At 42.7% G+C, this 144179-nt stretch overlaps 1 protein-coding gene across 1 annotated transcript; it reads left to right on the forward strand.

Moving 5' to 3' along the window:
* Positions 1-12670: 12670 nt before the first annotated feature.
* On the forward strand, positions 12671-96435 carry LPAR3 (lysophosphatidic acid receptor 3). The gene is made up of 3 exons (XM_027536693.1): positions 12671-12836; positions 40290-41046; positions 94294-96435. Exons 2-3 carry the CDS (start codon positions 40311-40313, stop codon positions 94617-94619), a joined length of 1062 nt encoding a protein of 353 aa, XP_027392494.1. The 5' UTR covers positions 12671-12836; positions 40290-40310; the 3' UTR covers positions 94620-96435.
* Positions 96436-144179: the final 47744 nt, after the last annotated feature.

Here is a 144179-nt window from a genome sequence, read left to right on the forward strand (position 1 = left end):
ATTCTAGATCTGATTCATCTGGGAGATGGGATAGAAAGGGGTTATTATTTTTTTCCAGTAGGAATACTTCTCTAAAGTTTGCACAGGAAGACCTTTTCATAGGCAAAACAGCCCTTGTTTTTTTAAGCAAAGTCTTTTCTTGGGGAATATATATGTGGTGATTCTCTTTATTTCAAATAACACTTTTTGCCTTCAGGTCTCCTGCTGGGTATTGATAGAGTTACACAGTCTTTCTTTAGGTTAATATTTGCCTACCATATATTTCTTATCATTATGACTTAAATATTTCTCATTCAAATAGCATGTGGCTGGATTTGTTGGCTCAATCAAAGTATTTATATATAAACTGGATAGTTTATTTAGCTTATATTGCTGTGACAATAAATATATTTGAATATATTTGTACAATCCTAATTTTTGTTTTTCATAAATTATGCTCTTTTTTCCTTGTTTCTTTCCTTCTATTGGATTAATGGAGCTTTTCTTTATTCCCTTCTATTCCTTTTCTTTTGATATTTACTCTTAACTTTTACCTGACTTAGAATAGTCTCAAGTTAATCAAAATCTTGATGTGTCTCTTCAATAGATCCAAGAACCTTGGATCTTTAGTTTCAGGTCACCTTCATTTTCCATTTACTGTCTGTCTTACATGATTTTCTTTCTAGTAATTTATTTCCTTTTTCTACCTCCCTTCCCTCATTAATTATTATTTTTACTTATTGTCTGGTACAATGTTTCCATAGTAAAAATGTTCTTTGCAAACCACTTCCTCTTTCTGGGTTTAATTTCCTTCTTCCTTGAGTAGCTCTTTAATTGAGTCTCAATCTTCATTTGAAAAACATTTTTATGTTTTCATATGTAACTCGGTTTTCAATATGTAACTCTTTACCAGAAATTCAATTAAACGGTAATAGTATTCCACTGTACTAGTCTCTTGTTATTGAGAACTGTTATCAGTCTAAGTAGCCTGTCTTTTCTCAATGGTGGCTTTTAAGATTTACTCATCTTTACTACTTCAGTGTGTGTGTGTGTTTGTGTGTGTTTAAAAATTTACTTGTTTGAGGAAGCTGCGGTTCTTAAATCAAAAATGCATGTCTTTCTTCAACTGAAATATACTGAATCATTAGTTTAAAAACAATAGTATTTCTTCCTGCCCATTCTCTCTTATCTGCCTTTCTGATTACAAACCTGTTGAACTTTCTCTTTTTCATATCTCCTAATCTTTCTTTAAAGGCTTTCCTGGTGGCTTAGTGGTAAAGAATCCGCTTGCCAATGCAGGAGGCGTGATCCTCTGGAGAAGGAAATGTCAACCTACTCCAGTATTCTTGCCTGGGAAATCCCACAGATAGAGGAGCCTGGTGGGGTCGCAAAGAGTAGGATACAACTTAATGACTAAACAACAACGATCTGTCTTTCATATTTTAATCCCCTTTATTCTTTCTGCTACAGTGGTAGCTCAGCTGGTGAAGAATCCACCTGCAATGCAGGAGACTCCAGTTCAATTCCTGGGTTGGGAAGATCCCCTGGAGAAGGGATAGTCTACCCACTCCAGTATTCTTGGGCTTCCCTGGTGGCTCAGAGGGCCTTCCCTGATAGCTGTCAGTTGGTAAAAAATCCGCCTGCAAAGCAGGAGACCCCGACTTGATTCCTGGGTTGGGAAGATCTGCTGGAGAAGGGATAGGCTACCCATTCCAGTATTCTTGGGCTTCCCTTGTAGCTCAGCTGGTAAAGAATCTGCCTACAATGCAGGAGATCTGGGTTGGGAAGATCCTCTGGAAAGGGAAAGGCTACCCACTTCAATATTCTGGCCTGGAGAATTCCAAGGACTGTATATTCCATGGGGTCACAAAGAGTCACATATGACTGAGCGACTTTCACTTTGGTGGCTCAGATGGTAAAGAATCCATCTGCAATGTGAGAGACCTGGGTTCCATCCCTGCATTGGGAAGATCCCCTAGAGGATGGCATGGCAACCCGCTCCAGTATTCTTGCCTGGAGAATCTCCATGGATGGAGGAGCCTGGTGGGCCACAGTCCATGGGGTCACAAAGAGTCAGACATGACTGCACACAGCACAGTATATAATGAATTTCTTTACAAATATCTTTCAGTTCATTAATTCTCTTTTCAGTGGTTTTAAAATTTTTGTTCAAGTGCTTCATTGAGTTCTTTTTTTTTTCTATTGCAGGGACTCAGTTTTTCATTCCTGGAAGTTCTTTTTGGTTTTCTTTTTGTACTGATTTATCATTCCTAGAAGTTCTTTTTGGTTTTCTTTTTGTACTGATTTATTTTCCCTTTTGGATAAGGCAATGGCACCCCACTCCAGTACTCTTGCCTGGAAAATCCCAAGGAGCCTGGTGGGCTGCAGTCCATGGGGTCGCTAGAGTCAGACACGACTGAGCGACTTCACTTTCACTTTTCACTTTCCTGCATTGGAGAAGGAAATGGCAACCCACTCCAATGTTCTTGTCTGGAGAATCCCAGGGACGGGGGAGCCTGGTGGGCTGCCGTGTCTGGGGTCGCACAGAGTCAGACACGACTGAAGTGACTTAGCAGTAGCAGCATTTTCCTTTTAAAGTGTCTTGCTATACGTTCAACATCTTGCATAAGCTGATCTCTTAAGATATAAACAAAATATAAATGTAATGTTTCTCTTAATTCCCATTTAAACCTGATGCATGCTGAGGCCTTTTCCCTGCCTTTGGGTGAAATCATACGCAAGTCTCATAAATATTCTAGTTATCATTAGATAATTAGGCATCCTGTGATTACTTTTAGACACAAGAACAATGATAAAAAAGACAACCCAATTTTAAGATGAGCACACTTGAACAGAAATGTTAAGAATATAAACGAATGCTAATAAGCACATGAAAAGATAATAAAAAGTCACCAGAGAAACATAAATTAAAACAGCCATGAGATACCACTTCACACACACTATAATGACTAAAATTAGAACGACAAAGAAAACCAATATTGGCAAAAAGTGAACCAATTGGGAGTCTTATATATTGCCAAAAAGAGTATTAAATGGTACAGTCCTTTGAAAACCTATTTATTAATAGCTATTTAATATATATTTAAACATACAGCTGTTCCATGACTCAGCAATTCTACTTGTGGTTCTTTACGCAAAAGAAATGAGAACATGTGTCCATAAAAGTCTTGTATGGCAGTATTCAGAGCAGTCTTATTTATAGTAGCCCCAAATTAGAAATAGCACAAATGTCCATGAACAGGTGAATGAATATGTTTTTTTATATCTATACAGTGGAATGCTACTCAACAACAACAAAAGCAATGAACTACTGGTATAGCAACAACTGGGGTGAATGTCAAAAGTATTAAGCTGAATGAGAGAAGCCAGATACAGTATATGATTCTATTTATATGAAGTTGTAGAACAAAGAAAACTGAGACCTAGTGATCAAAATCAGAATGTCAGGGATTCACTGGAAAAGGGCCCAAGAGAAGTTCTGCTCTTCTTTTTCTATCTTTTTTAGTTAGACATTTAGGTCATTGATTTTTGAACTTTATTTCCTTCTAATATCAGTACTTAAAGCTAAATATTGTTTTGGCTGCAGCCCATAAATTTTGGTATGTAACGTTTTCATTATCATTCAGTTCAAAATATTTTCTAAATCCTTTTGTGATTTCTTCTTTGACCAATAGGCTATTTTCTGCATGTTGCTTAATTTATAGATACTTGGGGATTTTCAAGGTATCTTTTTGTTACTGGCTTCTAATTTATTACCATTTTGTCCAGAGAATTATCTCAGTCCTCTTAGATTCACTGAAACTTATTGTATGATTCAGAAAATGGTCTAACTGTGATAGTTACATGTGCACTTAAAAATACATGTATTTTGTAGTTGGAGGGTATAATGTTTAATAAATGCTATTGGGTCAGGTTGGTTGAAAGTGTTGTCCAAATCATCTATAATCTAATTTTTTGTCTATCTATTATATAATTACAGAGAAACAGATGTTAAAATCTCCAACTATGAGTATGAATTTGTCTATTTCTCCTTTCAGTTCTGTTAAATTTTGTTTCATACATTTTGAAGTTCTGTTATTTGATGAATGGATCCTTTTAACATCATGAAATAACCCTGTTTTATTCTTCTGGTAATAATCTCATCTTTAAAAAATTAGTATACTATCTCTTGCTACTTTTCATTTCCATTTGAGATATGTACATTATTACATTTATAGTTGTAAAGATTGAGTGAGACTGGCCAAGTTTGTATAACTAGTCAATACTAAAAGCACAGCATACTAAAGTTAGTTGAGCATAGTAGAGCATACTAAAGTTTTTGAGTCTGACACAAAGTCTTCAAAGTTATAGCTACTTTAATTAATATAGTCTCCTATGATAAAGTTCTATAAAATGTCTTTTTTAAACTTTTTGGCTTTCACAATATTTAGCTATTTAATATTTATTCCTACATACATGAATCATTATTCTTATTAATATTCATGCTTCTGTCGTTGTTCTTTACCTCCACTGTATTCATTCCCACCACAATACAACATTATCAAAGTAAGCTACGTCCCAGAAATTAAAAGGAAGCTGAGAATTGAGCTTCTTGAAAAAAATATTCAATCATAGGAAAATAATTTATTATGACATTTTCTTGTCTGTTAGGGAAAAATATTTATTAATGATTGCAAGCCCAGTATAAAATTATGTGATGTGATTATTACAATGTGCTTCTTTCATAAAAGCATAGAATCCTATTGTATTTTATATTAAATTCTTTGGTTTAAAACTTCTCCACATTGAAAATTTCTCTTGATCTTCTATTTTGAATGAATCAATCCTCTGTTTTAAATGGACTAAAGGTTAATCGCTCAAATCACTTCTGGAGTCCATTCATATCTTAGTCTTTTGTGTTATTATTCAAATTATACAAAAACATTAAATATTAACCCAGCCAGTGGCTATGAAATCCAGTTGAAACAATCAATCCTGGAGATAAGAATGTTAGGGTCATATTACAGCATTCTTTTGCAAAACAGGGAAAAATATTTAGTGCATGGAATGCAGAAAATTCTAACAAGATCTATTTACAACTGTTTGCTTTTCCCTTTTCAGGTTTACCAGAATAAATATTTGTGCAGCTGAAAGTGCTGCTGGTAGCAGGTCCTTGATGGCTTCTCAGGGCAAATATGTAGCGGTAGCTTGAGTGTCAGGGTTGGGAGCTGGCCTATTACATAAGGCGTTCTCATTGTCTATGCATGGCTTCAGCTTTGCCTGCCTCCACCCTTAGCACCTCACTGTGGCTGGATACACGCAACCTCCATGATGTACTCTTCAAGTTATCTTGGTGTCATATGTACACATTTCTCAGAATGCAAACTTAGGCAGGCAGTCATGTAACTATTTTTCTGAAAGTGTATCTAAAATCTACCTTGAACCTCCTATTTCTATCACTGACAGGCAACTTCATCAGTCTTGGTCATTTGAAGTTAATACTTAGGTTTCTGCCCTTCCCATTTTCTCCCTACTGCAGCAAATAAATCCTGAACAGACTTATTAGTGTCCAAGTGTTGGGGTAGAATGAGTGGGTGATGAACACATGGTCTACCTTCTCTCAAGAGGTAAGTCTTTGGATGCTGGCTCAGTTCCTGGTATACCCACTGCCAGGATTTCCCTTCACGTACTTCTCCATACAGAACTGACTTCAGTGTTGTTCTGTATCAGTCTGGGACCCACAAAAAACGCAAACAATGGGTTCAGTTCCTTCTATGTCTAGCAGTGCTACGTCACCAGTATTGCTGTTCCATTTTCACCACAGCATGGAGCACAGAAGCAAGAGTGTTTCTTACCCGAGTCTCAGATGGACAGCAGGGCAGAGTATATGTCTACTTGTATTAATGAGGATTAATTCAGTTATGCTGTGGTGGCAAATGCTCCCCACATCTCAGTGGCTTAAAAGGACAAAGGTTTATTTCTCACTTGTATGTCACTCCTGGGTCAGGCATGGTACTGCTGGTTCTTGCCCTCTTTACTCCCGGGTCCAGGTTGATGGAACTGACTCTGTCTGGGACACTGCTGATATCAGAGCAGAGGAAGAGAGAACAGGGTAAACTTGGTTCTGGCTAGTAGCACAGCTCACACTTTATTGACCAAAGAAGTCAAATGGATAAGCAGAGAAGTATAATTATTCCCCAGGAAGGGGCAGCTTATGTTTTAAAATAATACAAGCTACCACTCTAATCCTGGGTTCATAACCAAAGGGAAGGATCTATTTTTCTCTAATAATTTAGCAGGAGGAATGGTGAGAAGTCAGCACCTTCATGCTCAAGGATATCAGTGTTACTTTTTCTCAAGTTCTCCTCTCCAGCCAAGGAGGACCTTATCTAGTCTTTAGGGAGGATGGTCTGGTTCTTCATCTGTTTTCTTTTAGTTGATTGCTTATGGGGAAATTTTTTTAAGTTCAGTTTCTTTCAGGATTTAGCCCTTTGAAAATTAAGAGCACCCAACTTTTGCAAATCACAAATCTGAGGCCAAGGGACATCTAGTTATTATGGTTTTATAATGTATTTTCATATCTGCTAAACCAATCTAATTACATGGACCACAGCCTTGTCTAACTCCATAAAACTATGAGCCATTCGTGTAGGGCCATCCAAGATGGACAGGTCATAATGGAGAATTCTGACAAAACGTGGTCCACTGGAGAAGGGAATGGCAAACCACTTCAGTATTCTTGCCTTGAGAACTCCATGAATGGTATGAAAAGACAAAAAGATAGGACACTGAGAGATGAATTCCCCAAGTTGGTAGGTGTCAAATATGCTACTGGGGATCAGTGGAGAAATGACTCCAGAAAGAATGAAGAGACAGAACCAAAGCAAAAACAACACCCAGTTGTGGATGCGACTAGTGATGGAAGTAAAGTCTGATGCTATAAAGAACAATATTGCATAGGAACCTGGAATGTTAGGTCCATGAATCAAGGCAAATTGGAAGTGGTCAAACAGGAGATAGTGAGAGTGAACATCGATATTTTAGGAATCAGTGAACTAAAATGGACTGGCATGGGTGAATTTAACTCAGATGAACATTTTATCTACTACTGTGGTCAGAAATCCCTTAGAAGAAATGGAATAGCCATCATAGTCAACAAAAGAGTCTGAAATGCAGTACTTGGATACAATCTCAAAAATGACAGAATGATCTATGTTCGTTTCCAAGGCAAACCATTCAATACCACAGTAATCCAAGTTTATGCCCCAACCAGTAATGCTGAAGAAGCTGAAGTTGAATGGTTCTATGAAGACCTACAAGACCTTCTAGAACTTGCACCAAAAAAGATGTACTTTTCATTACAGGGGACTGGAATGCAAAAGTAGGAAGTCAAGAAATACCTGGAATATCAGGCACGTTTGACCTTGGAGTAGAAAATGAAGCAGGTCAAAAGCTAACAGAATTTTGCCAAGAGAATGCACTGGTCATAGCAAATACCCTCTTCCAACAAGACAAGAGAAGACTCTACACATGGATATCACCAGATGGTCAACACCAAAATCAGATTGATTATATTCTTTGCAGCCAAAGATGGAGAAGCTCTATACAGTCAGCAAAAACAAGACTGGGAGCTGACTGTGGCACAGGCCATGAACTCCTTACTGCCAAATTCAGACTTAAATTGAAGAGAGTAGGGCAAACCACTAGACCATTCAGGTATGACCTAAATCAAATCCCTTACAATTATAAAGTAGAAGTGACAAATAGATTCCAGGGATTAGATCTGATAGACAGAGTGCCTGAAGAACTATGAACAGAGGTTCGTTACATTGTACAGGAGGCAGGGATCAAGACCATCCCCAAGAAAAAGAAATGCAAAAAGGCAAAATGGTTGTCTGGGGAGGCCTTACAAATAGCTGTGAATAGAAGAGAAGCAAAAGGCAAAGGAGAAAAGGAAAGATATGCCCATTTGAATGCAGAGTTCCATAGAATAGCAGGGAGAGATAAGAAAGCCTTCCTCAGCAATCAATGCAAAGAAATAGAGGAAAACAATATAATGGGAAAGTCTAGAGATCTCTTCAAGAAAATTAGATATACCAAGGGAAGATTTCACGCAACGATGGGCACAATAAAGGACAGAAATGGTATGGACCTAACAGAAGCAGAAGATATTAAGAAAAGGTGGCAAGAATGCACAGAAAAACTATACAAAAAAGATCTTCAAGACCCAGATAATCACAATGGTATAATCACTCACCTAGAGCCAGACATCCTGAAATGCAAAGTCAAGTGGGCCTTAGGAAGCATCACTATGAACAAAGCTAGTGGAGGTGATGGAATTCCAGTTGAGCTATTTCAAATCCTAAAAGATGATGCTGTGAAAGTGCTACATTTAATATGCCAGCAAATTTGGACAACTCAGCAGTGGCCACAGGACTGGAAAAGGTCAGTTTTCCTTCCAATCCCAAAGAAAGGCAATGCCAAAGAATGCTCAAACTACTGCACAATTGCACTCTTCTCACACGCTAGTAAAGTAATGCTCAAAATTCTCCAAGCCAGACTTCAACAGTACATGAACTGTGAACTTCCAGATGTCCAAGTTGGATTTAGAAAAGGCAGAGGAACCAGAGATCAAATTGCCAACATCTGCTGGATCATCGAAAATGCAAGAGAGTTCCAGAAAAACATCTACTTCTATTTTATTGACTAGGCCAAAGCCTTTGACTATGTGGACCACAACAAACTGAAAAATACTGAAAGAGATGAGAATGTCAGACCACCTGACCTGCTGCCTTCTGAGAAATCTGTATGCGGGTCAGGAAGCAACAGTTAGAACTGGACATGGAACAACTGACTTGTTCCGAATAAGGAAAGTAGTACATCAAGGCTGTATATTGTCACCCTGCTTATTTAACTTATATGCAGAGTACATCATGAGAAACTCTGGGCTGGAGGAAGCACAAGCTGGAATCAAGATTGCTGGGAGAAATATCAATAACCTCAGATACACAGATGACACCACTCTTATGGGAGAAAGCAAACAAGAACTAAAGAGCCTCTTGATGAAAGTGAAAGAGGAGAGTGAAAAAGTTGGCTTAAAACTCAATATTCAGAAAACGAAGATCATGGCATCTGGTCCCATCACTTCATGGCAAATAGATGGGGAAACAATGGAAACAGTGACAGACTTTATTTTTTGGGGTTTCAAAATCACTGCAGATGATGACTGCGGCCATGAAATTAAAAGACGCTTGCTCCTTAGAAGAAAAGTTATGACCAACCTAGACAGCATATTAAAAAGCAGAGATATTACTTTGCCAACAAAAGTTCATCTAGTTAAAGCTATGGTTCTTCCAGTAGTCATGTATGGAAGTGAGAGTTGGAATATAAAGAAAGCTGAGCACCGAAGAATTGATGCTTTTGAACTGTGATGTTGAAGAAGACTCTTGAGAGTCCCTTGGACTGCAAGGAGATCCAACCAGTCCATCTTAAAGGAAATCAGTCCTGAATATTCATTGGAAGGACTGATGCTGAAGCTGATTCTCCAATAATTTGGCCACCTGATGTGGAGAACTGACTCACTGGATAAGAGCCTGATGCTGGGAAAAATTGAAGGCGGGAGGATAAGGGGACGACAGAGGATGAGATGGCTGGATGGCATCACGGACTCAATGCACATGAGTTTGAGTAAACTACGGGAGTTGGCGATGGACAGGGAGGAGTGGCATGCTGCAGTCCATGGGGTTGCAAAGAGTTGGACATGACTGTGCAACTGAACTGAACTGAACTGAAAGCAAGATCCCCATTATGATTTTCAAAATTGGTCACTTGGTACAAGGATAAAAATATGCAGAAGTAAGTAGTGATGGGATCAAAATCTAAGAAGTACTGATATTTTTGAATGATTCATACATATCATATGAGATGGCTTACTCAATTTAAATGAAGTTTAAATTAATGTTGATTTTTGATGTTTTGGTATTTCAGATTATTCCTGTGATTTTCATTATGGCTTTCCACTTGAAGTTACGTGCAGTTGAGAGAGACTCTACATGGCCATCACCTTCCTTGTGCCTTCTCTCTTTTCTTTTCATTTCTTTAGAAATGACCTTTTCTTCAGGCTTTCCTCAAAACCTTCCAGATAAGTTATTTCAGGTACCACTGACATCTCACTTTATAACTTCCATTTCACTTCCTTATTCCATTCACCTGCTTTAAGCATCATCATTGCTAATTAGGACAGATAAGCAAAATTGAACGGTGATTCAGTTCAGATACTTCCCAAAGGTAAGAAAGACAAATCTATGAGCCCCTGCCCTATACTTGGAGGTCTAAGCTGAGCTGGGGGCAGAGGAACAGGAGCCTCTTTTCATAAGTCCTGAGAGGAAGAAGTCCTGCCTGTGTCCTGTTTTGCTTCTCATCATGGCAGCTGGCTGACCTGGTTTTAGTTTTGTTTGCTTATTTATTTACTTTGCAGCATTTATTCCCTGCCAAGTAAATGCTGGCTGACACAAGTTCTCCAAGGTCATAATTGTTCTTCCAGCCATCACTACTCCATTCTATCAAGTATTGTAGAATCCATCCCCTACACTGGCCTGCCTTTCCCCTCATAGAAACAATGTTATAAATCTTTGGGTCTCCAGGAACATAAACTAGACCAGTTTGTATACAGGAAGCTGATCAGCAAATGTTTGTTGAAAAAGTTTTGAATGATTTTCCAGCCAGTGATCTTTAAGGCAAAGTATATCCTCAGGCTTTGTGTTTACCATTTTTTGCTGTTAATTTTAATTTGGTTTTACTGATTAAAATTTTTTTTTTTTTTTTTAGAAAAGTGAGACACTCTAGGCCCTACAAGGATTTACAGAATCTGGTGGATAATCCCTCCAAAAAACTAGAATTTAGAGCCACATTTGTCTCTTTACTTGCCCTTTGCGTTCTGTCTCCTTTTTCCTGTTCCTGCCTATAGGTCAATAAACTAGCTGTTCTTCCTGCCCCATCCCCTCTGCATATCTTTCTCGCATCACTTCCTTGTCTTCTGCTCAGATTTATTAAAAACCATCTAGTTAGAATGTCTTTTTCCTGTTGCAACACAGTTCACCATCTTTCCTTCTCCTTTCTCCCTTTTAAGGATTCATACATCAAAGGTAATCACATCTGGCCTACAAGATCCCTGTTCCACTTTGCGTTGCTCCAGTTCAGGAAGTTCCCAAGTTACAACATAATGAGTTGCCAAAATCCCTTTGCTAATAAGTTGTTTGGAACTTGGAACAAATTTCCCAGCAAAAAGAAGGCTCTAAGTGGTATTTACAGTTCCCAGTCCAGCCTACAAGTTACTCACTCAACATACTACAGATTTATTGAGTCAAGCATTTGGTAAGTGCTGGTGGTTGAGAATTTTTGTGTTTACCACATTGCCCTTCAGCACTGTTATTTGAGTTGAGCTGTTCCCTCCCCTGGCCTCATACTCATATATATCGTCTGCAAGAGTTTTGCTTGTTCCGGTAAACATGATCTTTAGCACTAACTACAAGTTGTATCTCTCTATATACAATTCATCTGTAAGACAGCACAGTCGTTTTCTGCACACCCAGAAGAAGCAACAATATTTTGGGCACATGTTGATGAACGTATAACCCAATCTCTATGAAAGTTTGAAGCACACTAGGCTGTCATGGCCTACAGGATGAGATCCATTGCATAAAGAATAAAACATTATTATTTTCAGAGGAAGCAGAATTTCTTTAATGGTAAGAGGGAAGTTATCATTCAGATTGTTTCCTGGGATATGGTTCCTAGTTAGCATACAAAAGGGCCCGATATCAGCATCGAATGACGAGTGAAAGAATGGATGAATGAATGGCAAAGGGTTACAGGAAGACATCTCCGCTTCTGTCTGGGTTTCCCAAGGTTTTGAAGTATGAGGAGGAAGGACCTCACTTCACCGTATTTCCCTCCTGTGTGGTCACTGGGAAAACGCGACTCTCTGCACGTCTGTGCCCTTTTTGCTTTGCAGACTTTAGAGAGAACAAAGTCTTCATGACAAACATTGTTTTACTTTGCACCTTCCTTCTTTACCAAAGGTGGGTCAATGGAGGCTTTATATTTCAGCTTTGAGAAACAGTATCCAAGACTCTTGACCCCAAGAGGCCCAGAATTCTCTTACAAGAAATTTAAATATTTTTTGTTCCCTGTTGCAATAAACAGGTGCCTAGGAAAAGGCCCCGAATCAAATGTCTGTAAACACCCTTAGCTTCTGGGACTGCCTGCTCCCTTAAAGGGCTTTGGGATTCGAGTTTTAGAGCAAGCGGCCAGCTGCCTCCCACGTGGTCTGTACTTTCCTGAAGCCACTTCAAAGGAATCTCTCCCCGCAGAATGAGGAGAGGTACAGGGGGACAGTGCTTTAATACAGGGCTCCAAGCTATGGCTCTGTAGGGCCTGTGGGTGCTAGGGGTCCTTCAATGAGTGCCATCTCCTGGAGGCCGGTCGCACTCCTGAGGACCAGTCCCAGGCAGAAGGGCATCTGCAGAAGAGCCCCGAGCGCCGATCCGTGCCTCGCCGGTGGGGGGCGCTCTCCCGTGGGAACAGTCGGGCCGGGCGGAGCCGGAGAGGCGGAGCTGGGCGGGACGCGGACCCCCCGCCCCCTGGGCGCCGCCCCTCGCTCTGCCAAACTTTGGGTTCCCAGCGGGTCTAAGCGGCCACTGGAGAGGAGGCGCGCCGCCGCCCGCCCGCCCGCCCGCCGCGTCCTCCGCCGCTGCTAGCGCTCGGCCCCCGGTCGCCCGTCGCGCTCGGCCCCGAGGGCATGCGGCAGCAGCAGCGGTCCCGGTTCCCGGGCTCGGCGGCGCGGGCGAGCGTGAGCGGTGAGTGGGGCGCGGAGCTCGGGGAGGGTTCCCGGAGCTGCAGCCGGCCGGGCCGCGTGGGGAGGTCGGGCCGCATCTCTGCCGGGCCCAGCCCGCGGCTTTTTTGGGTTGCCTGACGTCTAGCCCGGACCCCAAACCTATTCCATGTACCTTGGACAGATCTCTTTGGGCGACGTGGAGCACATCTTGCCCTTTCCGCCTTCCTTTTTTCCCTGCTAGGAGTAAAAAGCCGTCGGGATGCAGAATCCGCGCTGCGTCCTTGCCTGCTGTGAGCTGGTGGGCTGGGCTCAGAGGAGCGGAGAGCCGGGCGCAGGTTCCGCTGGCTTTGCACAGGTGCTTCTTTTCCAAACTCGATCTTGCAGCCGTCGATGGTGAACTTAGGTTCTCCCGTAGAGCCCACAGATAGAACATTTTCCAGCCATCAACTCCTCCCGGGAGTGGCGGTGTGTTAGTTAGGGAACAGTTCGAACCATGCGAGGTATCCAAAGATTTGGGAAATGGTTATTATGAATTCACTAGTAACTCTGTCAGGGGCAGTGCTTTGAGAGTAAGTGAAGGTCCTGACGGTCCCCCTCACCACCTGCAGACAAAAGTGCTTTGTTCTGTAGCAGTGTTACTTTATTGCTTTCCTTCAACAAGTTACAACTACCTAAAATTGCTTAGAAATTTCTCAAGCAAATACTTTGAGGAGTGACTGTGCTATTGGAAACAGTTTAGTTTTATTAAGGGAATCATTAAAACTGCCCCCAAAATATGTGGGTCATTTTTAAACGGCATTTTCCATGAAATGTTACTTGTTACTGTCACTGCGGTGCGTTTCACCCCCCCCCTACTTCTTTGCTGCCCTGGGTATTACCTGGCTTTGGGATATTATTTTAGAAGTTAAGAGCTTCTTTCAGCTTCTCACGGCTCCTACTTTTGTAAGTCAGAGAATAAAGTAAATGCCAGTCACAGGTGATCCCTCTTCACCAGTCGGTTATTATTTCATGCACTGCACAGCATGTCATCAATGCATGACCTTTTGTATTGCTAAGGAGAGTTACTGGGTTTTCCAGTGAGCTACTTAATCAGGGGTTGCTAACCTTGCTTCCGATGAGGAATTTCATCCAATTTTGTGTGTTCTGATCCAGTGAATAGAATTTTCCTTTTTTTGAACAGAAGTGATAGTTAGAAACACACCACTTCTGCTCTACTAACACCATGCTTGTCCAAACAAAGTGGGCTGTTCTAAAATACACCGCAAGCAACCCCTGCCAGTGAGGTTTCTATACTTGAGATAAGCTTCTGGAGGTGTCTCTTGTACCATGCGACTGTATATATCATATAGTGATATCCAGTCATCTGGACATAACATATTCATTGTTATGTCAATATAAGTACCAAGTGCGTGCGTGTGTGGTATGCGTGCTTAGGCATATCCGACTCTTTGCAGCTCCATTGACTGTTGCCTGCCAGGTTCCTCTGTCCGTCCATGGGATTCTCCAGGCAAGAATACTGGAGTGGGTTGCCATTCCCTTTACCAGGGGTTCCTCCCAACCCAGGGATCGAGCCCATGTCTCTTATGTCTCCTGCATTGGCAGATAGGTTCTTTACCACCAGCGCTACCTGGGAAGTCCATATAAGTACCAAGTACCTAGAAAAACAGATTATTTGAACACATTTTTCAAGTTTTATATTTTTGTCTTTAGAATTCAAAACTTTGTAGCTTTAACTCTAAGTAACACATTTCTTTTCTGAATCTTACAGATGCATGAATAGTAGTTACCAGTCTCTTTATATTATTAGGTCAGGTCTAGTTAAATATCTAGGTTTCCCTGGTGGCTCAGTGGTAGAGTCTGTCTGCCAACACAGGAGACTTGGGTTTGATCCCTGCGTCAGGAAGAATCCCTGGAGAAGGAAATGGCAACCCACTGGGAAATCCTATGGACAGAGGAGCCTGGTGGGCTACAGTCCATGGGGTCACAAAGAGTTGAATAGGACTTAGTGACTAAAGAACAATTTACGTATCTGGATGATTTACAAGGTGTTTAATTGAGCAGATCTACGTATGTTTTCTACAAATGAAGACTAAAATGAAAACATTTCAAAATGGGATAATTTTCCATTTATGTTCATCAGAACCTATTTGAAAATCTACATGCTAATCCTCTCTCATTTTTCCAAAACATATAGACACAGAGGAACCCCTGCACACATAGCACCATAGCCAGTTAGCAGTCAAGGCACACACCCTCAAAGTGGTGCACCCATGCCCGAGGCTGGCTGCCTCTCCGCCAGGTTTTTCATCTTGGAGCAAAAATCCACCATAATCTAAGCCTAGCGTCTGATTTCTTTGGGCTGTGGCTGGGGGAATCATTGTAACTCGAATGGGAATTGCTATAACTCAAATTACCCATTAGCCATTCTCTGTGGAGTATACATTAATTCAAGATGCTTTCTGGACTGTGATTATACCCAACAGAGTGGTTAAGTCTGATTGCAAGGTTCTAAATGGCAGAACCCAGGCCCAGGGCATTATTACTGTGGTGTAAAGAGAAGAGCTGGGCTTTGCAGTCAGACCAGCCTTTGTTCCAGGCCAGGCTTTGCGACTATGAATACTTTGCTTCACCTCTCTAATTTCCTTGTCTGTAAAAATGAAGATTATATCCACCTCCCAAGATGAAAAGAGAAAGCACTTAGTGGGGTCTTGATGTATAGAAGTACTCCTTAAATGTTGGCTGCCCCCTTTCCCTCCTGCTGCTAAGTCGCTTCAGTCGTGTCCAACTCTGCGCGACACCATAGACGGCAGCCCACCAGGCTCTGCCATCGCTGGGATTTTCCAGGCAAGAACACTAAAGTATTGACATTTCTATAAACATGCTGCTAATGTACATTGTACTGGTTAGAGTGCAAAGAGAGATTCCCAAGTCCTGAGTGACTTAGAGATGTTCTTCTCACTTCTCTTACTCATTTTCCTGCTTCCTCGCCATGGCCCTTTTATTCTTCTGTCCATTGTTTCTCCTGAAGATACTGAGCTGCCCCCTCTCTGACCTTTGTCCCTCATCCGGGATTCTTTGTGTATGTGGAGGAATCCCCTGGAACTTAGTCCTGCCGTGGCTGGGAAAGGTGGAGGTGAGGGGCGCAGAGCTGAGTGAAAGCCCCAAGAGCTTGTGCCCTTACAGTGCTGGGTTAGAGAGGCAGTTTGGTGTACAGGGGTCTGAGTTCTAACCCCAGCCACACTTGAGTGAACTCTTGTGACCCTGAATAAATTGTGTATCATCTTTGAATCAGTTTTCTCATTTGCACAATGGGGATAATGATTCTTTTTCTAGCTACCTGCATTGGTTGTGTTGGGTCCCATTAAATCAGGTATGCAGAAGAGCTTTGTGCCCGGCCAGGGTCACATAACGGAGAAGGCAATGGCAACCCACTCCAGTACTCTTGCCTGGAAAATCCCGTGGACGGAGGAGCCTGGAAGGCTGCAGTCCCTGGGGTCGCTGAGGGTCGGACACGACTGAGTGACTTCACTTTAACGCATTGGAGAAGGAAATGGCAACCCACTCCAGTGTTCTTGCCTGGAGAATCCCAGGGACGGGGGAGCCTGGTGCGCTGCCGTCTACGGGGTTGCACAGGATCTGACACGACTGAAGTGACTTAGCAATAGCAGGGTCACATAACTATTGGAATTAAAGAGGCAGGGCCTCCAGATATGGGGCACACAGGCTGTAGGGGTGGGAGGATCTCCACATGGGTGTTGGACATGCTGAGTGAACTTGCTGCCTCCTCAAGGAAGAAATCCTGCCAAAGGCTGCAAGATTGCTCCATGGGAAATATGAGAGGAAGAGAAATTTCAGGACCAAGATTACCTAACATTGTGTGATCGAAGGCAGGGCAAAGGTCCAAAGAAGTTTTCATTCCATCTTAGAATTACCTGTGCTGTCTGCTCATCTCAGTTCTTAGTAGACAGAAACATAGAGTTAACTAACCAGCCAGTGAGTCAGAGCAGAGTGGTACTGGCGATCATCAGACATTAAATTGGGGTGCCCTATCCTGTCCCTGGGCTTCCCAGGTAGCACCGGTGGTGAAGGACCAGCCGGCCAATGAAGGAGACAGAAGAGATGTGGGTTGATCCCTGGGTCAGGAAGATTGTCTGGAGGAGGGCATGGCAACCCACTCCAGTGTTCTCGCCTGGAGAATCCCATGGACACAGGAACCTGGTGGGCTACAGTCCATGGGGTCGCAAAGAGTTGGACACTACTGAAACAACCTAGCAGGCATGCACAAGCCATCCTCCCTGGCCTATGCCTACTTGGTAACTTGAGTCTCCAAGGCTTACTCTGCAAAGCACTAAACCACTCAAGGCATTCCCCGTCCTACCCCAAACAATTAAGCTTATTATTTAATTCAGTCTGAAAGGTGTGTGTTGCTCTCTGTCTGGCTTGCCTGGTGAGCCAGGAGAACAGAGCCCAGTGAAAGGAAAGTCTCACTTCCTGGCTTGTACCCCCTCTTCCCTCTCCAGGCTGATGTCTTCATCCTTATTGCTCTTCATCTCCTGGCCTGGCCTCTGTGGCCCCAACCCCTAGCCTCTTGTCCCATCAGCCTACTGCCTTGAACTCCTCGCTTGCCTGTTCCCCTCCCTGCTCCCGTGGACCTTGCCTCCCATCCTCAGATGTGAATTATTCATACAGCCAGGTCTGGGCCAGACTGAGAGTCACTCTGAAAAACAGCCTGCCGCACCCCTTCCTAACGATGTTAGTCAGCCCCTGAAATTACTCATCAGCTCTCCTGTGTCTTTATTGCTCCCTGGATGTTTGGCTGGAGGACCTACTAGCCCTGGTTGATTCAGCCTTGTGCAGCCTGATATGGCATCATCAGGGTGGCTTGGCAGGTGGCAGGGATGGGTTGAAGGGCATTTTATCTCCTCCATAAGTGCCACTAGTTTGCCCAAAGGCTCTCCAAACAAATATGCAATCTGAATAAAAGCAGTGTGCTTGCTTTGTAAATGCACCTTTAAGGCCATTCCCCTGGTCTCCCCTTTTAGTCTTGCTGCCTCCAGACCCCTCTTTTTCAGAAAGGCTTGAGCTGTCCCCAGATGGACTCAGAGCATGTAAATCAAAGGTGGGCAGTAGAGTCCATCACAGACGTTCACTTCCCAAAGGGAGCTAGAATCCAATGTTAAGGCTCAGAGCCCTTGAAAGTAACTAGTTGTTGAAGATCAAAGCAAGGCACTGGGTATAGAACATCCCTGAATAATTCGCCTCCTGCCCTGGTTGATTTCTAATAGGTCAATCCTTTGAATAGGAACCCTCTCCCTGAACTAAACTGTCATATGGATCTGGCAAGGAGAAAATAAGTATAATCTTTTTCTATATCCCCATGGCATTAGGCGGAGAAGGCAATGGCACCCCACTCCAGTATTCTTCCCTGGAAAATCCCAGGGACAGAGGACCCTGGTGGGCTGCCGTCTGTGGGGTCACACAGAGTCGGATACGACTGAAGCAACTTAGCAGCAGCAGCAGCATGGCATTAGGATTAGTCAGGGTTCTCCAAAGAATGGAACCAATGGGATAGCTGTTTATAAGAGGGTGTTTGTTTCAAGAATTGACGTAGGGTCATGGAGGCTGAGAAGTCACACAGTCTTGCCATCTGCAAACTAAAGAACCAGCAAAGCAGGTAGTGTAATTCAGTCTGAGTCTGAAGGCCTGGGAATAGAAGCGCTGATGTCTGAGGGCAGGAGGAGATGTTATCCCAGCTCAGACAACAGGGAATATTGGCTCTTCTGCCTCCTTTTTGCTCTATTCAGTCTCTCAGCAGACTGGATGATACTCAGCCACTTTGCTTGAGGATCATCTTCTTTACTCAGTCTACAGATCCAAATGCTAATCTCTTCTAGAACCACCCTCATGGCACACTTACTTACCAGCTAAGTGGGCATCCCTTAACCCAGTCAAGTTGCACATAACAATAATCCTTGCATCACCAAACCAGGAAGTTGCCATTGTTACAACAGTACCATCCAATCCACAAAGCCCACGCATATTTCATCAAGAGTCCCCCAGATGTCTCTTTTTTTCCTGCCTGATTTGGGATTCATGTTAAATTTGTCATATTGTTTTCTAGAATAGTTACTCAGACTTTCCCTTTCCTAAAGCCCTTGCAGTTATACAGGTCTTGCATACAGTAGATGACTCTCAGACTGGGTCTGGCCAGCATTTCTTCCCAACCAGACTTGAGCATATGTTCTTGGCAGGATGCTCTGCTCTTCTCAGCACATCACATTAGAAGATACACAATATCAGCCTATCCACCACTGGAATTTTGGCCCTAATCACCTGATTATGTTGGTGTCTGCCACATCTCCCCACCTTCAATTCACCATTTTTCCCTTTGAAATATATTGGTGTTTGTGGAGAGGCATTCTGAGATTATTCTAATAGCCTGTTCCTCATTAAACCTCTACCTAAAGCCTTATTGGGATTCCCTGATAGCTCAGTTGGTAAGAATCCGCCTGCAATGCAGGAGACCCCGGTTTGATCCCTGGATCGGGAAGATCCACTGGAGAAGGGATAGGCTACCCACTCCAGTATTCTTGGGCTTCCCTTGTGGCTCAGCTTGTAAAGAATCTACCTGCAATGCGGGAGACCTGGGTTCAATCCCTGGATTTGGAAGATCCCCTGGAGAAGGGAAAGACTACCCACTCCAGTATTCTGGCTTGGAGAATTCCATGGACTATAAAGTCCATGGGGTTGACGAACAGTCAGACATGACTTTTTATTCTTCCCTGCTGACTTCTGCCAGAATCAGCTACCTCTCTGAAGGTTGCCAAATGGTGATTCTTTAGTTCCATTACTCCTTTCACATTTGTTAGTTGGCATTCAATTATAAGGAAGAACTTTCTTTCTCCTTCATGCATTTATTCATTATATTAGGACGTATTTGTGGATTCTTTTTGAATACAATATGTTGAGATCTCATACTATCATTACTTATTTTGATGCTCAAATTGTTCTCAGTTTGACCAGTTGAGAGTCCCTCTGAACTTGCTCCTTTGTCCTTTTGGCATCTTTATCATTCACTGAGCATTTTAAAGTTTTCTGTCATCACGAGCTATCTCAGGCTTATCTTGTACTTTCCCTGACCTGGTTAGTCATCCCTTTTGGTAGAGAATGGTATTTAGAAAACAAGATATGGAAGGTTGGTGTGCCATTGTTACTGGGGTATTGTTGCTTTAGATCTCTCAGAGGACAAACTAGGAAATATATGTATATATATATATACATTTATATATTGTCTACATAAGGCCATATATTATAAAATCATGAGTTCATACTAAGACCTCCAATTCCAATCCAACACCCAAGGATCTTTCTAGTCTTACCTGTTTATATATTTCTACATATCATCTCTGGCAGTTAGAAACTTGACTCCCATTGCCTTCAGTATTTTTACTTATTTGTTCAAAGTAGCTCATCTCTCAGCCACAAAGGCCATCCTGCTTCCCCTGTGTCCACCTCTCTTCCCACTGCTGCCTGTCTTTGACTGCCAGGCCTGTTAGCTCAGGCATGTGTGCAGCTTTATTATCAGCCTCCAATCCCTCCAGCTCCCTATGGTTCCCCAACTATAGCCCATTCTTCCTTGCAGCTCCCCAGACTCCCTTTCATCATAACTGCATTCTCAGCCACGTGCTGGCCCCTCAGTTCTGGGGAGGGAAGAAAAGAGAAGGTAGAGAAAGAGAGAAGATAGGAATGATAGAAAGCAAAAAGAGAAATAGTATATACATTTTAAAAAGTTTCCATGGGTTGATATTAGGTCAACACTAGCCTTTCTTAGTTAAGTTCTAATCTAACTTTGGTAGTCAGATAATTGATGTCTGTGGCCTAGTTCAGCTGGTAAACTCTGTTGAGATGATGGGGAAGGTAAAATTCGTTAGGAGAAACTATTTCTTAAATTATATGATTCAACATGTTAGAAGTAAACTGAGTTGCTTGCTCTTCTGAGTTTTCTCTGAAGGAGGCAAACTAATTAATTGTTGCTATTTTCTATCTGTACTTAGAGTTTTAGCCATTTTCATTTGATAATGGATTTTCCCCATAAACTCTTGTCAAAAATTCCAAGTAGAGATACATTTACAAATTTTATTGACATTTACCACAATCATATTATATTACTTCTAGAATCACTAAATGCTTGCAAAAGGCATTAATGTCATTACAAAAACCAAATCTGCATATTTTATTTCTCATGGGGTTAGAGGATTAACTACTGAAAAAAAAGAGGCTGCAGTGGTCAGAGTGGTGAAAAGAGCCCTGGGCTCAAAGGATGAGAGCTGGTCAGAGTGAATCAGTGTCTCCTGGTTTTACTTTTCTCCTCTGTGAGAAGGAGAAAGCTATCCTGCCCATCTCACCATGGGCTCAATGGGAAGAGACATGAACTCACCTCGAAAACTGCTCATTGGTCTTTTAATGAATATATTTGGATGGGTTACTCCAAGATCCAAAGTGGTAGAGGAAGTGTAGTAAAATTATTAGAAGATTAAACATGGGGTTTAATTTCATCGGGTGAAGATTAAACACCCAGCTGGCTAAACTCCATTTATACTTTTTCTCTGGGGCTGCATGTTTCCAACTGGTAGTGAGAAACACCAGTTAGTGACCCTGGACAGGGTGGTAGAGGGGAGACGTCTTGAGGTTGTAACGCCAGTGACCCACCCAGCCTGAGGGAGGGATTTCCTCCTTTGATCTTCCCTCCCTGGTCTCTCTTGGGATCCCCGCCCCCACCTGTCGGGAACAGACTTGCCCTGTTGCTTTACTGGACTTGTCTGACGCCTCTGGACCTGGAAGTGGGCTGAGAACTTTACACTGGCTGTTCGTTCACTTTGTCCCAATAACCCAATAACCTGACAAGTTAGTCTTGTCTCAGTTTCATAACAGAGAAAATTGAGGCTCAAAGAGGATAAGTAACTGTCCTCGTGTGTGCATGCTCAGTTGTGTCCAACTCTCTGTGACCCCGTGGAATGCAGCCCGCCAGGCTCCTCTGTCCATGGGATTTCCCAGGCAAGAATACTGGGGTGGGTTGCCATTCCTTCTGCAGGGGATCTTCCTGACCCAGGGATGGAAACCCAGGTCTAGTGCCACCTGGGAAGCCCAACTGTCCTCAGGCCCCACTGACAATAACAATACAGCCTCTATGTCAGAGACTACTCTGAATGCCTCATTAAATCTCACAGTAGTCTTAGGAAGAGGGTACTGTTGTTACCTCCATTTTATAGATGACACAATTAGGTACAGAGAGGTTAAACCTGGTAAGCAAGGCTTTAGGTTTACCTGTTGGCTCAGTGGTAAAGAATCTGCCCACCAGTGCAGGAGACATAGGTTGGATCCCTGGGTCAGAAAGATCCCCTGGAAGAAATGGCAACCCACACCAGTATTCCTGCCTGGAAAATCCCATGGACAGAGGAGCCTGTCAGGCTACAGTCCATGGGGTCACAAAGGGTCTGATACAGCTGAGTGACTAAACAACAGCAACAAAAGCAAGGCTTTACACTCAGGCCAGTTATCACCAGAGGCCATATTCTTTTTGGTCTTTTGATATCCAGTTTCCCCAACACCATTTGTTGAAGACACTGTCTTTTCTCCATTGCATATTCTTGACACCCTTGCCAAAGATCAGTTGATCATATACACATGAATTTATTCCTGGGCTGTCTATTCTGTTCCATTTGTCTATGTGTGTCAGTCACTCAGTCGTGTCCGACTTTGTGACCCCATGGGCTGTAGCATACCAGGGTCCTCTGTGCATGGAATTCTCCAGGCAAGAATACTGCAGCAGATAGCCATTGCTTTCTCTAGGGGATCTTCCTGACCCAGGGATCAAACCCAGGTCTCCCACATTGCAGGCAAATTTTTTACCATCTGAGCCACCAGTGAAGCCTCCATTTGTCTATTCAGTTCAGTTCAGTCGCTTAGTCGTGTCCGATTCTTTGCAACACCACGAATTGCAGCGTGCCAGGCCTCCCTGTCCATCACCAACTCCTGGAGTTCACTCAAACTCATGTCCATCGAGTCAGTGATGCCATCCAGCCATCTCATCCTCTGTCGTCCCCTTCTCCTCCTGCCCCCAATCCCTCCCAGCATCAGAGTCTTTTCCAATGCGTCAACTCTTTTCATGAGGTGGCAAAGTACTGGAGTTTCAGCTTTAGCATCATTCCTTCCAAAGAACACCCAGGGCTGATCTCTTTTAGAATGGACTGGTTGGATCTTATTGCAGTCCGAGGGACTCTCAAGAGTCTTCTCCAACACCACAGTTCAAAAGCATCAATTCTTCGGCACTCAGCTTTCTTCACAGTCCAACTCTCACATCCATACATAACCACTGGAAAAACCATAGCCTTGACTAGATGGACCTTTGTTGGCAAAGTAATATGTCTGTCTTTATGTCATACTTTTTCTGATCACTGTAACTTTATATTGGTTTGAAGTATGTTTTGAAACCAGGAAATATAAGGCCTCCAGATTTGTTCTTTCTCAAGATTGTATTGGCTATTTGGAATCCTTTGTGTTTTCACATGAATTGTAAGATTTTTTTTTCTATTTCTGTAAAAAAAAAAAGTGCCACTGAGATTGTGATAGCAATTGCTCTGAATTTGTTGTGTAGGCATCTTAACAATCAATTCATTTAAGTTCAGTTCAGTTGCTCAGTTGTGTCCAATTCTTTCTGATCCTGTGGACCTTAGCACACCACACCTCCCTGTCCATCACCAACTCCTGGAGTTTACTCAAACTCATGTCCACTGAATCGGTGATGCCATCCAGCCATCTCATCCTCTGTCGTCCCCTTCTCCTCCTGCCTTCAATCTTTCCCAGCATCAGTCTTTTCCAATGAGTCGGCTCTTCACATCAGGTGGCCAAAGTATTGGAGCTTCAGCTTCAGCATCAGTCCTTCCAATGAATATTCAGGACTGATCTCCTTTAGGATGGACTGGTTGGATCTCCTTGCAGTTCAAGGGACTCTCAAGAGTCTTCTCCAACACCACAGTTCAAAAGCATCAATTCTTCGGAGGTCAGGTTTCTTTATATTCCAACTCTCACATCCATACATGACTGCTGGAAAAACCATAGTTTTGACTAGACGGACTTTTGTTGGCAAAGTAATGTCTCTGTTTTTTAATATGCGTCTAGGTTGGTCATAGCTTTTCTTCCAAGGAGCAAGCGTCTTTTAATTTCATGGCTGTAGTCACCATCTACAGTGATTTTGGAGCCCAAGAAAATAAAATCTCTGACTGTTTCCATCTTTTTCCCATCTATTTGCCATGAAATGATGGGACCAGATGCCATGATCTTAGTTTTCTGAATGTTGAGTTTTAAGCCAGCTTTTTCACTCTCCTCTTTCACTTTCATCAAGAGACTCTTTAGTTCTTCACTTTGTGCCATAATATCTTAACAATATTAGGTTCTAATCCATGAGCACAGCATGTCTTTCCATTTACTTATGTCTTCTTCAATTTCTTCCACCATTGTTTTATGGTTTTGAATATACAAATATTTTGCTTCATTGGTTATATTAATTCTTAAGTATTGTATTCATTATAGTGCTATTGTGAATCAGTTTGTTTTCTTAATTTCCTTTTCAGTTTGTTTATTGTTGGTGTTTAGAAATGCAACTGATTTTTGTATGTTGATTTTGTGTCCTACAACTTTACTGAATTCGTCCATTAGTTCTAACAGTTTTTTTTTTTTAACGTATGTGGGATCTTTAGGGTTTTCTACATATGAGATCATGTCATCTGCAGACATATAAGTTTACGCCTTCCTTTCTGATGTGAATACCTTTTATGTCATCATCTTGTCTGATTCTCGCAAGAACTGAGATACTGTATTGAACAGAAGGGGCCAGAGTGGGTATCCTTGCCTTGTCCCTCCTGATCTTACAGGAAGAACTTTCAGTTTTTCACTGTTGAGTATGATGTTCATTGCCGGGGCCTTGCTCTTTAACCACTCTGCTCACCTGCTTTACTAGTAGTACTTGAACCCAGAACCCAAAACCCGTGTTCTTCCACCACACCACGTCGCCTCTCCTCTGCTTCCTCACGCCCTTCTACCTGCCCCTTCCTGCTTCCCTGCTTTGTTTCAAGCAGCAGAAGAGGGAAGCGGCAGTGCCCGAGGCCTCATCACGGCAGTGCTGGGCCCATACTTTCAGGCAGGGGACGGGGCTTTCCTGGATGTAGGTAGTGTCGTGCGGGTATAGGATGCCTTTGGTACTGGTCCTTGTTAAATTGAAGTGTTAGAGCGTGAACAGCGATTCCAGAATGCCAGCTGCATATTGCACTGAATTTGGGGGAAATTTTGAGTTAACTGACTTTCTTGAGAAGTATTATCTACCATTTATTGAGTACACCCTATGTGCTAAGCATCTTGCTAGGCGCTTTATAAACAGTGCTTTCATTATCCTTTCAACTATCTATAATGTTGTTGTAGTTATTGTGCTGTAGTTACCTTTAGAGAGGAAGGAAAAGGCTCTGGCCAGATCAGTGATGTGCCAGGTTAGAGGTGTTGCTGACAGTGAAGAGCCTACATCTGACCCAGGGCCAGCTGTCGCCAAAGCTCCTGCTGCTTTCTCCCTGCTCCCCAGCCCCCCCTGTGTCACAGCCTGCCATACTTTCCTTGAAAGGATTTAGATGACCAGAACTCCACAGGTCTGGCCTTCCCTTCTCTAAACCTTGTTTTAAATACTCATGATAAAATGTCCATTTCATTGCTTATTCTGACCGACAAACATTCATTATACAATGGAGGGATAGAAGCAAGCAGACCACAACAAAATAAAACTCCCACCCTTCTGAAAAGTGGAAGACACCTAGCAGCCACAGGTGTGTAAAAATGATGAACCACTGCTGGGAAGGAATTATTAAGATTTCCCTGCCTCAATCCCTGCTACTGCTCTCTGAGAGAGTCTTCCTAGTGGCCTTGACTTTGACTCTGTTGCCTGGGAAGTTCTTCCTTATCCATTACCCTCTATGGCCATATCTGAAATGGATGTTGGAAAGTATGAACTCCATGCCTCGCTATAGCTTCCATGGCAGTGTGGTTCCTTAAAAAGTTTACAGTCTTCTGATCTGTTTGCTTCTGGTCAATTCCATACACCAGTTACCATATCCAAGTTCTATTCTGGACCAAGTTCTTTAGCATTCCTTATTTCCCAGTGTCTGTCTGGGTCCATCTCTCTCTTCCTCTCCTTAGTTGTTTCTACTCTGACTTCCTCTAAAACATGGACTTGGGCAGGAGGGTGCACGCTTACTCTGATCTTTCCTATCAGCCTGACTTCTTTGTTCCAATGCCATGTTTTACTGAGAGGCCTTTGAGAAAGGCTGTGAGCAACGATATTATTTTCTAGTCTTTGCAGTTGTAGAAGCAGTTAACTTTTCTGATCTTCCAAGGCCTCCAGCTTCTAGGTACTGCCCATTTTTCTCCACTTTTGCTTACAAATGATCCTTGCCTGAGCTCATCTCTTTCTGGGAATGCCTTTCTAAAAGCTAGGGCTTCCCAGGTGACTCAGGGGTGAATAATCTGCCTGCCAATGCAGGAGACACAGGAGATGCTGGTTCGATCCCTGGGTCAGGAAGATTCCCTGGAGAAGGGCATGTCAATCCACTCCAGTATTCTTGCCAGGATAATCCCATGGACAGAGGATGCTGATGGTCTGCAGTCCATAGGGTCATAAAGAGTCAGACGCGACTGAGTGAGCATGCACACACACACACACACACACTAAAAACTGTGAGGAGCAGCCATTGCTTGCTCACAGTATGTTTCCTTCCAACACTTGCACCTAGAGCTGCAGGCTTCTTTGGCAGAGAAGCCCCCAAATACAGTGATTTGAAGATGACAGAAGTTTGTTTTTTGTTTTTTTTTTCTCTCTCTTGTTAATAATCCTGAGGTTTGGATTTGAAGGGCTCTTTTTATTTTGTTTCTCCACCATCTACCAGGGTAACGTTTCACAAACTCCCTTTGTTTAAAGATAGATTTCTTTACATCCAGTATGCTGAAGACCAGTATTTTGGTTTGGACTCCACAGATCATGCATTTGTATTTCATAACAATGTCAAATTGTGACAGACATTTCTAGGTGTTTATTCATAATTTCTGTAGTTTTATCTGTTTATTAATGGAAAGTTGTCCCCAGATGACTTTGAGTTGTGCTTCTAGGGCTCTGCCTTGGTCTGAATGTTGAGTGCTGGATCACAGGCCTCTCTGAGCTCTAGTATGCAGGAAGGTGAAAGAGCATGAAGTTGTCGGGCTGCTCCAGGGCTAACCCGGGAGCTGTGCTCTTCATTAACGCTCACAGTCCATTAGCAAGGAGTTAGCCACACAACCACCCTGGCTGTAAGCAGGCTGGGAAATGGAGTGTATTACTCTGTAAGAAAAGGAAGACATGATCTAACAGTCTGTGCCATAGACCATAAAGCCAAGAATGACGAAAGAAATAATTATGAGAGAAGTCACAGGGCAGCAGATAGTCATGGGCAAGTGAGTTGGAAGAACTGTCCTGAGCTCAGTGTCCTGTCACTCAGAACAGGACCTCTTGGATGTGGAGTCTGGGGTTCTGCTGGTCCTTTTATGCAGCCTGAGGGCCACAGGCTGGTAGTGTGGTGAGGTTAACAAGGGGGAAGTTCGCTCAAGAAGGGGCCAAGAACCATTCTCAGGAGGAAATCCAGAAATGAGATACACAGATTTGGCGTTAGAATCCACAAGGCTGTGTTCAAAGTGCTGGGGCAGAGGTGGATCTGATTGCCTGAGATGCTGCAGTAATCAGGATCGGTGGAGCACCGGGAAAGGAGTTATACTAGTCTGTCCTGAATCCAAGCAAAGCCCTGGAAGAGGGAAAACAAAAGATCCTGGCCAATGTGAGCTGGGAGAAGTCTCTCCAATCCCAAACCTCTCTGCCAGCTTGCAAATGCTATGCTACAAACAACCAGTAAAACCCAAGACCACCCTTGCTTTAGCCCCTGCGTTAAAACCTGGTGCTTAAGCCTCAAACTTTGTTCCTATTCCAGCAGCTGAACTGAAGGAAGTTTCATCCCATCCTGCACAGATGCTACCCTCGTGGTGACTTTCTTGTTTATCTTGGAGGCAGTTTGGGAGCTTAGCATGAGAGAGAGAGGACATGAGCAGTGTCAGGGCTTGAGCTAGTTCTAGAGTCACCATATAGAGGAAATAACTTAAGCAATCATAGCTCTGGTGCAAGAAAGTTTAAAGGGAAAAGAAGAGAGACCTGAGGGCCGAGTCTAGGAATATGTACACTCCAAGGCTGATGGAAGAAAGCATGACAGAAATATTGAGGACAGTGGAACAAGAACCAGGAAAGAGTAGAGTCAGAGAGGCTTGGGAGGGGAGTTTCAAAAAGAGAGTAACTCTCTGTCCATATCCACAGTGAAACCAAAGAAAGAGAGAGACTGGAAATAAAGGATTTGTAATTGAATTATTCAGGAAAATTGAGCATATTTTTATTATGTGCTGATTACAGGCAAGTTTCTGTGTCTGTGCTTCAGAGAACAGGGAGACAGAAGGATACCAGCTCTGCCCAACAGGTTTGGAAGTGAGGTGAAGACAAATAAATATTTAATATGGTGTGTTGAATGCCATAGGAGAGGTACCAAGTATTTCATAGTCGAATTTCTTGAAAGAATAGCCTATACTTTCTTTCTACTTCTGTATCACCCAGGCATCATTCAATAAAGTGTGATCAAGTTCTTGCCTCCTCTACTCCCAACCAGCAAACTAAAACTAACCAACACATGAACTAGACACGTGTTGTCCATGCCCATGGGCATGCCCATGATGCCCATGTCCATTGGGCATCAGGTGCACAAATTTAAGTAAGAAACTGGTGGCCTTTCAGAAGCTTGCAGTCTGGTGGTCAAGGCTGACACTGAGACAGAGGCTGCTTCTACAGTGCAGTAACAGGGGAGTTCCCTCCAGTGGCTAAAAGAATCCGAATTTAGTAAAGAGTCACCTTAGGAGAATGAATGTATATATGTCTGAAAGTTCCAGGGGTATACATGTGTATAGGTTCCAGAGTTAAGGACTGCCTCTGGCCTCCCCCAAGTGTGTTTGTATTCATTTTGGAGGAGTAAAGGTGATGAATGCTGGAATAAGACGAGACTGTTGATGGAATGGAGATGAGCTGATTCCCTCCCTCTCCCTCAGTGGCTTAAGCCCCCATGCTCTTTGTCTACTTAGGGACTAAGTCTGGTTCATGTCCGCAGGGCCTAAAAATCATCTGCCATCATAGCATCACCACCATTATAGTATCTCCACCATTTTAGCATCTTCACCAGCCTGCAGAGCTTCTGGGAGAACAGCACTCGTCCAGCAGCCCCCGTGGCTGGCCCTGCCACTGGAAATGCCACTGTGGAGGGTGGATCAGTGGTGCCACCAAAAGGCAGCCCTTGTGGCAATGTCTGCCTGGCCTCAAATCAGGTGGCAGTGCCCCTTGGTTCAGGTTGTCTTTATGCTGCCCCTCTCCACCCCGCCCTCTTCACAGGACCTTAAGGAAAAGTCTGCTGCTTCTTTCTCTCCACTTCTAGTTTCAGACCTGGCTAACCTGAGGCCCAAATGAACACTTCAACCCATGTCATTTATTTCCATGGTATATAAGACCAGGAACTCAGAGCTGGGACTGATGCTGGAGTACACTGCAGGACATCCATGAGGTAGACTCCAGCATGCAGGGATCTGTTGTGCAGTCATCTTTCTTGTATAGAACCCCTGAGGCAGGTGCATGTGTGCTCAGTCGTGTCTGACTGTTCCCAACCCCATGGACTGTAGTCTGCCAGGCTCTTCTGTCCATGGGATTTCCCACGCAAGAATACTGGAGTGGGTTGCCATTTCCTACTGCAAGGGATCTTCCTGACTCTGGGATTGAACCCGTGTCTCCTGCACCTCCTGCATTGGCAGGCAGATTCTTTACCACTGAACCACTAGCAAAGCCTGCATATAACCCCTAACTATGGGCAAATCACTCATTGAACGAATCACTTAGTGTGTGTAAGGAAATTTGCTAGGGTTCTGGCATGACTAAGGGGACATAGGGAACATCTAAAGAATTGTAATACTGGCCCATGCCTTTGAGAATACTGTTTATTCCTCTTTCCTTCTCTGAGAGTTGCTACATTTATAGCTGGAAATATTATGTGTGCTTGATCATACTAAAAGATTTAAGAAAATCTATAGCATATTAACACCTTTAAAATAACACTGTTGTATTATAATGTACTTGAAGATGATATCTGTTTCACTACGTGAGAGTTAATTTGGTATCTGGAGGAGGGGGTTGATCACCTGGTAACTGGGGGAGGGCAGAGTTCATGAAAATCAAGAGATGGTGCAATGACCCAGAGCTGGAAACAGCAAGGAGCTGTTAACACCCCTCAAGCTGAAAGCCAAGGAGAGGGGGAAGGGGAGGCTGCCAGTAACAAGAGGCTGCCTGCCAGGTACTAACCCGGCCAACTCAGAGCAATATGCCAGGGAGTGAGCAGGGGAAGTCAGTGTTTCAGCTCTGCCCCACCTCCTCCTCTTCATCTTTCACTGTACCTCTCAGGGTAGGAGCTGCAGGGCAAGGAAGCCAGGTGATGTGTTCCCAGCAGGGAAAAGAGCAAGTGGAGAGGGTCGGAGAGGGAGCTGGATGGGCGGATGGTTGAAATCAGACACAGCTTTCTCTTGTCTTTTACATGCACTTCTGTGACCTGATTACCTTCATACAGGTGTGCTGTTTTACTTCTCGACGCGCATAGGATGGTAGAGGGGGATGGAATGGGGATGGCTGTGAGACTCCTGCTTTAGTGACCAAACAGTGGTGCTCTCCTTTAGAGTCTCTGAAGCTTTCATTAAAACAACAATTTCCCTCTATAGTCACATGATTTGAAAGTGTGATTTTCCTTTCTGTATCAAATTTCAGGATTCAAACAGGCACTAACCTGGGCAGGCATGCTTTCTAGAAGCAAGGAGGGGTCACTGCAGGTCACTATTCACCTGTTACTGGGAACAGGAGGGGACTATTTGGAACACACCATGTCAGTGAACTCCGGGAGTTGGTGATGGACAGGGAGGCCTGGCGTGCTGCGATTCCTGGGGTCGCAAAGAGTCGGACACGACAGAGCGACTGATCTGATCTGATCTGATCTGATATAGAGCTGGAGATTCTTGAACATCCTTCTCAGTACCAGAGGCAGATTTAGTCACGAAATGGATTGAGCCAGGGAATGAATGCAGTATGTGGTTACGTTAAGACAAGCAGTTTGGGCCAAAATTTTCTCTTGTGAATTTTATAAGGAAAAGAAATCTGATTTTCTTCTTCTGAGAAGTCATTGGCTGTAAGTAGGAACTTTGAAATTTCTCAAAATATATCTTCACAGAGTGACAAAGTTCTTTGTACAAAAAATATCTCTTTCAGGGATGAATGTCCACATTTTAAATTTGGGCATTCTCTCCTCGTTCAAACATGTGATTACATGATGATCTAAGGATCATTTGCTACATAATAGAACATATGGAGTTATATGTAAATATTATTCATTTTAAGCATTCTGATTAGCATCTTTACTTTTAAGACTGCCAAAATGTATGTCATCTGTCCAGCCTAATGAATTAGAGGAGATTAAAATTGTATACAATTGACAGAGTAAACACAGTTAAAGATTTATATTACATGTGGATAAGCTGAGTCAGAGAATTTGCTGATCACGTAAAATCCATGTCTCACCTCTTTTATTTGGTTTAGTTCGGTATGTTTTCAAGTTTGCTTCCTGTTTAACCAAGAGGTTTAAGACAGTCCTCAGTCAGTCATCAGTGACATCTGGGGAACAATACGTTTATTAAACAAGTTCTTGGGTAAAAGCTGTGTGTTTACAGCCTGCGCTTTCATAAATCCACCCACCTGATGGAGAGAGAAAGCAGTGATCGATCAGCTGACATGCAACAGGCGGTCCTCCCTACCTACAGGGCTTAGAAATGAGCCCTGACACAGTCATCTGTTTATTCTGCTGAGCTCTCGGTGCCGTTTCCCCTGTGTGTCACCACTCGAAGCTGAAGATGGCTCGAGGCACGGAAGTTTCTCATTTCCCAGGCGCACCCGGTTGTGCCTGCTCCTCCCGTGTGTCTGCTGCTTGGGGAACACCACTACCAGTAGCGTCTCTCGGTGTACAGCGGGACCTGGGTGCTATGCGGAGAACAGGGGTCGAGATCAGAACAACTTTATGTGCCTGAGTTTACCATTTGCTCTTAAACAGAGTAATGAAACTTTTTAACAGAATTGAGTTTAACTTGCTTAAGAGAAATGGTCTAGTGTATTCAGAGAGGGTAGCAGATTTGTAGTAGCCGTGCGCTTGGCAGGTAGCCCTAATATAAATGTATGAGCTTTACCTGAGAATATCGAGGATCCCAGTCTTCTGTCATGGACGGTATCTGTTTAAGTTGAATCTCCAATAGATGGCTGCTCCTATGTGTTATTTTGCTACAGCAAAGAGTAAAATTACTGCTTATGAAACCTACAGGCTTTATTTATTTTGAAATTGCTGCAGTATAGCAGAGATGACATCCTCTCCCCTCTCTTTTTAAAATCTATTTTAAATATTATTTGCTTATAGGACAATTTCATATTTACAGAAAAATTGACCAGAAGGTTTAGAGTTCCCATGTTATACCCCTACTCCTATTACTAACATCTCCCATTGATATGGTGCATTTGTTACACTTAATGAACTGATATGGAAACATTATTAACTAAATATTTATTTAGTTATTCTCAGATATTAATAATATATAATTATAATAATTGCATATAATTATTATATAATCACATATAATTATGTACTTAATATATTTAAATTTATAAATTATTATTTATAAATATATAAATATACTGTTTATATTATAATTGTATATATTCTATAATAATAAATATAATAATATTCATTCAAATAGTCTCACTTTTTACATAATATTCCTTTTCTGTTCAAGGATCTGAGATACACATTATATTTAGATGTCATGTCTCCTTAGGTTCCTCTTAGCTGGAACAGTTTCTCAGATTTTCTTTGTTTTTGATGACTTTGATGATTTTTGAGAATGTCCTCCTGTTGGGATTTATCTGAGGTTTTTTTCAGATCAGGCTGGTATTATGGGTTTTGTGGGGGTTCCTTGGTAGCTCAGCTGGTAAACAATCTGCCTGCAAGGCAGGAGTCCCTGGTTCAATTCCTGGGTCGGGAAGATCCCCCGGAGAAGGGGTAGGCTACCCACTCCAGTATTCTTGGGCTTGGGCTTCCCTGGTGGCTTAGATGGTAAAGAATCTGCCTGCAATGCGGGAGACCTGGGTTCAATCCCTGGGTTGGAAAAATCCCTTGGAGAAAGGCATGGCAACCCATTCCAGTATTCTGGCCTGGAGAATCCCCATAGACAGAGGAGCCTGGCAGGCTACAGTCCATGGGGTCATAGAGTGGACATGACTGAGTAAGCAGCAGCAGCATGGTTTTGAGAAAGAAGATTACCGAGTAAAGTATCATTCTTAATGTATCTGATCAAGGTTACAGGCTAGCAGTGTGACTGGTCACTGTTGATGCTGACCTTGATTACCTGGCCGAAGTCATGTTTGTCAAGTTTCTGCACTGAAAAGCGGCCCAAACCCTGTCATGCTCTCTTTGGGAAGAAGCTACCATGCACAGTCCACATGTAAGGACTGGGAGAGATGTTCCCCTCCCGGGCAACATCTACATAATTTATTTGGATTTCTTCTGCATGGGAGAGTCATCTCTTCTTTTTCGTTTATTATATTTTTCAGTCTTTTATTTCCATCAGTATGACTAATAGATTTTTTTTGAATACTTTGGGTGATAGTCCAATCCTACTTTACTTTGTTGCTCAATTGGCCTAGCTTTGGCCATTGAGTCCCCCTTTTCTTTGGAAGTTGTGTTCAAAGAGGAGTCATAATTTCTGATGTCCATACAGACCGGGGAGGGGTCGCTACCATGGGACTACCCTTCAGACCACCCTGATTTGCCTGCTCTTGTGAAGTTTCTGTTCCAAGGTGGCAAACACCACTCCTCACACCTCTCATCTAGCAGGGCTGGGAGCCAAGTCTACAGAGGAAAGTGAAAGAGTTCTGAGACCCTAATTAGAGAGTATGCAGCAGCAGAAGCAGCAGCGGAAAGTAATAATGCTCAGTTTGGGTAAACAGGCAAGGTGCATGTGGGCACATGTGTGCTTCATTTAATTCTGCGTTGGACTAGTATCTACTGAGTGCCTACTATGTGCTGGGCATTGTTCCACGTGCTGGGGACATGCCACAATAGCACAAAGGCCCCAGCTTCCTAAGCACATGGGGAGACAGACCATAACCCCAAGTAGACAGTGTCAGGTGGTGAGAAATGCTGTAAAGAATAATAAAGCAAGGGACAGGGTGACAGTGCAGTTGGCAAGGGGTCGGGTGGGGGTTTGGAGACGTGCTCTTTTACAAAGTGGCAGGGAAGGGACTCTCTGATGAGGTGATGTTTGGACAGGAATGAGGTGGCAGAGTGAGCCCTGGGAATATCTAGGGGAAGAGGCTTCTGAGCAGAGGAGCAGCAGTTTAAGGGCCTTGAAATTCATGGCTGAAATGAACCTCGGGGATCATATGTGGAGTTAAAATATCCCATGCTATCCCAATTTTGCCATTAACATGAATTAATAAGAAGAATTTAGTGCATAAATGTGGTTGATTGGCAGGAGTGGTCTCTTTTCTGGTTGTTAGTGTACCAACTAACCTGATCTCCAGCTCCCATCTGGCTGGGGTTTCCAGAGAGGAGAGGAGAGTTCTACACTTGTGGACCACAGGAAACGAAAATGTGCACAGCACCAACAGATCTTGTTTTGGAGGTACCCTGTTTCATCCTAAGGGGAAAAAGAAAGTGTTGTTGAAAGCCAACTAAAAGGCCAGCAGCAACTTGTCTCCCAAGATGTAGTTTGAAATAAGCAGCTTGAGTGGTTTTCACATGTTTTAATTTTCATAATTGTTTCCACATTATGGGCTGGCTGGACAGTGTTTTAGAGAATCAAGTTTGGGAGAGTCTAAATGAAAGCTTTGCTCCTGAAGTTTTCATTTGGATTCTACATATAGACTTTCTAAACCATCATTTTCTGAAGTCTTAAATTACTGAAGTTTAAAGTTGTGGTAATACCTCCAGAGTTTAACATCTTTTGTTTCTGGGTCAAAACTATTCAAACTTGGAAGGAATGATGCTAAAGCTGAAACTCCAGAACTTTGGCCACCTCATGCAAAGAGTTGACTCATTGGAAAAGACTCTGATGCTGGGAGGGATTGGGGGCAGGAGGAGAAGGGGACGACAGAGGATGAGATGGCTGGATGGCATCACTGACTCGATGGACATGAGTCTGAGTGAACTCCGGGAGTTGGTGATGGACAGGGAGGCCTGGCGTGCTGCGATTCATGGGGTCACAGAGAGTCAGACATGACTGAGCAACTAAACTGAACTGAACTGAAAGTTGTGGTAATACCTCCAGAGTTTAACATCTTTTGTTTCTGGGTCAAAACTATTCAAACCCTCTAAACCTTTAGTATATAAAAAAAGAAGAAGAAGAAGAAAGGAAGAAAAAGAAAAAAAAGCCAAGCTTGAGATTTGGCAGAATTCAAGTTGAACAACATTAGTCTTAAAATTGTATTGTGTGGCCTGCTTACTATGAAATTTGAAAGCGTATTTTCAGAAAACATGCCTTTTCCTATATTTCTCAGGGCTTTAAAAACAAAATAAAAAACCTAAAGGGTATTTAGGCTGTCCCAATTTTTTTTTAATATGCGTACAACACAAGACAGTCTTTGAACGTGATTTGATGGGATCATTCTATTTTGGTAATTCTGTGGTTATTGTAAGTATGACTATAGTTCTCGGTCTGTCTGGTATTTCATTGTCTGTGGAGAGAAAATGTAGTGTTGTAGAGAAGCTTGTGAGCCTGGGAGCACAGCTGCCTCAAGAGAAGCCGAGGTCTTCCACTTACTAGCTGTGTGACCTTAGGCGAGGATACTTCAGTTTCCTCACCCGCACAATAGATCATATAATAGTATCTGCATCACTGTGGGTAGGATTAAATAAGAAGACCTACATAAAATGCTTAGTCCAGCATCAGGCACAGAGTAATCATTCAAATATTAGCAATTAAAAATAGTAAAGTCAAGATACTAAGTAACTAACCCAAGAACACGAAGTTAATCAGTGAAATTCTCCAATTGGCATAGTTAGTGGGTGATGTGTAAGTCATCAAAGGCATTTAACTGAACCTCTTCCTTTTAGTGGGAAAGAGAGAGTGTTAAATGGAGATTCATTTGCCCCCTCCACACATGCTGATGCTATAGATGTGAGCATAAAAGGCGAGGTCCCTGGTCTTATGGAGCAGAGAGGTCTAGCAGAGGGGGATGGATAATAAAGACAAAACACACACAAAAATATGTCATAACTGGTAGAGAAAGCAAGGCTCTCTGATAGCGGGAACTGAGGGTTACTTTGGATTGGTTTAGTATCTCTGAGGAGGGGATGTTTAGAATTTATAATAGAATCATATTTTGAGGTTTGAGAGAGGCAAGAAATGGTAAGTTGATCATTTGTTATAAGCTCACTAAGTTTTTGGTAATTTCCAGCTAAGAGAATATGGTGATCTGTTGTTAATATGTACTGGGGACTGTCAACAAGCTGGACAGCTTATGGCAGAGAAAAAAAAATCAGAAGTACTAGTTCACAAACTTCCATTATTCATTTTTGGGACTCTGGGGTGATTGTGTTGGGAATGTTTTATAAGAGAGTTAGAGAACCTCTTGATTTGGCCTCTTGATGGGACCTCTTGATTTGGCCAGTTGTCAGCATTATAAGGTTTTGTTGTTTCATGAAATTTTAAGTAGAAAACCATTTTATTTTCATTATCACTGGAAAACTCTAAAGTGTGCTGTGCTGATAAGAGTAATAATAATGAACATAAGTGAATCCTTGAGGTTTTTCCTTTGAGGATTAATTTTGATTTTTCAGTGTCATAGTTTTCAAAGAAAGGTATACTAAGTAGAATGTGTTCTCCTAAAACAGAATTTGCAAACCAGCATTTAAGAGTCTATTTATTTATTACAAAAAATGTAGACTGTAGAAAAAACTGGAAAGAATTAAAAAATAAAACCCCACAATTCTACCATTCTTTGTTAACTATTTACACTTTGAGTTTTTTCCCTCTTCTTTTTTTTGTCTTTTAAAAGTAGTCCAGACACACACACACACACACACACACATATTTGTGTGTGTTTATATGTTTATATTGTTTTAATTAAAATAAAGTATATGTATGTATACATATTTATGTAAGTACACATATATTTATATATATATACACACACACATATGTGTGTGTGTTTATGTGTGTGTGTGTATATATATATAAATATATGTGTACATATATATATGTATACATACATATACTTTATTTTAATTAAAACAATGGCATATGCTTTTCTTCATATTAATACAGCTTCATAGTAAACATGATTTTCAATGGGTACATAATATTCCATCTTGTGGAATTTTTTTCACTAATTCCCTATATTAATTTTTTAATATTCTCATTGTCTACTTCTCCCGAAAGTAGAATTAGAGCCTGGGAGGTAGGAAACTGTGGTGGGAGTTCTGGTTAATCATGGTTTTCCTGTGGTTTTCAACTTTGTAAGACAAAACTACTTCGCATTCCCTGGACAAATTTTGCTAAAATGTGTCGAAGAATGTGCCATTTTGGTTTTGATGAGGGAAAGTTGAATTTGAAGATTTTTAAAGTTTTTAATAATCATTGTAGTTTTAGGGCATGATGTAATTACAAATTCAACCAAGTTTATGACCACAATAAATGTTAAAAACCTCTTTTAAATGAAATTAGGAAAATTTAGCTTTCTGCTAGTATGTTAATTCCTACATCTTTCTGACATTAATCTTGATAAACTGATGAGTTAAAGATAAGATAATTTTAGGACTTCCCAAGAGGTTCAGTGGTACAGAATCCACTTGCCAATGCAAGAGACTCAGTTTTGATCCCTGAGTTGGGAAGATCCCCTGGAGAAGGAAATGGCAACCCGCTCCAGTATTCTTGCCTGGGAAATCCGATGGACAAGAGGAACCTGGTGGGCTACAATCCATGGGGTCACAAAAAAGTCAGACATGACTTAGAAACTAAACAGCAATAAATATAATTTTTAAATCAGAACTGTATTTCTCTTAGCTATCTAGAACATATAGCAAAATAAAATATATGAAATATTTTTCATTAGTAGAAGGACGCATAGCAATTGCCTACTAAAAAGACACATAATCATTAAAATTTCTCATGTGGTTTTTGGATTTTTTGTCCTGAATTTCAGTATATTTTCAGTACTGTTGAAAGCTACATTTTCTCTTTGGATATTAAAATTGAATTTTACTAGATTAGTGTCTTCCATTCAACTCTCATCTGCTGCTGGTGGGATTAGAAATATCTGTCTTGAGGGCAGTTCAACAACATATACAAGAAACCTTTAAATAAGTTTATATTTGCTACTTCATCAACTAAAATCTATGGATTAATCCTAAGGAAATAATTGGCCAAGTGTGTAAAGATTAATGCATAAGAATGTAGTCTTTCTTGTCAAAGTAAAATATTAGAAACAACTTAAATATCCAACAGTTAGGGATTAGTTAAGTAAATTATGGTATAGTCATACTGGAATATTGTGAAAATTATCATATAGATGCGTAGTTTAAATTTGGGGAAATTATCATGATATAATGTAGATATATTGACCTGTTTTATGAAGTTGTCTGATATTGGCAGTTAGTGGTTGTTCAATATCTTCCAAAGAGAATAGTTTTTGTTTTGTCATTAGTAAAAGGCACTTAGACCCATTTGTATCTTGAGATCATTCCCATTTGTTTATCTGAAGCATATAACATGATATTTTACCTTTCATTATTTATGGCAGAGACACATATCTAATTCAGTAAAAATATCATTATATCATTATACATTAAAATAAAGACTGTCTACAATAAATATCTATTTTGTACTACTTTAGACTGATATTTGATCCCCTTATCCTGATTCTGGATGTGATATTGAGCTTTACAAGAGCCTTTAGAATTTATAAGAGCCTTAAAAGCTGGGGATTTCCATTAAGTTTTCACCTTTAGAGCCAGTTCATTCCCACCAGTGGACTGCTCAGTGCATGTGTCTACCAGGTATCCAGTTTTCCAGAAGAAATATTGCAGCCTTGTTTCTTGAGAGACAGCCCTGGTCATTCTCTCCAGAAGGTAGATTTCCTGGTCTTCGACTCCATTCTCCATTGATTGGACCCTTCACAGCAATGGCCGGATCACTCTGAGGCAAAACACCTGGTCTTCCCAACAAGCACAGATGTGTGGGCATCGATTGAGCCCCTGCCCAGCCCCTCCTTGGTCAGAACCCCTCACTTTCAGACTGCAAGAGACCTCATCCTGAGATTAGTACCTAACTTGTCTGCCTGGTACCCCAGTGTGGGGTCTACTTTCAGACGTGTGTCTGGACATCTCGTCCTTACTTGGCAAGTGCATTATCATACCCTCGGACTCCAGATTCTAGTCTTACCCATGAAGGACTGGTCTTCTGCTACTGGCCGTTACACAGAGCCCAGGGAAGGAAACTGACTTGAAGTGATTCAGGTGGATAATCAAATATGCAAATTCACATTGGTGCAGTTTGGCTTAGGAGAGTATGAAAGAAGTGAACAAGAAGGTAAAAAAGGAGGGCTGAGGACAAAGTTGCCAGCCCTGTACTACGTGCTTAACCATGTCGTCGTAGTTTGAAACTAAAACGTGGCAAAGGTGGATCAGAAGTCTTGGGAAAGGTGTGTGGTCATGTGAAGAGTAACTCAACACCTGATATATTGGCAAGAATGTGCCTGGCATTACCAACTTGCCCTTGATTAATAAACAGAACCTATAAATAAGAAATGAGCTGGAAACCACCGAGAAGTGTTAACATGCTATGCTGTAATTGTTACCAGTATAGAGTGGATTATTGCAAGGTTCAGAATATTTGACTTAGTTTTGCCTCCTGATCATTCATTCTTTCAGCCAGCTAGCCAACCATTCAGTAAATATTGGTCTTGAGACAGCCAGGGCAGATGGGTCCTGGGCTTATCATGATGAACAAAATGGATACAGACCCTCCCTCACTGAGCTTGCACCTAACCTGAGAAACAGACAACAGTGACTGATGTGAGATAAAGGTTGTAATAGGAGGTCGAGGGCCAGGGTCCTGGAGCAAGGGACATTTATACTGGGATCTGAAGGATTAACAGGAGTTGACTAGAATAAGGGGCTTAGCAATGGCAACTGGTGGTTTAGTGATTGATTTTTGCAAAGAGTGACATTTGTTTCTTCTTTAAATTTCTTTCTAGGATGTTCAGTTCTTCTCCACAATGAATGAGTGTTACTATGATAAGCGGATGGACTTTTTTTATAATAGGAGCAACACTGACACTGCTGATGAGTGGACAGGAACGAAGCTTTTAATTGTTTTGTGTTTTGGAACGTTTTTCTGCCTGTTTATCTTTTTTTCTAATTCTCTAGTCATCGCAGCAGTGATCAAAAACAGAAAGTTTCACTTCCCCTTCTACTACCTGCTGGCTAACCTAGCTGCTGCAGACTTCTTTGCTGGAATTGCCTATGTGTACCTGATGTTTAACACTGGCCCAGTTTCAAAAACTCTGACTGTCAACCGGTGGTTTCTCCGCCAGGGACTTCTGGACGCTAGCTTAACAGCCTCCCTGACCAATTTGTTGGTTATTGCCGTGGAAAGGCACATGTCGATCATGAGGATGCGGGTCCACAGCAACCTGACCAAAAAGAGGGTGACGCTGCTCATCTTGTTCATCTGGGCCATCGCCATCTTTATGGGGGCTGTCCCCACGCTGGGCTGGAATTGCCTCTGTGACATCTCTGCCTGCTCTTCCCTGGCCCCCATTTATAGCAGGAGTTACCTCATTTTCTGGACTGTGTCCAACCTCATGGCCTTCTTCATTATGGTCGTGGTGTACCTGCGGATCTACATGTATGTAAAGAGGAAAACCAACGTCTTGTCTCCACATACGAGTGGGTCCATCAGCCGCCGGAGGACACCCATGAAGCTAATGAAGACGGTGATGACTGTCTTAGGTAAGAGGAACCAAGTCAGACATTATTCCCCTTCATTCGGCAAATATTTATTGAGTACCTGCTGTAAAACAAGGCACTTACTAGGTAGTAGGAATGCAGGAGTTAACATGAACAGACACAAACCCCCACCTGCCTGGAGCTTATACTCTAATAGGGGAAGGCAACGTAAGTACTCTGATGGGACAAACAAAATAATTTTATAGTAAATTTTATTATAAATTTTGTAAAATAAGATGTTGAGTCTAATGGGAAAAAATAGAGCAGCGAAGATAAGGAGTGTGCTAAACAGGTACAGTTCGCGATTTAAAAAAAATGTTGTGAGGTACAGCTTCACCTAGAAGATGACCTTGTAGCCAAGATAGGAAAGTGGTGAGGGAGTGAATCGTGTGGGTATGGGGGGATGGGTGTTCCAGGCAAAAGATGGAATGAGTTTTGGAGGCTGAACAGCAAGGAGGCCAGTATGGCTGGAGTGGAGTGAGTGAGGGGGGCGATGAGGTCAGAGAGCTGAGGGGGTGGGGGTGGGGAGACTCAGATTCAATGGGGCCGTGCAGTTACTGTAAAGGCTTTGGCTTTTCTGAATGAGAGAAGAAGCCATTGGAAGGTTTTGAATGAGGGAGTGACATGATCTCACATTTTAGTGGCATCTCTCTGACTGCTGCTTGGAGGAAATACTGTAGTGGGGCAAAAGCAGAGGCTTAAGAGGGCGTTTCAGTGCCCAAGAGAGATGGTCCAGAGAGCAGGACCAGAGAACAGTCTAGACATGGCTGGTTTCTGAATTTTTTTAGATGATAACCTCGATAGGATTTGCTGATGGGTAAGGTACAAAGGAAGATGGGAGGGCTAGGGGAAGGTGAAGATGGGGAAGACAGAAGAGGAGATTTGGGGAGAAGGTGGGGAGTTTGGCTTTGGTCTAGCTAAGTTTAGGGTTTTTTTTTAGACATCTCATGGAGTTATTGAATGAAGCTTTCAGGATTTAGGGGTGGACTGGAGATCTGGGGGGAAAAGTGGTATTTTAAACCAAAAAACTGGATGAGCCCACTGTGAAAGGGAGTGTGGATGGAAGAAAGAAGAGGACCAAGGAATGAGACCCAGGACATTCCAATGTAGGGAAGGTGGAAAGGCAGGAGCAACCGGCATAAAACCAAGAAAAGGGATAGCCAGAAAACCCAGGGGAATACAGTGGCCTGGAAACTGTGAAAAAGAAAGTGTATCAGCAATGTTCATACTCCTGAGAGGTAGAGTCAGACAAGGTCCTGGGTTTAGCAGAGTGGTAGTTGTTTGGTGACCTCGGAAAGGTCAAAACTCAGGAGTTTTGACCAGCTCTCAGGAGTTTTGCTTTCCACTGTGATTCTTGGACCAACAAGACTCATTTGGGTGAAGAATTTTACCTTTGTTTTGTATTCCCTCTGGCAGGTAGCCAGTTGTGCACCAATTCCAGTCCTGTTCCAGGTGACAGGTAGACTTTGTGATGGGTGGACAAACAAAGACTTTTATGGTTTTGCAGGCCTTGACTTCTACATGAGAGAGGCCATTTCTCACCCTGTGTGGTGGCTGCAGCTGTGGGGACCATTGTTGAGAGAGATTCTGGAGTATAGTCCTTTTAATTCCCAATGTGAAGGAACTATAAAGTGAATTCCTGGGGAGCAATTCATAATGGAAGATGCAGGGGATATGTGGTCTTGAATGGGAACCATCAAGATATCTATAGGTCCTGAAACTGCTAGTGTGGTTTGGAGGTCATCAGACATGTAGTATGATTGTTAAAATAATTTCAAACTGAGGATTTATTTTAGATAACAAATATTTATATAGGGTTTAATATGTGTTAAGCACCGTCCTAAGGGTTTTATAGATATTAGCTTATTTAATCCCCTTGGCAACCCTGTGAGGTCAGCTACTGTTACCCCTATATCAGATGAGGAAACTGAGTGGAGAGTTTAAGTACTGTGGCCAAGGTCATTCATTGTTAATGGTGGAACCAACACTGACCAGTTGGCCGTTGAAGTCCACATGTTTATTACCACATTCTGTAACTAGTTTTGCTTTATTTGGACTTTTTACTGGCTTCTTGGTTCTGTCTTCAAGTTTGAATACCTCATTCTCCTTGTAGTGCCTTGACAAGAATGTAGACAACAATAAGAAAAGGTGGAGTCATATTGATCCATGTTTCTACTCTTGAGCTAGAGCTATTGATGTTTTTGGTCTTTATTCTTAGTGTCAATAAACTCTACTTTTCCTACTTGCAAGCATAACCATTTGCTTTGTTGTTGTTGTTCAGCTGCTTAGTCATATCTGACTTTTTGCAACCCCATGGAGTGCAGCACGCCAGGCTTCCCTGTCCTTTACCATCTCCTGGAGCTTGCTCAAACTCATGTCCATGGAGTCGGTGATACCATCCAAAAATATCATCATCTGTCATCCCCTTCTCTTGCCAACAATCTTTCCCAGCCTCGGGGTCTTTTTCCAATGAGTTGGCTCTTTGCATTAGGTGGCCAAAGTATTAGAGCTTCAGCTTCAGCATCAGTCCTTCCAATGAATACTCAGGGTTGATTTCCTTTAGGATTGACTGGTTTGATCTCCCTGCTATCCAAAGGACTCTCAAGAGTCTTCTCCAACACGACAGTTAGAAAGAGTTAATTCTTTGATGCTCAGCCTTCTTTATGGTCCAACACTCACATCCCTACATACAAGAAAAATCATTGCTTTGACTATACAAACCTTTGTCATTTTTAAATACACTATCTAAATTTATCATAGCCTTACTTCCAAGGAGTAAGCATCTTTTAATTTCATGGCTGCAGTCACTGTCTGCAGTGATTTTGGAGGCCAAGAAAATCAAGTCTGTCACAGTTTCCATTGTTTCCCCATCTGTTTGCCATGAAGTGATGAGACTGGATGCTATGGTCTTAGTTTTTTGAATGTTGAGTTTTAAGCCAGCTTTTTCGCTCTCCTCTTTCATCAAGAGGCTCTTTCCTCTTCACTTTCTGCCATGAGGGTGGTGTCATCTGCATATATGTGGTTATTGTTATTTCTCCTGGCCATCTTGATTCCAGCTTGTGCGTCATCCAGCGTGGCATTTCACATGATGTACTCTGCATATAAGTTAAATAAGCAGGGTGACAAGATACAGCCTTGATGTACTCCTTTCCCAGTTTGGAACCAGTCCATTTTTCCATGTCCATTTCTAACTGTTGCTTCTTCAACTGTGTACAGTTTTCTCAGAAGGCATGTAAGGTGGTCTGGTATTCCCATCTCTTTAAGAATTTTCCAGAGTTTGTTGTGATCCACACAGTCAAAGGCTTTAGCTTAGTCAATGAAGCAGAAGTAGATGTTTTTCTGGAATTCTCTTGCTTTTTCTGTGATCCAGTGGATGTTGGCAGTTTGATCTCTGATTCCCCTGCTTTTCTAAATTCAGCTTGTACATCTGAAAGTTTTCAGTTCATATACTGTTGAAGCTTAGCTTGGAGAATTTTGAGCATGACCTTGCTAACATGCAAAATGAGTGCAATTGGATGGTAGGTCAAACATTCTTTGGCATTGCCTTTCTTTGGGATTGGAATGAAAAATGACCTTTTCCAGTCCTGTGGCCACTGCTGAGTTTCCCAAATTTTCTGGCTTATTGAGTGCAGCATTTTTACAGCATCATCTTTTAGGATTTGAATTAGCTCAGCTGGAATTCCATCACCTCCACTAGCTTTGTTTGTAGTGATGCCTCCTGAGGCCCACTTGACTTCACACTCCAGGATGTCTGGCTCTAGGTGAGTGATCACACCTTCGTGATTATCTGGGTCATGAAGATCTCTTTCTTATAGTTCTTTTGTGTATTCTTGCCACCTCTTCTTAATATCTTCTGCTTCTGTTAGGTCCATACCATTCCTGTCCTTTATTGTGCCCATCTTTGCATGAAACATTCCCTTGATATCTCTAATTTTCTTGAAGAGATCTCTAGTCTTTCCCATTCTATTGTTTTCCTGTTTCTTGCATTGTTCACTGAGAAAGTCTTTCTCATCTGTCCCTGCTGTTCCTTGGAACTCTGCATTCAAGTGGGTTTATCTTTCCTTTTCTCCTTTGTTTTTCACTTCTTTTATCTCAGCTATTTGTAAGGTTTCCTCAGACAACCATTTTCCCTTTTTATGTCTTTTTGCGGGGGATGGTTTTGATCACTGCCTTCTGTACAATGTTTGAACCTCTGTCCTTAGTTCTTCAGGCACTCTGTCTATCAGATCTAATCCTTTGAGTCTATTTGTCACTTCCACTATATAATCAACAGATTTGATTTAGGTCACACCTGAATGGCCTAGTGGTTTTCCCTACTTTTGTCAATTTAAGTCTGGATTTTGCAATTAGGAGTTCAGGATCTGAGCCATAGTCAACTCCTGGTCATGTTTTTGCTAACTGTATACAGCTTCTCCATCTTTGGCTGCAAGGAATATGTCAATCTAATTTCGGTGTTGACCATCTCATGATGTCCATGTGTAGAGCTGTCCCTTGTGTTTTTAGAAGAGGGTGTTTACTATGACCAGCGTGTACTCTTGGCAAAACTCTGTTAGCCTTTGACCTGCTTGCTTCATTTTGTACTCCAAGGCCAGACTTCCCTGTTACTCCTGGTATCCCTTGACTTCCTACTTTTGCATTCCAGTCCCCTATGATGAAAAGGACATCTTTTTTTTGGTGTTAGAAGGTCTTGTAGGTCTTCATAGAACCGTTTGACTTCAGCTTCTATGGCATTAGTGGTTGGGGCATAGATTTGGATTACTGTGATATTGAAGGTTTGCCTTAGCAACGAACCGAGATCATTCTGTCATTTTTGAGATTGCACCCATGTACAGCGTTTTGGAATCTTTTGTTGACTATGAGAGCTACTCCATTTTTTCTAAGGGATTCTTGCCCATTGTAGTAGATATAACGGTCATATGAATTAAATTCACCCATTCCCGTCCATTTTAGTTCACTGATTTCTAAAATGTTGATGTTTGACCAATTGCTGTCTCCTGTTTGACCACTTCCAATTTACCTTGATTCAGGTAAATTGACCTAACATTCCTGGTTCCTATGCAATATTGTTCTTTACAGCATTGAACTTTGCTTTCACCACCAGATACATCCACAATTGGGCTTTATTTCCACTTTGGCTCAGCCTCTTTCATTCCTTCCGGAGCTATTTCTCTGCTCTTTCTTCAGTAGCATATTGGACATTTGCTTGGCCATGTACCTTCAGAAACTACTTGCCTGATTGAAGAGAAAACTTTTCCCAGCATGTTCTATATTTTACACAGCATGAAATGGAAAAGAACTCTGTCATCCTGTTCTGTCCTAGAATAAGATTCTTTGTGAGGTGGTCATCATGGTCACCAGCTTCAGTGTCATATGTAACTTTGTCTGGAACATATAACAAGTTTTTCTGGAAGGATTAAAATTAAGGTTGTATAGTTTGGGCAGGTGTGGTGTTGGATAAGGGCCAAACCAGAAGAAACAGTGAAATTGCCAGGCAGGATAGGAGAAGTCATGGCATCAAGAGGAAACAGCATTGAGGAATTGGTTAATGTCAGGAAAATAGCTTGGTGTGGAGGACCTGGGGAAGTTCCTCAGTGGTGAGACAGAGGCATCTGGTGGAAGACAGGAAGTGTGGGGACAGAGGAAATGAAACTGAAGAGCTCGGTGGTATGAGGTTTTTAGACTTACAGCTCCAGCTCCTGACTTCTTTGGATAACAGATTTAGGTTTTTAGCCCCACTTCTATGATTTTCTACAGAGATGATGTGAAGCTCACCTTTTCCTGGTTAAATTTCCTTATCAGAGGTTCAATAGGTAATCTTTAAATTGTTTTAAAGTTCTGAAATTCAGTAGTCTACCATGACAATAAATAACTAAAGCCTACACAAAGTTCAAAGATTCACTGAGTATCAAAGCACAAAGTCTCCTTCCATAAGAGCATCTTCTATGGTGTTCCTTAGGAAGGGAGCCACTCAGTTGCTCTGTCTGATGCATGTAAGAATTCAGTTGCCTAATACGGGTGTCTGTCATATGATAGTATATATATTAGAAAAATCAAAGGACTGGCACCTACCACCATTATAGTCACGGGTTCTGAGTATGTTCAAATTAACAGCTTAATACTTATTTCTTTAATGATTACTTGATTTAAATAAATTCATGATAAAATACTAAATCCTCATGTTTACCCCTTGATGTGTATTTTGTAGAAAATTTTAATTTAAAATTAAAGTTTCTTATAAATATAAATTCTTTTAAGTATTAGAAAATTAATAAATACATATCAACTGTCTGTTAAATAGCATCTAAGAGGCCAAAGGCTGTACAAACTCAGTGAGCTTAATCTCATTTCAAAGAAGGAAGAAGGGATAACAGGCCCATAGAATTTGGGGAAGGCTTCTTAGGGATCTGGAATGGTGGGTGGGATTTGTATTGGCAGGAGGGAAGGAATTCTAAGCCGGAGAAACAGTATAATCAGAAGTGTGATGGTAGAAACATCTCAAGCTTGTGCAGTAGCACAAGGAATGCCCTGTGAAACACAGATGGATGTTGAGGTACAAGGGGAAGTGACTATGAAGAAGAAGGTTTAGTTGGCTGTTCTCTTTGGAAGGAAAAGGGTAGATCCAGATGACCTTTATGTTTCTTTCCGGGTTTAGGATTTTGGTTGAACACAAAAAACATACAGAACTGGATGGGGAGCACTCTTTAGGCTTGAGGAGATAGATGATGGTAGCGACGATGGCAATATGAATTTTAAGTCTGTGCGTGACTGGAAAGGCATCTAGGCAGTGTGTTCCTATTTCAGCTACCCTGAGGCGGAATGCTGCTCACATCTGGGTTATGATGTGTGGTGATCCCTTTACATGAAAGAAGTTGCTTGTTGAATGTTCTCATTGAAAAGACACTGGAGACATACGATCCTACTTTCCACAGGGCACGAAGGCCCCGCCTAAGAGAGACTCCTGTATTTTGAAATCTTACTGGTCAGCCAGCCTATGGCAACCAAACACACAAAATACCCTGTGTGGAAACCTCTAACTTATTGTCATCAGCAGCACCCTATGTGAACTGTGCACCCAGGGATGTCATGTTTCCTAGGAAATGGCCTGGACTTTCTTTTATTTTGCAATATCTGGAAATGCAAAAGAAAAGAAAGATTCAAGGGATTTGTGAATCATTCTTTTGAAATTTTTCGTAAGTCTTCCTTGTCTCTTAGGATGGTGTTTTCAAGTTGCAAGTGCGACCTACTAGCAAGTAATGAAATCAGTTGGGAAATTGTAACTGACACTTTTTTTTAATGACATTCAGTAGAATAGAAGAGGAAGTATCAGAGTGAGTTACATATAGTAGATATAAGTGTATTGTTTAATAGTGTGTATGTGTGTGTGAGAAAGGGAGAGACTGGTTTATGTTATATTTTTTTTTTACTATGGGTTATGAAGAAGAGTGGGCTTCCCAGGTGATGCTAGTATTAAAGAACCCACCTGCCAATGCAGGAGATACTAGATAATGCAGAGACGTGGTTTCAATCCCAGGGTCAGAAAGATCCCCTGGAGAAGGGCATGGCAACCCACTCCAGTATTTGTGCCTGGAGAATCCCATGGGTAGAGGAGCCTGGTGGCCTATAGTCCATGGGGTCACAAAGAGTCAGACACGACTGGAGCAACTTAGCACACAGACATGCATGCGTGGAGAACATTTGAAAAGCCATGGGCTTAGGGTCAAGGTTATTTTTTGCCCAGTACAGACTGAGGTTTTAAAAATACAAGCAGCATTAAGTTAAAGGACTTTTCAGTTTGTGGTCATTGAAACAAAGAGCTGAAAGTTTTTATTTCTGCCTCCCACCTCTCCACTTACATCAATGCTGAATCCTCCTTACCTTCTCTCAGTGGGGAGGGAAGGGTGGCAAAGTGGTGGTAAGAGTAGAAACAGTACCTGGAGTTCTCATGCTAGGAAATGGGTGAAAAGTTAGTGCCATATCAACCTTGCTAGAGTACTACTACGGAGAAGGCGATGGCACCCCACTCCAGTACTTTTGCCTAGAAAATCCCATGGACAGAGGAGCCTGGTAGGCTGTAGTCCATGGGGTCGCTAGAGTCGGACACGACTGAGTGACTTCACTTTCACTTTTCACTTTCATGCATTGGAGAAGGAGATGGCAACCCACTCCAGTGTTCTTGCCTGGAGAATCCCAGGGACGGGAAGCCTGGTGGGCTGCCGTCTATGAGGTTGCACAGAGTCGGACACGACTAAAGCGACGCAGCAGCAGCAGAGTACTACTAGTAATCATATACAACATTTCTGCGACACAGTGTCTTTTTCAGTGTTTTAATTGTTCTTGTTTGGACTTGTGGAAATTCTATAGGGTAAGTGGGGAAGATTCTATTGTCCTTTTTTCCTGCCACTCCCCTAATTGCTCCCTTTTACTCAGTTATAAGTCATTATTGAGTTCCTCAGTTGGCATCACTGAGCCTTTGCTCAGACTGGAACACCTTTCTTCTTGTTCTTCCTGGGAAACTCCTATTCAGTTTGTAAGGCTCAACCCAAGGGCCTCTATTCTCTGAATCTTGCCCTGCCTAGATACCCTGGCTCCTATCTCCTTTGGGCCACTCTCTGACTTAACTACAGCTCAATCAGCACACTTCATTTGTTTGCATGCCTTTAGTTTGAACTAAGGTGTCCACTTTCGGAAGTTGGGACCTGTACCTTGTTGGTCTGCCTTTGCATATCTAACATGTAGCATGCTGTCTGGAATACATGTACTGAGGTTACAATAGAAGGAATAAGTGAGGAAACTGAGGTTTAGAGAAGTGGCTTTTCAAACACTAGAACTAAAAATAGAACCCAGTTTTCTTCACATGCAGCCAGACCTTCGGCAGGCTCTGGCTGTGACTTGCCTGTGAGGTAAGCGATGATGGGGAGTGGGTGGGTGGGTGTCCCCTGTCATACTGTGGGAGACTGAGGTCTCAGAAGGGCCAGTGACAGTGGCCTCTTGGGAAGAGGAAAACAAATGAATGTTTTCTGAGTGCTTACTATGAGGTCTGCATCTTACACGCTTTTAGGGTTTTATTTCACTTAACCCTCATGACAACTGTCTGCCAATCTGCTTTACAGATGAGGAAACTCAGATGGACTTAAGCATCTTGCCCAAAGGCCCATACTAGTAAAAATAATAGTAGTTAATACTCACTGTGTGCTATACATGGTTCTGAGACATGTTTTACTTCATTTAATCTTCATGACAACCCTGTGAGGGAGGTTCTGTTATTATAACCAGGAAGCTAAGGCCCTGAGAGGTTCAATGTCTTGCCTGAGATTAGTATTAATAACAGAGCTGACATTCAAATCTGAGCAGATTGGCTCCAAGACCCAGTTTTTCAAGGTTAGTTAGCAGCCTCTGGTAAGTGGTAGGGCTAGAGTAGCATTGATACACGTAATGAGGTTCATGGGCTTCCCTGGTGGCTCAGATGGTAAGGAATCTGCATGCAATGCAGGAGACACAGGTTCAATCCCTGGGTTGGAAAGATCCCCTGGAGAAGACAATAGCAACCCACTCCAGTATTCTCGCCTGGAAAATCCCACGGAGAGGAGCCTGGCAGGCTACAGTCCATGGGATCACGAAGAGTCGGACACAACTGAGAAACTAACACTACTAAGCTTTATACTTTGTATCTCCCTTCACTTGTAGTTCAGTTTATCTCAATAAAGGCCCTTGATAGCTGACGTTTACCTTGCTCTTTGTCTTAAAGATTCTACAGCATGGTGACAGTGATGACAGCATCTCCCAGGGAGTGAGTGACAGCACCACATCTTCAGACTTTATGTTCTTTAAAGTCAATGGCAAGTGTAGGGGCTTTGAAATAGGGAGGGAACCAGATTTAAAATACGACTTTGCTGCTTCCAAAGTGCGTGACCTTGAGCAATTCACCTGACCTCTCTGTGACTTAGTTTCCCCATCTGTAAAACAGAGATAATATCAGTACCCTGGCATGCCAAGGTTTTGAGGATGCAGTGAGACAATGCACGTAAAGTGCCGATAGTAGTGCTTGACGCGTGGAAAGTACTAAACAACTTACATAGTTAAGTACTAAGAAGAGTAAGTTGCTCTGAAGAGCTCTGCCCTGCATTCAAGCCTCTTATCCCCAGTAATGTTGCAGGTACTGTGGAGATGGAGACTGGAGGCCCACTGTTGGCACCATGATGGTGGCAGATTTTGTAACATGGGCAAGCAGCCAGAAAGAAGCTAAGTGGGTGTGCTTTGCAGAGGCTGCCTGACAGCAGGCACATGGCAGCAGTTCAGTTCCTGGAGACCCAGGCCACCCTGGAAACATGGCCACCATGGCCATGAAAGGCTCTGCACTTACATCGCTAGTCCCTATAAACCACCCTCTGCCGCCCCGTCAGCCCTAGTAAAATCCTGTCAATGGTTCCTATCTTTAACAAATGATCTTTGCATTAATAATTCATTTTGCTTTTGCATCATTTATGAATCAAACATGCCAAGTGAGACCCTGACTATCAAGTGTTAGCTTAATAGGAATCCTGTAATATAGTACCAACATCTTATGTATGCATCTATAAGATATTTCTCATAAGAAACTGTCCTCATCTTCTAATGAATTTTACCAGGATTCCTAGTTAGCCACGTACTGTTACCACCTTTACTAGGATTGGGAGATTTGCTCTTTGAAAAGAATTGGTAACACACACAGACATATATACACACACACATGCACAGAAATCAGGACTCAAGAGAAACTAGCTATGGGTCCCCAGGAAATGTGAAATGTTTCTTTCTAGCTTTTGTGACCTTGTAGTGGCTTCTGCATCATAAAAGCCTGCTTTCAGTGTTTGCTGCCTTGCATGCCTTCGTAATCAAATTATCTGTTTAAAAAAAAAGTTAAAGCTTTGCCTTAAGAAATGCTGAGTGAAATGATCAGATTTTTGGCACTCAAGACTTCTCTTGTTGCTGTGCAGTTGTTTCAGAATGACTAATGCTTTTCAGAGTCAAGCCATCCAGGCACCAGTACTCAGTACATTTTGTCCAGGGGTGTTGGTACTTTTGTCTTAGAAACAGCTAATTAAAGGAGCACCTTTGTGGCAGACGCTTCTCCCGTAGGCTTTTCACTGCAGCAGGGGCCTTCAGGACAGGGGCCTGGCTTCCAGGCCAGCTGTAAATGAATGAGGGTAAAAATGCAGTCACTTCCCAAATGCTGCCCCCAGCAACACAGTGTCACAGACCCTTCCATTCTGAGGGGAAATGTGTAGATTGAGAAAACCTCAGCATCTGGATTTAGCTCTAAATTTTTTAAAACGTGTCATTGTTTGTCACCGTATCCCACCTTTTCAAATTGTCTGCACTTCTTAATACTTTTTCTTATCCCACATTTTTAGGAGTCTGTCTCTCCCCGTCTGCCTCTGCTATATATGTCCTTTGTTTTATCATCTCTGGCTCTTAGTTCTTTTTTTTCTTCCTGCTTTCTGTTTTAGATACCTTCCTTTGCAAGTCAGTTCAAAAGTCATCTTTCCAAATCTTTGTCCTTATTTCCAATGTAATCACTTCTCTGCCTTCTTCCCACTTCTGTTTCCTCCATGTGCCCCTTGAGTTCTGTTCATCTAAATTCACTCAGCTTCTTTCATTTTCCGATCACACGCCCTCCTTCAGAACTGTTTTTTCTGGTTTTTCATCTTTTCAGAAACCTGAAACCTTTCTCTTCAGCTGGAACAATGACTGAATATTTCCTGAGTATAAGGTACAAGAACACGTCTCAAATTCTGCCTCTTTGCTTTCCCCCCCAACTTTATTAAGGAATAAGATAGAATTGTATGTGTGTAAAGTACACAGCAGGAGAATTTGATAGACATTTACCTTGTGGAATTGATGACCAAGATCAAGATAATGAACACATTCATCACTTCATATAGTTAACTCTGTTCCCTTTTTTTGAGGTGAGAACAAAAAGATACATGCTCAGAAACTTTCAAGTAAGCAGTTATCAACTCCAGTCATCATACTGTATATTAGATCCTCAGAACTTAGACTTCCTCCAACTGAAACTGTGTGCCCTTTGATCTACACCTCCCATTCCTCCTCCCCTCCCTCTGGCAATCACCATTCTGTTTTCTCTGTGAAGTCAGCCTTTTTTTTTTTTTTGAGTTCACATATACATGATATGTGCAGCATATGTTTTTCTCTGTCTGGCATATTTCATTTAGCAGAGAAGTCTCATTACTCATCTGCATCCCGCTCTCCTGCCGGCACCTAGCCTTCTGGAAGGTTGGTTCCAGAACTCAGTGATGCCCTCTCTCAGGTCCTTGGCATCTGCCAGAGGAGAATGTGCTTATTTCTGTCATACCAGCTGAGTAGCTTAACACCTGGAAGAGCATGGTATATGTTGATCCATGGTAGAATTTACATCAAATCTGTGTTAACCATGTTTGTACTTTTAAAATTTCCACTGGCTCCAAGTGGGGAAAGGAGGGGAGTGGGATAAATTGGGAGATTGGGATTGACACGCACTATTTTTGTTATGTATTCAGATATTGCCTTTTATTTTTGGGGGGGGTATAGTTGTTTTCCATATATATACTAATGATACTATGTATAAAATAAATAACTAATAAGAAGCTAGTGTATAGCACAGGGAACTCGGTGTTCTGTGGTGACCTAAATGGGAAGGAAATCCAAAAAGAGGGGATATATGTAAACCTATAGTTAATTCACTTTGCTGTGCAGTAGAAACTAGCACAACATTGTAAAGCAACTAGACTCCAACAAAAATTAATTAAAAAAATAAAATTTCCACGGGGGACTGCACTCAGTGTGTAGCTAAAGCACATATTTTATGGGAGGGAATTGGGAATAAAGGCTGTTTGCTGGACTCACAGCCGCTCATAGACCTAGGGGTCAGCATGGAAGCTGGGATAAAGGGAAACCAGGCAATACTGGCCGGGAGGGGACTCCACATGGGCAGCCCTCCCCCTACTCTGATTGTCCCTCTAGTCCTTCTCTCTCCACCAGGTTGATATCATAGCTCTGCAGAGTGTGAGAAAGAAAGATCCCATTACCTAGAAAAATCAGTATTGGTTGAGAGATTTATTCAGGTTCATCTTGTAAATCATCACTAGTGTGGGGGGCCAGAGCTTTGGGTTTCCTAGCCCCTGCCCATGGACAGAGGAGCCTGGTGGGCTGCAGTCCATGGGGTTGCAAAGAGTTGGACACGACTGAGAGACTTCACTTTCACTTTTCACTTTCATGCATTGGAGGAGGAAATGGCAACCCACTCCAGTGTTCTTGCCTGGAGAATCCCAGGGACGGGGGAGCCTGGTGGGCTGCCATCTATGGGGTCGCACAGAGTCGGACAGGACTGAAGTGACTTAGCAGCAGCAGCAGCAGCAGCAGCTGCTTCCTGCAGGTCTTGCTTCTTGCCTTGGTGAAATACACCTGTCCTTGGGTGCCTGCGGGGCAGTGATGAACAATAAGAGCTGTTTATTTCCATCGAGTCAGAGAGTTTACATAAACAGTAAAACAGATAAAACAGTGGGCCTGTTTTATCCTTTGTGTTTTCTTAACAAGAAGAAATTTCTGCTTTTTATACTTCCCCATCATAAATGTCTACTGAGTACCTTCTTGATTTTAGACTGTATATTAGCTGTAAGACATGGCTTCTGTTCTGAAGGCTACAAATCTGTGCGGCTCTAATGTTTTATGGTTGTCAGGGCATGGCCATGATTTAAGACAATGGTTGGGTGGTGTGTAAGATTGTGTGAGTGACTTATAGGGAATCCTACTTATAGGCTTATTTGAGGAAATAAGCTTATTAAAAAAAGATAACTAAAGGAACAAAGAAATATACACAAGAGCAAGTAAAGGGTCCAGGCAAAAAGTACCGTGGGTTTGGATGATCTGTGGAGTCCTCCTTGAAGAGAGAGGAGAGATTAGGGGGTCTGTGTGATGTATGGAGAGGAGAGGGCAAGGCCTTACTGATAGGGGAGAGGAGGGGTGGGAGGCAGGCATATAGACATCTAGAGAGACATGCCGAGGTCAAGAGGGGGAGGACAGGACAGGGAGGTGGGTCTCTGGAATAAGGGCTTTGCATGGTGATGACAGTTTGGTTTGAGAAGTGACTGGACCAGAGACTGAAAGGCCTTGAATCCCAAGATTGCATGGACTTTATTGTTAAATGTCTACAGAGACCGAGAACACCTTGGTGTGTGAATTGGGCCTGGGGTGGGAATCAGGCCCTAGGGAGGGGTGGCACCTGTGGCTAACCTGACAATTCAGTTCAGCTTTTGTTAAAAGCCTCCGTGCAGGCCAAGGCAAATAGGTCTGGGGCCAGTCTTCAGCCCATAGCTAAGCTGCCTTACCTGGCAATGGAGAGCTCCTGTAGGATCTTGGGGTATTGATGGCTTGAGAAGAAGATGGGAACTGCAAGATGGGCTGGAGAGGGAGAGATCCCTTAGGAGACTGCTGGTATTGGCCCAGGACTCTGTGGGCAGTAGATAGCTCAGATACCAGAGAGAGACAGAGCTGGCTTGTCCTAGCATTAGTTTGCCAACAAAGGTCCGTCTAGTCAAGGCTATGGTTTTTCCGTAGTCGTGTATGGATGTGAGAGTTGGACTGTGAAGAAAGCTGAGCACAGAAGAATTGATGCTTTTGAACTGTGGTGTTGGAGAAGACTCTTGAGAGTCCCTTGGACTGCAAGGAGATCCAACCAGTCCATCTTAAAGGAGATCAGTCCTGGGTGTTCATTGGAAGGACTGATGTTGAAGCTGAAACTCCAGTACTTTGGCCACCTGATGCAAAGAGCTGACTCATTCGAAAAGACCCTGATGCTGGGAAAGATTGAGGGCAGGAGGAGAAGGGGATGACAGAGGATGAGATGGTTGGATGGTATCACCGACTCAATGGACATGAGTTTGGGTGAACTCCGGGAGTTGGTGATGGACAGGGAGGCCTGGCGTGCTGTGGTTCATGGGGTCGCAAAGAGTCGGACACAATTGAGTGACTGAACTGAACTGAATGGCTGCTGCAGGAAAGCACATCTGTCACCAGCAGTCCCAGTCTACATGGGGAGGCAAGAGCACCCAGGGAGGCCCAGGAGACTGCAGGGGAGAAGAAGAGAAGCAGGCCAGTGGAGCACGAGCTGGTGGAAATCTGGCAGGGGAGGAGCTGGAATAAGCAGGTGGCCAAGGTCGGAGAGACCTGGAGGCTGGAAGCAGGGATCTATCATGGGGACTAGGATTTGGGGGTAGGGGCTGGTAAGAACAAGATTGGACCTACTCAAAGTTTTCCCACTTTCCTTTAGGCTTTTGGGCTTTTCCCTTTTCCCCTCCCAGCTGACCTCTCCTTCCTTCTAACCAAGAAGACATACGTTACCTGCCATGAGTTCCCCTAATTTCCTTCCCTTCACCAGCTTAGCCAACTGGAAAGGCCCCCATCTGTTACCTTCTAGCTTTTCTGTGACAGTGATTTCTCATCTCCCCAGGGGCCTCATCCTTATTTTCGCTCTCAGGTGCTCTATTTTTGGCCATTAAAAAATATAACCCTTGATCTTAACCTCCCTTTTGTAACTACTGCTTTATCTCCTACCATTTATTATATTCTTTTCTTAATACCTCAGACCATGCTACGCTTGCCATTCCACTGAGACTGCACTGATGAAGCCACCATCACCATTTTGTTGCTTAACACTGCATCTGTCTGGATTCCTTTTTCCCAGTCTTCTCTGCCCCAGGCCTTCCTCCATACCACCAGCTGAGGCATCTTCCTAAAAAGCACAGTTAACTCTGTCCAATCTTTTCTCCTTCCTCCGACGTGCTAGGTCAAACTCAGATTCCTTTGCTGGAATTGCAAGGCTCTTTTCACCTCTCTGTTTCCAGTCTTCTTTCCCATCTCCTGCCCCCATCCCAGTCCATGCTTCTGTGCGTCAGGCCTCTCCCTGTCACCTTGCGGGAATGCAGGGATGGTTTAATGCTCCTTGTGGTAATTCTTAAAAGGGCAAACTCCTGTCCATCTTTCAAGATCTTTCCCTGTGGTATTTTCTGACTCTCAGGCAGAGTTTAATTATCCAGTGCTTCTATAGCACAGTTTATATACATAAAAATATTTAGCCCATTTTATTGTAATTCATTTGCAAAATTTCTACGTCTCTTACTAGATTGTGAACTTGTTAAGGACAGGAATAACAAAGAATATCTTCATTCTGCACAGATGTTTATAAAATGAACTAACAAACATATTTCCTGGATGGGTCACTGGGAGGCAGCTGCCCTAGCCTCTCTCCTTGTCCTTGTCATAACCACAGGGATGGTCCTGCTGCCACTCAGGATCCTTCTTACTAACTCTAGGCTATCTTAATCCGATTGCTTTCTGGAATGCAGGTCCCCTATGTCCTGCTTTTCACCAGTGGCCTTCTTTTTTTGAGCTGGGAAAGTTTTGAAAAGGGTAGAAAGTAAAGCTGGGATGGGAACTGACTTGTGTGAGGAGTGACCCTCATCTCCTTCAAAGGAGATTTCTTTGGGAGGCATGGGACTAAAGGTTGAGGGAGCTCTAGAGAATACCTGGAGTTTTATTATGTTGCTTGGGAAGCAGTTATATCAGGGCTGCTGACAGGACCAGCTGTATAATTTGTGGACCTCTTAAAAGAATGCAGGAAAGGGGGAGGATTGAGAGTTTGGGGTTAACAGATGCAGACTATTATATACAGACTGGATAAGCAGCAAGGTCCTACTATATAGCCTGTGTCTGTGTGTGTGTGCGTGTGTGCGCACATGCATGCTCAGCTCAGTCATGTCTGACTCTTTGCAAACCCATGAACTGTAGCCCACTAGGCTCCTCTGTCCATGGAATTTTCCAGGCAAGAATACTGGAGCAGGTTGCTGTTTCCTACTCCAGGGAATCTTTCTGACCCAGGGATCAAACCCATGTCTTTTGTGTCTCCTGCATTGGTAAGCTGATTCTTTACCACTGTGCCACCTGGGAAGCCCCACTGTATAGCATAGGGAACTATATTCCATATCCTGTGATAAGCCATGATGGAAAAGAGCATAAAGAAGAATATATATATATATATATATCTTAATCACTTTGCTATACAGTAGATTTAATACAACACTATACACTGTGAATCGACTATACTTCAATAAAAATTTTTTTTAATTACAAAATTACAGGGAAAAAAAGTACCACTAAAGGTAGTAAGATATAAAGCTCTTTCCTTTCTTCTGCACATCTCCTCTGCTCACACTCATACTCATTGTCCTGTCAAACTTCACTTATAAAAAGTTAAGTTCAAAGATACACTTAGGATTTCAAGCAGAGCTGTAAACCAACCACAGGGCTCTTGTGTGAGCGACTTGTGACTGCACAGTCTTCATGCCCACAAGGTTGGCCCTGGCTGCTCAGTTTGACCCCTTGGCCTTAAGTCACCCAGAACCCCGCTGCTGTGATGCAGGGCACTTTGAACGACTTAAGTCTCACTGAATTTGTGCCATCAGTTTTATGAGGACCAGCCATGTGCATTGTCTCCTCGACTATGAGAGTTGTTTTCTTAGAGGCTTCCTTGTCTTGGCCAGGGCCTGTGCCTGTCTCTAGGGCAAGTCTCCTTATCACCAGTTTTGAGTACTGGTGGGAGGTGGAGTGGGGCTATGTGGCTGAGACAGACCTGGGGCTCCAGCTCAGAGCTCATGCTGGGGTTTCAGAACTGGATTCACCGATGAGTCAGGGAACAGCCTGTTCCTGCTCTGTATCTGCTCTGAGCTGCCTCTCTGGGTTCAGGACAAGGCTTATGAGATAAAGGTTGTATCCAGAACAGTCCCCCTCATAACTGGATCACCATGAGAACACTGCAGATGGGCCTTGTACAAAAGGTCAGGATTTTGCACGTGACTTGAACAATCCCTCCCTTGGGAGGTCTATGTTTTCTTCCTGAGGACATGTTCCAAGCTTCTCAATCCTGGGGCTCCTCATCGCTAGGTCTGTCATTCTGTGGACAGCTCTGGGCTCCAGAGAAGTTGTAGTGAGTTTGTTCCTGAGGGTCTGGATGCTGGAAAGCACGTAGCCAACTTCCTAGGACCTGCGTGGCCCCTTTGATATCTTATCGTTACTCTAGGGACACATGGCAAGCCTTTTGTTTTGAAGGCTTACAAACACACATTTCTTTTCTCATAGTTTACAGGCTGGAAGGCCAAGATCAAGCAGGGCTGGATTCCTCTGAGCCCTGTCTCATCGTCCTGTAGATGGATGTCTTCTTGCTGTGTCTTCACATGGCCTTTTTTCTATCTACCACGTGGCAGACTTTTGAATGTCATCTTGGAGTGGAGTTCAGTGCTCTCACCGGGTCTGGGGAGTCTAAGGATATTGAGGTCTCACAGCAGGCCTGAGTGGTGCTGGGTACTCCATTGGATCTCTCTGCAGCTTAGAAGCTAAAATGGTGTCTCTTTGGTAGCACAGGACCCTCAGAAGGACATAGAGGTGGTCCTACAAGAGGGGAATGTTAATTTCTGGAGTGATAACTGGACTATCTTCATTTGTTCTGACTTGGAGGGGAAATATTGTTCCCCTGCTTTAAGGCAACTCACAGTTCAGGGCCTGGAGGATCTTTAGGTGTCTCGATTCTTCCTTGGGACCTCTGTATAATAAGGGGCCGTATAGACCCTTCTGACGCAGGGAGTCTCTCCGACTGTGGTCCCCAGGGGCAAGGCCAAGAACCAGCCCCTGGATTCTGGATTTCTGCCATTCGGGAGAGACATTGGCCAGCCTGGGGGCCCTTCAGGGAAGTCTGGACATTTTTAAGTTGAGGGCTTTCCATGGATTCCCTCAAACTCAAGGATGAGATAACACAGGCAACTTCACTCCTGGGTGGGAGAGTCAGGCCTAGGTCTGCCGCACATGGAAAACCGATGCTTGGGTTCAGCTTGGGGGCCCTCAGCGATTGTAGACTGGGGGAGCCGTGGCCTTCGAATCTGGCCAAGAAGAATGGGGATCTCTAAACTGTGGAGTTCCCTGGCATCTGGCTCTGCAGCTTCTCTGTACCCCCCAGGGCTGGGCTCTGGGAATGTGGAATCAGGGCAGCCTTAAGAGGTGTCAGGGCCTCAGGAGAGAGTGCCATCTTGAGTCATTAAGAGACTGGCTTAACTTGGCACTGGAAGGCAGATTCTGGTAGCTCAGACAGTAAAGAATCTGCCTGCAATGCTGTAGACCCGGATTAGATCCCTGGGTTGGGAAGATCCCCTGCAGAAGGGAATGGCAACCCACTCCAGTGTTCTTGCTTGGAGAATTCCATGGACAGAGGAGCTTGACAGGCTATAGGCTATGGGGTTGCAAAGAGTCAGACGTGACTGAGCGACTAACTTAAACTAGGCACTGGTCTTCCAGAGAACACAGCCGAGCCAGGGTTCATTAGCTGGAGGCAGCGTTGGACAATGGAAAAGAAAGTGGAATAGGGTCCAAGGGCTCTATAGGAGATGCCATATTCTCTTAAGGTCCCTTGGAGGCATACTGGAGGACACTAATGCCTGTCCCACATTTGTCAGTCAGGGGCGTTGGATGAGACAACCCTTCCTATGCTGAACAAGAAAGATTAGATGCAAAGCTCAGTGCACCCTTGGGAGATGAAGTTCTCTAGCAGCTGTGGGCTCCTCTGGAGTTTCCTAGGGAGCTCTCTGGATATTCCCTTGACATGGGAAATGGATGCCTGGAGATCTGGTAGGACAAATGGCCCCCTGGAGTCTGGTGGCCACCTACGTGGAGCTTTTCCCACACATCTTGACCAGGATCAGGTCACAGAGTGATGGCAGGACCCCCTGTAGGGTTAAGGAAGTAGTACAGATAGGGGCTGGCCACATTCAGGTGGAGAATGCTGTTCCCTTCAAGCTGCCACTGTCCAGTCTCTGCTGCAGGTGAAGGCGGGGTCGGCTGAGAGGAGGGGGCCGGGTTGTGGGACCGCTGTGGAGGGAAGGAGCTGGCTCCAGGCAGGCTCACAAATGCCTGTGCCTGCTGTCAGAGGTGGTGCTGAGGGAGTGCCACAGACAGATCAATGTAAGTGGCGGGTCTTTATTGACAGTAGGGGCCTGAGATTAGTGCCCAGGAGCCTCCAAGGAAGAGTTGGGATCCAGGCGGAAAAGCTGGGACAACAGATGCCACTTCTTGCAACAGCCAGGTGCAGGCAGCCCCCTTGGGAGTGGCAGTTGGAAGTGAGGGTCAGGGAAAGCTGGCTGTGGGTACTGGGAACTGGTCATCAACCTGGGCCAGGCGGGGATCAAAATGGGTGGATGAATTGTCTGCAGGGCTGGAAGGTCCCTGAGAGACTGACAGTCTCTGAGAGTCCTTGAGGCAGGTCTCTGAGAGTCCAGGAGAGGCTCAGCCTCAGTGAACCTTGAGTATCAGGTTGCTATGGAGACCTTATTAGTGGGGCCGGAATATAAAGCAGACACCAGGGTTAAAGCGGAACTGAGGCTTCAGGCTCCTCAGATTCCTCCCCATCAGAGATGGGCTCTAAGTGGCTCCAAGTGCTTGGTTTGGAGGGTTGAGAAAGGAGGGCCCAGACAGTTCATTATAGAATGTGGTTTCAGGGTGGTGTGGTGATGCTTTGCATCAAGGTCACACGGGTGTTTTGCACATACTCAGAGCTCTCCTTCCCCTCCTACACACACATACCAGTTTCTACTTCAGTGGTCTGCTGGCACAGCCCTGATGTGCATATTTTGAAAAAACTACTGAGGTGTTCTGAATGCCCTCATTCCACGCATACACACTGCAGAAGCAAGAGTTCCTGTGATGGCACTGAGAAAAGAAAAGAAAAGATAGAATTAAAAGACATTAAAATGATAGATGCCTCAGAATGTGGAAACATATCAGACATGAGGGGAGCAACCAAAGGATGACTCCAGATTCCAAATTTTAAATTTGGGTGACTGACAGAACAAAGAAAATGGTGGTTTAGAAATGGAAAAGTTCAGTGAAATAGAGAGAATCAAACCCAAATCTCTGATATTCCTAAGAAACATAAAATATCATTTCTTTTAAGGCCTTTGGAAAACACCTGCTTCCCCAACTCCAATCTCTAGGAGAATAACCTATAGGCTAGATCCTTACAACTTCCAGGTAGCACATCGAAGCTGTATCATTTACTCTGATAGACCTACCTATTTATATACATTTCTTCTCTTCTGCCTCTCTGTTATAGAGACTTAACACATTTTTCATCAATGTCTTATTCTTTTCGTTATAGGAATAAACTATTTTGGTAGGTTGAAATTAGCCATTGTGAATTTGTATCAGATCTCATTTGCTCTGACACAAATAATCCCTTGGTGGGTGATGAAAACAATTTACGGATGTGGTTTGAAGGAGAAAACAATATTACTCAAACTATTGACACCAGGGGACTTCTCGCTGACCTCTCTAGATGCCCTGCAGACTGTGCTTGCAGTATTACTGCACTCTTGAGGAAACATGGAGTGGAAGCTTGCCCCAAAATATTTTAGAGAATGCTTCATGTGGGAAAGTCGTAAAGGCAGAGAAGGGGAGAAGGGACTTCTAAAATTAACCTGATGACAAGGTTGACTCATTTTGAGAAACGTCTCTAACACCAGTCTGTCTGAATTGTGCACAGGAGCCCGTTGCTATAGCATCTTGAAGATAAAAATTACATAGGGTTCTGCAATATTGTGTTTTGAGATTCTCTAATAGGACTGGAACTTTCAAGGAAATGCAAATTAGGCCTAGCATTTCTAGCCTTAATTCTGAGTGTTGGGTGAAGCCCTTTGAGGCAGAGACTGGTTTGTCTTTATATTGTACTGTAAACTACACACAGGAATTGAATTATCCAAGCAAGGACATCTTTAAGAAGACGACCTTTTCGTGCCTTGAAGTATAGATGAAGGAAGAGAGAATAATGATTATTATTTAAAATTAATGTCTACTGTTTCAGTTATATAAATGGGATATCTTTAAAATGCCTGTTTTAACATAAAGGAAAATTTATCTGGGAAGTTATTTTTAGTCTTTTATGATCAATAACGGGCTTCCCAGGTGGTGCTAGTGGTAAAGAACCCACCTGCTAATGCAGGAAACATAAGAGACATGGGTTTGATCCCTGGGCCAGGAAGATCCCCTGGAGGAGGGAATGGGAACCCACTCCAGTATTCTTGCCTGGAGAATCCCATGGACAGAGGAGCCTGGTAGACTACAGTCCATAGTGTCGCAAAGAGTTGGACCCTACTTAAGCGACTTAGCATGCATGATGATCAATAAACATGCTATCTCGAATTTGGTTTTTAGATCCGTAGTACTGGGAAATTGATAGAACTTTGTAATATTGATTAAAAACTTGCTTGAAGCTGAAAGAATTGAAACATACCCACCTTATCTGGGAATGTGCCCTCTTATTTGAGTCATGTCAAGAGTGAGAGGGGCTTCCCTGGTGGCTCAGACGGTAAAGCATCTGCCTGCAATGCATGAGACCCGGGTTCAATTCCTGGGTCAGGAAGATGCCCTGGAGAAGGAAATGGCAATCCACTCCAGCACTCTTGCCTGGAAAATCCTGTGGACGGAGGAGCCTGATAGGCTACAGTCCATGGGGTCGCAAAGAGTCGGACTTGGCTGAGCGACTTCACTTTCACAAGAGTGAGAACTTCCAGGGTTATGGCTACTTGAAACAAGTAGGACATGTCATGCCCTCGTTTGTACACCCGCTTGTGTATAATGGTAGCTGTGCCCCAATGAACAAAACTTCCTTCATAAGCTTCCCAGCAGCTAAAACGTCCACCCCTTCATAGATCTTAGCCTTATGGTGGCAAAAGGTCTTGCATAACTGAATGATGCTATTAATATGAGCCATGCTGTGCAGGGCCACCCATGGTAGACAGGTCATAGTGGAGAGTTCAAACCAGTCAATCATAAAGGGAGTCAACCTTGAATATTCTTTGGAAGGACTGATGCTGAAGCTGAAGCTCCAGTACTTTGGCCACCTAATGTGAAGAGCTGACTCATTGGAAAAGACCCTGATGCTGGGAAAGACTGAGGGCAGAAGAGAAGGGGGCAACAGAGGATGAGATGGTTGGATGGCATCATCGACTCAATGGACATGAATTTGAGCAAACTCTTGGAGATGGTGAAGGACAAAGAAGCCTGGTGTGCTGCAGTGTGTGGGGTCACAAAGAGTCAGACATACTTAACAACTAAGCAACAACAACAGAGTATCCCTTTCTGCACTTTGGTGGAATTAGTGCCCCCTCTTTTTTCTAAGTCTCATTTTTCCTCCTGGTAAATGCATGTTTGTCTTATCAAAACATACATTTTCTCTTCTTAAGTAAAATCCTGAAAATTTATTCTGAAGAAGTTTTCCTAAATTGTTCTGGTTTTAAGTGCATTTATTTGAGCATAATTAAAAAGATTAATTGGCCTTTGTAAAGATGGACCAACACACTTTGCAGGAAAAGAAATGTACAAGTTTGTTTTTTTTTTGTGCTGCAGTCATTTTATTTTATAGTTCCTTAGGTGCTTATTACTGCTCCTGACTATACCCAATCCCTTACATCTTAGAGGATTTCATAGTTTCCTGAGTCTATTCACCTCCCTTTTCTCTGGGTAATGTATGGGATGAAATGGGAGTTTAACGTCAAAGCATTTGATTCTAGTTGTACTATCCGAGGGAGAAATTTAATTTCTGTCTGCCCGAATTTCCTCACCTGTAAAAATCATAACACACATCCTTTCTAGAGTCTATTCTTAGGAATAAATGAAATATAATGCTAACAAGAAACTTAAACAATATACATAATGGCTTCTTGGAATGTAAAGTGTTTTTAAAACTCATCCCATGAATTTGATTTAGCTACCCAATAACCCTGAGCAGTAGACAGGACAAGAATTCCTAGCTTCATTTTATGAGTCAGGAATAAATAAAACCTAGAGTCGATAGAATTTGTTAATCTGAATGTCACAACGAGAGCTCAAAATGTAGATAGTTTTATAAATATTAAAGTTCTCTGGCTCCAGAATTTAAATGATGTTAAAACCTTTATTGTTTTTTATTATTATGAACATGGCATTTGCTTGTTGCTGAAATGTACACATGACAGAAATGTATTATTTAGAAAGTGGAAGTTCCCCTCAGCCCTCTCTTTGGAGCCAGCACCACTGTTAACAGTTTCACGTGTCATCTTGGAGACATTTTCCCTGCAAATAAAATATGTGCTACACACACATAGTGATAATTTTTGAACAGAGAGGTAGTCTTAATACGCATAATAGTTCTTTAGCTTGCTTTGTTCCTTGCCATAATATCTTGGATTTTTTTGTCATATCAGTATCCACATATGTATCTAATTTTCTTCAGTGACCGTATATGATTATATTGTATTCCACACTGAGTGATTGATATTTTATGGATTACTTGGGCTTCCTAGGTGGCTCAATGGTAACATATCCACCTGCCAGTACAGGAGACGCAGGAGACGTGGGTTCGAAACCTGGCTTGGGAAGATCCCCTGGAGGAGGAAATGGCAATCCCCTCCAGTATTCTTGCTTGGAGAATCCCATGGACAGAGGAGCCTGGAGGGCTACAGTCCATAGAGTTACACAGAGTTGGACACAGCTGAGCATGTGTGCACCTATGGGTTACTTCTGGTTTTTCACCGTTATCAATAATGCTGCAGTGATCATCCTTGTATATACATCTCCGGGGATTTGTGGGACTATTTTGTCCACTATATTACTTGAGAGTTAGTAGATCAAGAAAATGCCTGTTTAAAATTTTGTTGGGTATTTCTAAACTGTCCTCCAGCTGATTTTATCAAACCCCTCTCCTACAAGCAGTGCAGTATTCTTTCTCCTCATGCTTTCCATCAATACCAGGTTTATACAATTCATAATCCTTTAAATGAAGTGCTTCTGCTTTAGCACAAGACGTGCAAAAGGGTGAGAGCTATCCATCTTCCGATTCCTGTCGGCAAACCAAGGGCAAAAAGCATAGAGGAGTAAATCAGAGCTGACAGGGAGTTAGAAATGAGAGATCTGGCTTCTGTTCCTATTCATTCATTCTTTCTTAGCATTCACTGAGGGCCCATATGGGCCAGGCCCATCTTAGGCCCCAGGAATAGAGTGGTACAAAGACAAAGTCCCTGCCTTCGTAAGCTTACATTCTAGTGTGCATGAACCTTAAATAAATTATAATATCATCTCGAGTAGTGTGATGTTCTTTGATGGAAACATAAAGCAGAGGAAGAGATAGAGAGTGTGGCAGGGTAGAAATGGGAGGAGAGGGGGTGGTCCTGGAATTTTCTCTGCAGACTTGATGCCTGAGTAGAACCCCAGATGCAGTGAGGGCAGAGCCCACTGCTGTTCAGAGAGGGTCCCCCCCAGAGCTGGCAAGAGCAAGAGCAAAAGCCCGAGAAAGGAGCAGTTTGGCGGGTTCCAAAAGTAGCCCCAAGGCGTCACTGACTTTTGATGTGTCTGAAGAGGATAATGGGGCTACTTCCTTTCTTTATAGAAGGCCATGTGCAGGTGAGTGAACTTGGAAATAAATTAAGTGATGCTCTTAGGGTAAACTAGGACTTTTAACCACTAAAATCCCTCAGCTAGTCCCAGCCAGGGTCCAGCAGACATGGCGTTCTCACATTGTCTCTGTCACTAGCAATACAGCTCGCTGCGTAGAAACACGAAAGTGTAAAACCACACCAACCACCCCTCAGGTTAGACCAGCATACTCATGACTGACGTGTCCTTCCCCCTTCTTCTTTGCTTCATAAGAAGGCAGTTCTTTATTGAAGTGTTTTAAAAACCACCAGAGAGAAGTCACAATTGAAAACCAAGTTTGTTTGGAAGGTGGTCACAGAAAGCAGCTTCCACTCTCCAGGTCTGGGAAGTTACTCCTGTGTCCAAAGATGGATCACCTGTCCCCTCATCTCTGACTTGGGGACTCAGGCAGAGGCTGAGGGCAGCAGCCAGGAGATTGAAGGGTAGCTGAGTGGAGCTTGAAAGAGGATGCCCTGAAAGCAAAAAGGCAGCTTTAAATGTGAGGATGAAGGTAGGAGTTAGAATTTTCTGTGGGCCAGAGCCTCCATAGGCATTGAACTTCTGGCTCATCCCTGACAAACACCCCAGGCTTGAGTTCCTTTTAATGATGTGAAGAGTGAGACAGGAGTTTACTTTCTCTTCAGCACTCAGTCCCCTCCTTGTAGAGCTCATCTTGTAAGGAAAGGATGAAGTTGCCTGGCTTTAAGGATTATAGAGGCCAAAGCACTGCGCACTGGGTGGTTTATGCTGCTTACCCACCAGCTCCTTCATGTCTCAACGTGTGGTGAGTCTTTTTTTCCTTCTCCAAGAGTCTTAGGTAAGAAGGCTCAAACAAGAAAAACCTCCCTGTGAACCAAACAGTACCCCTGGAAGACTTTGATATTCATGCCAAGTATGATATTGAACTTGAAATTCAAACATAGGACTGTTATTATCTTCTGCTTCTGAAAGGAGCTCTTGAGTCTACCCCTTTACCTACATAAGGAAGAAATGTGCCTACTTAGAAGTGCTTCAACAGATGATTTTTTTTTTTAGGTGACAAGTTTATAAGAGTGCAATGAATAAACAGATGGATGCACACTTAAAGTCTGCACACTTTGCACTTTATCAAAATGAAAACTAGTCTATTTAAGTGCACCTCTTTAATATGCCTCTTCAAATCTCTGACTTATGAAGCTAAGGGAAATGGAAGGAAAATAATTTCTAAAAGCTTATTTACATCATTAAAGCCACTTGTGTGGCAATACATTATGTTCTATGCCAGCCCTTCCCCCCAAACTCTTTGGGAACTTTTTGGCTTTTGACCAATGAATGACTCAACTTTTTTTTGTCTGAGACTCTAAAATTATAGCAGATGATTGATCTGATTGCAGTGGTTATGACACATCTGGAAGAAACTATATATTTTAGTTTCTGAAATATGTGGAAATCTATGCTTACATGTAGAGTTCCATTCATTTATTAACTATACTCTTTAATTGCAAAAACAGGGACCAACTATGTCTGTCAGCTTAAGTGAAAAAGTTGAAGAACCAAGAGTGTATAGATCACCAGACCTAAGGAGTGGCCTGGAAGCAGGGTGTGGAAAGTCCTGTGTTCTCCAGGAAATTCTACTCCCTTTTCATCTGAGTTTCCCCTATGTGCTTATTTTCTTCTTATCTCCCTCTGCAAACTGCTTTTTATTAGCCTGCCAGGCTTCTCTGTACATGGAATTTTCCAGGCATGAATACTGGAGTGGGTAGCCATTTCCTTCTCCAGGGGATCTTCCCAACCCTGGGATTGAACTGGGGTCTCTCACGTTGCAGGCAGATTCTTTACCATCTGAGCCACCAGGGAAGCCCTTTTATTTTCCAGCTACTTCTATCTAGATTGTGCAAAATGTGTAGCCAGTAGCTCCTGTGTGTATGTATCAAGGTCTCCCTCTCCCATTTACGTATTCTCTGGGATGAGTCTTACCTGGTCCAGCCTGAAATCAGAACACACCTTAGAACATTCACATCTGGCCAGAAGCTGGGGTCTAAGGATGGGATTTTGATTGGTCCAGTTTGGGTCAGGTGTTTCAGAGGAACCAGTTTTGGTCAGGGGTAATATCAGGTGTGCCAGGAGCCTTACCTGTGTAACCAGGTGGATGGAGTGTCTGTATGTGTGAGGGAGACAGACAGAGAGTGAGAGAGAGACAGAAGGATAAGGGATGTGATACTTAATTTCTACAAAGCTAAGACATAGAGAGATTAATTGAGGCGTATGCAATCGCCAGAGAAGAGGGAATCTTTGACTTGCAGGTGTCCATTTTAACCTCCAAACATGATACCCTACACACTGCATAATTTACAAGTACAGTGGTGGGTATTGACAAATGACAGAGGAGCCCCTGAGAATTTCCTAGGATCTCATAAGGGGCTTCATCCACTTATCTTTCCCACTAAAGAACAAACTCCACTTCAGAGAAATCTAAAAACTCTCCAGATTTTTAGTTGGGGTTTTGTTGTTTCAAAAAATTTTATTAAATTCATGAATAAAACAAACATTATTTGTCATAAGGGACCATTAGTTGTCCTTCCAAACTTCTCAAGCAAATAAAGAATTTCATGATTATGCTACATTTTAAGGAGGATTTAATCTCCAGCACAGAAATGGGAAATGGAGTTTCAGGAATTCATTTTTGACCTGGGATCCAGAAAGAATAGACAGCCACAGCACCTCAATGAATACTGTTTTATTTTCTTTGCCAAGCTTTGCCAAAGAATGGATCATTGTTGAAAACTGAAGGATAATGTTTATAGTAAAAGTTCTGGTTGCTGTTTCTTCACAGGGAAATTCCTGTGAGCATTTAAAGGGGTCACAGATGAGAGGACCGAGGCTTTGGACTGCTTGGCAGAGGGTCTACTCTGAATGAAACTTTCCTGTATTTCTATGTCTCTTTTGGTGAAAACCAGCCATTGTTTTCAGCAAATAGGGTCTCCATTCCAGTATTCTCTAAACAGAGAGTGTTCCTAACAAGGGATGCAATACTCAGTGACTCCACAGAATCCTGGCAGAATGTCTTTTCGTTCGGTTATATCCTTTCTAAATTATTGTTTTAATAAGGCATCTGCTGTGTTTTTTAGAGCACACAGCTAAATCCCTGTCCAGGTCTGAGGATGCAAGTTTTTTCACTGTCAATGAATAAGTTGTTCAGGGAATTTTTGCCATAAATTTTTCCCCATCAAATGGAACTTCTTTGGTCCTAACCCTTCTCACAAATCTGAGCTTGTCCTGTTAGTCAGTCTTAGGAAACATTTCTTGATAGCTCTCTTACTTAATTTGGTCCTTATATAGGGCTTCTCAGGTGATGCAGTGGTAAAGAATCTGCCTGCCAGTGCAGGAGATGCAAAAGACATGGGTTCGTTCCCTGGGTCCGGAAGATCCCACTGGCAACCCACTCCAGTATTCTTGCCTGCAGAATCCGCCTGGAAAAGCTGAATGACAGAGGATCCTGATGGGCTACAGTCCTCGGGTTGCAAAGGGTTGAACATGACTAAACACAGCACAGGAGCATGCGGGAGTTTATTCTTTATGTGAGTAAGTGGTGTGCTCTGAAACTTCCAGGCCTTTTCCTCTTTAGAGTTGGTTAGAGCTGACTCATTCATCTGCTGTTTTTGTTAGTTTGTTGTTTTCGTTGTTCTTTAAAAAAATCTGCTGACAGGATAGTTTGTAAGGAATCCATCCTTAAGCTGTTTCTTTGATGCTTTGTAACAAGTATTTGGGCAATGGTGTTTAATTCTAGGACCAGCAGATGTTTGAGGATTGTCACTTTGTCTTAGTTTCTCTTGCTTGTAAAATTGAACTAATGATATTCATTCCATTTTACAAGTGCTTTTAATTTCTTTGTTAACAGGAATGCTAATAATAGCAAACACTTGTATAGTCCTTATTTGTGCCAGGAATTCATCTAAGCATGCACAAATATCAACTTATTTAGCTTTTACATGAAATATATATTATCATTATCCCCATTCTAGGCAGAGAGGTAAATTGCTCATGGTTATACAGTCATGGGAAGACCTGAGATCTGAATGCAGAAAGCTCCTAGAATGTGCTGTGTACCATCTGTTCTGTGCAAGTTGCTTCAGTCGTGCCTGACTCTTTGACCCCATGGACTGTAGCCCGCCAGGCTCCTCTGTCCATGGGATTCCCCAGGCAAGAATACTGGAGGGGATTGCCATGCCCTCCCCCAGGGGATCTTCCCGACCCAGGGATCAAACCCTCGTCTCTTACATCTCCTGCATTGGCAGGCAGGTTCTTTACCACTAGCACCAGCTGGGAAGCCCAAGAATGTGCTACTAATCTTTATACCATTTGCCACCCTTTCTACCACATTGCCAAGCATTGCTGTCACTGCCGTCAGTTACTAATTTACAGACATTTATTGAGCTTCATCTCAGAGACCACCAAAAATCAGACATGCATTTTCCCTTCGGGACTGCACTCTGTGCAGAAGATTGGGAAAATAGATAACTGTAAGTTTTATGATAAACACAGGAGCCTCTGGGAGGACTTTAGAAGTGGCACATAATCCAGCTTTGTGAGATCATGTGAGCTCATCTATAAAAGAGAACATGATAATCCCTACCTCAGAGAGCTGATGAGGGGATTCAGTGACTGGATGCATAAAAATGCCCTGAACAGAACCACTCACATTAAGTGAAAGCTATTCTTTTTATTAAACCGAACACTGGAAGCTGTGGAGTGGTGTGAAGAACTGGCATGTGGTTCTTTAAAGTGTGTTGGAGACAGAGGGAGCTTCAGGGACAAAAACCTGGAAATGAAAGATGGCATGGGCTGTTCGGGGCGCTGCAAATAACACAGAGGGTAGGAACAAGGGGTGCAGGGACAAGGAGACTGGTGGATCAGTCAGGGTGAGCTCACGAAGGACCTGCTGGGCAGGCTCTAGACTTTGGGCTCATCCTGAAGACTTCTAAGCTAAGAGGTAGTTTTGTCAGTCTTGACACATATAGAGACTGCTGACCACACTTTGCAGAATATAGGGGCACAAAGACCATTTGGAAAGTTATTAAATTAACCTAGGCTAGCAATGATCTACCACACAATTTCACTCATCTCACATGCTAGCAAGAGAGTTCCAGAAAAACATCTGCTTTATTTACTATGCCAAAGCCTTTGACTGTGTGGATCACAACAACTGTGGAAAATTCTTAAAGAGATGAGAATAACAGACCACCTTACCTGCCTCCTGAGAAATCCATGTGAAGGTCAAGAAGCAACAGTTAGAACTGGACATGAAACAATGGACTAGTTCCAAATTGGGAAAGGAGTAAGTCAAGACTGTATCTTGTCACCCTGCTTATTTAACTTCTATGCAGAGTACATCATGCAAAATGCCAGGCTGGATGAAGCACAAGCTGAAATCAAGATTTCTAGGAGAAATATCAATAACCTCAGATACACAGATGTCACCACTAATATGGCAGAAAGTTAAGAGGAACTGAAGAGCCCCTTGATGAAAGTGAAAGTGTAGAGTGAAAAAGCTGGCTTAAAGCTCAACATTCAGAAAACTAAGGTCATGGCATCTGGTCCCATCACTTCATGGGAAATAGATGGGGAAACAGTGGAAACATTGAGAGACTTTATTTTGAGGGGCTCCAAAATCACTGCAGGTGGTGATTGCAGCCATGAAATTAAAAGATGCTTGCTCCTTGCAAGAAAAGCTATGACCAACCTAGACAGTATATTAAAAAGCAGAGACATTACTTTGTCAACAAAGGTCTGTCTAGTCAAAGCTATGGTTTTTGCAGTAGTCGTGTATGGATGTGAGAGTTGGACTATAAAGAAAGCTGAGCACCAAAGAATTGATGCTTTTGAACTGTGGTGTTGGAGAAGACTCTTGAGAGTCCCTTGGACTACAAGGAGATCCACCCAGTCCATCCTAAAGGAAATCAGTCCTGAATATTCATTTGAAGGACTGATGCTGAAGCTCCAATACGTTGCACACCTGATATGAAAAGGTGACTCATTGGAAAAGACCCTGATGCTGGGAAAGATAGAAGGCAGGCGGAGAAAGTGAAGACAGAGGATGAGATGGTCGGATGGCATCACTGACTCAGTGGACATGAGTTTGAACAAGCTCTGGGAGTTGGTGATGGACAGGGAAGCCTGGTGTGCTGCAGTCCATGGAGTTGCAAAAAGTTGGACATGACTGAGCGACTGAACTGAACTGAACTGAGGGATGATGGTAATTCAATCTCTGGGAAACATAGGGTAGTTGGAAAGAAGCAAATGGATTAAAGAGATACTAAAGAGATACTTGAAAGTCCTTGGCGATTGTTTGCATGTGAAGGTGGGAGAAGGGACAAGTCAAGGGTGATATCCAAATTTTTGGCCTGGACAGCTGAATGGACAGTGATCCCATTTCCTTGAACTCATAGCATATAACCCATATATAAGAGCATAGGTTCTAGCAGCATTGCGGAACATGAGAGATGGTGGCGTACACAGTGAAAGAGGGTGACCTATGAAAGAATCCACCATGGAGCCGGCGCAATCAGTACTGGGTGGCACAGACTTCTCAACATTAGTGCAGAGAGGCTAGTAATCAGACTATATTAGCACAGGGTTGTAGGGAAAAATGGTCCTCATCCTCAGATTTCCTTTGTTCTGAGAATACCTGCTGGCCCCTTAGCCTCCAGGGCGCTCCCTGGCAGGAGGGGAGTGCACCTTGTTTCTCAAGAAGTTGGCCTGATGCTCTTTATGCCCCAAGACATGATATACCTGTGTTTTATAGAGCTCTGCTATTCCAGGGAGTTTTAAAATCACATCCTGTTATATCAGGAGGGACTTCAGATGCCATCTAGTTTGGCTGTTCACGGAGGATATTTCACAAGTAGATGTGATAATACTGAATTATGTATATTGTAAGGACACCATTTCTGACTCACATCATTTTTGCTTCCAGCTCCAAGTAAGATTGTTTTCACCCTAGTTTTTGTGCCAATAAGAACATAACTCTCCCCAGCCTCACTACCCTCCTATTTCTGTATCTTGTTACTTCCGTAAGATTTTGGCATTTTTTTTTCAGTGGCAACAAACTGATAAGAATATTATTTGTGTGTTTTTTACACATACATGTGTTATTTTACATGTATATGTGTGTGTGTATATGTGTTTTTGCATATAAATGTGTATATATATGATATGTGTGTGTTTTAGAAATATGTGTGTATAATATATGTTTTACATATATGTGTGTATATATATTATGTTGGGCTGTGTGTGTTTTACATATATATGTGTATATATATTATATATTAATATGTTCCTGTGTGTATGTGTTAGTCGCTCAGTCGTGTCCGACTCTTTGCGATCCCATGGACTGTAGTAGCCTGCCTAGCTCCTCTATCCATGGGAATTCTCCAGGCAAGAATAGTGGAGTGGGTTGCCATTTCCTTCTCCAAGGGATCTTCCCAACCTAGGGATTGAACCCGGGTCTCCTGCATTACAGGCAGATTCTTTACCATCTGAGCCACCAGGGAAGCCATGTATTAATATATGTGTCATATTTCCATGTTTTATCATGAGGAACTCCTGCCTAAGTTTGACATTTCATGTACCCTCTGTAGATTCCATTAGAGTTGTTTTTTTTCTAGAATAGGAAAGGACCCCACATTCTCTGAACTGGCCCCTAACTGGCTCATAACCTGAGGGGAGGCATATCTGCTGCCTAGAATCAAGCTGGGGGAAGTTTCTGTCTTTTTTAAAATGAAGTGCTTTGTTCATATCAAGGGAGTTTTATAATAAATAATTGATAAAGTAAATGTTTTTCTTTCAGTGATATAACTTTTTTTAAGAATGTAGGGCTTTTAATTTGCTTAAAAGATGAGCCTTAATTGTATTATTTGCTGATAAGATTTACTAACCCCTTTGTGTCTCAGTTCCCACACCTGTGAAATGAGGCAGTTAGCACAGAAATGATTGTTTATTTTGATACTTGTGGTTTTAAGATTTTGTTCTAATTTTCCAAATAAAGTCCCAAATGAGCATTTATGGTTGATTGTAAATGAAGTAGTCTTATTCTTTCCTGGGACACAATGTATATGTGGAAAAAAATAAGTTTTGGACTTTAGACATTTAAATTTCATTGTCTGATCACCTTTAGAAGATCTCTGAGTATTTTATAAATATGAACATTTTTATATGAAGTCAGAAGATACATCATGAATTTATATTGCACAACTATTTTAATATTTGATAAAGAAACATATGCTCAGCAAAATTGTAGAATGAATTTTTAAGTTAAAAAATAAGAAATGGTGCTCATAAGACCCACATATATTAAATAACAAATTAATTCAGTTTATAATTTGTGATAAGGTTCCTAGAAGAGTAGCTAAGAGAATGCTATACAGTATGTATATGTGGATGTCAGGAAGACCTTTGATAATTGGACATTGTATTCTCATCATCAAGAGGAACTGTGGGCAGGATTATAGAATAGTCAGAAGATTCACCAGTAACTGAACGTTTCAGGCTTGATGTCAACCTAGCAAGAATCTCAGGACTTCCAGAGGACTCTGTGCTTGGTCTGTATTTCCCCAGCAAAGTAGTAATGACTTAGAGAAGATGGGAAAAAACATTACTTGCAGATGTCAAAATATGCAGGTAGCAAAAAGAGAGAAGAATTGCTAATATGTTAGGTAGCAGGTTCCAGACTCAAACAGCTATCAACAGAATAGGTCTGCCAAAGTGAACAAGAACAGCACTTTATAAGAACAGATGTAGTCATTAGGTTTCAACGAAACACACACACGTTGCAGTTATACAACCAAAGAGATTAGGAACATCTTAAAACAACACATGTGGGGGGTAGGGGGAAAAGAAGAAGAAAGGGTTTTTATGGACCAGAAGTGCAGTTGTGTCGAGGACATCATGTTGTGTAATTGTCCCAAAGTGGAGTGTAGTCATAGACATGTTTATTGAATGTGAAGGATCTAGACTTAGGAAACTGTCCTGTATTCTGTGGACACAAGGACTTTCACAGTGGCACTATAAAGCCAGATCTGGAGCTCACATTTTGAGACGAATATTGTCAGTGTAGTGAGCACCTACTGGAGGGTGACTGGGGTTTGGAAGGATCCAGAACAGATGAAGGAATTGGAATTGTCACCAAAGAAGATAAGAAATGAGGACACAATGAAAAGGAATTACATTTTAGAAGTTTGAAAGTTAAGATAGGATCAAGGGGTAGAAATTACAGAAGGAATATTTTAACTCAGTATCAGATGAATTTCCTAAAAATGAGAGCCTTTCTCCAGGGGAGCCAGCTGCCGAGTGATGTGAGGGAACTTCCTCCTGCTGGAGGTGCTGGGTAACTGAGAGATGATTCTTCATGTATGGTGCTATCCAGGGATTCTTACACAGTGTGGGAGGATGGATGGACAAACTGTAGGAAGGCTTGTGAGTCTCAGAGTCTATGACTCTATAAAAAATGTTTTATTGGATTTATTGATAATATTTTTGTGCAAGTATGTATGGGAAGATGACTTGATCTTATTTGAGCTGGGTGCAAGCATTAAATACTTTAGTTGGGTTGGGTGTATATCATCCACATAAAGCAAAAACAATCTTGCCAAAGGCCCCATGCAATGCATCAGCTCTGGCTAGGCTAACTAGAATTGCCAAGAGGATTCATAATAAAATCTTTCTATGGTAAAAACTAGGGACTGTGAAATTGAGGTTCCAGGCTATAGGGACATCATTCTTGTTCATCTTTATTTTCATTTGCTATTGGTTCCTACTTGGTGATCTAAGAGTCAAATTCTACTCAGATAGTATAGAAAGATCTGCATGATATGCTTGTACTTGAACAAATGTCTACATGTATCTTAGAAAGTGAAATGAAAATGTTAGTTGCTCAGTCGTGTCTGACTCTGTGACTCTGTGGACTGTAGCCTGCCAGGCTCCTCTGTCCATGGAATTCTCCAGGCAAGAATGCTGGAGTGGGTTGCCATTTCCTCCCTTAGGGGATTTTAATTCACTCATTTGATCACTCGCTCATTAATAAATATTAAGTGCCTGCTTTATGTCAGGCACTCTGCTAAGAACTGGGAATGCCAAAGTAAGTTGGCTGAATGTAGTTCTCATCCCTTGAGGTATGTACGGTCTAGTAGAGAAAACAGGCACGAAGATGAAAAATATCTGCAGCATCACCAGTGCTATAATAGAGATGTGCTAAATGGATAGGGCTCTGCAGGCTACTTCTGCCCCTCAGGTCTTCTCACTTAGTTATTCCTATGTTCTAAAAGGCTGTTAAAAAACATAATGAAAAAATTAAAGACTAAGTGTCTTGATAAAAATCATTATCCCAGTGGGATGACTTAGGAAACAACAACTAATTTTTGCATCTTAAGTAATTGGTTTCTTAGTATGTTCCCACCTCTTCCCACTCTGGAGTCTGATTCTGAGCATCTTTAAACCTGGAGAGCAGGGTCAGCAGCAAGAATGGCTAACACATCATGTCTAACTCAGTGCTGAGCACTGATCTAGATACTTTATGTATGATCAGTTATGTAGCCCTTACAGCAACCCCAGGAGGTGGGCATCCTTGTTATCTCCATGTTACAGATCAGGTATAACTGACGTATAGGTAGGTTAAACAGGTTAAATAAAAATAGCCTAAGGGTACCCCAAAGCAAGTGTAAGTTAGGGGTTTGAACCCAGTAGTTTGGCCCTAGTAGACAAGCTATTATAATTCTCTGCCATGTTGCTCCTCTGACCAATGCTGTTGTATTAATAGGTTTTTCAAATATCAAATCACAAAAGCCTTTTCCTCGAGAAAGAATAAGAGATGCTGATCAGGATGATGACTTTGTGCTCCATGTTGTACTGAAGAAACTTAAGTCCATTCTCCCAATTGGGCCTCACCAACCCCACAAGGGGAATTTTATTGTCTATTTTGTAGATGAGAAAACAAGGTTTAGCAAGTTTAAGAAAATTACTCAAGTTTACCTAACTAGTAAATCCTTCAGTATATGAATATCGTTAAGTAAAAAGATCAAATTAGTCATTGTACCCAGTAATAAACACACATTTGCTTCAGGAAAATATTGGGTTGGCCAAAAAAGTTCATTTGGGGTTTTCCATATCTTCTAGAAGAACCCAAACAAACTTTGGCCAACCCAATAAAAAGGTATATGTTGAAAGAGGAAGTGTTTAATATTTTCCAGTGGGTGGGGGCTAAAGGATAAGAAGATAAGCTTTCTGCTATTTGAGTATCACGATGTCTTTAGTTCCACAATTTGAGTGAGACAGTATCTCAGACTTTATTTATTTGCCCTTTATTGAACTTAGGGTGTTTGATGTACCCAATATCCTGTACCAGGGTAAATAGATAGTCTCTAGAACAAAGACAGACTCCTTAAACTTTGAATGACCTTTCTCAGCATCCATATCTATGTGATTTGGATGTTTTTTCTTCCCTGATTAACAATTTACAAATTATTTATTGTTGTTTACATATTTGACTTACTAATCTTATTTGATTACTAGAATAGTAAAGCTAATGTTTTGAACAGAGGGTTCTTTCAAACTATGATGTAATGTGACTTAAATGTGTTTGATTAACCCAAATATAGCTTCCCTGGTGGCTCAGACAGTAAAGAATCCACCTGCAAGGCAGGAGAACTGGTTGGGAAGATCCCCTGGAGGAGGGCATGGCAACCCACTCCAGTATTCTTGCCTGGAGAATCCCTATGGACAGAAGAGTATGACAGGCTACAGGCCATGGGGTTGCAAAGAGTTGGACACGACTGAGCAATTAAGCACACAACCCAAATGTGGAAACACATGGACTATAAGATAAGCCACAGACTCCTCTGTTCTAGATTATAATAAATCATCTCAAATGAGAAGAGGAGTCCTTGGCCTCCCAGGTACCTATGATAACATGGTTTATAACATGGGAGAAGAATGCACTGGGAGCTCTACCATTTTGCTGCTATTATTGCACCAAGGGACAGTGCCTCATCTCAAAGCTGTTTGGTACATTTACATGTCACGTGTGTGCTCAGTGGGTTAGGAGCATGTCAGCTTTCCTTTCCTGCTTTCTTGAAAATTGAGTAACTACTAAACATCCAGCCCCCACCCCCCATTAGGTGTCAGGAATCCAAGGTGAATATGGCAGCACCTCTGCCCTTCAGGTGCTCTCAATCCAGCTGGCCAGATGAAGGGATAATCCACTAACAGTGTCTGATTCAATGATCCATATGTGGAGAGCCTATGGGAACATGGGATGGGGATCACTTGACCCAGCCTGGGAGGAGTGTCTGGGGAGAGCTGCACACAGGAGGAAAAAAAGGAACCAGCTTCGAAAGAGTAAGAAGAACCCAAGGCCATGAAGTTAGCAACAGAAGAATGTGGGTGAAGCATGGCGCCAAAACTGGTTTCCCTCCTTCCCTCCTCCCTCTGGCCTACCCTCTGGATTGTGTGTGTGTGTTTGTAATTAACTAGAATGCCATCGTGTTTATTTGGATTGAGGAAATAAAATTACCAAGACGTCTGGATACTTAATACCTGGCAAATCCAGTTACCATCAGAGGTTGCTTTTTGCACAGAATCAGAACAAAAGCGATATCCCAGCCATGAAAAAGGCTGACATTGACCAAGAACTTTCTCCCTTGAAATTGTATATGGCCACTCTAGACATCCCTGGCTCTGATGACATTCTTTCTCCTGAGATGTTATTGCCTTCAGTCAGATTTCAGGAGAGGTGTTGCAGGTCTGGGGACTATAATATCTCTTTAGGACTTAACTAAAAGAACAACCTTTTTCCTCTTGTTTCCAGGTTCTTACAGAATGTTTTACTGGCATCTCCTTGCACTACTTGTAGTGTCCATTGTTTCTTTCACACTTATCTGTTACATGTATTCTATTTATGTCCTCCAACCTTACTTTGCTTTCTTCTCCTTTCATCCTCATCATATACTTAACTACATACTCCCTCATATTCCTTCTGTCAGGCTTTGGAAGTTTGTTCAATGCAAACTAAACGTATTTCCAAATTATGTTTTTTTTTCCCTCTTTTTCTGATTACATAGTATGTTCACTAGGGTATTAACCAGATTGTGCTTTACCCGTAACTTTCTTTTTCTTAAATATGAACCTGACTGAAAATGGCTTTTATTAAGTTCCTGTAAGCCTATACAGTTCACCATTATCAAACTACATATCACAGGAGTCTACAGAGTATATTCAAATTGAAGATTTTTCCTTTCCTGTGGGAAGATCCCTAAGTGGGATGTAAGCAGATTTGGTCTTCAAACTTTAAGACCTGGGTTTGTCTAGCACTTTGTACATTTACCCTGAGCATGAGACTCCCTTGGGACATTGGTTAAACATTCAGATTCTGTCCAATTGGGATGATTTGCAATTAGTAAATGAGTTAACCAACCAGTCAACAAATAAACAAGATAATTGCAGAGAGTGACACAAGGAAATCCAACAGAATAATATTTGAGGAAATGACTGGGCTGGGTGCTGTTTTATATGGCACAAAGGAAGAGCTCACCAAAGGGTATGCTGGAGCTGAACTCAGAGAAGGAGCCAGTGAAATCAGGAACTGGGAAAGAGCTTGTATGTCTCACTTTATTTACCTGTGCCCTGGGTGGTTAGCACTATTGTTGGCATCTCTTGTGGCTCAGTGAATTTTTGTTAGATAATGCATGCAGTCCTGAGATAGCAGTGCTTATACCCAGATTCTGAACAATGGAATCAAATAAATGCTGTTTAAGTCTGCAGGGGTCTCTAAGTCAGGTTTAGAGCATTTAGAACTTTGAATGTTTAACAAATGTCCCAAGGGAGTCTCATGCTCAGGGTAAATGTGCAAAGTGCTGGACAAACCCAGGTCTTAAAGTTTGATGACCAAATCTGCTTACATCCCACTTAGGGATCTCCCCACAGAAAAGGAAAAATCTTCAATTTGAATATACTGTGTAGTCTCCTGTGATATGTAGTTTGATAACGGTGAACTGTATAGGCTTACAGGAACTTAATGTGGGGTTATTATCACAAGTAGGATACAAGCAGAATTCCTGAAGAAATAGAGAAAATGAAGAAAAGTGGATAAAGGAGAGCATCTGGGATGAATAGGACATGGTTGGGAGAGGGGGAGAGAGAGGATGGCAGTAGAGCAGCTAAGGAGTTGAGGGGGAAAAAAAAAAAACTAGAAAAGAAGGTCATCTTTGCACCCCTGGCATCACTGTACTGCTGTCCACCAGGGAAGCCCCTAAAGAAAATTAGAAAAGAAGGCCATCTTTGCACCTCTGGCATCACTATACTGCTAGTTAATAGGTTGATCAGTAATTATTGCCATCTTCTTGGGATTTGAGCAGTGTGCTCTGACTAGCATAGCATTGCTTTCTATTTTGTAAAGTAAACTAAAAAAAAAAATCTTTGGAAAACAAAGATGGTGTCACATTATGGTGGTGGTTTAGTCACTAAAGCAAATTATGGTAAATACTAATTCCAGCTAGCTTAGGACAAGTTAGATGTGATCAGAAGTAGTAGGTAGAAAATATTTTGACAGAATCTGAATGGCACTCAAATTCATATAGCTGCCAAGTTAAAACTATAGATGTTTGTCACTTGGATTTATTTTTACCCACTTGGTCACAGAAAGCATAACACATGCAAAATGAGTTATTGGGGAAGCTAGCAACTTAAGAACTATCAGGGTGTATTTACAGCTGACTCTCTCCACATCGGTGTGTGGAGAAGGAAGCTGTAGGTGAAACCCAGAATTATCCAGTGTAAGAGCCAGAAGGAAACTTCCAGGTCATTCTAGTCCCCCTTTAATATACAGAGGAAGAACCTCGGGGGAGAGACATAGAATGACCTTTTTCAAAGCCTACTCTAGTCCAGGGCCTGGATTTGAATCAAGATCCCTTCTTCATTTAACAAGCTTCTGTTAAGTACCCATTGAGTGTACCATGCATGGCAAAGCACTGGGTATCACAAGCTGAAGAAGATATAAACAGGATCTCCCCTGAGGATGTCATTCTAGCAGGGCAGCCAAAATAGGACAGAGTGTAATAAAGTGTGTGTGTGTGTGTGTATGCACGCAGGTGTGAGTGTACAATAGCAACTGAAGCTCTCTACCAGATGTGTTTCTAAACTGAGAAAGCACAGCAGGGGAAGTATCTGACCCCATCTGGGCAGTCAGAATGAACATTTTTGGAGTGTTTTCTGTGTTAGACACTCTCCGCCCATTATCTCATTAAATCTCACAAAAACCCTGTCCAGTCAGTATCTTTCATGCTCATTCCATAGCTAAGAAGTGCAGAGAGGCTCAGGAAAATGAACTGATGTCCCTGTGGGCATAAACCAGGATTTCAGCTCTGGGACTGCCTGATCTTAAGCCCTTTTTACTGTAATAGGGATAAGTAGACTCATCTCAAGGGCAAATTCCAGCTGATTGCTAGAGGCTGAGCACTGTGCTGTGAAGGAGTCCAGGAAGTGTCTAGGTTCAGAAGCACATGGTGTGATAGGTTAATGATGGCGGCCATTGGGCTTCCCAGATGGCGCTAGTGGTAAAGAGCCTACCTGCCAGTGCAGAAGACATAAGAAATGTGAGTTTGACCCCTGGGTTGTGAAGATCCCCTGGAGGAGGCCATGGAAACCCACTCCAGAATTCTTTCCTAGAGGATTCCATGGACAGAGGAGCTTGGCGGGCTACAGTCCATAGGGTCGCAAAGAGTCTGGACATGATTGAAGTGACTTAGCGCTCATGGGTGTAGAATGGAATGGGTAGCCCTGAGTCAGGACTTTGTACTTCCTGAGCTATACCATGCTCTCACTGTTCCAGGCCCAACTCTGAGTCACATCTTCCAGCTCCTAACACATCCTGTTCCCTTCCTCTGAGCTCAGGATAGTATTTTGTGCCACTGAGATGTCTAGAATCTTGTCTCCTAATCAGGTCAGCTCCCCTGTGCGGTGTCCCATGCTGTGTGTGTGTGTGTGTGTGTGTGTGTGTGTGTGTATGCACTCAGTCATGGCCAACTCTTTGTGACCCCATGGACTGTAGCCCACCAGGCTCCTCTGTCCATGTAAGAATACTGGAGTGGGTTGCCATTTCCTCCTCCAGGGAATCTTCTCAAACCAGGGATCAAACTCGTGTCTCTCATATCTCCTGCATTAGCAGTAACTCTTTTCAAAATTTTCAGCCCCATCAAAGATATCCCTTTTGCAATGCCCCACAACCTTGCTGTGTGCTAATGGCAGCTTATGTGTTATATAAATTATTACATGCCTACAGTTTTGTATGTTTGTATGTATAGTTATAATGGCTGCTGCTGCTGCTGCTGCTAAGTCGCTTCAGTCGTGTCCAACTCTGTGCGACCCCATAGATGGCAGCCCACCAGGCTCCCCCGTCCCTGGGATTCTCCAGGCCAGAACACTGGAGTGGGTTGCCATTTCCTTCTCCAATGCATGAAAGTGAAAAGTGAAAGTGAAGTCGCTCAGTCGTGTCCGACTCTTAGTGACCCCATGGACTGCAGCCTTCCAGGCTCCTCCGTCCATGGGGTTTTCCAGGCAAGAGGACTGGAGTGGGGTGCCACTGCCTTCTCCGAGGTATAATAATGGCAGGCCTTCCTAATTCAAAGGCGTGACTCCAGCAGAAAGAAGTTCAGATCCTGGGGCAGGCTAGCTGGGATGTGTCAGGGTTTAAGATTACACCAGGCAAACAGCTGCTGTCAGTACACACAGCTGACCTCACACCTTTTCTTAGATGCTGGAGAGCCCTTGGTATAGTAGTTACAGAGGTGCTGAGGTATGCAGGCCCCTCCATATGATGCTTAAAGAGGAATCTGTTACAGAGGTGCTGAGGTATGCAGGCCCCTCCATATGATGCTTAAAGAGGAATCTGTTACAGAGGTGCTGAGGTATGCAGGCCCCTCCATATGATGCCAAAGAGGAATCTGGAGGTGGAGATGGTGTTCTCTTACTGCTGCAGTTTATAATTTCCAGCTGTCTCTCTGAGTTAGACACTAGAATTAGGTTTAGGCTGTGGTTCTAGCTGGTATGCCTCTGCTTTAAATTTTATCTCCTAACCTCTTGGCACCAAAGAATTTCAATTTTCCAAAGCTGGCCACAAATTTGAAACAAGTGTCTAAAACCAGTTGTTAGAGTCAAAAGGCCCAGCAGTAGTAACAGTCGTGTTAAATGAATCATTTGTGGAATGCTTAACTGCTCATCATCTGTTTGAAGTGTCTCAGTGCTTTCTTGTTTTCTGCAGTAAAAATAAGTCAGGTTTACTAAAGGTATATATTTTCATTCCTTTCACATATGTGACAATCTATTTTCTGAATTATTGGAGTTCTAAAACACTGTGGGTAAACGAGTAGAAATTTGAATGCAAACCACATCTGGAGGTGTTACTTTTAAATTATTAATAAATTCCTTAGTGTCATAAGAGCATTTTCACTTGAATATTCCATTAACATGTAACTTATGCATTGTGATACTTCTAACCAAGAACATCTATTGATTTAAAATTTTTTACTTTTAAAATTCTTTTCAAATAAGAAGAGAGCTTCCTGTGGATGAGGCTCCCAACCTGATTTTTATGTAGAGTTGTAATTTTCTATTTTAGTAAATCAGACAGTCCTGTGGCTTAGTAGGTTAGCATTATTGCTAGTACCCTGCTGTTTTTTCCTGGACTAAAAACAAAGAATAACAGAGTGAACATATCTAAAATATATCCTCTTATTTGATGAAATGAGTAGCCCATGTGCCAAAGTGAAACTGTTCTGTGTGAGTGATTTATTGTTATGGATGTTTTATTTGTGTGCCACTCACATGTGAAGGTTTCTTTTTAATTGTATGTGTCAATTTTTAAACAGATGAAAATAAGGCTAACTAGACAGAATAGAAAACTATGAGTACTAAAGAACAGGATTATAAAAAAAACTTGAGGGAAGTCTGGATCCTCTACATATCTTGTCTGTCACCCAGACCCCAAGAACTATCTTAAATACATTCCAGTGAGGGGCTTTCTCCCAGATGGACTGGTATTCTTCTTTCCTATGATATAATGGGAAGAGAAGAGATATAATGTGTATCTCTTCTTTCCCGTAATGCAGTGATGAGGTATTAACCGGAGTATTGTTTGAGATATTTTGAAACCTTCCAAATAAGGTAGGTGGTGGTTGTAGATTATTTCAAGATAATATTGACTAGAGAATTGGAAAGACCTTTGATTTCACTTGCCACCAATATTTTCAGTTGTAATTTTATTTTCAAAAGTGTTAAACATTCCTTAATTTGATGTTTCTGATTACCTTAAATTGCAGTCATTAGATATCATTTCAGCTAGTATCTGATTCACTATACTTTAGAAAGTTACATGAAACTCATGATACTAGTTTCTTAGTATAGCACTGAAACTAGTTGAATTACTGGAGGAAGGCTCATTTGTAGTCTAATTGGACTATTAGTGAGTCTCTTATTAAACAGATACTGAAAGAAAAGAAAACATCATTAAAATAAAAAAATTATTGCAGGAGCTTCCCTGGTGATCCAGTGGTTAGGAATCTTCCTTCCAGTGCAGGGGACATAGGTTTGATCCCTGGTCAGGGAACTAAGGTCTCACATGCCAGCAAGGTAAGCCTGCAAGCTGATGAAGACTCAGCACAGCTATAAAAAAGATAAACAAATGCTTCTCATCAACATAACTGACCTGTCATGTGGCACTAGAAGGAAGTTATATTCGTTATCCAAATGTAATCACCTGGAAGCCGTTCACTCTTAGTAGCTGGCGCATGGCATGCAGTTGCCTAGTAAGTATTTATTAATGAAAGAACAGCTTCGATTCCACCTACTGCTGATGACTCCCAAGGCAACATTAAAATTGGGAGCGCTCATTATTCTGACCCATGTTTCTGGCTGCTTTCTCCTCTTGTATACCTGGAGAAGCCACAGATAGTCCAAGTTCCCAGTGCCTAAAACTGAACCACCATCTCTTCCTTCTAAACCTGTCCTTACTCTCTCTCCCACTTGGTTATCAGAATCACATGCTGCCCAAGCACCGTGGAATCTTTCCTTTCCCTCCCTTCCTGCTGCTGCTGCTGCTTCTAAGTCGCTTCGGTTGTGTCCGACTCTGTGCGACCCCACAGACGGCAGCCCACCAGGCTCCCCTGTCCCTGGGATTCTCCAGGCCAGAACACTGGAGTGGGTTGCCATTTCCTTCTCCAATGCATGAAAGGGAAAAGTGAAAGTGAAGTCGCTCAGTCATGTCCAACTCTTAGCGACCCCATGGACTGCAGCCCACCAGGCTCCTCCATCCATGGGATTTTCCAGGCAAGAGTACTGGAGTGGGGTGCCATTGCCTTCTCCACCTCCCTTCCTAGATCTAGTTATTTATACATCATATCTTACAGGTTTTTCTTCTTACCACTTCCTAACCTGGTTACATCTCTCCATCTCCATCACCAATGTGTTTTCAAATCCTTAAACTTTTCACCTGAATTTCAACTGGTCTTCAGGGGTGTCTCCCTGCCAGATCAGTGGTTCTTATACTTTACAGTACTAAAGCATTTCCCAGGGAGCTGTTTAAAACTGGAAATGCCCAGATCATACCTTCATCAGGTTCTCATTTGGTAGGTATGGGTGGGACCCAGAAATCTGAATTTCAAGCCAGCATCCCAGGTGATTCTGATGTGTACCACCGTTCCATCCTGAGCACTCAGATACAGCTTTGCTCTAAAATATAAGACTTATCCATGCTACTGATTAAAAATATTCAAAGAACTACCATTCTACAGCAGTGGTTTTCAAACTGTGATCATTGAGGTTCCCAGGGGTTCCTCAAGGGTTCCTCAATGTGTGTATGTGTAAGGCATGGTGGTGGGGGGCACATTGTATGGTGAAGGGTAAATTCTCTACGAAGATCCTTATTCAACTACCCCCATCCCATCTCTCTCTTTAGTCACAGCAGCTCTCATTTTGAAGTTTAACAAGAGATTTCCTTTGGGAAGTAACCCTCTACATTTTTAAAAAATAATGAAGTAGATTTCAATTTAAAAAAAAATCAGGATCTCACAGTGAGAAATAATGTACATTCTCTATCATGACCCAAAACATTAAAATATTTTTCTGTGTAACTGAAACAAGTTTGATGAAACATACCCTTACTATATTTGATATGTCCTGATGTTTTTCTGTTCTATTTTATTTTTTAGAAAATTGCTGGTTTCAGCCTATTAAATGATTTCACAAGCCACTGATGAGTTGCAACTGAGCCAGAAAAACCTCAGCTCTAACCTTTCTCAATAGATTTTCTTTATGAACCGTGGAACATAGAAATATTTTCTTAATCCTCCCATGATGGTCTATGACTCATACCATTCTAGGTGCTTGGAAGAGAGGTTAATTCAGTGTTAATACACTGCATACCTGAGGGCATTCATACTTAATTCTCCTGATGAACTCCTCATTGAGAAATACTTATGGGATGTGATTTACACAATAAATCCAAACTCTTGAGAACTTCCCACGGGGCCTTTCCAGGTCTTACCCAAGTTCATCTCTCAGACTTCATCTTACTTCCCTAGTCACCTTCCTGGGTTAAAGCCATCCAAACCTGTTTGGAATTCCCCAAGTGTATCACACTATTCCTCACCCTGGCACAGTCATTCTTGACCTTCAGCACTCTGTTCAACTGAGTGTCATTTCACCCGACACCTTCCTTGACAGGAGTCAGAACCATCCATCCTGGTTCCCTGCCTGTCAGTGCCTGAAGGGCACTGCATCAGAAATGCTAGCGCTTATTCATTACCTGGCCTTGTGGTTGTTAATAAACTTCAGTTACATTCAATGGCCATGTCTTCTCTGCTACTTGAGTGTGGGGCTCTATACTTCATTCTGAGGATACAGACAGGTATGAGGCATAGCCTGCATGCTTGGGAAGTTTATAATGGACCTGAACAATGGGACCTATGTATTGAAAACTACTTCAGTATAGTACAATGCTCAAGAATTTGCATGGAGGAATCAGGCTGGTGTTCAAATTCTGACTCTTCTATTCATTGGCTTCTGACTAAACCATTGAGCCATTCTGAAGTTCAGATTCATCAAGTATGAGACTGAAAATAAGAGTAGCAACCTCACAGGGCCATGAGATTTACACAATGGGTATACGTAAAGCTTTAAGCACACTGCCTAGCCCAGAGGTCTTGGGAGATGCACGAGTGGAACTAAGCAGGTGATATGCCCAGTGCCACATGGATGTTGTAGGTGGGAAGTGTCACAGGAATTGAGAGAAGAGAATGGTCACTGTGGGTTGGACAAATGGGAGAGGTCCAGTGGAGGAGGCAGAATAGGAGCTAAGCTTGGAATGAAGAGTAGACCTTAGATTAGGAGCCAGGAAGGCATTCTTGGCAGGGTGAACCAGAGAGCGAGCTAAGGCCAGCGGAAGATGGGGTATGCCTTGCCTGTAGACTAGTTTTCATGATTGTGTTTATACATTTCTTTTATGTATAAGATTGGTTCAAACATTTTTCCAAATAGAAGCTGAATGTATTGATCTAAAGGTGATTTTTTTTTTGTTTTAAAGAATTCTACCTCCTTTCCATGTCTTTTGGCCAAATCTATATAGAGTCTACAATTTTGCTGACAAGGTCAGCTTGATGAAACCTTATTGGTCACCATACAGAAGTGATTTGTGAAACTGGTCATGCATTGTAACCACCCAGGAAACTTCTACAGATTTCCTCACCTGACCACAGAGAGTCTAGCCATTGGGTCTGATATAGGACCAGAGGATATGCATTAGTAAAAAGCTCCCTTGGGAATTTGATGGGCAACCAGCTTTGGGAATTGCTATCTTGGAGAATTTGTCTTAATCAGTTTTTAGCCATACTGTCTGATAATGATGTCTGGGAAACCAACAAGTCGAATTTCTTTGGATTGCATGGGGAGTTGAAACTCATAGTTTGTAGATAGCAGTTTTCTACTTGGAAAACAGTTCAGAAGCCACTTAACCCTCTCTCTCTCTCATTTGGGGAAAATCCCTTCCCTTTGTACATCTCAGGATGATCTGGGCAAAGAAAATACTCAGGCCAAGGGAGGCTCTCTGTCTGTTGGACAACAAATTCCTCTCAAAAATAGCTTTATTTCCTTTAAAAAAAAAATTATGTTCAAATTCTGCTTTTTGATACTTTTCCATTTGGTTCAGGGTGACCTTCAAGCTAAGTTGTGCTTCTTTTTAATGTAATGACCCTTCAGGTATTTGGGGACAGTTAATATAATCTTGTTTTCCTTTGCCTTTTCTTCTCCAAGAAAAATGTACCTGATTGCTTCCATTTCCCAGATAGATACCTTTAAATCTGCTTCTATTTGTTAATGCCTAATTTAGGGGGGAAAAAATTCCAGTCTTGACATATGTCTCTTGGTAAGCCTTGCTTATTCCTAGCTGTTTGTTCTGAGCATTGAGTTTAAATACTCAAAAAACACTCATCTTAGTTTTTTCTTCTAGAATTTATTGGAAATTCATAAGGGGCTGACTGATATATATTTGCTAGGATGCACAATCTGGCCCTCTTTTAAGAACTGGGACAGTTGCCCATTTGTATGCTTCTGACATCTCCCACATTCTTCAAGAATTCTCCAAGAAGACAGATTCCCAAGGCCAGAACCATTCCTGGCATTTTCTTCTCCTTTTAAATATTTTTGAGGGACCTCATATCTGCTGCTGCTGACACACAGTAAAAAACCCCTAACAAATGAACTGTTAAGATAAGCTGCGCCTCCACTCTGTGGTGTGTTTAGAAGGAGAGCCTGGCCGCTGGGTGGAGGAGTCATGGAGCTGCGGTTTCCCAGGGTCCCTGCTTGGAGTGTAATCGTCACCTCAAATGGCACCACTGAAGCACCATCTCTGGATCAGTAGCCCAGTGTGTTTGGGCTGTTCTGTCAGAGCCTTGCCTTTTGTTGTTCTTGGAAACAGTGTAATAAAAAGGTCAGCAGATTTTTTTTTTTTTTTTTGGCTCTTCATACCCCAATGGCCAGCCTATATTTTTGCTGAAATTCTTTCTCCTTTCCTCCCTCCCCTCTCCTTCTTTCTTTCCTTCTTCATCTTTCTTGCTTCCTTCCTTCTTTCCTTCCTTCCTTTGCCACAAAATCTTTCTGTTAGCAAACCAAAGAATGACGTAGTTGTGATATATGCAGCTTTAGGGAGAAGGCAATGGCACCCCACTCCAGTACTCTTGCCTGGAAAATCCCACCAGAGGAGCCTGGTGTGCTGCAGTCCATGGGGTCACTAGGAGTTGGACACGACTGAGAGACTTCACTTTCACTTTTCACTTTCATGCATTGGAGAAGGAAATGGCAACCCACTCCAGTGTTCTTGCCTGGAGAATTCCAGGGATGGGGGAGCCTGTGGGCTGCCGTCTATGGGGTCGCACAGAGTCGGACACGACTGACGTGACTTAGCAGCAGAGTTAGATATGACATTCTATGAACAGGACTTTAAAAGTCAAAAGTACTCTCTCCTCTTCCCCATTACTTATTTTAGAAATAAGATCCTTTGTACTCACTTCTGAGCCTAGCACATGAACAGGAGCACAGGCTCTGGGGCCAGGCTGCCTGAGTTCAAATCCTGGCCCTTCCACTTATCAGCTGCATGGCTTTGAGCAGATTACCAATTTATCCATGGTTCATTTTTCTCAGATTTAAAATGAGGGTACTCAGACAGTACCTAGACAGTATCGACTCAGACGGTAAAGAATCCGCCTGCAACGAGGGAGACCTGGATTAGATTCCTGGCTTGGGAAGATGCCCTGGAGGAGGACATGCCAACTCATTCTCCTATTCTTGCCTGGAGAACCCCCATGGACAGAGGACCCTGGTGGGCTACAGTCCATGGGGTCACAAAGACACGACTGAGTGATTAAGCACAGCACACAGCACTGTGTGTGTGTGTGTGTGTGTGTAGTAGTACCTATTTCCAAGGGTTGCTATGAGGATTAAATGGTTAATTCATATAAAATGGTTACAACAGTGCCTAGTATATAATCATTGCCCAAAGAAAAGTGTTTCAGTGTTGATTGAATGAAATATTTTATGAAGTTCAATGCAAAAGAAAAATGTGTATGAATTACCACATTATGACAAACATATCTGAAGATTTATTTAGAGTGTTAAGGTCCCCTGATTAATCCAAACTAGAGTTTTATGCTGAGGAAAAAAGCTTCAATGAATTTTAAAAATTCCATTTTAAAAACAATCTTTAGAAAAACATATTGGCAATTTACTTTTATCCCTTTTTTGATGTTTGTATATGAAATAGATCATTCAAACAAAATTATATATGTGTACGGTTTAAAGAATAATACTTAAAAGAATTTAAAAAATTAAAACACCTGTGTACTTGCTACCCAATGTAATAGATCATTATCAATGTCTTTAGAACCTCCTTTGTACACTATCCTGGTGGGCCCCTCTCTCCTGTAGAAGTAACCATATCATAAATCTCATGTTAATCATCTTGGCTTTCTTCATGGGTTTTACCACATATGGTTGTAATGTTAGACATCGAATTATTTCAATTGGCTTTTTTAACTATGCAGTTAACATTGATTTTAATTGTTAGGATATCATTGACCCTTGAACAAAAGATGTTTGAATTGAGCAGGTTCATTTATGTGAAGATTTTTTTCAGGAAATACATTCTACAGTACTACATGATCTGATCTGAGGTTGTGTCTACAGATGTGGAATCATAGCTGCAAGGGCCAAATGTAGCTATATATGGATTTTCGACTGTGCAGGGGTCAGCACCCCTAACCCCCGTGTTGTTCAAGGGTCAACAAATTTGGATTCATTTCCAGTACCTTATTTTTCTCTTTATCCCTACTTTTCTATGTTTGCCACCTTTCTTTTGTGTTGAGACCCTTTTTTCCTTTGCTTGCATCCTTCCCCTTCCATTAGTTTGGAAGTTATATACACTATTAAAGTTTGACAAGGAGCTTCTCTGGTGGCTAAGTGGTAAAGAATCTGCCTATCAATGCAGGAGACACAAGTTCAATCACTGATCCAGGAAGATCCTACATGCTGTGGACCAACTAAACCCATGTGCCACAACTTCTGAGTCTGTGCTCTAGAGCCCAGGAGCCAAAACTGCAGAAGCCCTTTTGTCCTAGAGCCTGTGCTGCACAAGAGAAGCTGCCACGATGAGAAACCCACACACCCCAACTAAAGAGTAGCCCCTATTCACTGCAACTAGAGTGAAGCCCTCACAGCAACAAACATCTAGCACAGTCAAAAATAAAAAATAAGTAAATATTAAAAAAAACTTTGATATGTATATTTAACTAAGTATGAAGTTTACCAATATTTCCTCCTACCCATTCACACAAAACCCTTGGAAACTCCCTCTGGAATTTCTCTGGAATTCTGCAGTTTTACACAGAAAGGACACGTCAAATCAAAGTTGGTAGCTACAGCTTTTGATGCCTGCTTTCTTTAGTTCTTCCCTGTTGACAACACAGTAATCCTGTCTCAGAAACAGCAGAGAGAGCAGAAGTGTTATTGTTCTAGGAAATACAGACCATTGGAGCTAGACGGGGCCTTTTTCAAACTTTCTGACTAATCCCAACAGTCAGAAATATCTTACTTTATGCCCAATGCATGCATAAATGTAGTATATAAAAGTGAAACAAAAATTGCATGAAACAGTATTTCCCTTGGTCTGTGTAATATACTCTGAGCTGTTTCATTCCATTGCATTTTGTTCTTTCATTAAAAAAAAAAAAAAAAAAACTTTTCCAAACACATTAATTTGATTGCATACCCACTAAGGTGCCCCAACTCACAGATTGAAAAACCCACAACTTTCCACAGATCCTCAATTTACAGTTTAGAAAGATGAAGCCCAGACTCATAACACCGATCTCCCAGAGTTGTACAGTAAGTGAAGAATTTGGACCCAAATCTCTGATCTTTTAACTCCAAGGTCACTTCTTTCTTCATATATGTCAGCCAACCCCCAAATAATAGAGGATGGAGAGGAAAGGGAGCCACTGGAGAGGTGTAGTTATGAAATGGGAAGTGAAACCCCCTGAGAACTCCGGCACATCTTTTGTCAGATGTCTCTTACAAAGCATCTCATGATAACCACTGCTGAGTGAACCCAGTGCAGTGTTAGACTCCACTTTTCATTACCTCTGACCTTCCCAATTACTTCCTAAGTCAAGATCATTATCTTTATTAAATGAGGGGATGAAGAAGGCTCAGAGAGGTGATGTGCCTTATTAGTAGCTCATAAGGTGAGGAGCTGGGCCTAGCTGTCTGACCCCAAAACTCATGGAGTTTCACGGCCTCAGACTTCCTCTTTATAATTCTTGACTCGACTTGCTTATCATTATATCTCTCAGAACAAAGATAAAGCACTAAGAAGAATACTGTCCAGGTCTGAATCTAACCAAGAGGAGTAACTAGTTAGTGATACAGTTCACAGACTTGCTTGTCCATTCTCTCTCCCCCATTAGCTCCCAGAGCGCATGGGCCTCACCTCATTCACCTTCTAGCACAGTTCTTGGCACATTGAAAGCTCACAGTGACTATTTGTTGAATGCATAAGTAAGGGCATTAAGAAATGATAAGGACTTTTGGAAAAAGAAATCACACCCCAAGATGGAGGTAGGTCCCATAGTGGCCAAGTGCACAGCCTGTGAAGGAAGATTGCCTAGGTTCAAAATTCAGTGTCACCTACAAGCTGTTTTCTCATAAGCAAGTTACTGAATTTCACTTGTACCTCAGTTTCCTGAGGATGATCATGATGTCTGCTTTCATAGTGTGGTTCTATGAGTTAATAAAGGGAAGCATTCATGTATTAGCTGTCATTGTTATCTGATGTTATGCTGACTAAGTAGGGAAATAATGAACCTGTGTCTCATATCTCAGGAAGAATAAATCAGAAAGTTCTGAAGTAAGCTAAATTGGTCAGATGGATAGAGACTCAGAAGAGGCCCTCCTTCACGTGCAGTTGGTGCTAAAATTGTGCTAAATAAATGTGTTAATAAAAGCACATCTCTATCTCATCATGAAAGAGAAAAACTTATTTCTGACACAAATATCTATCTCAACTTAGACCAGTTGATTAAGCAGATGGCCTGTGAATGTTAAAAAGGACTTTGTGCCTACTCAGCTTAAACATGGTTTTGTTAATATAGTTTTTGAGCAAGTGACTTGATTAAAAGACTAGGAGACACCTATGTATGCAGTGTGTCTTATTAAGGACAGCACTTGGAAAGTCTGAGTTGGAGAACAGCAGAGTGCAGGGTTCCCCACATACACTGTGTGTGTGAGGCTTCCCCCACATAGACTCTGGAATTGGGCCTCAATTTTCTCACCTGAAGAATGTGGATAATGACAGCACAGCCTTCTAGTGTGATTCGGAGAACACATGGAAATAAGGTCTGTGTTGTGCTCAATATGTAAGAGATAAGTGTAAGCCTCTAACTAAGGTACCTGGGTAAGCAGATGGGAAGGTGAAGTGGCATGTGGTTTATAGTCTGCTTCTAACAAGCCCAGGTCTCAAATGCTTAGAGGAAGTCTGGAAGTTTGCTTTGCAGTTGTCAAAACAAATCTTCAAAGTCCCTTGATGCCACTGATGGAAGACTGGGCGAGAAGAAACCTAAATAATTAACCTGACGTCTGAGTGCCTGTTGCTTCCTCTCTCTCTCCCTCCAGGGGCCTTCGTCGTGTGCTGGACGCCCGGCCTGGTGGTTCTGCTGCTCGACGGCCTGAACTGCACGCGGTGCAACGTGCAGCACGTGAAAAGGTGGTTCCTGCTGCTGGCGCTGTGCAACTCCGTCATGAACCCCATCATCTACTCCTACAAGGATGAGGACATGTACAGCACCATGAAGAGGATGCTCTGCTGCTTCTCGCAAGAGAACCCGGAGAGGCGGCCCTCCCGCCTCCCCTCCATGGTCCTCAGCCGGAGCGACACGGGGGGCAGCCAGTATACGGAGGATAACAACCGAGGCCCCGTCTGCAACAAGAGCAGCTCGTAGGCTGCGATGCCCCTCCGCCCACCCCGACCTCCGAGGGGAGAAGAGGTGTTCGGAACGGTTACCTGTCTCCAACAAAGCCCGCGTACAGTGTTATTTGAGCTCTGAATGAATCATTGGGAAGTTTGTTTTTAAAATTGTTTTACGTCAAGTAAAGCACGGGCAGAAGAGAGAGGACACGTGCATTTACAGAGAACGCACAGAAAGAGGGACGGCAGCACAATGCGTTCTCACCCGAGGCCCGGTGACCCTCTCGGAGTACCGCCCACCAGGCCGTGCTTTCTGGTCTCTGCCGCCATCTTGTAGGCATTGTCTCTTGTTTTCAAAGGATGTTGTTAAAGGGCTTAGGACAAAATAAATAAAAACGTTACTTGAGCCACTATCCGTAGCTGCTTGGAAAGCATATGTAGTTCTTTCTGCATGCATTTGAAATTTTAAAAAGTGCTTCAGCAGTGATGTTTTTCTCCTCAAACAAACCATGGCCAGTAGCTAGGTGTTCAATAGGAATCTCAAAGTAACACATCAGTCAGGGCTCCAGATTAATTAACTTGATCTTTGACTGAAAGGACAGTCTGAGGAAAAAGATTTACTTTAATAACAAAAAAGGTAAACATTAAATGCTCTATTTGCAGTGAAAAAAGAGCCCTTTATGTAGTCCTCTCAGTGTGCACGCTTTTGTATACACACCTACATATTGACATACTTCAAATTTGTATTGAGAGACACCACAGATAGTGATGGTGAAATAAATTCACTGGCCACCTAGACTTTTCAGTCTAGGACTAATAGTTGTAGAAATGGCCTCTTAGCTCTAATAGCAAGGGGTGATTCATTTGAAAACAGATCAGCAGGGTGAAAAGTATACTAGCATGTGAGCTGAGTTCCTTGCAAGTCGCTCAGTCGTGTCTGACTCTGTGACCCCATGAACCGCAGCACACCAGGGCTCCCTGTCCATTACCAACTCCCAGAGTTCACCCAAACTCATGTCCATTGAGTCAGTGATGCCATCTAACCGTCTAATCTTCTGTCGTCCCCTTCTCCTCCTGCCCTCAATCTTTCCCAGCATCAGGATCTTTTCAAATGAGTCAGCTCTTCACATCAGGTGGCCAAAGTATTGGAGTTTCAGCTTTAGCATCAGTCCTTCCAATGAATATTCAGGACTGATTTCCTTTAGGATGGACTGGTTGGATCTCCTTGCAGTCCAAGGGACTCTGAAGAGTCTTCTCCAACACCACAGTTCAAAAGCAGCAATTCTTCGGCGCTCAGTAGTTGAGTCTTTCTATTAAGTTCCCTCCATACCCTGGTAACTTGTCAGATTTAATAAATAGAGTAATTTTCACATCTCATATTTTACCTACAATTATTGACATATTTCCAGTACTTGCTTTACTTATGGACTGCATTTTGATCTGGGTTCTATTTAAAATTTTTCTCCTTCCAAGACCTAAGTAACATGAAAGGCATGTCAGTAAGAAAAGCTTTAAGCACGTAGGTACTGGCCAGAGTTTTCTATGTAAAGCATGTAGATTATATTCTGATTTTAACATAAGAATAACTTCAAAGCAGATATTATAGTATTTATGTAGTTTGCAAAAGAAGTTTACATTTTTTTTGCTATTGTGATATAACATTTCTGTGCAAAAACTACTTGTAATAAAAGGATTTGAGAAGTCATGCTTTTAGATATAATGACCTAAAATAGAGAGTAGTATGATTTGAAGGTATAGATTTCACAAACTGTGTAGTAAGTGGATCTATCTGAAGCTTATACCAAAGCTACCTATAAAATAAAATAAAAAAGAGAGAATCTGTTTTCTTTTGTTGGAGGTGTATTATTACTTTGTGTATTTTCTAAGTAAAAATATAGTTTGTGGTAACTATAGCTCTCATTTCTATTACAGAAGAAAAATCAGATTTGCTTTGAAGTACATATTCTCAGTGTTTTATGTAAGCATTTTGAATCTACAGCTGGGCAAGGGGTGGAGAATTGAAATTGAAAACCAGTCCCTGAATAGCTACTAAGGGACCTTTAAAGGTTTTATTTTGAGGAAAGCACCATTTTTAGTACCCTTCAGCAGAGTGTCATGTTCAGAATGGTGTCTGGAGGGGATCCAAATGTGGAAACTCAGGGTGGAAATAGATAGCTTTTGTTTTTATGCACACACATATCTCAGCACTGGTCCAAGAGCAGAGGAGTCATGTATATTTGAAGATGACAAGTGCCAGCCATCTCGGCTCACCAGGAACACAGCAAAGCCATCTCTTTTTTGGAAAAATATAAAGAAAGAATGCTCCTATTCAAATTCTAGGACCCCCAAGTTTATCTGTAAGTCATTGAGATGATAGTTCTAAAAATCCGACCTAACTTTTTCAGACAGGCCCTTGACTCAAAGCAGGGGCTACACCCAAGCCAAACAAGATTCATTTTCTCCTTAGATTCGTAGCACTGCCCGAGATGTTCTGCTAAATATGTATTGATGAGAGAATTTAGTTCTTCATGAAGACTGTCTCTTGGAAAGAAAGAAGTTTTTTGGAAATAAATTGAAATTTCTTGGTGAACAATTTTTTAAGTGAATGGTAGACTTGTGTAAGCCTCTAACAAAACTCTAACTTCCTTCACAGTCAGCACTTTGATGCTTTTTATAAATATTTGCAATCAAAGTTTGGAAACCTCAATGCCCCTGCTTCGCTGGCACCCTGAGCCCATGTTTGGATGGCCCAGGATCAGGGACTGGGGGAGCTCAGCAGCAGCAGCAGCAAGCAGGATGGGGGGAGGGTACAGGAGAAGTGTGGGGCGTACAGCTCTGTTCATCTGCTGGGGCTGCCCGGGTAGATGACAAGGCATGCAGTGCCCTGTGTTCCTAGACTAATTGCAGGAGATTAAGAGCATTTTGTTTTTATTAGCTCATTGATCCTCTAATCATTCTGTGAGTGGGAGCGGAGGCAATCAGAATGCTTGGCCCTCTTTTAACTGATTGGACTAGGCATAAGGCAGGTAAGCCCTGTGATGACACTCATGAAATTGACTTAGAGACAGACTCAAGCCCTGTTAGAACCTGGAGTGAAAATAACCGGAGTGTTATTCTACACAATGGTGCATCTCACTGCACACTAACAAGAATTTAAAACACACACATACCTGACTCATGGGATGCTTACCAGAGAATTCTATGCCCTTGGTGGGTCGCTAAATGTGAGATTAAATTGGAAACTCCTAGGGCTCCTTTTAACATTGCACACTGTCTTTCAGGCATAGGGGTTGGGGTTAGAATCATTTAAAGGCATGAAGGAGCTTGAGGAAAAGCTGCATTTTGTGAGAAATGTTCCCCTGAACACACCACATAATTTAAGATACTCATCATGTAAGACTAGTTTTCACAGAGAAATAGCATTAGGATTGTAGGGATTTTTATTTGGCCTTAATGCCTTACTTATTTTCACATCATTCTCTCCAGTGTCTTAGAGTGTGCTCTCTCCTAAATTAACAGATGGTCAAGTGTTTAAGGATTCAGAGTATTTTGTCACATGTAATTTCTGAGCTAAAGGTTTATGGTGCAAACACTAGTGCAATGGTCACCACAATCACATGGGGAGATTCCGGTACACGTGAATAAGAGGGCGGGTCACGTTATGCTATATAGATAATGCAGCACCTCTGCATGTCAATCCACGAACATGGTTTGCAATTTACTGGATTTTGGAATTTACTGTTCTTGCCAGCTTTTTAGAGAGCTGCTATTTTATACAGCAAACTTTATAGAATTTTTTCTAGATTACAAACTTCAAGTTTACAGAAATTCAAATGTCCATAAACGTCATCTGTATTGTGTTTATTACTGAAATTAACACCTACGCATTCTATATTAGTCACAAGGCTATATTGAAGAAGAACAAGGGTAGTGCCTGCCACAAGTCCATGTTACATCTTTGTGCATATTCAAAAATGCTCTCCCTTCCTCAAGACACTTCACTTGGATCTATTGGAAATCATCTGATATATTAATTTTGTTAGAAGTTTACCACTACTTGTCAGACAACTATACTAACACATAAACATATCCACAGTATGATTGGCACACATAACGGGGTTGTTCACTTCACCACTCACACAAATGTTATGATAACCATCTTAAAGAAATCACTAGGCTGAAATTCAGAATACCGAGCTTCTGAGTTCTGTTCTGTCCTAAACTATCTATGAAATTCCAAATGATCGCTGATCTAAATAACAGACTTAAATGACCTGTGAGAACATTTCCAGCTCCAAAATTCTGTCATCCTATACATCACCTCCCAGATGTGAATCATAAAAAGAATCCCAAGCCTTGGATTCTTTGGATTTTATTCCTTGCATTAGGAATTTCAACTAAAAGGAGCTGATTCATTGCAATGGTTCTGAAGATTTAGTGTATGTAAAGATCACCTAGGGAGACCAATTGAAATCTAGGAGGCAGGTGTGAAATGTGTAACTGTAAACCAATCATCAACACAGGGAAGAAGGAATTTCTGGAATAAAATGGAACCGCTAATCAAAATAGAGAAACTAAAAGATTTGATGATCTGCTTATGGGTGCTAAAGCGAACTTAAATTCAAAATGTGTGAATTGTTGTTTACTCCATCCAGGCAAATGGAAACCCACACACTTATTTTTACATTGCATTTAACCAACATCTTTGAACATTTCCTAGGTGCTAGGGAACAAACAAGCAAAAAATCCCTGCCCTTAAAAGAATGGACAAAATCATACACACAAGTAATTGGACAGAAATACAGAGAAAGGAAGCTGAAAATACTAAGGATGGACTATGGCAAGTTAGCTGTCCACCTGGTATCATCACTTGGAGCATTGTTTGATATTGGTGTATTTTTTAGATCCAGCTTCTGTAATAAAATTATTGATATAGAATTCTCCAAAAGGAGGGGAAGAAAAATCACAAAAGGGGGTACTTCGGAGATTAAAATCACTTTACATAGAATTAATGGGTTGGGGGTCTGGTACTGATCATCTAAACTAGACTTGTCTTTAAGAGGACACTTGACTACATGTTTATATAAATTAAGAGATGGGAGATTTCAGTCAGTCTTCCTACTGAAAAACAGAAACCACCCTGGACACTTGAAGCAGGAAGGCATTTAAAATACGTAATTAGATGCTGATAAGAGAGTTGGAAAAGCTAGAGGAGCAGAGGTGAAAGAAACCCATTGTTAGCTTGCAGGTTTGTGGCTAACCTTGGAGGAATTCTCGCCACACAGCTCAGGAAATTGTGGAAGCCACCCAGCGAGGCAGGTGATTTGTGGGGGGATACACACGCAAAACTGCGGTGGAGGGGCCACCGCAAAGTCTCATAGCTATTGCTGGGAAGAATGTGGCCTCTGCCTGCCTTCTGCCTGCCTTCTCGCTTGTATGTGGCACTTGCAGAATCTAAACTGGGAAATTTGCTGGCTTCGTATTCTGGGAAATATAATTCCCAGGCTTCCAAATTTTCAGATTCAGGGGCAAGCAGAGAAAGGATCAGCAAGCCAGTGGACTGCTGACAGACAATGCAGCAGGTGGAAAAAGAAAAAAGGAAGGTGGCAGGGTCTTCTTGGCTTCTGAGACTCTGCCTTTCTGAGATATGGGTCCCATTAGTTTTTCTTGACTGTGGATAGAAGACAATATAACTAGTTCTAGAGTGAGTGAAGTGTGAAAGTCGCTCAGTCGTGTCCAGCTCTTTGTCGACCCCATGGACTATACAGTCCATGGAATTCTCTAGGCCGGAATACTGGAGTGGATAGCCTTTCCCTTCTCCAGGGGATCTTCCCAACCCAGGGATTGAACCCAGGTCTCCCGCATTGCAGGTAGATTCTTTTACCAGCTGAGCCACAAGGGAAGTCCAGTTCTAGAGTAAGAGTTGAAAATTCTGTAAAAACTAGTGTTTGTATGTGCAACTTTTGAGTTCCACCTTACAGTATATGGATCTTCTGAAGACTGAATGGGTAAATAAGACCAAAAAAAAAAGTAAGAACATAGTTTACTTATTGGCTATTTGTTATCCAAATCTGTGATATCAAACTTGAGATTTGAACATGAGAAATACAATGTATGGTTACAGTTGATATATAGCCATGGCAAATTTAGTACTACTTAATCATCCCTGGTGGCTCAGTGGTAAAGAATCTGCTTGTCATTGCAAGAGACATAGGAGATGGGGATTTGATCCCTGGGTTGAGAAGATCCCCTGGGGAAGGAAATGGCAACCCACTCCAGTATTCTTGTCCAGAGAATCCCATGGACAGAGGAGCCTGGTGAGCTATAGTCTATGGGGTTGCAAAGAGTCGGACACGACTGATAGACTAAACAACAACAACCTTTCTTTCAGATTTTGAGATGGTGAGAAGAGAATCTTGAAACAATGAGTGAGCCAAGGTAAAATGAGGTGTTAAATATAGGTGTGCAAAAAAGTCAGAACTGAGTGTTCCACAGTCTTAAAAGAGGCAATGGACCAATTCTTTTGTAGAGCTGAATGGAATAGATCTAAGTTTCAGAGTTTGTGGCTTGTTTGGGGGGCAGGGGGAAGTAGCACTAAAGTTTCTCCTTTTGATAGAAATAAGGGTCTGATTTAGGCATTATTTCGAGGAAGTTGTAATGTAGGGATTGTCTTGATGTTACAAATGAGGAAACTGAACACCACAAGATTGAAGGAGTACTTAAGTGACTAAATCAGGGGTAAACTCAGCTAAGTTTTTCAGAGGTTCTTCTCTATTAAGAAAAAGCTTCCTACAACTATACATGTAACTTCACATTTCAAAGAGCCAACGTTTACTAATAATACATAGGTTAGCTATTTTAGGGATTGAGAATGTTTATACTCTGACCAATTCAGCTTCTAAGAATGTATGCTAGAGAAACGATTCTAAATTAAGAAAAGGTTTATTACACAAAGGTGATCAAAACAACATGATTCATAACACTGGAAACTTCTACACAATGTAAATATTCAAGCATGTGATAAAGGTAAAGCATTGTAGTCAAGCCTGTGAACTCAAATCAATTTCCCTGCATTTACAATCAGCCATTTCACTTACTAGCTCTGTGACTTTGGGCAATTCCTCTGTGCATCAGCTTTTAATCTACAAAATGGGATCTCAAGTCTATCTCCCTCATAGAGTTGTAGATCAAATTATAAGTCAAGCACTTGGAACAATGCTGGGCACTGTGAAAGTGTATTTATTGTTAGAATGCTATTTGGTGATTTTAAGTTATGGGTAGAAGCAGGAATAATCTAATAAGGAAAAGCATGTGATGATGTAGGATTTGCCAGTGGATTGGATGTGGCAGCAAGAGAGGTGTGTTAAGACAACTTCAAGTGTTTTGATCCAAACCACTACAAAAGTGGAATTTCTTTTAATGATGGAGAGGTGGCAGTAACAACAGATTTGGGGATGGGTAGGAATCAAGAATTCAGTTTTAGCGTGGTACTTATGTTGTAGAGATACATGTAAGTGGAGATGTTGAAAAGTCAGCTGTGGAAACAAACCTCCCACTCGGGGAGAGGTCCAGGCTGGAGATACTAATCTTGGAATCACCAGTATATGAATGGTATTTATAGCCACAAGGCTGGGCTAAGTCCCAGAGACAGTAAGTATAGATGGATCAACAGATTCAAGAATTAACCCCTGGGCATTTGCAATGTTGGAGGTCAGAAAAATGAGGAATTAGTTGAGGAAACTGAGGAGGAGCAACTAGTGGCATAGGGAGAAAACCAAGAGTCAACGAGACCTGGGAGTCATCAACTGTGTCCAATACTGGAACTTGAGGCTCAAGAATTGACTGTTGATTTGGCCATGGAGGTGTTTGTGATCTTGACAAAGCTGAGTGAGTTAAAGTCACTCAGTCATGTCCAGCTCTTTGCAAATCCACAGACTATACAGTCTATGGAATTCTCCAGGCCACAAAACTGGAGTGGGTAGCCTTTCCTTTCTCCAGGGAATCTTCCCAACCCAGGGATAGAATCCAGGTCTCCCGCATTGCAGGTGGATTCTTAACCAGCTAAGCCACAAGGGAAGCCCAAGAATACTGGAGTGGGTAGCCTATCCCTTCTCCAGCAGATCTTCCTGACCTAGGAATTGAACTGGAGTGTCCTGCATTGCAGGTGGATTCTTTACCCACTGAACTATTGGTGGTGAAAGCATAACTGAATGATTGTAGGGGGTTCAAGAGGGATTGTGAGGAGAGGGGAGGAGACAAGTGAGGACTAGATTTTGTTTGTTTTATTTGGGATGTGCCAAGTGGCATGTGGGATCTTAGTTCCTGGATCAGGGATAGAACCCTGCCCCCTGCAATGGAAGTGCAGAATCTTAACCACTGAATTGCTAGGGAAGTCCCAGAGCTAGCTATTTTTAAATTATTGTTTTTGTTTTCCTAAAAAGGCATCAAAGAAATGGGGCAGTAGTTGAAGAGATATGCGAGGTCTGGGGGCAGGGGTAGGGATTTTTTTTTTTTTAAGATGGGAATCATTGCAGCTTATTAGTTGCTGGTGGGAATGCTCCAGTAAAGGGGGAATACGTGATGATTCAGGAGAGTCATGGTGATAACTGCTGAAAGGAATGGGCTCTGAGATACAAGAGGAAGATTTGACCTTTGACAGCAGTGGGGACATTCCATTCCTATTTGGGGGGCGGGGGGAGGAAAGGTATGCAGGCATGGACCTGGAAGTAAATCTGATGGGTGTGTGTATGTACTTTTTTCCCCATCTTATCAGTTAGTGAGGGCTTCAGATCCTTAGCAAAGAATAATGATGAGGCAAGAAGTGTTGGAGGCTTCCCAGGTGGTTCAGTGGTAAAGAATCATCCTGTCAATGTGGGAGACACAGGTTCAATCCCTGGGTCAGAAAGATTCCCCTGGAGAAGGAAATGGGAACCCATTCCAATATTCTTGCCTGGGAAATCCCACGGACAGAGGAACCTGGCAGGCTACAGTCCATGGGGTCGCAAAAGAGTCAGACAGGACTTACTGAGTATACAGCAAAGACGAGTTGGAGGTTTGAGTAGCAAAGGTGAGGTGAGAAACCACTGTTCAAGGAGTAGGCCAGCGAACGCATTTAGTAGTGCTTCCAATAAAGGTCCACCCAGTGAGACTTAAGACCAGAAAGTTCATGTGTTTCCCTTGAGTTTGACTAGTTGACTGGCTGCAGTCATGGTGAAAACAGAGTTGAAATGTCTGTCAAGTAATGTCTGGGCTCCATCCCAACCAATTAGATCAGAATCTCTGGAACTTGGCCCCAGGGGTACATCCAAAGTGATTGCCATGTGTAGCCAGAGTTCAGAACCATGGATTAAAGCAAAAAGGTGAGGGTGGGGAGCGGGGGTCAGTCACAGAAAAGCCTAAGATCTTGGACATCCTGCTGTGAAAAAAATTCAGTATCTGTTTGATAACCTAATTGTGGGCTGAAATTTTAACTGAGAAAAGAAGGCAAAATAGGAGAAACTAACATTGATTGAGTACCCATTATGGGTTAGGAGTTGTGTTGTGCACTATATCCATATCCACCCCCCCCCATAAGATAAGAATTAGATAGAACCTTGGAGATAAGAATTTTAATCTCTACTTCATAGCATTGAGATTTAGACAAGTGATGTGAGTTGCCAGTACTAATATGTAGTCAAGCCAGGATTTAGATCCAGAACCAGTTGACTCTAAATTTTTGCATAAGATTTTGTGGTAAATGTGAGACTTGAGCTGTGTGTCAAGGGTGGAGTGAGGTTTTGATTTTGAAGAGGCAAGAAGGCTTCCCAGCTGGAGGGATGCTGTAAGAAAAAAAAGGAATGGCAGCAAGAAAGAACATGATGAACACAAGGAAAATTCAGGGAGAAGGGTACCTCCTGTGGCTCGGTAGGTTGAAGTAAATGAAGGAACGAATGATTCAACCAACCAACTAACAAACAGAGCGAGTGTCTTCTCTCAGTGGCCAGACAGCTGGGCAGCCTGCCAGGGGATTTAGGGCTACAGGAAGTTGCACTGCAGAACTGCTAAGCAAACGTTTTCCGTATTGTTTGTACAATTCATTATTTTTAAGAAATGTTAGCTGTTGGGGTCCATGGAGATAAAAGATGGCCTCTAAGTATAATCTCATTATCATCTGTCACCCTGGCTTGGGAGTTTTATGTGTCTGCAGAATCTTAGAATCTATATTTCTCCAGCTTTAATCTCAGGGTCAATATCCCAACACAGCACTGCTCATAATAAATAGCTAGTAGAAAATGATAAAGTAGGCTACTGTGTTTTATTTTATTTGGCTTTCAAGCCAATCCATTTTATAGCTGTCTGCTTGAGTGCTGGGAAAAAAAAAAAAAAAATTCTGGAGACAGCAAAGAATCATATGAAAAACTAGAACTTGCTGACAAAAAAATCTTTTTATCTCCCCCGCTGCCCCCACAGAAAGAGGCCCTAGATAGACTGTTGATTATGCATCTAATAAGGTGGCTGCTCATGGAAATGGTCCCTTTGATTGGTTTGCAGAATAACTCTGTTTTATGCCCCTTTGGCCCATAATACAGCTTCTCAGAGGCACCCGTGTGGTATGCTCAGTCATGACATTGCTTTGCTTGCCTTCGCACAGTTTGTTTGTTTTTTACTTTGAGGCTATGGAAAATCATAATTCCTGAAGTGATAGCAAATAAAAAAAAAAAGAAAGAGAAATGAAAAATAAAATAGCCTGTCCTCAATAGCAGTGGTGATTACAAAGCTGAATTTCTCCTCTCTTTGTCTAGTTATTATTTTTGGAAATATATGTGGTTCAAATAAGGTTGAAAGTGTTTTACCTGCCCTATGATGGAAAACCTACACTTCTGAGGTTTTACATTATAGAAAAAAAAACGTATAAATGGTCCAAAAAAAAGTATGCAATAAATTCAGCATAAAAGACAATGATTAAGTATACTTGTTATGCTTATCAGACTTTCAGTTTCTGACCAAGAACGTGTTTTTATTTCAAGTCATTCATTAATGCATCATGCACTCACTATTCATTCATTTTCTGAGCACACTTTCAGAGTACCTATCATAAAGCACTGTGAAATAAATACCAAGGAAAATGAGATTGACTCTAAGCTCATAAAGAGCTTACATTAGTGACTAAGCCTCTTCGAGTAGATATTCATGGAGCAAGAAAGGGGCTAAAATCAGTGGTTGCCCACACTGTCCAAGATGCACAACCTTTGCAAAATTTACAGACTATGGCATAAAATTCGCTGTTGTTATGGAACCAACTGGAATTTTCCTAAGAACCAATGACTGCAAGAGTATTTGCATGTTAATGTGCACATTTTACGTGGGTTATATGAATGAGTTTTATAAGCCTACTTAAAAAATTATTATTGCTATCCCAAGGTGTATTTCTTGATTTTTATTTCCTTTATTACTTTTTAACACTTAAAATCCATTTGAGTTCCACTACCGAAGTCTATGCAGAAAGTCAAAAGATGTTGAGCTAGAGAGGAAGAGTTAGGAGAAACTGAGAGGGCTACAACAGATATAAACAAGCTGGACTGTTAAGGGGCTCACTGACTTCGTGTGAAAGACATTTCCAGTTAAAAACAGACTCTAGTGCCATTGAGGATCGGCCCCTTGCTTCCAGGACACACATTTCTCAGTTGCCCCTTCTCAGTCTCTTTTGCTGGGTCATTCTTCTCCCTGGCATCTCAGTGCTGCTGGACTCTGCTATCAGTCAAGTTCTCTTTTCTGTTCACCTCCACTATCTTGGTCATTTCATTTAGTCACGTGGCTCTAAGTGTATATATGCTGACAGCTCTGACATTTTTATCTATAGCCAAGACCACTCTCTTTCTCTTTCAAACTTTAAACTTATAGAAAATCCCCCCTTGAGGAAGAGCTAAATTAGAACTTTAGTATTAACATACAAACACTACTATATATAACATAGATAAACAACTAAAACCTATTGTATAGCAGAGGGAACTATACTTAATATCTTGTTCAGTTCAGTCGCTCAGTCATGTCCGATTCTTTGCAACCCCATAGATTGCAACACACCAGGCTTCCCTGTCCATCACCAATTCCCGGAGCTTACTCAAACTCATGTCCATTGCATCAGTGATGCCATCCAACCATCTCATCCTCTGTCATCCCCTTCTCCTCCAGCCTTCAATCTTTCCCAGCATCCGGTCTTTTCTAATGAGTCGTTTCTTTGCATGAGGTGGCCAAAGTATTGGAGTTTCAGTTTCAGCATTACTGATGCTGAATATTCAGGACTGATTTCCTTTAGGATGGACTGGTTGCATCTCCTTGCAATCCAAGGGACTCTCAAGAGTCTTCTTCAACACCACAGTGCAAAAGCATCAATTCTTCAGCTCTCAACTTTCTTTATGGTCCAACTCTCACATCCATACATGACCACTGGAAAAACCATAGCTTTGACTAGATGGACCTTTATTGGCAAAGTAATGTCTCTGCTCTTTAATATGCTGTATAGGTTGGTCATAGCTTTTCTTCCAAGGAGCAAGCATCTTTTAATTTCATGGCTGCAGTCACCGTCTGCAGTGATTTTAGAGCCCAAGAAAATAAAGTCTTTCACTGTTTCCATGGTTTCCCCATCTATTTGCCATGAAGTAATGGGACCAGATGCCTTAATCTTAGTTTTCTGAATATTGAGTTTTAAGCCAACTTTTTCACTCTCCTCTTTCACTTTCATCAAGAAGTTCTTTACTTCTTCTTTGCTTTCTGCCATAAGGGTGGTGTCATCCAGCCCAGCATTTCTCATGATGTACTCTGCATGTAAGTTAAATGAGCAGGGTGACAATATACAGCCTTGACGTACACCTTTCCCGATTTGGAACCAGTCTGTTGTTCCATGTCCAGTTCTAACTGTTGCTTCCTGACCTGTATACAGATTTCTCAGGAAGCAGGTCAGGTGGTTTGGCATTCCCATCTCTTCCAGAATTTTCCACACTTTGTTGTGATTCACATAGTCAAAGGCTTTGACATAGTCAATAAAGCAGAAGTAAATGTTTTTTTGGAATTCTCTTGCTTTTTTGATGATCCAGTGGATGTTGGCAATTTGATCTCTGGTTCCTCTCCTTTTCTAAGTCCAACTTGAACATCTGGAATTTCACAGTTCACATACTGTTGAAGCCTGGCTTGGAGAATTTTGAATATTATTTTTCCACTGTGTGAGATGAGTGTAATCGTGCAGTAGTTCAATTTGAACTACTGCACAATTTGAAATAGTTCAACTGGAATTCCATCACCTCCACTAGCTTTGTTCATAGTGATGCTTCCTAAGGCCCAATTGACTTCACATTCTAGGTGAGTGATCACACCATCGTGGTTATCTGGGTCATGGAAATCTTTTTTGTATAGTTCTGTGTATTCTTGCCACCTCTTCTTAGTATCTTCTGCTTCTGTTAGGTCCATACCATTTCTGTCCTTTATTGTGCTCATCTTTTCATGAAATGTTCCCTTGGTATCTCTGATTTACTTGAAGAGATCTTTAGTCTTTCCCATTCTGTTGTTTTCCTCTATTTCTTTGCATTGATTGCTGAGGAAAACTTTCTTATCTCTCCATGCTATTCTTTGGAACTCTGAATTCAAATGGGTATGTCTTTCCTTTTCTCCTTTGCTTTTTGCTTCTCTTCTATTCACAGCTATTTGTAAGGCCTCCTCAGACAACCATTTTGTCTTTTGGCATTTCTTTTTCTTGGGGATGGTCTTGATCATTGCCTCCTGTACAACGTCACGAACCTCCATCCAGAGTTCTTCAGGCACTCTGTCTATCAGATCTAACCCTTTGAATCTATTTGTCACTTCCACTGTATAATTATAAGAGAATTGATTTAGGTCATACCTGTATGATCTAGTGGTTTTCCGTACTTTCTTTTATTTAAGTCTGAATTTGGCAATAGGGAGTTCATGATCTGAGCCACAGTCAGCTCCCAGTCTTGTTTTTGCTGACTGTATATAGTTTCTCCATCTTTGACTGAAAGAATATAATCAATCTGATTTCAGTATTGACCATCTGGTGATGTCCATGTGTAAAGTCTTCTCTTGTATTGTTGGAAGAGGGTGTTTGCTATGGCCAGTATGTTCTCTTGGCAAAGCTCTATCAGCCTTGCTTCATTTCATACTCCAAGGCCAAATTTGCCTGTTACTCCAGGTATCTCTTGACTTCCTACTTTTGAATTCCAGTCCCCTATAATGAAGAAGACATCTTTTTGGGGTGTTAGTTCTAGAAGGTCTTGTAGGTCTTCATAGAACCATTCAAATTCAGCTTCTTCAGCATTATTGGTCAGGGCATAGACTTAGATTACTGTGATATTGAATGGCCCAACCCACAGAACTGTGTCTGAGTATCTCCTGTGGAGGTCCAGGTCAGTAGTGGCCTGCCTCAGGGGCAGGAACTCTGGGTGGAGCAGACCTGGGTATGGCATAAGGCCTCTTGGAGGAGGTTGCCATTAGCCCTGCCATAGAACTGCCAGAACTTACACAGGACTGGGGAAACAGACTCTTGGAGGGCACAAACCAAATCTTGTGTACACCAGGACCCAGAGAAAGGGGCAGTGACCCCACAAGAGACTGACCCAGACATGCCCATGAGTGTCCAGGAGTCTCCAGCGGAGGTGTGAATTGGCATTGGCCTGATGCAGGGTTGGGGGCACTGACAACAGCAGTGCACGCATGGCACCTTTTGAAGGAGGTCGCCATTATCTTCATTACCTCCACCATAGTTTGGCCTCAGTTCAAGCAACAGGGAGGGAACACAGCCCCACCCATCAACAGAACAATATTTTGTAATAACCCATAATAGAAAAGAATCTGAAAACAAATATATATATATATGTGTGTGTACAACTGAATCACTTTGCTGTACACTTGAAACTAGTACAACATTTTAAATCAACTATGCTTCAATTTTTTAAATTGGGAGGAGAAAAAGAAAATTCCTCTTTGAATGTGTAGTTATTCATGCATGCATGTTCAGTCATGTCGAACTCTTTGTGACCCTATAGGCTGTAGTCCACCAGGTTCCTCTGTCCATGGTATTTTCCAGGCTAGAGTACTGGAGTAGGTTGCTATTTCCTCCTCCAGGGAATCTTCTTGACCCAAGGATTGAACCTACATCTCCTGTATTGGCAGGGAGATTCTTTACCACTGAGCCACCAGGGAAGCCCATCTTGTCATATTCACTACCCCCCTGAAACCTGACCTCCTCACAGTCCTCCCCATCTCCACTCATGGTAACATAATTCTTCAGGTTGCTCAGGCCAACGATCTTAATGCCTTCCTTTACTTTTCCCCAAAGATCCCACAACCAGTATGTCAACAAATTGCCTTAGCTTTTTTTTATCATGAAAGCAGAATCTGCCCACTTTTTCACCAGCTTCAGTGCTACCTCCTGGTCTGAGCTACCTTTGTCTCTTGCCTAGATTCCTGTATACCCTCTGACTGGTCTCCCTGCTTTTACCCTTCTCTTCCAACCATCTACTATCCACACTGTATCCAAAGTGATCCTTTTCAAATTCAAGTTAAATCATGTCATCCCTCTGCTCTTAATCTTGCAGTGATCTCCCATCTTATTAAAGGGATGCTAATGACCTTCTGCTTTATTGACTATGCCAAAGCCTTTGACTGTGTGGATCACAATAAACTGTGGAAAATTCTGAAAGAGATGGGAATACCAGACCACCTGACCTGCCTCTTGAGAAACCTGTATGCACATCAGGAAGCAACAGCTAGAACTGGACATGGAACAACAAACTGGATCCAAATAGGAAAAGGAGTACGTCAAGGCTGTATATTGTGACCCTGCTTATTTAACTTCTATGCAGAGTACATCATGAGAAATGCTGGGCTGGAAGAAGCACAAGCTGAAATCAAGATTGCCAGGAGAAATATCAATAACCTCAGATATGCAGATGACACCACCCTTATGGCAGAAAGTGAAGAGGAACTAAAAAACCTCTTGATGAAAGTGAAAGAGGAGAGTGAAAAAATTGGCTTAAAGCTCAACATTCAGAAAACGAAGATCATGGCATCCGGTCCCATCACTTCATGGGAAATAGATGGGGAAACAGTGGAAACAGTGTCAGACTTTATTTTGGGGGGCTCCAAATTCACTGCAGACGGTGACTGCAGCCATGAAATTAAAAGATGCTTACTCCTTGGAAGGAAAGTTATGACCAACCTAGATAGCATATTCAAAAGCAGAGACATTACTTTGCCAACAAAGGTCCGTCTAGTCAAGGCTATGGTTTTTCCTGTGGTCATGTATGGATGTGAGAGTTGGACTGTGAAGAAGGCTGAGTGCCGAAGAATTGATGCTTTTGAACTGTGGTGTTGGAGAAGACTCTTGAGAGTCCCTTGGACTGCAAGGAGATCCAACCAATTCATTCTAAAGGAGATCAGTCCTGGGTGTTCATTGGAAGGAATGATGCTAAAGCTGAAACTCCAGTACTTTGGCCACCTCATATGAAGAGTTGACTCATTGGAAAAGACTCTGATGCTGGGAGGGATTGGGGGCAGGAGGAGAAGGGAACGACAGATGATGAAATGGTTGGATGGCATCACCGACTAGTTGGACATGAGTTTGAGTGAACTCCAGGAGTTGGTGATGGACAGGGAGGCCTGGCAGGCTGCAATTCATGGGGTCACAAAGAGCTGGACATGACTGAGTGACTGAACTGAACTGAATGACCTTCAAGATCTAGCTTTGTCACCTCTCTACCTCTTTCCCTTCTACTCTCCTTCTTGCTCATACCACTCCAGTTCCATCACCTCTTGCTTGTCCTTGAACATGTCAGGAATGCTCCCACCTCAGGGCCTTTGCACTGTTGGTTCCTGAACTTCCTGAAATGCTGTAACCCATCTATCTGCATACCCCTCACCTCCTTCAAGTCCTTACTCAAATATCTCCTTCATTATGGGGTCTGCCTTCTTGGCACTGCCTTTCCCCCTTCCCCTGCTCCATTTATTGGGTCATACTTTTCCTTTCAATAAGTCTCCTTCCAGTAGAACTTAAGCTCCATAAGGCAGAGATCGGTGCTTGTTTTGTTTGTGATCCATCCCAAACACGTAGAACAGTGGCTGGCAAATAGTAGATGCTCAATAAATATTTGAATATAAATCAGGATGAATGAATGCATTTAATGGAGAAGAAAACCTCCTTTTAAGGACTATAGTCCTCTATCTACCAAATTTGTGTTCAATAGTCCCTTAAGGAACACAGGAACACTCTTCTGAACAGCTGCTAGATGTATAAATTCTAACATTCTAAACACTAACACTTTTTAAAAAATGCTTTTTGCACTGTGAGAAGTACTGTACAGGCACTTCTCTTTTAATCCTCACTACCCAATGAAGTAACTTGAAATGATGTTGCTTCCACTTTATAGACAGGGGTCCACCATCTCAGAAAGACTAGGTGATTTTCTCAAGTCATACAGCTTATACGTATAGAATAGTTTCTTAACCACTCTACAAATCCATATCCTTTAAGTAAGAACCTACAATCAGTACTGGTTCTTTGAGAGTCATTGCTCAATGATTTGTTCAAAGTCCTAAGAGTCCTACCCAATTGTTTGAAACTGGCAGTGGAAAGATCTTAGGAATGTGACCAACTAGTCAGGCAAAACCATAACAAGAATGACAGACTTCAGTTGGGTTCCACTGAATCTCTAGCCTTGAGAGTTAGTGAGCCTAACAGATTGAAAAGACATGGATCCAGGATTCTGAAGTTCAGATGTCTTTAGAGATAAGCAGAAAAAATATTTTTATATGTTGTGTTAATAAACACAAAACTTAATCAAGTGAAGTATGCAGTCCAGGTAGGAGGAGGGTTGGTGCCAAATTCCATGAGGAGTTAAAGACAGTCAATAAAATAGGATATAAATTCAAGGCTGGTGAAACAAGCTCACCTGGAGGGCATTGGTAGCTAGGCTATAAATAGCACTAGTATGTCCCAGCAGTGTTGCCATCAGAAAGGCACCCAGTTACCACCTCTGAGCATTACTGTGATTCATTGGCATGACAGCCACTTTGTGGGGATGGTGGATCGAATGGTGGCCCCCAGAAAGACATGTCCATGTCCAAATCCCTGGAACCTTATATGAGAAAAGGCTCTTTGCAGACATAATAAGATTAAGGATCTTGAAATGAGATCATCCTGGCTGGATTACCAGAGTGGGCCCTAAATCCAAGGCAAGAGTCCCTATAAGAGACAGAAGTGGAGGAGTTCCTTGGTGGTCCACTGGTTAAAAATCCACCTGCCAGTGAAGGGATAGGGAAGACCCCTGGTCTGGGAAGATCCCACATGCCATGGAACAACTACACCCATGTGCCGTAGAGAGCCCATTTTTTTGCCACAAGAGAAGTCACCACAAGAGAAGCCCACACACCACAAACAGCAGTCCCCTCACTGCAAATAGAGAAAGCCTGAGTGCAGCAAAGAAGACCCAGTGTGGCCAAAAATAAATATATAGATATAACTAGTAAGTTTAAAAGAAACACAGAAGAGGAGACACACAGAGAAGGTGATGTGAAGATGGAGGCACACATTGGAGGGATGTGGCCACAAGCCAAGGAAGCCAGGGAAGCCTGGAGTCACCAAAGGTACAGAAGATCTGGAAATATGCTCCTCTCCAGCCTCCAGAGAGAGCAGGGTCCCGCTGCCATCTTGATGTCAGACTTTGAGCTTCCAGACCTGGGAGAGAATAAAACGTCTGTTGTTTTAAGCCACTCAGCTGTGACAAGTCTGTAACAGCAGCACTAAGATTGTGATACAGAGCTTAAACATCACTCCATCCCAGTCTGGCTTAGATTTATGTATGTATGTGTTTAAGGAAATCAACCTGCTGTATAATAATATTTTGTGTGAAGGAGAAGCATATATTTGGTATTTCATGTGCCTGTGATGTTTAACATGATTTGGCCTAATATTAAAATTAACAGATTTTCAACTCCAATTTATAATATGTGAATAATTGCTTTCAGTTTTTGTTATAATTTTACTAAATTTATATACAACATTGAAACATTTAAAAGAAGTTAAGGTTGACCCTATTTATAAGTTTGAATTATGAGCGGTGGCTCAGATTTCTTTCTTTCTCAGAAAAGAAAAATTCTTTCTTTCTCAGTAAAGAATTTGCTTGCAATGCAGTAGACCTGGGTTCAATCCTTGGGTTGGGAAGATCCCCTGGAAGAGTGCATGACAACCTATTCCAATATTCTTGCTGGAGAATCCCTATTGACAGAGAGCCTGACAGGCTACAGTCCATGTGGTTGCAAAGAGTCAGACACAACTCAGTGACTAAACATGCTCTTGTCATTTGAGTACTCAGGAAAATTGTGTTAGTTCAACGAAAGCATGGAAATAATAATTAAAGAAAGAAATAGAATACATTGATTTATAAATGCAATTTAAAATTCTTGAAGGTGTTAATTTAGCTAAGCTTAGAAATAGGATCATATATTATCCAAAGGCCTTTGACACAGTTTTAAAAAATATGACAGGATATATATATTATTACAGTGAACAATAACATTTGATGCAGAACTTAAAAGCTTCAGAAAAAAATAGATTTTTAATCTGTAACTTTAAATAAATTGAACGTTAATTTTTAAAAGCAACGTTAACCTCTGAGTGATTTTTACTGCCTCAGAACCACTCGAGGGCACCAGAAGGCTTGCATTTAATAGAAGCAACATGAAAGAAACTTTCTAACTATGCCATCCTTCAGGAGCAGGGCCCTGGGAGGTGGTCAGCAGAAGTGAATCAGTGTCTGGACTGATCCCCAGATCTGAAAGTGATCTGGGAGGAACGTCAGGTCCAAAGGCCTCTAGTGACTGAACAGATAAAGTGAGCTCCATTGAAGCTCAGCTCCGCTCATCCCTGCCTCTTCTCCCCATGACAGCATTGTGAGGATGGCATTCAGTCTAGTGTGTGATTTTCTGTTAAAAGGAACAAACTCTGTCCCTCAAACTCATGTCCATTGTGTCAGTGATGATTGGATGGCATCACTGACTCAATGAACGTGAGTTTGAGCAAACTCCAGGAGATAGTGAAGGGCAGGGAAGCCTGGTACATGGCTGTCAGTGGGGTCGCCAAGAGTTGGAAGTGACTTAGCGACCAAACAACAACAACATAACTCTGTCCCTACAGAGAAAGCCACAGAACGACCCTTTCTGGCTTTAGTCCTGTAATTCCCATCACTGCTGCCCTTATCGTTGGTTTCTTGTGTGTGGCTGCTGGTCCCAAAATTTCCAATTTTTTTGGCCCATTGGTCGGATCCCAGTGAGAGAGCCCTGGGCAGATGCTGCCATGACCTGGGATATAGAATGTTAGTCTTAACTTTACCATTGTCATTTCTTTGAAGAACCACAGCAAAAGACTTAAAGATGTATCATGGCAACTATTTAAAAAAAACAAACTCTAAGGAAACAGAAATGATTTTATGTGAAGAAAAACCTGAAAAGAGAGTTGATAATGGTCTTAAAATGTGTAACCATTGTAAGACTGTTGTTAGTTCTGTCTGCATCTCTATTTATTTTAAAGCTCTCAGCGTGCTCCAGGGCTGGGAATGGAGCAGTGGGAGAAGCGAGGTGAGTGGGGAGCTTGAGGCTGGATTGGCAGAGATGTGGCCCCAAAGTTACATGCCTTCCCACCTAGGACTGCCCAGAGCTCAGCGCTCTTTCTCCACTCTGGGCCCAATTTGCCAGGTCTGGAAAAATAGGCAATATCCCACTTGCTACTTCCCACTACAGTACCTCGTTAAGAAAGCATTAGCCACTCAGTTGTGTCTGACTCTTTGCAACTGTAGCCCGCCAGGCCCCTCTGTCCATGGAATTCTCAGGGTAAGCATACTGGAGTGGGTTGCCATTTCCCACTCCATGAGAGAAAAAGAACACTGGTTTTTACTGGATTGAATCAATGGAGTGTTTATGTGTTTATCTCCATGGAGATTATTTGGTAGGAAACCAAAGCACAGTATACCAAGATTTTTATTTTATCTACTTAGAAATTGTTCCTGAAGTCTCTTTAATGTAGTTGAGTGTCCAGAAATCTCTTTAAGGAAGTTGAGCGTCCAGCTGTAGCTGAGAGACAAGGAAGAGGAGCCAGGTGCCTTCTCTAAGCAGTCTTCCCCAGGCTACCCTACATGAGCCCCCTGCTCTGCCATCTTCCATTTTTTTTGACGAATATTTGTTTGGCACTTGCTATATGGGGCATCTAGTAGTCTCTGACTTCAAGGAGCCTGCAGTATAGTGAAGAGAGAGAAAAGGAAACAGATACTCACAACGCAGTGTTAGAAACAGTATGATGTAGAAAGACTTGTGGTTTCAAGTGATGGGAACTGTGAGGGAGAGATAGAGTAGGAGTGTGGGATTAGCAAATGCAAACTGTTATAAGTAGAATAGGGCTTCCCTGGTGGCTTAGTGCTAAAGAATCTGCCTGCCAATGCAGGAGACAGGGATTCAATCCCTGATCCAGGAAGATCTCCTGGAGAAGGAAATGGCAACCCACTCCAGTATTCTTGCCTAGAGAAATCCATGGACGGAGGAGCCTGGCAGGCTGCAGTCTATGGGGTTGCAAAGAGTCAGACACGACTCAGCAACTGAACAACAGCAACAACAATATGTAGAATAGGTAACAAGGTCCTACTGCATAGCAGGGGGAACTATATTCAATATCCTGTGACAAACCATGTTGGAAAAGATATTAAAAAATTATGTTTATACATGTGCAGCTGAATCACTTTGCTGTACAGCAGAAATCAACATGACTTTGTAAATCCACTTTATTTTGATAAAAATATAAATTAAAGTTGAAAAAAGTAGGAAACACTTTGATGGAAGTGGCAGGGCTGCTGTGTACGATTATGTAAGTTGTGTGCTACACAAATCCGGGTAGGGGGCAAGGTGGCTTTCATATCGCACAGCCACATGTAGCAACCTGGGTCTCTCTGGAGGTGAATAGGAGGAACAGTTAGTCTGGGCACGTGAAGAAGAGTAAAGATGCTAAATTCCAAAGTGGTTCCTGTGCTTCCAACACACTGTGTTCACAATCTTCTGTCACCCCTTCCCCCGGGTCTGTGACTTCATTTTAACCAACATGGCAAAGGTGATAGGATGTTGCTTCTGTACTATGTTACATAAACTGTAACATCTCTCTTGCTAGAAGACCCTCTCCTTGACTGGTTTTGAGGAAGCAGGCTGCTGTGTTATGAGCTTCCCTATGGAGAGGGCAACACGGTCAGGAGCTGAGGCAGCTGGCAGCCAGCAAGAAACGGAGGCCCTCAGGCCCACAAGATCTGCTTTTCACTGTGCCTAACTTAGGAAGTGCTCATTAAGTACTTCTTCTACATTTCCAGGGCTTAATACAGTGCCTTGGAGAAGGCAATGGCACCCCACTCCAGTATTCTTGCCTGGAAAATCCCATGGATGGAGGAGCCTGGTAGGCTGCAGTCCATGGGGTCGCTAAGAGTCGGACATGATTGAGCGACTTCACTTTGACTTTTCACTTTCATGCATTGGAGGAGGAAATGGCAACCCACTCCAGTATTCTTGCCTGGAGAATCCCAGGGATGGGGAAGCCTGGTGGGCTGCTGTCTATGGGGTCGCACAGAGTCGGACACGACTGAAGCGACTTAGCAGCAGCAGCAGCAATACAGTGCCTGACACATGCATTATAAATGTTTATTGAATAAATGGTCAAGTGCAAGAATTGATGGAGAAGTCCAGTGTATACCAACCTTATGGCAAAAGGAAAAGTGTCAAAATTTGGTCATCATCCCTCAAGGTCTGACAGAGGAAACTAAATCAACAATTGTGCCAAGATGACTAAGCAAACCCAGGCAGAAGCAGGCCCAGTTACAGTGGCATCTATTAGAAGCTGTCTCCTTGGTTCTGCCCACTCTGGACACCTGGTTCTTGACTGAAATAGACGTGTGGGTTTCACCCAGAGGTTCTTTTTAATGCAGGCTTTATGAACCCACATTTTGTATTAGAACAATAGACAGTTTACATACACAATGCAGTATGTAAGAGAATCAGCAGATTGTGATGTGACTTTTTAATCCCTCCTTTCTAAGGATCTGGTAAGATCCTTCAATCCTCCCTTTGCTGCTTCTTTCATTTGTTCTGTGTTTATGCATTCCACGCACAAAGGTTTACTGAGAACTCTGTGCTAGTTGATGGGTTAAACGCTGGGAATACACAGAGCTTCTCGTGGTCCTGGGGCTCATTAGAGGCACATCAGGTTGGAATCTCTTCTCTATGTCCTGGCAGTCCCCAAACTACCTCCTTGCTGTTTGTGCTATGCTGGAAGGTTCTACTCCTGTTTTAAGGTTCTCAGTATTTTTTGTAGTCTTTACCCATTGCTTATGCACTTGCTTCAAGAAAAGGCTCTAACAGTTGTTATTTAGTTGTGGGGTGGGCTGCAGTAAACACCAACAGAAGCACAGAGAGAGCATCAAGGAGAAAGTCTAGGCACAAGCAGTTTAATGCATCCCAAGGGGATCTGGCAGGACCAGCATCGGACACTGCAGCCCAGCCTACACTTATTGCTGATTTCTTAGCAAAATGTTGAGTCCATCAGGTAGAATTATAAATAATTAGACTTGCTTTAAAGTTCATTTGCTTGTTTTTAAAAAATTAAAAGAATAAAATGAGCAGTTATTAACCTACAACCCAACTTAAGAAAAAGAATGTTATAAATATCATGGAAGCTCCTTGTTAGTAGGGTTGCCAGATTTAGCTGAAAACAAACAACAGAAATGAAAAAGGACACACAATTAATTTTAAATTTCAGATAAACAACAAATAATTTTTAGTATAAGTATACCCCCATGCAGTATCTGGGATATACTTAAACTAAAAACATTATTCATTGTTTAATTTCAAAGTTATGATCAACCTAGACAGCATATCAAAAAGCAGAGATGTTACTTTGCCAACAAAGCAACCCTCTAGTCAAAGCTATGTTTTTTTCAGTAGTCATGTATGGATGTGAGAGTTGGACTATAAAGAAAGCTGAGCACCGAAGAATTGATGTTTTTGAACTGTGGTGTTGGAGAAGGCTCTTCAGAGTCCCTTGGACTGCAAGGAGATCCAACCAGTCCATCCTAAAGGAGATCAGTCCTGGGTGTTCATTGGAAAGATTGATGTGGAAGCTGAAACTCCAATACTTTGGCCACCTGATGTGAAGAGCTGACTCATTTGAAAAGACCCTGATGTTGGGGAAGATTGAAGGCAGGAGGAGAAGGGGACGACAGATGATGAGACGGTTGGATGGCATCACCAACTCGATGGACATGAGCTGGAGTAAACTCCAGTAGTTGTGATGGACAGGGAGGCCTGGCATACTGCAGTCCATGGGGTTGCAAAGAGTCGGACACGACTGAGTGACTGAACTGAACTGAACTGAGAATAGTTTGCTTTTGCTACTTTGGTTATAAGTAAGACTGACCTATAAAGTTTCCTTTCTAGTCATATTTTATTTGATTTTAGGATCAATGTTATGCTATTCCCACAGGACAAATTGGAAGAATTTAAGATTGATACAAGAGGATGCTCAATTAAGTTTCAATTGAAGCACTAAGATTCAAAAGATATGAACTTCCAAAGTAGGATGATAGGCCAAGATAGCCTTTTCAAAGGAAGTAATCAGGAATTAGCTCATTGACACCAGCTCCTCATCCTCTTGAACATATAAATGGCTTGAGAGAATGAAGTTTGATGAAGATTTTGTTCAATAACATTTTTCAATTTTTTCCTTTGGAAAGTGTTCCTGGTGTGAATTGAGCCGGTTGAGAAGGGATTCAATAGTTCCCCCTTGGAGAACTCCCTGTGAATCCTCTGCAGCTAAGCAGGTCCAGTGGCCCCATGTCTGGCTCCTATCTGGAACACAGAGGGCAAGATGAGGGCTGGCTAGGGTAAAAGAAAGGTACCGCTGGGCTTGAATAAGCTTGTATGCCCCAGGTTTGCCTGGGCAAAGAATGTGTGAGTGTCTCCTTGGCTTATACACAGAGCTGGCACAGGGCCCTCCTAGACTGTTTCAAATAGAGTCAGGTCAGCTGGAAGGTGAATAGGTTCCATTACAGGGGAAGCTGGAGGTGGGTGCTGCTCTCTTTTTCTTTTTTTGGTATTAAAAGAGGATTAATACGCGACTTATAGAATGCAATGCATTCATTCATATCTAAGGAAATTAGCAGCAAGGAGGTAAGAAAATGGATTCTTCACAGGAAAGCATTCCATCAGAGAACCAGCTTCAAATACCCAGCAGGCCCCGAGGGAGCCAAATACTCTAATAACAGTATTGATTCAGTAAGGACTTGCACTTCCCGTTCCTTCCCCTCTTCCAAACCTGGACAGGATCAGAAACAATGCTGAGTTTCAGCTCTTTCGGGTCCCTTGTCTAAGCTTTGAAGCTTTAAGACTTTTAACTTCATCCTTTTATTCCTCCAGCCCTGGAGATGGTAACTACTTCTTAAAATTGTTATGTTTTTGACACCTTAGAATCCTCTTCTTGTCTCTTCAGTTACCTGGTTAGTAATTTTACATTTAGTTGATAATTCTTTATATTGAATTCTTTCTCAAATAACTGGTGTGTCTTCTGTCTTATTCATTGGACCCTGATTGGTCGGGGAGGGAGAAGGTAGATGAGAGGAAGTGAAGAATCTGATTCCATCTCCTGTCCCCAAAATAGGTGGTCAGCCTGCCACAGCCTCTCAATGGGGAAAAAGAAGGTGGAATGAAGTTTTAACTTTTGAATTGAAAGTGTAGTTTATTATATTGTACTGGACATTTTAAGTTACTAACTTGGGTTAGAGTTTATGTCTAAAAGTAAACATAAGCATTTTTTTTATTCAATAATAATCATAAAAGTCTGGGCCAATGGCAGGGGGAGAAGACTTAAAAGGACCGTGCTCAGTCACAACCAACTGTGTGACCCTGTGGACCCCACCAGGCTCTTCTGTCCTTGGGATTCTCCAGGCAAGAGTACTGATGAGTTGCCATGTCCTCCTCCAGGGGATCTTCCCAACCCAGACATCAAACCCACATCTCCTGCATTGGCAGGCAAATTCTTTACCACTGAATCATCTCACATGCTAGTAAAATAATGCTCAAAATTCTCCAAGCCAGGCTCCAGCAGTATGTGAACCGTGAACTTCCTGATGTTCAAGCTGGTTTTAGAAAAGGCAGAGGAACCAGAGATCAAATTGCCAACATCCGCTGGATCATAGAAAAAGCAAGAGAGTTCCAGAAAAACATCTATTTCTGCTTTATTGACTATGCCAAAGCCTTTTACTGTGTGGATCACAATAAACTGTGGAAAATTCTGAAAGAGATGGGAATACCAGACCACCTGACCTGCCTCTTGAGAAATCTGTATGCAGGTCAGGAAGCAACAGTTAGAACTGGACATGGAACAACAGACTGGTTCCAAATAGGAAAAGGAGTACGTCAAGGCTGTATATTGTCACCCTGCTTATTTAACTTATATGCAGAGTACATCATGAGAAACGCTGGACTGGAAGAAACACAAGCTGGAATCAAGATTGCTGGGAGAAATATCAATAACCTCAGATATACAGATGACACCACCCTTATGGCAGAAAGTGAAGAGGAACTCAAAACCCTCTTGATGAAAGTGAAAGTGGAGAGTGACAAAGTTGGCTTAAAGCTCAACATTCAGAAAATGAAGATCATGGCATCCGGTCCCACCACTTCATGGGAAATAGATGGGGAAACAGTGGAAACAGTGTCAAACTTTATTTTTCTGGGCTCCAAAATCACTACAGATGGTGACTGCAGCCATGAAATTAAAAGACGCTTACTCCTTGGAAGGAAAGTTATAACCAACCTAGATAGCATATTCAAAAGCAGAGACATTACTTTGCCAACAAAGTTCCATCTAGTCAAGGCTATGGTTTTTCCAGTGGTCATGTATGGATGTGAGAGTTGGACTGTGAAGAAGGCTGAGTGCTGAAGAATTGATGCTTTTGAACTGTGATGTTGGAGAAGACTCTTGAGAGTCCCTTGGACTGCAAGGAGATCCAACCAGTCCATTCTGAAGGCGATCAACCCTGGGATTTCTTTGGAAGGAATGATGCTAAAGCTGAAACTCCAGTACTTTGGCCACCTCATGTGAAGAGTTGACTCATTGGAAAAGACTCTGATGCTGGGAAGGATTGGGGGCAGGAGGAGAAGGGGACGACAGAGGATGAGATGGCTGGATGGCATCACTGACTCGATGGATGTAAGTCTGAGTGAACTCCGGGAGTTGGTGATGGACAGAGAGGCCTGGCGTGCTGCGATTCATGGGGTTGCAAAGAGTCGGACACGACTGAGCGACTGGTCTGATCTGATCTGATCTGATCTGAACCAACTGGAAAGCCCAAAGGGACCATATGAGGCAACAAAGTGATCACTTTCTCAGTTACATCCCGTGCATCCTGCTTATTTAACCTACTGATCATAATCTGAGGTTATAATTAAAATGTCTCCTAGAACTCACAAATGAAATTCTGGGAGAAAAAAAAGAAATTCTGGAAGACTAGGATTTCTTTTGTGGGAAGATATTTTACTACTGATTTTGCTTTCTAGTTCTTATTAAGTCAACATTGATAAGTTATATCTTTACTAGATTTTTTTTTCCATTTAAAATGCACATTTTCAAGCTTCCCAGCTTAAGGTTTTTTCTATTTTATGTTTCTATTATTCTTTTGATCTTTGTATATTCTCCTTTTTCATTCCTAATATTATTTGCACCTTCTCTCTTTCTATGTATATATATTTAAATTTCCTTTGTCAGTCTTTCCAGGGTTTAGTCTCTTCAAAGAGCCAGTCTTTGGCTTTGTGGATCATCTTTATTGTATCTGTTATCTGTTTATTTCGATTAAGGTTGTTTCCTTTTTGTTACTTTCTTTGGAAATATTCTGTTGTCTCCTTTCTCCCTTCATATGGTTGATGCTTAGCTTAATGATTCTAAGCCTTTCTTTTTTTGTTTTAACCTAATAAACTTTTAAAGCTACCTGCTTTCCTTTGTGTTGGGGAACTCGTTATTCTCCTCCATCACAGTTGCTTCTCTGTGACCTGAGTGAACTCACTGCATACTGTAAATGTTGAGAACAGTGTCACGTGATTCTTTCTCTTTATGTTTTACAATTTCTTATTGACTCCCAAGTTATTATATAATGTGTTTTTGCTGTTTAAAAACTCTTTCTCAAAGCATAATGCAGAAGATGTAAATATATATTCATATTACACAGAAAAGTGCACATATAATAACTTGAAAAAGTTTTAGGAACTGTACACACCTATGTACTCACAGATTTAGGATTTAAACAGAGGTAATGAACACTTCTTTACTGAGGTGGAAATTCACATAACATAATGTCAGCCATGTTGAAGTGTATGATTTGGTACATTGAGAGTGTTGTGCAAACACTAGTCGGTCTAGTTCCAGCGCATATTCTCATTACTTCAAAGAAAACCCCATCCCCATTAAGCAGCCACTCCCCAGTCCTCTCTCCTCCCAGGCCATGCAACTGCAATCTGCTTTCTCCCTTTAGATTTTTAAGTAATGTGCTTTTAAATGTCTAAATGTATGGAGGTTTTAAGTTGTAATTTTTTTTCTGATTTCTAACTTAATGATGGTATAATCTTATAAAACTAATTCTTTGTAATTTGTTGAGATTTACTTCGAGGCTTAATTCATCATTGGTTTTTGTAAATGTAGTATGTGATTTTGGAAAGAGTATATACATTCCAGTGGTTGAGTGCCATGCTCTGAAGTCCTTTATGTCAAACTTGTTAATCATGTTGTTCAAAATCTTTATAACTTGACTGAATATTTTTGGTTGTTTGATCTCTCAATTACTAAGAAAAAAGCGTTAAATCTCCCACTCTGATCACGGATTTGTCAATTACTCCTTGAAGAACTGTCAGTTTTGGCTTAAGTGATAGACTTTTTCAGCTAACACAGAGAGGCACTAATCAAAGCAGAAACTTCAAATGTGCTACATTTGCAAAAAAGATTATCAGCTGTCTCAGTCTTTTCTGCCATATTAACCCCATTTAGCCAAAGTCTTTCCAGAACAAGATGGCCCTTTCTCTGTCTTTCACCTCTTCTCTTTTCCTTCCTCCCATTCCTGAATGCATGTAATTAAAATCAAAAGAATGATCTTAGAAGATGTGGAATAAAAATACTCTAGACCAAGTATCTCAAGATTAGATATGCAGCTGTCCCATAAGAGAGTTCTTTATTTCATTTCAGCAATACAGCTGAAAATATCTTTAAAATATTGCTTCCCTAACTGCCATGCAACCTTGTAGTTTTTCATTTTCTGCAAGGACTGAGGGTGGCCCAAGCACTGTTGGTACCTCATGGCCATGTGGCCTCCAGCATCGTGCTGCCTCTTCTCAGGCAGCGAAGGATGAACTGTGTCCACTAAGAGGAAAGCCTCCATCATCCATCCCTCAGCTGAGTTCACTCTGTGTTTGTCTGCTGTTTTAGCCAGAACAGCATAGAGAAGCATGGGTACTGAATGGTTGGGCTGGGTCCAGCATCTTTATTCTTCATTACCTTCTACATCTAATACCATTGCTAATTGCTAATTGAAATAATTACTGTCTTTACCTGGTAGTAAGGTTCTATTTTGCTTCTATGACAGTCTGACGGACGTGCTTTGGAAAAGCAACAAACTTCTACTAAGCTTAGATTCATTTCCCTTAGCAGATGATTTCAGGAACTTCACATCATTTTCCATCTGGCAAGTCAAGGAGAGCCAAGTTCTGAGACAAATGAATCTTGTTCCCTGGAGTGGAACAACATCCTGGAAAGTGAAATGACTTCACTTTCCCTGCACATGTGTATGCAGAGAGAGGTGCCTGGGTCTGCTCAGATCTGCTTGTGGTTCTCATACTAATTGGGTGTTTGAAATGGGTTCCCTGTCTGGCAGCTGCTTCAGCCACCAGGATGGCCCTGGGGTTGCTGAGTCATTTCTCTCCCTAAGACTGAATGGCCTATTATTTGAAAGGGATGATGGAGCCAACCCAGTTTGCCCCAACTTGCTTTAGGTGAGCTAGGAGGGAGCGGCCTCTCCCGTGCTGCTGTTGAACTCTGAAGTCATTTGCATCTTAGCACAAGAAACAGCCTGAGGAGATGGTTCCCTGGAGCCTAGAGGACAGACTGTGTATGCTAAGTTGCTTCAGTCATGTCCAACTTTTTGAGACCCCATGGACTGTAGCCCACCAGTTTCCTCTGTCCATAGAATTTCCCAGGCAAGAATACTGGAGTGGGTTGCCATGCCCTCCTCCAGGGGATCTCCCCAGCCCAGAAATTGAATTCATGTCTCTTATATCATCTGCATTGGCAGAAAAATTCTTTATGACCTGGGAAGCTAGAGGGCAGAGAAGGTCATCAATTCTGCTGGGTTGGAGACTCAGGGATGAGACAAGTTATGCAAACCAGGCGGCTGGCACGGTTTATATTAATAGTATTTGGGGTTCTTTACTCCACCTCGGGACCCTCATTTTACTCATTTTTCTGAGCTGAGAAGTAATGGCAAAGTAAAGGGTTGTGGAGCAGATAATGACTTGCCAAGTTTTGTGATGATGAACACTCTAGTATTCATTGATAGAGCCCTGTATGCATCTAGGCCTTCTACATCTGTTTCTTGAGCGTCTATTATACACACCAAATGGTACTAAGTTCTGTGAGGGATATAAAAACACAAGTCCAATAAGATCTCTGCCCTCAAACTCCTTATAGTCTGATCAGGGACCCAAGACCTGAATACTAAACATTAAAAACAATACAGAAGTTAAATTAGGCCAAAGTAATCAAACATTTTTTAAAAATGCCAAACTTATTTCTCACAGTAGATAAATTTCAACCTCTGGAGGCAAATGACTTTGAATCTTTAGCAGAAATACCTGTGTGAATAAAAATGAATAGAGGCAGCATTCTTGAGGTTTTACTATAGTAAAGCATTTGCAAGCCCTTTACCCATTATTTTATTTAATCTTCAGAAACATCACTAAAATGTAATAAAAATCTTAAAGAGTGAGGCATGATTCAGGTTTAAAACTAGTACTGCAATAAATACCACTCCTTTGAATTTCAGCCATGGCCTGATTTGTGTCAAAGTCTGGAATTAAGTTCTTTATGCTGTAGCATGTTGCATCGGAGAAGTTGATCCAGGTCCAAGCTATAATATTGTGATGTAGACCCAAAAATGTACAAATAGCCCCATGACACTGAATCACAGGGGTTAGGAGCAGGAGACAGGAACAAACCTTGATTAATAGGATGGCTTTATGAAGGAGAAAGTATTTCAATAGAAGTCAAAAGGTCTATTTACAGTTTAGGAACTAAGGTAGAGACTGAAAGTTTCGACCTATAAACTTAATATCTCATGATTAGATGTCCAGCTATCAAATTGTTTAACAAAGGAGCAGCTTGGTTCTCTTAGGGCTGGGGAACATCTCCTACAGTGTGTGCATGCATGTTCAGTCGCTTCAGTCATGTCTGACTCTTTGTGACCCTATGGACTGTAGCCCACCAGGCTCCTCTGTCCATGGAATTCTCCAGGCAAGAATACTGGAGTGGGTTGCCATTCCCTTCTCCAGGGAATCTTCCCCAGTTGGGATCGAACCCATGTCTCCGGTGTCTCCTGCATTGCAGGCAGATTCTTTACTGTTGAGCCACCAGGGAAGCTCTTTCCTTTCATTCAGTTCAGTTCAGTTCAGTCGCTCAGTCGTGTCCAACTCTTTGTGACCCCATGAATCGCAGCACGCCAGGCCTCCCTGTCCATCACCAACTCACAGAGTTCACTCCAACTCATGTCCATCGAGTCACTGATGCCATCCAGCCATCTCATCCTCTGTCGTCCCCTTCTCCTCCTGCCCCCAATCCCTCCCAGAATCAGAGTCTTTTCCAATGAGTCAACTCTTTGCATGAGGTAGCCAAAGTATTGGAGTTTCAGCTTTAGCATCAGTCCTTCCAATGAACACCCAGGACTGATCTCCTTTAGAATGAATTGGTTGGATCTCCTTGCAGTCCAAGGGACTCTCAAGAGTCTTCTCCAACACCACAGTTCAAAAGCATCAGTTCTTCAGTGCTCAGCTTTCTTCACAGTCCAACTCTCACATCCATACATGACCACTGGAAAAACCATAGCCTTGACTAGACGGACCTTTGTTGCAAAGTAATGTCTCTGCCTTTGAATATGCTATCTAGGTTGGTCATAACTTATAAAACTATGATCTTTAAAGCTTTCCTCTTCAGTGTTCTCAGGGTACTTCCCCTGGAGTAGTGGAATACTGAGCGAGTAAAATGTTATACCGACCATGTCAGCCCCTTTTGCTTCAAACTCTTGTAGGATAATGTCTTACAGATAAAGGCCTGGCATTCAATGTCCTGCTCAGGTTCAGGGTTTCCTCCCCTCTTTAGCACCATCTCACAGGACAGCCTGGAGTCCACACTCTGACAGCATCTTTCAGCTTGCACCCATCAGACTCTTGGTAGGCATGCTGGGCACCTACTGGGTGGTACATACTGTGTGCTCCTTGAAAGTAAATGCCAAAAAAAAAAAAAAAAAAAAAAAAAAAAAAAAAAGAAAGTAAATGCCATCATGTTCCCTGCCTGGTTCTGGAATGCCCACCCATTCCCCAGTGCTGGGGCCCTGCCATGTATCCTTGACAACTGAACCTAGGTCACATCCCTCTGAGGAGCCTACGCTGGGTGACGTACTTTTCTCTGTTCCCCCATTTATTGGAGTTGTGTTTCCAGGTGTGACTTAATCCCTCAGAGAAGAGGCTCCTTCATTTTATATTCCCCAGCACTTGCCATCAAGCTTACCACACAATAGCTGCTCAATAGATGCTTGTTGAACTGAACTTAACAAGGAAAGGCTAGAGACACACGTGCAGAACATACATGAAGGCCATCGAGCGAGGCAGGGCTAGGGTGAAATGGGACAGTGCACATGTTAGGTGACTCAATGGTTCTTTTCCCTTGGGAGGAGAAATGTGCTCAGATTCCTTGGTGTTCCTTTTCTTTGCAGGGGATCCTCTGCTCTCTGTGGGCTGATCACTGTCTCCCCTGGAGGCATATCCTACTCTAGAGGGAGGGTGTAGACCTTGGCCCAGCCCTCTGCCCTCTACATTAAGGGAGGGTAAAAATGAGAGTAGGTGTTGAACTGACCTAAGAGGATCAAAGATAAAGATGTGGAAACTGGACGGATGAAAGTTTGAGCCATAGCCCAAGACCCTGTGACTGGTTATGTGATGACTTACAGTGATTGTGGTCAGAAAGCCCAGTGAGGAACCCTGGAATGACAGACCCCAGATCCTGTGGCCACTCTCTGCCAGTGGCTAACAATAACACAGCAAGAATAGTAAACACAGAGGGATTGCGAGCAGCGAGGCATTGCGCTAAGCCCTTTCTGTGGTCATGTAACAGGACTGACCGAGGAAGAAGGGGTCCGGGTCTATGAAAGGGTCCTCTGAAACATACTGACTTCACAGAGAAGAAGAAATTGGTGTGGTTTTGAGCACCTCCTCAGAGGAGGTCAAGATCAGAGTCAGGAAGAATGCCAGTAATCCCGAGGTTGGCCTTGAAGATTTATAGAAACCACCAGCCTGTGCCCCCAACCTGGCCCAGCAGACAAGCCTCTGGTAGGGGGGCCTGGTTCCTCTTGCACATCCCGGTGAGCTCAGGGCCACCCCTTTACACTGGCAGGTGGCACTGGTGGTAAAGAACCCACCTGCCAAAGCAGGAGATGTAAGAACCATGGGTTCCATCCCTGGGTTGGGAAGATCCCCTGAAGGAAGGTGTGGCAACTCACTCCAGTATTCTTGCCTGAAGAATCCCATGGACAGAGGAGCCTGGCGGGCTATAGTTCATGGGGTTGCAAAGAGTCGGACATGACTAAGCGACTTAGCACATGTGCACGCCCAGTCCTGGACCCCCGGAACCTGCCTATCTGGATCAGGCTCCCTGCTGGGAGGAATATAAATGTGAATGGAGCATGGCATCTTCAAACATCATACGGAGCAGAGGGACAGCAGGCTCCAAACGATAATATTTGAAAAGCCACAGGGAGCCTCCCCTGCTGTCGAGTTAGAATTGCTCGTCTTTCATGTGATTAAAGAAGCCCTTGTGGGTTTTTTCTTTTCCTTTGAGACATACCAGGGTGTCTCTCCTCCTACTACAGCACTGAATGGTTTTTAAGGCTCCTAAGTGCACTGCATTTACATTTGCTACTCATTCTCTAAATGAAAGCCAGGCTCAAACACATTAATGAGCATCCTGATTACTGCAGCCCTTGAGAAATTAATTAACGACAATGCAGCATGTACTTAACATTCCTCCTGCTCCAGGAGATGAGACGGAGAGCCAAGGAGTGGAGCTTTTATCCACATCCAGCCCCAGCCAAGAGCCACCTCCACACACCTCCTTCACCCAAGGAGCCACTTTTCCTAGGCACATTTTGCTTTTCCTAGAGAATACTATTCCCTGGATATTTAAGTGACAGTGTCTTTCTCATGGACTGGAGTTTTTCCCCAGGTGAGGTGTTTTTAACTGGAAGATACTTTGGTTTGTCTTCTTTCCCTTCTTGTTTATTTATTTATTTATTTTTTTGTCTGTTATTAGAAAGCAGTATCAAGCACCAGTACTTACCTGGTCCTACCCTTACACAATAACCCACACGTAATAGAGCTTGTCAGGGTCTCTGTGTACATGAGTATACATTTACTTATTCAATCTCACAAGAAATCTGGGGGGTGTGTGTGTTTAGTTGCTCAGTCGTGTCCGACTCTTTGCGAGCCCATGGACTGTAGCCCGCCAGGCTCCTCTGTCCATGGGATTCCCCAGGCAAGAATACTGGAGTGGGTTGCCATTCCTTTCTCCAGAGGATCTTCCTGACCCAGGGATCGAACCCAGGTTTCCTGCATTGCATGTAGGTTCTTTACTGTATATACTACAGGGAAGTTCCTGAACTCTGGGGTAGGTGCTATTATCATTGTTTTACAGAGAGTGAAACAAAGGAACAGAGATGTCAATTAAGTCACTTAAAATCACACAGCTAGAAAGTGGCAGAACCACAGTCTGAACTCAAGAAACTGGCTCAGAATCCATGCCTGAACGATGAATCACATCTACAGCTACCTACACATTGTATTTTTGGTCAAGTTTTAAAATTCCAAAATGTATTTATTGAGATGGTTTCTTATTTATCTTGATTCAGGGTGCTTTCCGTGCTGCTTCTGCCTAAAGGAACATCCTTCAGTGACCTTGCTCTGCCTCTAAAAGCCAGTAGAAGAGCCAACACACAGCGCTACTGTCTGAGCATGGATAAACACCAAGGTGATTTTATAGCATCCAGGCATTTCTCATCCGGGAGATAGGAGTCGGGCTTTGCACCTGGAATTTGGTCATTTTTTTTTTTTCCTTCTTCAGGGGAGAGTTGAAGGAGATTCTTCACAAGAAGCATATTCTCACACTGAAGAGGGTACAAAGAGGTTGACGTTTTTTAGATGAGGCTTAGGGAAGACTATTGACTTCCCTGCTCAGGATCATGCAGGTAGTTTTTTGTTGTTGCTGTTTTGTGTGTGTTTTGATTTTTTTGTTTGTTTTTTGTCTGTTTTTTGTCTGACTCTGCAAAACTACAAACTAACTGATTCCAAATTGCTGTTCTTTTCACCACACCTCGCTGTGTCTGCGTGATTCTGCTGATAATGCATTCACTGACTATTCCTTATGCTGATTTCTGATCTTGGAGTTAATGTAAGAATGAATCAGCCTGACAAATGTGAATCCCCAATGCCAGGTTCTTAAAAGAACCTCTCACCTTTTTGGCACCCCCAGGAAGCCCTGAAATAAAGTTGAGGACCAGAGTAGCATTCATGGGCATCTTGGGAGCAACCACATTTACCTCATAAAAACCGTGAAGACACAAAGGCTTAGCAAGGCACCCCCAGAAGTAGCTTTGGCTGAACAGTGTTTCCAGGTAAGAGAAAGAAAGGAATCATAAAAGAAAGTGATTTGCCTGAAGAGCAAAGCATCTTTCAGGTAACACACAGTCTCAGAAACACTCTTTCCTCCACACGAAGCCCTGTGGGCTTGGGAGTGGCCTCTGCTCTAGCAACACAGAACACTGCAGCTGAGAGGCTGGGAACATGAATTCAGCCTAGACACAGGGGCTGAGTCTCGGCGCGGCCGTGTCCTATGAGGTCTTAGAGGAACCAGGCTGTCTTTCAGCCTCTGCTTCATCATCTCTAAGATGGGAGAGTAATGGTACCAGTGACACAGGACTGTTGAGACAATTAAATAAGATGGCATATGTAAGGAGCAGACTTCCCAGGTGGCTCAGTGGTAAAGAATCTGCCTGCCAACTCAGGAGACTGAAGTTCAATTCCTGGGTCTGGAAGATCGCCTGGAGAAGGAAAAATGGCAACCCACTCCAGTATTCTTGCCTGGACAATTCCACACACAGAGCAGCCTGGAGGACTATAGTCCATGGGGTTGCACAGAGTCGGACACGACTTAGTGACTAAACCACCGCCATGTAAGGAGAACACAAGATGTAACAGACACAATAAGCACTCAGTAGTAGTAGCTGTTCTTAGTGTCCAGAGTGCTCTTTGCCAGATTCTCCCTCCTTCTAAGGGAGAATCCCTTCTTCTAAGGGAGAGTCTAAACACCCACGTATCCCTCTGAAATCCTCCCCACTCAGGACTCTGCTCCAAGCTCAGCTCATCAACAGACCTTCCCAGACCGTCCCACCCAGGGAGGCTCATGTCCTCCCAGCTTGCTTTATACTTTCCCTGGTGTGGATCATGATCAGATGCTAGGTTGTACAGTCATATGTTTTATTTGCTGATTGTCTGTTGCCTTCCCCAAGAATGTTAGCGCCATGAGGACAGCAGCCGTGTCGGGTTCACTCTTGGACTTTTGGTGGCTAGACCAGTGTCTGCCATATGGGGGGTGCGGCAGGGGGAGGTACCAAGTCAGTGCTCCCTAAAGACACGTGCGTACAAGGCATCTCTTCTGAGTAGATTCCGTTCCATACAGTGACACGGCCTAAAAGTGGATGTCGGGCACAGGAGCGCTTGTGTACCTGGGACAAGTCTTGGGTTTCAGGGTGACGACAGAATGCCCAAAAGGTGCTGAGCTGTGCTCTGGGGAGCCCTACAGTCCCCAAACACACAGGGGATCTGAGCCCTTGCCCAGCTGGAAAATTATAGCCTGAAGGGACTCCCGGAAGCTCCCCCGCCTCCCCCTCCCCACAGCCCACCTCCTCTCTCCCCCCAAGGTATCATTACTTCCTCCAGGACCAAAAGCATGTCTTAAAAGTAACCCCTGGCAATGGGTGGTCTACTGCTTTTAAACTCAGGAATGATTTTTTAATGGCAGCACACAGCATGGATCTTGATTTTCAATAAGTAAAAGCAAAAGTTGAGTTTTGCTCTCGACTCTGCCTGGCTGCTACTGATTTTGCAGCAACCTGTGTTGGTCACACCCTGGCCTCTGGGAGGGCTGCCTGGTCCTGCTGTTTCTCTGGGGTGAGGCCAGAGGGAGCATTTAGCATCCTGGCCCTACCTCACCCAGCCTCCAGGGTTCACACACCCCATCAAGACCAGATAGAGGGTGAACTGAATACAATAATGCGCCTTGGAGACTTTCTGGAGGCTGACTTAGAGGTGCGTCTAATGCCATGGGTTTTTTACACAGAACAGAGTGCTTGTAAACTCCAAGCGCTTTCAGAGGTTGTAATAAGCGGATGTGTGCCTTCCCCAAGCCTGCATGGAGCAGAGAAATCAAGCAAGAGGAGAAAGTTAATTAAATAAGGTAACTAATAGCAAAAAGAAGAGTATGCTCCATGAACTCTAGCGTGACCTAGCAATTCTTGCTAGAATTTAGTTAATTTAGATAATTCATGTTCAAATTTAGTTTTGCGCTGGGTAGTGAGCTTGGCAAGGTAAGGAAGAAGCCACATTTGGGCCTTGGCTGTGAACTGTTGCCCGCGCCGTAGGCAGCATTTCCATGGTAATACACCTGTGACACAGCAGCACTGTGGCAGTAACTCTACTGCATGAGGCCCATGGGCTATGCAGTCATGAAATGCTATTGTTAGGTAGGTAGAATAGGGAAAAGGAGTCCAAAATGGCGGTGGCTAAAACACAAGGAAGGTCCGAGGACCAGAGTGAAGACTTCAGGCAGGACAAACAGAACAAACAGCACTCCTGGCTAAGCCCAATTTGCATAGCGCAGGCCCAGGTGGAGGAAAAAACATATAAAAGGAGGAGCCAAAGTGCTTTCTCTCGGACTCCCGCGTGCGTGCACGCTCTCTCTTTCTCTCTCTCTCTCTCACTCTCCTGCTATCTTCTAAATAAAATAGATCTGTAACACTGATTTGCCTAAGAGCTGTAGCACGGTTTGTCCAAGACCCGAGAGCTGTGATGCGCCGAGGGCTTTAATGTCCGTCGCTCCAAATCCTTGTTGTGATGCGACAAAGAACCGAGGAACATACACTCGCGTGACACTATGATATCCTGAACGGACCTGGGAGCAGGGAGAACCCGAACCGTCCTGATGCTGTGGTCTAGAAGTGTGCTGGGAGTGTGTTTTTCCTTAGTCATGTCGCATAAAATCACAAGTCTATGGCTTTCTGGACAAACCTAACTGGATTTCCTGAGCAGTGTTCAGGTTCTCTGGCCAGGGATGGGTTGTTTCTTCTCTTTTTTTAGATTTTATTTATTTAGTTAGCTTTGGTTGTAATGGGTCTCTGTTGCTGCCTGAGGACTTTCTCTAGTTGCGTCTAGTGGGGGCCACTTTTCACTGCAGCGTGTGAGCTTCTCGTTGCAGTGGCTTCTCTAGTTACATTGTACGGGCTCTAGGCCCATACAGTAGTGTAGTGGCAACACACTGCTCAGTTGCTGTGCTTCATGGGCCCTGGAGGACAGGCTCAGTAGTTGCTCTGTAGCACGTGGACTCTTCCTGGACTAGGGATCGAACCTGAGTCTCTTGCATCGGCAGGTGGATTCTTTTCTATTGTGCCATCAGGGAAGTCCCGGGTTGTTTCTTTTATTTATTTTCTCCCTGGGTTGGAGTGTTTCTTAGATACACACAGCTCTTATTGAAGAGGACATCTATTTGGGATTCCCTAGGCAAGGTTGTGCCAGAGAAGGAGTGGCCTCCTTCCAGGCAAGGATGCTCTCTCATGGACATCATCGTTCCCATTGTGGTAAATTAGAATGCTGATTTCTGATGTCCTAACCACCTCCTGGGAGGCTGGAGGACTCGACCCACACCCTAGACGCTGGTCCCCACCAGACAGAGCAGGCAGATAGCCTGTGACCATCTGGACTGAAGCCTGGCAAACAAATCTAAGAGTCTATAAAAAAAGCTCCATGTTGTGAATTTCATGCCCAAAACAACTCCAGGTGGTGGGGAGCTTTCCCACCCTTTCCTCTCCCCTCCTGCATCTACTTTGTGCCCCCACAAAACCCAATACTTCATTCTAACACGGCACCTGTAACATTTTGTACTGGTTCCCTCCCCATATTTGAAAGCGCAGTCAGGACCCATGGGGGAGCCTGAGCTTGGCGCAATGCCTGAAACATAGCAGATAATAAATGTTTGCTCACTTATTTGTCTGAGGACCTTTCTGCCTGGCAGGGAGTGCATCTATGCACGGGAGCAGAGGAAATACATTCAAATGCAGAGGAAAGCATGATGAATCTGAGCACGAAATGGGGCCAGGGGTGTAAAGAAACCCAACGAGACAGTTTGGGTCAGGAATGCTTACCCAAATGTCCTGGTCTGATCCCAAGGGCAAGGATTGCCCCAGTAGGGGGATTCAGACTGTTCCTGCCTCCCCTGCAGGGTCAGCCCTGGAATCCCGGGAGACAGAAACTTAGCCCCAGGTCTCAGCTGATTGACAAGGTCACTTTTGATAGTGAGTGAATGTCTCTGAGGACCCAAATCATATTCACCCTCTGGTGATATCATGTTGTGAAAATCAACAATACATCTTTGTGATGCAGATGTCTGGCATCCTGGGGTTTGTGTGATTGAGGCATGTGAGCTGATGGTGTCAAAGAAAGGGCGAACCCACTTGGTTGGATTGGAGTCGGGTGGGAGCTGGTTGGGCCCTGTGTCTGAACTGAGAGAAGAGGATGGGAAAGCTTGTCCTGAGAAGCCGACTGGAAGGCTCACTGCTCGGAGAATATGGGCCTCTTCCAGACCTATAAGGGGATCCAGAGTCCCTTCTCTGCAACTCTGAGATGACGTTTGGGCCTTCCTCCCTGTGGAGCTGCCCGCCTGTGAAGAGGGTGTGTTTTGAGGGAATCCCATGCACATGGAGAGCCAGGCCCAGGCATCCCTGGAGAGGCCTGGTGGCACACAGAGCCTGAGGAATCCCTTCCTAGCAGCTTGTCAGCTGTACCCACTTTTCCTGGGACTCCAGCAATGCGGATGCTTTTTTAAAGAGTGGGTTCATCGCATTGCAAACAGAATGGCCCTCAAGCTCCAGGGCCCTAGATGTGCCCCAGAATCCCCCATGCCCAGGGTCCAGATTGCCTTATCCACCCAGACAGCACCCTCCCTCACCGCAAGGCCAGAGGTTCCCTGCACGGGCTCAGGGCCACTGCTCTGTCTCCTAGATGAAGGCGCGAAAGATGAATGGATCGCCGCAGGTCACTTGCTGTGTGGGAACACAAAGCCCAGGCCTCTGCTCAGGGCAGGAGCTCCGGGTGCTCCGGGAGAAAGCCATGGGGGCCCCAGGTGTGCACTCAAGGGAGGCTGATGGGCCGGGTGCTGGCTACCAGCCAGTGAGCACAGGACGTTCCTTCACAGGACAGCGAGTCCATCTGGGTGGGCAGCCTCTCCACAGCCAGCCTCTCTGTGATGGTGCTTCTGCCATTTGGAGGCCGCAAGCCATCACTGTTCACTCAGGCGCTCCTCTGCAAGGCAAGGAGGTCGGTGCCTTTGTCCCCTCGCCCTCCCCTCCTCTCTGTCCTCCCCTCCCCATCACCCACCCCCTCCCCCCGACCTGCAGCCCCTACACGCTCCCCGTGCTGCCACTTGTCATTGTACAGGGCACGCCTTTGAGAAGTCTCTTTCCAGACGGGCAGGGAGGAGAAGGGCATGTTTTAACCCAGACGTGAGCCTTTGGGGCATTTATTTATTTATTTATTTTGGGGCGGGGGAGGGGGGCATTTATTAAAGTCATCCGGTCAAACGTCTATCGAGTGTTAAGGCTTTCTGTCCCTCGGAAAGGAAGAAACACATCTGTGGGGTGGACACAAAACTGCTCAGAGAAGACTAGGCAGGCAGCCTGCTGCTGCAGCACCATCAATTTCTTCATCATCATCATCCAAAAACATCTGATTGCCTGTGACATCCAAGTAGGAGAGAGAATTGGGTGGGGGGTGGTGGGACTTGAAGGGAGGAGTCTTGAAGGGAGGGGGCCTGGATTCCAATCTCTCTTCTGGCTCTGTGCCTCTGAGCATGGCCTGTGTTAGTCATTCAGTCGTGTCCAACACTGCGACCCAGTGGAATGGGGCCTGCTAGGCTCCTCTGTCCATGGAATTCTCCAGGCAATACTGGAGTGGGTTGCCATTTCCTTCTCCAGGGGATCTTCCTGACCCAGGGATCAAACCCAGGTCTCCTGCCTTGCAGGCAGTTTCTTTACTGTCTGAGCCACTGGGGAATTCCTGTTGTAGACAAAGCCCTTGACCTCCAAAGTTCCCCAGCCTACACCCATGGCAGACATGGCTAATCAGTCTCTTTCCCCCACAGCCTTAGAACATGGACTCTTTAACTCAGAGCTCCCGACAGCCAATGCCCACTAAAGTGAAGGGCATTCAGGATGAAACCTTTTTGCCAACATTGCCCTGACAATTTATAACCTGGAATTGGAATTTTGTACCAAGAACAGGCCAGGAAACACACACACGCAAAAAAAAAACCAACCAACTAACCAACCAAACAACAACAACAAAACAGAAAGAGGGAGAAAGAAAAGAAAAAGCTTAAAAATCAATCAATAAATTCACCTGAACAATCTGGATGGTCCAAATGAATGATACTTAGTTATTAGGCAAAGATATCTGCACTGACTCCTTTTATTTGAACAGATCCAGAGTCAGAGAGGTTCTGGAAAATGTCCCAAAGCAGACATGCTCTTTCCTTGTATATATGGCATTCTGGAAGGGCAGGAACTTTAATGCAGCCTCTTCACAGGTGAGGGAATAAAAGCCTCAGGGACTGTGACACCTCTGCCCTGAGCTTGGCAGAGGCCATATCAGGAAAGAACCCAGGATTTCTGGTTCCCATCCCAGTTCCCTCTCCACCCACTGTCTTGCTTGGCACGAGAAAACTCCGGAACAGCAACAAAAGAACACAGCTAGTTAAGGCACGGACAATGAATAGTTTTCAATAGTGTTTGTGGTAAAAATTAACAAATCAGTGGTCCCTCACTGATACCATAGAAAACAAAGTCCCAAACACTGGAGGTTAATTGAACAGGAGTCAAAATGCCTTCACTCCACCTCTCCCTCTTTGAATATGTGGGGAGAGTCACCTACCTGTTTCTTTACCTCGGTTTGTTGCCTGTACAATGGACATCAGTACTGCTGTCTATTTGTACTTGACTCGCCAGGATATAGAAACAGAAAGCAAACCATGTGGAACTTCTGGCTCCAGGAAAACAGCAGTCACCATGAGGGGGTGACGAGCCATCAGATAGTGTCTGTCATTCCAGGATTAGTGGCAGCATTGACAAATGTGTGGGATAAACGCACTGCAGCCCAGGGATGACCCGGATACTTCAAAGCAGGACCAGACAGGCTTCAGAATATAAACAAAATAACATAGTCTTTATTTAGAAAGAAAGAAATAGTTTTTATTTAGATGGGAATGTCAGGAAAAAAGGGACTTTCCAGGTGGCTCAGCGGTAAAAATTTCACCTACCAATGCAGGAGATGTGGGTTCAATCCCTGGCTTGGGAAGATTCCCTAGAGTAGGATATGGCAACTCACTCCAGTTTTCATGCCTGGGAAATCCTATGGACTGAGGAGCTTGGCAGGCTACAGTCCATGGGGTCACAAAAAGTCAGACAAAACTGAGTACACACGTGGGAAAAAAATAAACCCAGAGGGATCTCCCAAAGATGAAGGATTGGTCTATGTTGGCAGGCAACCCAAGGGGTCCTTCCCTCCTCTTTCTGAGTCAGATGTCTGGCCGGAGGTCCTGACTGCAGTGTAAGGCCCAGGATGGAAGCACTGCATGTATGCTTAATAAGTGTTAACTGTGGAGCAGCTGAAAGAATTAGGGACCAGTGTGTAACAGAGCAGCACACAGGGAGTAACCAGACACATCTCCCCATTGCATGTGCCAGGGCACCTCAGTGTTCCTGACATCAGGAGCCTGGCTCTGGAACCACATGCCCTCCACACCAAGGCCTTTGCCATAGGAAGTGGCTGTGTGTTCACAAAAAATATCTTTCTAGGACACTAATTAAACATGTGTTTCTCCCAGGTCTGGTAGTTTGCTGTACTTCTGCAAAGGAATTGATGAACTGGCTTTGTTCTCTTACTTCAATGGAAACCCTTGAGCAGAAGGCATTTTTGAGGGGTAGGGGGGAGGGAAATGCTCCAAATTGGCCACTAGGTGGGGCCAGAGCTCTACCAATGAGACCACAGTTGGCTTATGGCCCTTTTAGGGAAATTCTTGAGATGAATTTGAAGCATCCTAGAATTTCAAACCAACATTGGACCTTAAAGATCATCTAGTTCAACCTTATCATTCTGAGGCCAGGTTTGTGGAGCTCAGAAAGACGAAAGATCTTTCCTCATATAAACAACTAGTTAGTGCAAAACTGGATTTAGAAACCAGGTCTCCTCCCTCTGGGTTAGGCTCATTCAGTCAAGCCACCATATTTGCCTTCTCTTCTTACTGTGTATTTTGGATTTTTGGCCACGACTAAAGCTGAAATGGCTTTGGATTGAGCACAGGAGTTGAGAATTAAACATAGGAAGGGACAAGAAGGGACTGGAGTTGCTAGGTCTCCCCCGGCAGTGTGGACTGGCCTTTCACCTGACCCAAGTGCTTGGGTTACAAGGTACAGAGAATTCAACTTTGGTCCTGCCCAACCAAGCTCAGTCTCTGCAGCTGCTGTTCTGCTGCCCCGGGCTGTAATTAATCAGATCCTGAGGCTCAGAGGCAGTTGGGACCTAGCCTGAAGACAGCAATACTAGGTCCACTCTGCTCCCTACTTGCCAAACCCAAGATACTCTCCTAAGACTTAGGTTTTGTCTTACTAGGGTAATATGGCAAAGGGAGGGTGAACTCTGCCGTTAAAATTCCATCCAAAGACCATGGGGACTCAGAAAGTGAACCTGTCATGTTTTTGTTTTCTTGTGTTCTTTATTCCTTTGCATATGTTCCAGAAAGGAATGAAAGAACAGCTGAATAGTAGGAATATTTCACAGAGACATGGAAATATTTGATGGTAATGATGATTCATTCAACAGAATCTATCCAAAAATATTTATTAGATGCCAAGTCTGTTTTTACATATGTCTACTTTATTTGACACTCCATCAACCAGAAATCACATTTCTACACATAGATATACTAGTACATCTTCACTTTTTCTGCCAAGTATCAAGTCATATTTATAACAAAAAAGGCATTTACACTACTGGAGAGCTTCAGCGTGCAGGCTGTGTTCTGGTTTGAACTTTTCAGCTTTTTGTCAACCTGTGTAACACTGGGCACTCGTGTAACCTCACCAGTCCCTATACTTCTCATCTCTAAAACTGGAGTCAAGCTTTGATTCGAAATGATTTACAATGATAGGTAGTGCCACCCAGTATCCAGATCTTGTTTTCTAAATACTGTTCTCCATCAGAGAAACAAGGGCTCCTTTGGAAAAGTGGCTGACTATAGGCCTGAGAGGGAAGTTCAGTTCAGTTCAGTCACTCAGTTGTGTCCAACTCTTTGCAACCCATGGACTGTAGCACGCCAAGCCTCCCAATCTGTGGCTAACTCCCGGAGTTTACTCAAAATCTTGTCAATAGAGTCAGTGATGCCATCCAACCATCTCAACCTCTCTCATCCCCTTCTTCTCGGGCCTTCAATCTTTCGCAGCATCAGGATCTTTTCCAGTGAGTCAGTTCTTCCCATCAGGTGGCCATAATATTGGACTTTCAGCTTCAACATCAGTGCTTCAAATGAATATTCAGAACTGATTTCCTTTAGGATGAACTAGTTGGATCTCCTTGCAGTCCAAGCGACTCTCAAGAGTCTTCTCCAACACCAACAGTGCAAAACTTTTGAACCAACAGTTTAAAAGCATCAATTATTCGGTGCTCAGCTTTTTTATAGTCCAACTCTCACATCCATTCATGACTACTGCAAAAACCGTAGCTTTGACTAGATGAACCTTTGTTGGCAAAGTAATGTCTCTGATTTTCAATATGCTATCTAGGTTGGTCATAACTTTTCTTCCAAGGAGCAAGTATCTTTTAATTTCATGGCTGCAATCAGCATCTGTAGTGATTTTGGAGCCCAGAAAAATAAAATCTTTCACTGTTTCATTGTTTCCTCATCTATTTCCATGAAATGATGGGACTGGATATCATGGTCTTAGTTTTCTGAATGTTGAGTTTTAAGCCAACTTTTTCACTCTCCTCTTTCACTCTCATCAAGAGGCTCTTTAGTTCTTCTTTGCTTTCTGCCATAAGGGTGGTGTCATCTGCATATCTGAGTTATTGATATTTCTCTAGACAGTCTTGATTCCAGCTTGTGTTTCTTCCAGCCCAGCGTTTCTCATGATGTACTCTGCATGGAAGTTAAATAAGCAGGGTGACAATATACAGCCTTGACGTACTCCTTTCCCTATTTGGAACCAGTCTGTTGTTCCATGTCCAGTTCTAACTATTGCTTCCTGAACTGCATATAGGTTTCTCAAGAGGCAGGTCAGGTGGTCTGGTATTCCCATCTCTTTCAGAACTTTCCACAGTTTATTGTGATCCACAGAGTCAAAAACTTTGGCATAGTCAGTAAAGCAGAAGCAGATGTTTTTCTAGAACTCCCTTACCTTTTTGATAATCCAACAGATGTTGGCAATTTGATCTCTTGTTCCTCTGCCTTTTCTAAATCCAGCTTGAACATCTGGGAGTTTGTGGTTCATGCACTGTTGAAGTCTGGCTTGAAGAATTCTGAGCATTACTTTAATAGCATGTGAGAAGAGTGCAATTGTGTGGTAGTTTAAGCATTCTTTGGCATTGCCTTTCTTTGGGATTGGAATGAAAACTGACCTTTTCCAGTCCTGTGGCCACTGCTGAGTTTTCTAAATTTGCTGGCATATTGAGTGCAGTACTTTCACAGCATCATCTTTCAGGATTTGAAATAGCTCAACTGGAATTCCATCACCTCCACTAGCTTTGTTCGTAGTGATGCTTCCTAAGGCCCACTTGACTTCTCATTCCAGGATGTCTGGCTTTAGGTGAGTGATCACACCATCGTGGTTATCTGCATCATGAAGATCCTTTTTGTATAATTCTGTGTATTCTTGCCACCTCTTCTTAATATCTTCTGCTTCTGTTAGGTCCATACCACTTCTGTCCTTTATTGAGCCTATCTTTGCATGAAACATTCCCTTGATATCTATAATTTTCTTGAAGAGATCTCTAGTCTTTCCCATTCTATTATTTTTCTCTATTTCTTTGCATGGATCACTGAGGAAGGTTTTCTTATTTCTCCTTGCTATTCTTTGGAACTCTGCATTCAAATGGGTGTATCTTTCTTTTTCTCCTTTGCCTTTCACATCTTTTCTTTTCTCAGCTATTTGTAAGGCCTCCTTAGACAACCATTTTGCTTTTTTGCATTTCTTATTCTTGATCACTGCCTCCTGTACAATGTCACAAACTTCTGTTCATTGTTCTTCAGGCACTGTGTCTATCAGATCTAATCCCTTGAATCTATTTGTCATTTCCACTGTATAATCATAAGGGGTTTGACTTAGGTCATACCTGAATAGTCTAGTGGTTTTCCCTACTTTCTTCAATTTCAGTCTGAATTTGGCAAAAAGGAGTTCATGATCTGAGCCACAGTCAGCACCCAGCCTTGTTTTTGCTGACTCTATAGAGCTTCTCCATCTTTGGCTGCAAAGAATATAATCAATATGATTTCGGCGTTGACCATCTGGTGATGTCCGTGTGTAGAGTAGTCTCTTGTGTTGTTGCAAGAGGGTGTTTGCTATGACCAGTGTGTTCTCTTGGCAAAACTCTGTTAGCCTTTGCCCTGCTTCATTTCATACTCCAAGGTCAAATGTGCCTGTTACTCCAGGTATTTCTTGACTTCCTACTTTCACATTCCAGTTTCCTATAATGAAAAGGACATCTTTTTTGAGTGTTAGTTCTAGAAGGTCTTGTAGGTCTTCCTAGAACCATTCAACTTCAGCTTCTTCAGCATTACAGTTCAGGGCATAGACTTAGATTACTATAATATTGAATGGTTTGCCTTGGAAACGAACAGAGATCATTCTGTCATTTTTGAGATTTCATCCCAGTACTGCGTTTTGGACTCTTGTTGACTATGATGGCTACACCATTTCTTCTAAGGGATTCTTGCCCACAGTAGTAGATAGAATGGTCATCTGAGTTAAATTCCCCCATTCCAGTCCACTTTAGTTCCCTGATTCCTAAAATGTCGACATTCTCTCTTGCCATCTCCTGTTTGACCACTTCCAATTTGCCTTGATTCATGGACCTAACATTCCAGGTTCCTATGCAATATTGCTCTTTACAGCATCAGACTTTACTTCCATCACCAGTTACATCCACAGCTGGGTGTTGTTTTTGCTTTGGGTCCATTTCTTCATTCTTTCTGGAGTTATTTCTACACAGATTTCCGGTAGCTATATTGGACACGTACCGATCTGGGGAGTTCATCTTTCAGTTTCCTATCTTGTTGCCTTTAAACACAGGATAAATTTGAAACATTTTGGTATTTCCAAAAGGTAAGAAATTATCCCCAAAAAGAAAACAGCTCATTGAAAAACCACATGAGCTAATCTGAAAGAGCTCCCAATGGCCAGAGCTAAAGCAACTTGAGCAGCAAAAAACTCAAAACAGTATTATAGTTCATAGAATAAAATATTCCTGAGTCAATATTGATATAAATAAATTGTCAAATGAATAAATAAAAATGGGAAAGGGACAACTCTTCTCTACAGGAAAATTAAAATTAATAAATGAGGGCATGAGGCACATATAACAATCACCTTCAGAACAGCTTGAGTAGGATTCATAGATGGATGCTAAAATTATTGCACAGAAGTTTGACGGGAAACATGTTATTTGAATGGGTTGCAAGTATCTCCCCCAAGACGCTCGTTAATTACAATGGGGCCATAGTAACTTGAGGGTGGGAAAACCCAGCAAACACCTCCTTAACCAAATGTTCATGGTCAACATCACCAATTATAACACTCTGGCATCACGGATTCCTGGGTGTGATAGACTGAGATGGGCACATCACTTCTATGCACTCTTGATAAAATCTTTGATCTAATCATAAGAAAACATCAAACAAACCCACTTTGAGAGATATGCTATAAAAAATAACTGATGAGAGTGCTCCAAAAGCATCAAGGTGATGAAAGACTAGGAAAGCCAGAGGAGTTTTCAGAGATTAGAGGAGACTGAAGAGAAATGCCAAGCAGATGGAATGTGGAGTCCTGGATTGCAGCCTGGAACAGGAAAAGGGCATCAGTGTTCCTGAAAGAGGAGAAGGCGAGGGGCTTGAAGCCCTCATCATCTGGCAGGAGGGCACCAGGATCTGCTTCTGTTCCCCTCCCGCTGTACAAATATTGTCATTTTCGACGTGTGCCATGGTGGGATAGAAGCAGCACAGACACTGAAGACTAGACCAATGGCGAATCTTTCCATTAGCCCTCCTGCTTCCATCTTGCAGACTGGCAGACGGCCAAGGGCAGTATCTGAAATCAGTGACCCCGACCAGGCTGGGGTTGGTGTGTTCTGGATAGACCCTCACACTTGTGGGCTCCAGTTTGGGCCTGGTTTTATCTTCAAGAGACAGCCCAGAACTTACATCTAGTGTACTAAGAAGAGCTCTGGGATAAAACACGTCTGAGTTTAAAATCCCACTTACAGCTGTATGACTTAGAGTAACTTACTTAATCTCCCTGATCTTTGGTTTCTGCATCTGTCAGTGTGGATTAATAATGGTACTTAACATTAAGTGTTGGTTGGAAGGATTAAATGAGACATAGTAAAGAGTTAGTCATAGGTTGTTTGCCTCTTTCTACACCTGTGGCTTTGGTGGTGTTGGAAAACTAATGGCAGGCTACTTGGAGGCATTAGGCTTCTGTCTAAAGTGAGAGGCAGCCTGGCTGAGTTAAGTTGTTCAGTCTGTTGTGGTGGAAAGGCATCATTAACAACACCACAAATGGCCCCTTCATACAGAGACTAGATGTGGGCATGCTCATGCATGCTCAGTCCCCCCATTTTGTCCAACTCTTTGGGACTC

The sequence above is a fragment of the Bos indicus x Bos taurus genome, chromosome 3, assembly GCF_003369695.1.
Source record: "Bos indicus x Bos taurus breed Angus x Brahman F1 hybrid chromosome 3, Bos_hybrid_MaternalHap_v2.0, whole genome shotgun sequence".
In the NCBI taxonomy this organism is placed as follows: Eukaryota; Metazoa; Chordata; class Mammalia; order Artiodactyla; family Bovidae; genus Bos; species Bos indicus x Bos taurus.

Excerpts from the sequence above, each read along its gene's own strand:
- LPAR3 (XM_027536693.1), top strand. The coding sequence starts at position 40,311 with ATGAATGAGTGTTACTATGATAAGCGGATGGACTTTTTTTATAATAGG. Across the intron at positions 41,047-94,293 it reads GACGGTGATGACTGTCTTAG|GGGCCTTCGTCGTGTGCTGG; the intron begins GTAAGAGGAACC and ends CTCTCCCTCCAG.